This window comes from Danio aesculapii, chromosome 3 (assembly GCF_903798145.1).
Source record: "Danio aesculapii chromosome 3, fDanAes4.1, whole genome shotgun sequence".
NCBI lineage: Eukaryota > Metazoa > Chordata > Actinopteri > Cypriniformes > Danionidae > Danio > Danio aesculapii.
In genome coordinates this window covers 59,860,975-59,986,305 of record NC_079437.1, presented here as the reverse complement: position 1 = coordinate 59,986,305, position 125,331 = coordinate 59,860,975, and the positions used below count along the sequence as shown (strand labels likewise).

At 37.1% G+C, this 125,331-nt stretch overlaps 5 protein-coding genes across 6 annotated transcripts in view; 1 reads left to right on the top strand and 4 right to left on the bottom strand.

Moving 5' to 3' along the window:
- Positions 1–3,667: 3,667 nt before the first annotated feature.
- cdr2l (cerebellar degeneration-related protein 2-like) lies at positions 3,668–36,767 on the top strand. Of its 2 annotated transcripts, none has more exons than XM_056454346.1 (6): positions 3,668–3,850; positions 4,065–4,206; positions 20,126–20,238; positions 28,689–28,837; positions 31,817–31,981; positions 35,390–36,767. In XM_056454346.1, exons 2-6 carry the CDS (start codon positions 4,128–4,130, stop codon positions 36,267–36,269), a joined length of 1,386 nt encoding a protein of 461 aa, XP_056310321.1. In that variant the 5' UTR covers positions 3,668–3,850; positions 4,065–4,127; the 3' UTR covers positions 36,270–36,767. The 2 variants fall into 2 exon arrangements, with proteins under 2 accessions (XP_056310321.1, XP_056310320.1); XM_056454345.1 differs by having other exon boundaries at positions 3,668–3,984.
- Positions 36,768–38,662: 1,895 nt separating this feature from the next.
- arhgdia (Rho GDP dissociation inhibitor (GDI) alpha) lies at positions 38,663–82,641 on the bottom strand. The gene is made up of 6 exons (XM_056454344.1): positions 82,532–82,641; positions 48,432–48,627; positions 44,427–44,510; positions 43,554–43,630; positions 42,339–42,402; positions 38,663–40,309 (listed from the first exon to the last, which is right to left on the bottom strand). Exons 2-6 carry the CDS (start codon positions 48,616–48,618, stop codon positions 40,110–40,112), a joined length of 612 nt encoding a protein of 203 aa, XP_056310319.1. The 5' UTR covers positions 48,619–48,627; positions 82,532–82,641; the 3' UTR covers positions 38,663–40,109.
- Positions 82,642–86,924: 4,283 nt separating this feature from the next.
- On the bottom strand, positions 86,925–95,676 carry alyref (Aly/REF export factor). The gene is made up of 6 exons (XM_056454343.1): positions 95,288–95,676; positions 93,011–93,175; positions 90,231–90,378; positions 89,390–89,456; positions 87,739–87,931; positions 86,925–87,241 (listed from the first exon to the last, which is right to left on the bottom strand). Exons 1-6 carry the CDS (start codon positions 95,546–95,548, stop codon positions 87,227–87,229), a joined length of 849 nt encoding a protein of 282 aa, XP_056310318.1. The 5' UTR covers positions 95,549–95,676; the 3' UTR covers positions 86,925–87,226.
- A 3,485-nt stretch (positions 95,677–99,161) lies between these two features.
- Positions 99,162–112,102, bottom strand: mcrip1 (MAPK regulated corepressor interacting protein 1). The gene is made up of 5 exons (XM_056454342.1): positions 112,021–112,102; positions 107,838–107,921; positions 105,310–105,425; positions 102,253–102,357; positions 99,162–99,900 (listed from the first exon to the last, which is right to left on the bottom strand). Exons 2-5 carry the CDS (start codon positions 107,843–107,845, stop codon positions 99,836–99,838), a joined length of 294 nt encoding a protein of 97 aa, XP_056310317.1. The 5' UTR covers positions 107,846–107,921; positions 112,021–112,102; the 3' UTR covers positions 99,162–99,835.
- A 3,031-nt stretch (positions 112,103–115,133) lies between these two features.
- Positions 115,134–125,331, bottom strand: part of ppp1r27a (protein phosphatase 1, regulatory subunit 27a) — a 10,899-nt gene continuing 701 nt past the window's right edge. The window contains exons 2-3 of the mRNA XM_056454341.1: positions 121,177–121,327; positions 115,134–116,873 (exon numbers count right to left, since the gene is read on the bottom strand). Of these exons, the coding sequence (XP_056310316.1) occupies positions 116,753–116,873; positions 121,177–121,327 (272 nt within the window). The 3' untranslated portion in view covers positions 115,134–116,752. The remainder of the gene's footprint in view (positions 116,874–121,176; positions 121,328–125,331) is intronic.

Here is a 125,331-nt window from a genome sequence, read left to right as displayed (position 1 = left end):
GCTGTAGACTTTGCACAGCGGTATGACTTTTCCCATCATCAATACAAGATCTTGGCGCAAAAATAAATGCAAATGCGACAGAAGTAGTAGGTCATTCGGGTACTTATTGCCTACTGTTTTTCGAATACTATGAATTCGAACCTACTACTTGACTCGCATACAGTTTTTAATGTAATATGTAGTAGATAAGTAAGCACAGCCATTTTCTATCCCACTATCCCATGAGGTCACAATAAAACATTTTGGAATGGAAGTAATTGACAACATGGCAGATGTGTCTAAATTCCATGTATACTGCACTGTTAAAAATTGTCCCGCACGGTTGCTTGCAAGTTACTGTTAAATTAACAGCATCTAGCTGTTGCTCTGTATTTACTTAAATAGTATAACAGAAAGTGACTTCTCTGATTGGTGGATTTATCTTCAGGATTATGGGTAGTGTAGTTCTTTCCTGATCTTTCCTGATCTCACGAGGGAACATAACTATTTAACATTTTGTCAGTTTAGTGGCTAATTCATATGAATTCATATGAGATCAGTCGTAAGAAAATTACGATTTTTTAAAAGGAGGCGTGGCACTAAAACCCGCCCCTTAACCCAATCATCATTGGGGGATGAGCAAATCGTACTAAATTGTACGAATAAGATTGTACAAACTTATACGAATTAGCCACTAATCAAAAAGTTACGAATTGGTGTGAGATAGCGTTGGAATGCTCAGCCTGATCTCATGAGGAAATGTAACTATTTTACGTTTTGTCAGTTTAGTGGCTAATTCATATGAGTTCAGTCGTAAGAAAATATACGATTTTTAAAAGGAGGCGTGGCACCCAACCCGCCGCTAAACCTGACCATCATTATGGATAAGCAAATCGCACTTGTACAAATGAGATCGTACAAACTCGTACGAATTTGCCACTAACTCAAAAATATACGAAGTGCCGTGAGATAGCGTTGGAATGCCCAGCCTGATCTCATGAGGAAACGTAACTGTTTTACGTTTTGTCACTTTAGTGGCTAATTTATATTAAATTCATATGAGTTCAGTCATTAGAAAGTATATGATTTTTAAAAGGAGGCGTGGCACTAAAACCTGCCCCTAAACCCAACCGTCATTGGGGGATAAGCAAAAACTAAATTGTACGAATGAGATCATACGAATTCATGTGTATTTAATAATTACTAAATCAAAAAAATTACGAATTGTCGTGAGATTGTATCGTTCTTTCCTATTTTGTTATGTTGACGTACTTCCAATTGAAACTAAACATTGAGTAGGGGGTGGGCTTTCTTTTTTTGCGCATCATTACCTTGTAGCAAACTAACGGTAAGAAGGGCGTGGTTAAGAATACTGTGGTTGAAGATTACTAAAGCAAACTTTTTTTTTCAGTGGATTAACTTGTGCTGATTGTTAAGAATCTAAAGAATAATGCCACTGTCCCACTAGAGTTTTAGCTTCTGTCGTAATTCTGTCGTATGGCGCTGCAAAAAGGGGCGGAATTAAACGATGATTAGACATTTAAAAAAGCGAGTGATTTGTCCATGTTTTAAATTTCTGTTCAGAGAGGTCATGTTTTAATCTTCGATTGGTCTCACGCAGTCACATGATGCAATTTCGTAGGTCAGACGTTACCAAGCTTGAACTTTGCAATGCAGCGAAACTGCCAAACTTGTAGCTTGAGCTTGCGTTTCCGGTCTTTGGCATTCGCGTGCGTATGAATGGAAGTCCATGGGAAGTCCAGTGTGACTGAAGCTGTGTGCTAGCAAAATAAACACTGTAAATTTTGATCACATGACCTTGAAAGTAAAGTTCGCACTGACTTTGACAGAATTGTTGCTTAATCTCAAGCAGTCTCTCTTATTATGTGTATGTTACTAGTGTTAAAAATTTATTATTTCTTGGAGGGAAAAAAATGTTTGCAATTTTTACTGGGAGTAAAGAAATCCAGTCACCTTTTCAATTCAATTCATCTTTATTTAGAAGGGCTTTTACTGTGTATATTGTCAAACATAAATTAATTTCTCCTCAAATGTTTACACTGCATTATGGGTGGCCAACATTTTTAATCTGTCTTTTATTGCCGCAAATAAGAAGAAGCACTTCCCTTTTCGTGATAGCCTATCTGGTTTTGAGCTATTATTAGGCAGTTCTACAATTACACCTTAAACATGCCATTGTCTTCCTCCCCGCGGGAAACCGCCTCGAAATAAACGAGTTTAACGCTCCATTGAGCCCACAGTCTGCGCTGAATGGAGACCCCTAATTATCCCTCTTCAGAGTAAATACCGGCCCTCAGATTCCCGGACAAACGGATTATTGTTTGCCGGTGTTTCTCTCAGCGGAGGCGGTGCAGCGTTGGCGGGAGAAATTACCATTCCTACTATGGAGAGGGACTTGTGCGGTAAGTTGAGTCATGAATATAAATATACAGTGGTGACGTGTTGGGGGAAAGTATTTTGATTACACAGGGTATAAAACGGGAAGATATTTGCGTCTAAAATCATATCACTCTTCAGAAAACCAATCAAGTTATGTAAAATAAATAACAAAGATGATTTCAACTTAGGCCTATTCACAAACATAAATGAAAAACAAGGTTTTTTCGCCTTGGAATTGGTGCTTTAAGACTATTATGTACTTTATTTACAATTTAATTTACTACATATAAAAGGGGGAAAATCATGTCAGAATAAAATAAGCCAAAATGTGAATAAAAAAACCTTTATTAATACTATATATATATATATATGATCTTAATTTTATCTTATTTGATTAATTTCTTGTTAATTTAAATATTATTCTAGGTTGTATTTAATATATATACATATATAAAATTCCGCTCTAATTTTGGAGCTAAACATGGCGAATACATTTATAATATTTTATATCATGAATATTAATCACGTGTCTCGCACGTTGCCTGACATTCCTTCCAATGGCGGACGCTTGTTTGTGAATATTAATAGGGCTTGATGACGTTTCTCTTCAACTGTCTAGTGGCGAAAGGCTTGCTTATGAATATTAAATATTATTTTGATTACACAGGATATAAAACAAGAAGATATTTGCATCTGCTTCTAAAATCATATCATTATCTTAAGCAAACCTGTCAAGAAAATGTAATAAAGTAAAACAAACAAATAACAATGAGGATTTCGACTTAGGCCTGTTCACAAACAAGCTCTGAATTGGGACTTCAAGACTATTATGTACTTTAATTACAACTTAATTGATTAAAAATAAATGCACTACATATGAAAAGAGGAAAAATCATGTCAGATCAAAATAAGCCAGAACTGTGAATAAAAAGCCGTTTTATTATTAAACAGATATATCTTATTTGATTAATTTCTTGTTAATTTAAGTATTATTCTGGGTCGTTCTTAATTCTGAAATCAAAAGCAGATGAATAATGAATATGTATATAATTCCGCTTTAATTTTGCAGCAAAACGTGGCGAATACTTTTTTAATATTTTATATCATGAATATTAATCAAGTCCCGCGCACGTTGCTTGACATTCCTTCCAATGGCGGACGCTTGTTCGTGAATATTAATAGGGCTTGTTGACGTGTCTCTTCAACCGTCCAATGGCGAAAGCCTTCTGTATGAATATGAAGTATCCTACCTTCCCAATAGTAGGAATTTTCTCATCTGTAGGGAGAAAGCAACGGGATGTTGTGGGAGCACGGATGAGGAGCGATATCTGCGCTTAGCACGGCGGTGGGAGGGGTTCAGTTCAATGTTACAGAGCCCAATGGCAGCAGAATACTGACATTTCCTTCATTTCTCGCAGGAAATGTCCCTTTGGCATGACGGAGACGCTGAATAACGGAGCGTGTGTTTGCGGTGAGTTTAACGTGAGCGCGCGCGCTGTCATCATTTAACGGTCGCTTCAGCGCGGAGCCTGCTACAAACGGACATTCACAAAACACAGAACCGTGAAAATAGCTGTTTAAAGTGTGTTTGAGGAAAGTGCCAGTGTAAGTGTACAGCGCGAACGCTTTGTAAACTCGCATGTATTGCAGTCTCATGTCATGTATGTTTGTTATCGCTTTAATAGATCGCCGCATCTTTGAGCTTCCGGGCGGCCGTTAAAAAACAAAAAACGCACCGCGACAAACTGATGCTCCGAGCCGGCAGAATGGACGAGTTTGTGACGGAAGAGGACGAGCCGTGGTACGACCAGAGAGACCTGGAGCAAGGTGAGAGAAAACGCCACAAACCGCATCAGTTTGACAACAAAGCACGCCGTGTGTGTGTGTATCTGTGTATGTGTATCTGTGTGTGTGTGTGTGGTCGAATGATAAACCGTGCATAAAGGAAGTGTTCACTGTGTGCACAAACAATGGTTTCCACAGGGTTTCTGGACTCAGGTGTGTGTAAATGCATTGAGGAATTGAAGGTGAAGGATGCCTGTGATTGTTGTAAATGATGACGTCTTCCTCTGGCTGATGTGTGTGTGTGTGTGTCCAGATGCTCAACATTAGCAGGCTCTGGCTTAATCTCCTCATCATCAACTGAGTCAAAGCTTCAGTGGGGCATTTTCACTGTAAGAGCTAGAAATGCAAAAGAAAGCTTCTTACTTGGAGTTTTTGTCTGGTTTTCAGTACAAAAATCTAGAAATCACTAAATTTAGAAGCATTTCAGACCAGTTAATACACTACTATGCACAGGTTTGAAGTATACTTGTGGTGATAGCCGGATTGAAACACATCGTTTACCCACGGCACATAAATAACACACGTGACACAGAAAATAATGTGATTTATTATTATTTTTTTACAATACTTTCATTTATGACACCATTTCTTTTGAACGGGTTAAAGTTTTTAAAAAGGCTGTTGAAATAAAAAAGAAATCCACTATTTCTCATTTTTATGCTAGCACACAGCTGCACTCTCTCTCTTTTCATTGTTTTGTACATTGTGAAAGGCTTAAAGATTTGTTTCTGAGGTGTAGTTTTATGTTAGCAGATTTTATGATCATTGTTTCTAAGATTGGTTTCATTTTTGGCTTCAAATTTGCAAAAAAAGTAGAGGAAAAAAAAGAATTATTATTAATTTTGTTGTGGGAAAAGCCGAAATGGCAATTCACATAACAAGAAATGATAGAGGGTGAAGGCTGTCAAGATGTGGTGCAAGGTTTTAAGAGTTTAATTAAAGTGAGAATCAAGTTTGATTTCGTTTTTTTATAAGAATGTAAAGAATATTGAAGAGTTTGAAAATGTGTGGATTAATAAAGATAGGTTGTGCTCTGTTAAAGATGGAGAACTAATATTTACAAAATGACTTGAGTAAAATGTACATTTGTAATATTGATATTTTTTAATATGGTATGAAGAACTTAAAATTAAAAAAGAATTAAAGTAATTAATAAAGTAATTAAAAAATAATAAAGTATTAAAGTAATTAATAAAGTAATTTAAAAATTAATAAAGTATTAAAGTAATTAATAAAGTAATGAAAAAATAATAAAGTAATTAATAAAGTAAATAAAAATTAATAAAGAATTAAAGTAATTAATAAAGTAATTAAAAAATTATAAAGTATTAAAGTAATTAATAAAGTAATTAAAAAATAATAAAGTATTAAAGTAATTAATAAAGTAATTAAAAAATAATAAAGTATTAAAGTAATTATTAAAGTAATTAAAAAATAATAAAGTATTAAAGTAATTAATAAAGTAAATAAAAAAATAATAAACTATTAAAGTAATTAATAAAGTAAATAAAAAAATAATAAAGTATTAAAGTAATTAATAAAGTAATTAAAAAAATAATAAAGTATTAAAGTAATTAATAAAGTAAAAAAAAAAAATAAAGTAATTAACAAAGTAATGAAAAAATAATAAAGTATTAAAGTAAAGTAATTAATAAAGTAAATAAAATTAATAAAGTATTAAAGTAATTAATAAAGTAAATAAAAAATAATAAAGTAATAAAGTAATTAATAAAGTAAATAAAAAACAATAAAGTATTAAAGTAATTAATAAAGTAAATAAAAAACAATAAAGTATTAAAGTAATTAATAAAGTAAATAAAAAATAATAAAGTATTAAAGTAATTAATAAAGTAAATAAAAAAATAATAAAGTATTAAAGTAATTAATAAAGTAAATAAAAAAATAATAAAGTATTAAAGTAATTAATAAAGTAAATAAAAAATAATAAAGTATTAAAGTAATTAATAAAGTAAATAAAAAAATAATAAAGTATTAAAGTAATTAATAAAGTAAATAAAAAAATAATAAAGTATTAAAGTAATTAATAAAGTAATTAAAAAAATAATAAAGTATTAAAGTAATTAATAAAGTAAAAAAAAAAAAATAAAGTAATTAACAAAGTAATGAAAAAATAATAAAGTATTAAAGTAAAGTAATTAATAAAGTAAATAAAATTAATAAAGTATTAAAGTAATTAATAAAGTAAATAAAAAATAATAAAGTAATAAAGTAATTAATAAAGTAAATAAAAAACAATAAAGTATTAAAGTAATTAATAAAGTAAATAAAAAACAATAAAGTATTAAAGTAATTAATAAAGTAAATAAAAAAATAATAAAGTATTAAAGTAATTAATAAAGTAAATAAAAAAATAATAAAGTATTAAAGTAATTAATAAAGTAAATAAAAAAATAATAAAGTATTAAAGTAATTAATAAAGTAAATAAAAAAATAATAAAGTATTAAAGTAATTAATAAAGTAAATAAAAAAATAATAAAGTATTAAAGTAATTAATAAAGTAAATAAAAAAATAATAAAGTATTAAAGTAAAGTTATTAATAAAGTAATAATTTTTTTTAAAAAGTATTAAAGTAATTAATAAATTAATTAAAAATTAATAAAGTATTAAAGAAAAGTAATTAATACTTTATTAATTTTTTAATTACTTTATTAATTACTTTTAATACTTTATTAATTTTTAAATTACTTTATTAAAGAAACGTAATTAATAAAGTAATTAAAAATTTTATAACTTATTAAAGTAATTAAAAAATTAATACAGTATTAAAGTAAAGTAATTAATAAAGTAATTAAAAAATTAATAAAGTATTAAAGTAAAGTAATTAATAAAGTAATTAATAAAGTAATTAAAGTATTAAAGTAAAGTAATTAATAAAGTAATTAAAAAATTAATAAAGTATTAAAGTAAAGTAATTAATAAAGTAATTTAAAAAAATCTCTCTCTGACTCTCTCTCAGGTTCAGGTTGCTTTATTGGCATGACATGTTGTACAGTATTGCCAAAGCATTTTAGATTTAGAAAATATGTAATATATCAACATCATCAAATTAATAACAAATACAGCAAATGAGAAATAAATTACAGGAGGAATTAATAAAAACAGAGAATATCTCTAAAATGGATAATATTTATTAATAATTAATTAATAATTAGAGTAAAAAGTGTAGATTAGGGCAACGTAGTGGCGCAGTGGGTAGCACCAGCTGGGTCATGGGTTCTATGTAGAGTTTGCATGTTCTCCCCGTGTTGACGTGGGTTTCCTCCGGGTGCTCTGGTTTCCCCCACAAGCCCAAAGACGTGGTACAGGTGAATTGGATAAGCTAAATTGTCCGTAGTGTGTATGTGTGTGTGTATGAATGAATGAGTGTGTATGGATGTTTCCCAGTGATGGGTTGCAGCTGGAAGGGCATCCGCTCCGTAAAACATATGCTGGATAAGTTGGCGGTTCATTCCACTGTGGCGACGCCAGATTAATAAAGGGACTAAACTAAAAAGAAAATGAAATATTGAAGTGTTGGTTATTTAAATAAGTCAATTGACTCTTGATTCTAACGCTGTACATATATTTTGCAGCCAGTTTAGATGTCATTTCATCCTCTCTGAGTAAACGGTAAAGTTTTTTTTATCGTTTAGGTTAAAGACTCTATTATTTACTTTTTCTCTGGTGGCTGTGCGCGCTGTCAGCTGTGATGCATGCGCATTGGTTTGTCTGTTTTAGTTGCTAGCATTTCATCAGCAAGTTTGCTAATTTGTTAACCGCCTTATTAATGGCACAGTTCACCCAGAAATTAACATTCTGTCATCATTTACTCTTCATGATCCAAACCAAATCCAAACACAAAAGAAGATATTTTGAAGAATGTTGAAAACCTGAAACCATTTACTTCCATTGTATTTGTTTTCTCTACTAAGCGGTTTCAGTTTTCCAAAACTCTTCAGTATATCTCAAATTGTAAAGAAAGAAACTCAAACTCGTTGTGGAAGGATGAGGAAATGACAGCAGAATTTTTATTTTTGGGTGAACTAGTCATGACACACATTAATGACAACTCAAATAATAAAAAGTCAGTCATGTAGTTTTGAGTTTTTGGACCGAGCACGGATTATAAAGTAAAAAACAAATGTTCGACAGTTTCAAATGTTGGATTTTGTTTTTCCCATGTAGATTGCGTTGGTGCCCGTGTGCTTATTCAGCAGTGCTGGTTGTGGAACTGGAAATATTTTAAATGCTGAATTATATTAAAGGTGCTGTGGGTCAGTTTTTGACTCTTCTAAAGCATAAAAACACTATAATATGTTTGCATATGTTTAAGAAACATGCTCAGTGAAGATTCATGTTTATCTGGAAAACAATGCTGAAGTCAGATATTCTGCTTTGAGCATGTGCGTTACATAGCACAGTGTTTCCCAACCCTGTTCCTGGAGGCACACCAACAGTACATATTTTGGATGTCTCTCTTACCTGATTGATTAACTTCAGGTTTTGGAGTCTCTTCCTATGTTTTAATTAGGTGTTTCAGGTGTGTTTGATTAGGGAGACATTGAAAATGTGTACTGTTGGTGTGCCTTCAGGAACAGGGTTGGGTAACACTGACGTAGCGGAATGGCAGTCTTTTGTTTTGGTTATTTAACCCGCCCATTGCCAGTTTAGCCAATTATATTTCAGCACCCCGGGTTGCCTTGGTGGAAAACTGCGTATTTCACTCATTCATTCATTCAGAAAGGCTCTCAAAGCATGCGTCCATGACTGAAATGCGACCTCCGGTGGACTGTAGCAGACTCCGAAATGAGACGCAGATTCACAGTTCCACATGAGGTGGTTATTAATTAGCAAATAATATAAATACTATGAACGTAAACATCAGGTGAGCAGGTTGATTTGACAGTGTGGTTACTGTATATATCTATGTACAGTTGAAGTCAGAACTATTAGCCCCCCTGTTTATTTTTCCCCCAATTTTTGTTTAATGGAAAGAAGTTTTGTTTTCAACACATTTCTAATCATAATAGTTTTAATAACTCATTTCTGATCACGGATTTCTTTTCTCTTTGCCATGATTGGCAGTAATATATATTTGACTAGATATTCTTCAGGACACTAGTATTCAGCTTAAAGTGACATTAAAAGGCGTAACTAAGTTAAAATTAGGGTGAAGTTAGGGTAATCAGGCAAGTCATTGTCTAACGGTGGTTTGTTCTGTAGACAATCTGGAAAAAATAGCTTATGGGGGCTAATATTATTACCTTAAATGGTTTTAAATTAGTTTAATGGAAGAAAAAAATTATCGGAAATATTGTAAAATATTTCTTGCTCTGTTTTACATCATTTAAGAAATATTTGGGAAAAGAATAGAAAAATTCACAGGAAGGTGAATAATTTTGACTTCTACTCTACTTGTGGACGTGGCCTCTCTCTCTCTCTGTGTTTAGAGTGATGTCATTGCCCTCTCTCTGCCCTCTGGCATTGAATCCCAGTAAAACGCTGAGCCGTAGAACAGCCTGTGACCGATCTTCATGAATTTCAGGACACTTTGTTTTGCTGCAGCTGTACTGTAGAAGTGATGAGCCAGTAACCCAGAGCTAAATGAGACGGGAGGCGTTGTGTGTTATAAGTTGCGCAGTGGGGTTGGAATGGGAAGGCGAATGGAGAATTTAGACTATTTGAGGAATCTGGTGAAAGAGGAAACGAGAACGCTGATTGAGTACAGAGGCTCTCGCTAGGAGTAAAGAGTCAAGCTGCTGCTTTCTGGAAGTCCTGCCATTTGTTTTTCTCATAGTCCAGCATTGATTTTATGTTGGTGTGTAGATTTGTGTGTCATGTAAGCACTCACGAAGTCCCACACACACACACACACACCACTCAGACTTGCTTGATCAGTGAATTACTTATTTATTATTTGCAATGTTTTGGTCTACAGACCTTCCTCAGGCATAAATAAGTAATTCAGTGATCAAGCAAATTTGAGAGCCGGAAGGATGTTTCATTAGCATCATTAGTGTGAAAAGACACCAAATTTGGGGTCATCATACTGCCCCCTAGTGTTCATTTCACCTAGAAACTGCAGTCAAACTTATGTTTAAGTACGTTTTTGCGGTTTCACAGAAATGTAGGCTGAAGCACGCTTTTCCAATGAGCCTGTGTTGATGATAAGGTCGTCTTATCAGCTGAGTTTACTTCCCTGCACCATTACTGCAGTATGCTTATGTAAATCATGCTTCACAAATGCACCTCCAGCTACAGGAAGACCTCTGATAACAAGCCTATTTGTTCACAATCAAATTAGCCAAGTATTGTTCATGCGCTTGTGCTGATGTCCTAATGGAGGCCTAACACACGATCTCTCTCTGAGACTCCATATTGATTCATTTCAGACTCCCTCCATAGTCAAAGCGATCCATTATCAGAGGAAATGGGGTTTTAGGAAGAGCTCGCTCCGATTGGGAAAGAGTGAAATATCACCCGTGCTCAGTTAGAGGCGTTTGACGAATAACATGGTGATGCTTTTGAAGTGGGCTGGCGATGTGCCTTATCCTGTTCACTCGAGGGCTGGACAGTTTTATATCACTTTACCCTGAAGAGTGATTTACCCTGCTGACCCGACAGCAAACAGCTTTATCCTGGATCCACTGCTCTGCGGCAGCGGTGCACAAAACACTGAGATCTGCAGTCGGCACAATTCAATATTTGGCTGAGCCGGATGATCTGATTAAGACCCAGACACCACCGTCTCCTCTGAAGGGGACCGTATACAGATGGTCAGAATATACGACATCATTTAGACAATCAAACAACACGAAGCACACTATAAATGGAGATAATCAGCTTTCGTAGCAGATTAAGTACAATATAGGTTACTATAAGGACATTTTCAGGTTAGTTCGAGGTTTTAGGCTATTGTTTAGTTGCATTTGGTTACATAACACAATTATATGACCTTTACTAAAGTAAGTGCTGTTATTGTTCATTCTACAAGTGGTCCGGTTATGTAACTGTTTAAACATAGTTGTGTGGCAATAGTGTTTGAATATAAGCAGCTTCTAATGGTAAAAATGTATTAATTCTACTTTTTCTAATCACACTCGATAAAAACAGTCTGCAAAAACACTTTGATTGGCATTCTCCCACTGTACATGTCATCAGAGCGCAAAAGCCCCGCCCACTTGTGATGATCTCTCCCTCATTAGCATAGACAGCCCTGAGTGAGAAGCAGCTGACCGTCTTTAGTTTTCACCTTAGACCTGTTTTGAATCTGCCGCTATGCTGATGTTTATGCGTTTGTAGCTCCGCCCTCTTTTGAAAAGGGTGCAATCTCATTTGAATTTAAAGCGACAGTCACCAAAATGGCACAATTTGTATCAAAGCATAAAAGGGGCAGTTTAAAAGAGTTATAAATTTTTTTTCTGTGGAATATTTTGAGCTGAAACTTCACACACACACTCTTGGGACATCAGAGACTTATTTTACATCTTGTAAAAGGTGCGTCATTGGTCTCCTTTAAGGGATTTGAACCTCTATATAGACGAATTACCATGTTTGTAAACATTCAGGATGCGCGCAGGGAGGTGGCAGAAAAAAACCAGGAGCGCTAGCATTTCCAGCAAGGGAATGACATCCGATGCGGTTCAGAGTTTGTTGTTGTCTTAGAAATAAGTTATATTGATTACATATTATATATATATTATTTACATAATACTTTCAGCATATTATAACAGCTCGTCACCCAGTGATAAGCTCAGTTATTCAGCAAAATTAACGTTAAAGTGAGCAGTGTTCGTCTGACAGGTCCATTTGCGATAGCACCCTCCCAATGGATATTGGATAAGACATCCAGCCCGAACTATAAAATCTCATTGAAGCTCCAAGAGAGAAGTTAAAGGCCTACAAGTCTTTGGATGCCAACAATGTTGTTCTGTGTGGTCATGTGCAAGAAATAATCCTCCATGATGACCAGATTCAACACTAATTAGAGCTAAAAACCGAGGTTCTGCCTAGCCAAAGACAAGGAAAGAAGATGGAACTGTACAAGGCCTGGGTAATTAATCATCAACAAGCAAAACAACTACATTCCTACAGTGAACTACACCTGTACGGCAGGGTATGTGAACGCACCCGTAAAGGTAAAGCTGGCCTTATATTCGCACATTCAGACTTTCTCCTTATTAATATAATTACATAAAAGTATTATTTGCAAAATCTAAATAGCAAAATTATATTAGCAGCCAATCACTATCAAAGTACACCATTGTTCACAGTCAAATAAACAGTGTTAATGTTGTTTTTAAGTCACACTTGCAGGTTATTTCAGACTGAATATTCAAAGTGCTGTGGTAAACAATATAGGGAGTGTGTCACAAGTTGTCACTGAATGAATGTGTGAATATAAAACCAAGTTTACCTCAATAACTTACACTTTCACGTTTCATTCTTAACATTCAGTGTCCGCAGTTTAATTAACCATATGTAACTGTTTTTGCGGAAATCATTGCTGCAATCAAAAACGAGTGATGTGTATGATTCAGCATAGCGTGAACTTACCTGATATAACATGACAACTGCAGAGTTCAGCATTTCTAATTAGGTCGTCACTTCATTTAGCTCCCTTTTCATTCAGCCAAAGATTTTTTTGGACTTTCGAATTTGGCATCCTACCACACAACACGACATGCTTGCTATTGCAGCCAGTCTTTTTAGCAACCGGGGACCCATGTGACGTAGGTTGGTAATTGGTCTATAGCCATTCATCTCGGCATGTAACTGAGACTGATTATGTGTTAATGATACAGAAAAATAAGTCCATTATATGTTCTCTTTTATTATGCTCTGATGGCATTCCTCATGTGATTATTACTGAACCATATCAAATTTAGCAAGTATGAAAAACGCAAACCAATTTTTGCCATGAGAATTGTAGGATTATTCTCATTCTAAATGCTTTGCTCTTGTTCTTAGTTTGCTTGTTCATACGTCCGGTCTTGATTTGAAACCACACATGCAGAAATGTTCAGTGCACACGAGACCTATATGTGCCCTACAGCCTCGGGCGAGTGACGCACGCTGTGTCCATGTGTTTAGTGCTTCCTGGATACGTGCATGTTAGCATGCTAGCTTTTCACGAGAGCACATCCTCATTGGAGAAGTTAATTAATGGAAGTTCTTAATCAGGATCTGGGCCCTCAGAGATCACAGCTGACCTTGTTTTCAAAGCTCCTGCTAAAAATGTGAGGGACTGTGCTGAACATTAGATTCAGCTGGTATTATGAGTAACATCACAGTTCTGACGTGAGAGATATATTTACATCACAGTAATGAAGTGAAGATGCGCTGTACTCTTGACCGTATTAGCATCTTCCGCATTCTTCGCCTTTAATTTGCTTAGGACAGTGAAGGTTACAGACAGGAAAGTATTGGGAGTAGATAGAGGGGAAGGGTCGGCAAAGGACCTCGAGCCGGGAATCGAACTCGGGTCGCCGTGAGCACCATGGGGCTATATGTCGGCACACTTAACCACTAGGCTACTGGCACTGGCACTAAGATTAACACTTACCATACGCTTCATATGAAAAAGTGTGTCACTAAACAGTTTACTAGGACTGTTTGGATTGATTTGTTATAAAACTGCTTAGGAATGTGAGATGATTGATTAAGTTTATCAAAAATGCAAAGACCACACAGTAATGATAGAAATATATTGGGCTGGATAAAAAATATTAATTCTTCAATTGAACACAATGATCTGAGTGATCTGTACTTTGCCTTTTCATCTATGTTGTAGTAGTAAGGGCATACTTAAATACCACTCTGCACTGAATTGGCCCAATTTTTAGTATATAAAAGTGTATATACATTTAAGGTGTCCATAAGCATAATGGTGGTGAACTTCAAGTGCACTAGTAGTCCACAATTAAGTTTAACTCGAGTATTTACTTTTGTTATACTTGAGTTGAATGATCATCAGGAAAGTTTAGTATTTTGTTCCAGAATTTGAGCTCTGCGTTTAACCCTTGCAAGTGTACATACAGTAGTGAAGACACACTAAACCTGTATGTAATAATATGTGAAAATTTAAAAGATCACTGAATCAAAACAGTAAAAAAACCCAAAAAACTACAAGCCAAGTCTACTCAGAATACATAATTAAGTATAAGCCAAACATAGTGCAATATTAAGTCTATTTCTGTAGTACCTGAAGTGCCTAATATTTTGTTTTTAAAACATAATCAACGCTAGGGATGCATGATATTGAATAATCTGACATTGCGATATTTTGATTTTCTGCGATTTATACATTGCGTTATGAACACAATTTCACCACATACATTGGATAGCTCTATTTGAAACGCATTCATTAAGTTAGATTGATTAAGATTATTCTGTACTGGAGAAAATCATGCATAAACTATAATAAGCAAGTTACACGTGTAGATAAATACAATGGAGCAAAGATTAAGTTAAATAAACAATGTTTTACGGTTTTCTGGGGAGACTAACAGTATTTAGAATCTGAATAATTGAATGTAAAAATCCAGGATGGACTACTTTATTGTAAAAATAACTCAATATGAATGTTTATTAAAGTTACAAATGCTACAGTTTCAAGTGTTCTGAACTGTGGCTCCTGATTAACTATAATACAGACTCCACATTGGTCCGAAAATGTGACTATTGCGCATGCGCAAATTGCGATACCAATGCTGAAATGATATATTGTGCAGCCTTACTCCTCGCACACTAATTCCAGCATTTATTCTTAATTCTATTGTATGTAATATTCATAATTAATCAATATTGAATCAAACTTATAGATCAATAGTCACCACAGAGAGGCTATTAGTCACTTTCCAGAACCTTTTCATTCCCTGTTCCTGACTGGTGGAATGATCTTTCCATTCCCACACTGAGGATTCACTAGTACCATTCAAACGACTACTAAAAACCATCTCTTCCACCATCCCCTGAACCCCTGTTAGCAAAACCAGGACCCCCTCTTCTTGCCCCACACCACACAACAACCACAAAACATTATGCAATTCTGAGTGTGCCTCACACAGGTGAGTGGGCTTGACAAACCACCTGTAAAAAACACACTCCTTCGTCTCTCTGATACTTTAACCGACAATTGCACCAGTTTTGCACATTTCCATCAGACACTTTCTTGTTAAATGACTAAAAGTAAATGTAAGAATCAATAATCTGACTGTAAATGATAAAATCAATATGACTAAAATCATTAGTCGCAATAATCAATACAATAATGTAATGTGATTTTAGTGCAGCAGCTCATAATAAGTTTGATAAAAGCTTATAAACCTGTAATTGAAGACTCTAGTTCTCTTCACTGCTGTGGTTTGTTATCTGGCTTTATCTCTCATGGGATCAGTTTCTACACACGTGTATAAAAAACCTGTCCTTATATGATTAATGCGTGTGCTGCTCTGTGCTCTCTCACTATAGCATGTGTGCACTGCCGCCGACACTGTAAAGTCTCATGATAAATCTCCGCATTTACAGAAGTGTAATGGAGGTCAATGATGGCGAGCTCAATACTTCACCACCTCCCACGATGTCACTTCCTGCTGGCGTCTGTGCTAACATGTTCCCTGTGTCTGCTGGGTATCGAAACACCATCTGAGTTGACTGGGGATCCGTGTTCGTGTCAAATCACACCGAGTTCTGGGAGATGGGAGATGCTTTCTGATGGAAACATAACTGCTAGCATAGAAGCGTGTAATGCCTCAACAAAACAAAAACAGCGCTGTGACTCTAGATTTAACAAAGCTGTTAACAAAGTGTGTCATTTTATATTTAAACATTTCATCAAAGTTAAACATGTCGCACTATATGTTAAAGGTGCAGTATGTAAGTTTGACACCCAGTGGCTGAACTAGGTATTGCACTCCCGGTTCAAAACACAAGCAAAAGCAGGTTGCCAGATTGAGAACACTAACAGGAGTGTGCCTGACTGTCGAGTCTAAAGGCTGGTTTAAGTTGTGTTCTAAATAAAAGCAACGGCGCGTGATAGAATGAATATTCTCCATATTAAAAGGAGCTTTTGTCCTAATCAACACCTGAATTTTAAAGCTTCTATTCCTCACAGGTGAACAATAGGATAAACTGACAATGATCACCTCAGGTACTCCTCATGTGCTTTATTTAGTGTTAAATGCTAGTAATATGAGTTTGAATTCCATTTACGCAACATTTATTGCCATACTACTGAAAGCAGCAGCAGATCACCTCAGATCTTGAAAATAAAATAAACCGTTCGAAATTGAACTTCAGAACTGTGACTCAGTGCGAACCAACACATATCAGTGATTCAGCATCTACATTTAACAATGTTAAGGAGGTTTAATATGTGTTAATCAGATTATAAACCTTACCGTTTCTCTGGAGTGCAGTGAGTGCACTATTCTGTGCTTTTGAATGGCTGTCTTGTTTGCAAATCTCGTCTAGTAGCATGTTGTTGATTCTAAGTGTACATGATTCTAAGTGAATCAACAGTTCTTAACTAATCATTCGAATGCTTGAATCACTCAACATAGGGACTTTCTTATTGTATTGGCATGTTTGTTTACCCCTGACCCCAGCGCAAAAACACTTAACTGAATATAGACAAATCTTTTTTTTGGTCATTATCACACACCCCAATTCACATCAAGAAGGTGTATAACTCATGATATCTACACTATAGGGCTGGGCGATATGACTTGTATTATAAGTGATCTCATCCTGATTTTAATATTTAATGCAGTAATAACTGCTTCAGCTCTTCTGGCAATGCTTTCCTCAGGCTTTATTGGTGTGTTTATGGGAATTTTGACCATTCTACTAGAAGTGCATTAGTGAGGTCTGGCACTGATATAGAGAAAAGGCTTTGCTCTCAGTTTATTCTCGTATTCATCACGAAGGTGTTTAGCTGGGTTGAGGTCAGGACTCTGTGCAGGCCAGTCCAGTTCCTTTGTCACGCTTATGGTTTGGAGTAGGAATGTGAATTGAAGTTGCTCTAAGTGTAGCAGAGGCCAGCTAGTGAAGTGCTGTGCAGGTAAACCTTATTATCGGGATTTTTGAAAACTCAAGGTAAATCCTGTAACATTGCGATTGTTCTGTAAATGCATGTTCATATAGGCCATTATTCCAGACTTCAGTGCGTAAAGACCTTTTAGTCTGATTCCTGCCTGACATTCTTGCCCTATTTCTTCTCTTTATTCGGTTCTCATGGTTTTTCCTGGCTCAAAATGAGGCAGTGGTGGTATCTCAATCATGAAATATTTGCTTCATGAAACACATTTTGTATTATTCTTGCAATCTTATCAAGTAAAACATGATCTCATTTCATAAAGGCTATGATTAAATGTAATTAAATACATGACCAGTGCTTGAGCATCACTTGGGTTCTGTCGGTAGCCATGGCTGTCTCCATTAAAGGTGAAGGTGGTACAAAATTTGACGTAATTCACTATGCAGGTAAACCCTGGTTCTGAATAAATAGTCACAGAAGGTCAAAACCCTGTTCTGGGGTCTGATTTATAAAACTTGCATAGAAACCTTCCTAAAAGTGAATGTACACCAGAATAAATGAATGATTTCAGCTCATATGATGATTTAAAGTGGTTTAAATAAGTCAAATAAAATATTTTCTTAGAATTTACTTCTAGCTGTGCTCATTCTCCCATCAATTTATTATTTTTGTTATGGATCTTTTGCATGGGGAGTAGCGTACGCACATTTCCGCCCCTGTTTTGTGCATACGCAGAGTTTAAAAAAGAAACTCCTGGTCTTTATGACTCTCACTTCACTTCCAGCAGATCCTCCATCTTTCATTTCTTCAGTCGTGTCTTGGCAGTCGTCTCTCTGGCTCATGTTCATCAGAAAACATGAGGGATTTAAAAAAAATCACCTCCTTCAGATGGAATTAAACAGCAGGATTTTCTCTGGCCTCTTTTCTCAGGTTCTCGAACACTCGAGCCTCTAATTCCAGATACAGCAGAGAAACACACACTGCATTTATGAAATGGAGCTGCGAGAAAATAATAAAGGAGCGCCATGAACCAACAGTGCACAAGTGGAAATCCTGTTTGTGAACGTTTTATTTCATGTGCATAAACTTGTATAGATTAATGTGTTTTTAATAATCGTAACGTTACTCTACTTAAAGCAATGATCGCAGTCTTTTTGTACGATCAATTTCATAAGATCACTTTGCCTAGCCTAATAATTCGAAGTGGAAAGAGGCATAATTACAGGATTTATTTAATTTAGATGTTCAAAAATATTTTCATAAAAACAGCACATTAAAACTAAACAGAACAAAGTGTGAAGGCTTAATGGTAAAGTAGATAGGAAATTAAATAAATCTTTAATTTCATTAGCCAATGCATAAAGTAACATATTCCTAAAGCGTAAATTCTGTTGTATGGCACTGTAAAAAGGGGCGGGATTAAACCAGATTATTAAACGTTTAAAAAAGCGAGCGATTTGCTCTATAATTAAAATTTCTGTAAAGAGAGGTCATGTTTTGATTCTCGATTGCTCTCACGCAGTCACGTGATTCGATTTCGCAGGTCAGAGTTCACCAAGCTTGAACTTTGCACCGCAGCAAACTGCGAAACTTGTCGCATGAGCTTGCATTTCCGGTCTGACTCATTCGCGTGCGTATGAATGGAAGTCTATGGGGAGAAAAGTCCAGTGTGACCACAGCTTTATTTGTCCACCTGTCATTTGATTGATTAAATCGCATCTTATTAACATTAGCAGGTATAAACAACTCACACATGTTCTCTCTCTGTCTGTCTGCCTGTTACTGCTGATTCAGTGGAGGGACTAGAAAATATAACATGTCAAAACTGATGAAAATTCGGACAAATATTGCACTGCAAAGAGCTTAACTAGTTTAAATTTAGGCCTACCTTGGCAAATAACCATGGAATATGCTTTGCGGAGGCAACTACACTCCGCTGTGTGTCGTGTGGCCCTTCGCCACCACATAGTGCATTAAAATCCCTTCGTTATACCATGGGAAAGAATAATAAAAACAGATGGAATTTATGCAAAAATAGAAGTAGCTCAGGTATCCAGTGCCTGTTTTAACATGTTTGTTTCCTCTAATGAGAATGCTGATTCAATTCAATTCCCCTTTATTTGTATAGCGCTTATGCAATGTAGATTGTGTCAAAGCAGCTTCACATAAAAGGTCACAGTAAATAGGAACAGTGTAGTTCAGTTTGTAGTGTTTAAGTTCAGTTCAGTTGAGCTCAGTTCAGTGTGGTTTAATAATCACTACTGAGAGTCCAAATACTGAAGAGCAAATCCAACGATGCGCAGCTCTACAGATCCTGAACCATGCAAGCCAGTGGCGACAGCGGAGAGGGGAAAAAACTTCACTAATGGTGAAAGTGAAGAAAAAAAACCTTGAGAGAAATTGTTTGTCGTTTTACACTACACAGACTGCAATCGCACTAGTAGCACACTGAGCACATCTGCTGGTCACAATGCCAAATGAAAAGTAAACTAAACATTGTTATTGTTCTTCAGTGTGGATGCACATAAACGCATTGTTGTATTTATATTTCTAGTTATCATGCTGGTTGTTTACATCCGGGTATCTCCATAATGGCCGTGCATATGGATAACTGACCAAACCTTGAGATAATTGAAAGCACTCTATACGCATCTCTTTTATCTTGTCATTGAATTGCTTCTAGTCTAATGTCTGATGCTTCTAAAACTGCACTCTAACATTTGTGGATTCTCTTTTGATTGAAATCAGTGGGTTACTATAGCAACCAGAGTTTGCTTTCCCATATGCTGAAGCGATTATGATGTGTTCCCAAAATAATAATGATAATAATTCTCTGATACTGTATTGCTTTTTGTCCTAGATCTGCACCTGGCAGCTGAGCTGGGCAAAACCCTGCTGGAGCGCAATAAGGAGCTGGAGGACTCGCTGCAGCAGATGTACATCAACAATGAAGAGCAGGTGCAGGAAATCGAGGTACAGATCAGCATGAGCACGTGTTCAATTCGAGACTGGAGATGAGTCATGACTTTATAAAGGGTTTAAAGCAGTGCTCATGTTAGGAGTGAGCAGGAAAGCAAGCCAATGAAATGGACGTAGATGGAAGCTATGAATTTGAAGTAATGAAGCAATGTATGAATAGCTGATTCATGTGTTCAGTCAGTAGGAGGGAGAGGAGGTGGTGGTTTGTTGCTTCTTTTAAACCCATTCAACCACACAAGTATTTACACTTTGAAAACAGTCTGATCTTGGTGGTTTTTTTTAGATGTACCAAAACTTTTTAGACCCCATTTACCCCTATATATACTATATATAATGTCATCCATAGAACTGATAAAAATGCATTTTAGTAGCAGGTTTAAACAAGGCCTGATATCAGTAATATGAAATTGATTGAAAACTAGCCTAGACTAGAGCCCCATCTGCTGTTCAGCACAAGCCTAGAGCACCATCTGCTGTTAAAATCTAGCCTAGAGCCCCATTTTCTGTTTAAAACTAGTCTAAAGCGCTGTCTTCTGTTAAAAAGTAACTTAGTGTTGTCGGCTGTTTAAAAGTAGCCTAGAGCACTGTCTGCTGTTCAGCACTAACCTAGAGTGCCATCTGCTGTTTAAAAACTATCCTAGAGCACCATCTGCTGTTCAGCACTAACCTAGAGCACCATCTGCTGTTAAAATCTAGCCTAGAGCGATGTCTGCTGTTAAAAACTAGCCTAGAGCTCCGATTTCTGTTAAAAACTATCCTAGAGCACTGTCTGCTGTTTATAAACTAGCCTAGAGCTCCGTCTGCTGTTTAAAAACTATCCTAGAGCGCCGTCTGCTGTTAAAAAACTATCCTAGAGCACTGTCTGCTGTTTAAAAACCATCCTAGAGCGCCGTCTGCTGTTTAAAAACCATCCTAGAGCGCCGTCTGCTGTTCAAAAACCATCCTAGAGCGCCGTCTGCTGTTCAAAACTAGCCTAGAGCCCCGTCTGCTGTTCAAAACTAGCCTAGAGCCCCGTCTGCTGTTCAAAACTAGCCTAGAGCAACGTCAGCTGTTCAAAACTAGCCTAGAGCGCCATCTGCTGTTTAAAAACTATCCTAGAGCGCCGTCTGCTGTTAAAAAACTATCCTAGAGCACTGTCTGCTGTTTAAAAACCATCCTAGAGCGCCGTCTGCTGTTCAAAACTAGCCTAGAGCAACGTCAGCTGTTCAAAACTAGCCTAGAGCGCCATCTGCTGTTTAAAAACTATCCTAGAGTGCCGTCTGCTGTTAAAAAACTATCCGAGAGCACTGTCTGCTGTTTAAAAACCATCCTAGAGCGCCGTCTGCTGTTCAAAACTAGCCTAGAGCCCCGTCTGCTGTTCAAAACTAGCCTAGAGCGCCGTCAGCTGTTCAAAACTAGCCTAGAGCGCCATCTGCTGTTTAAAAACCATCCTAGAGCACCGTCAGCTGTTCAAAACTAGCCTAGAGCCCCGTCAGCTGTTCAAAACTAGCCTAGAGCGCCGTCTGCTGTTTAAAAACTATCCCAGAGCGCTGTCTGCTGTTTAAAAACTATTGTATAGCGCCATCTGCTGTTTAAAAACTAGCCTAGAGCACTGTCTGCTGTTTAAAAACTATTGTATAGCGCCATCTGCTGTTTAAAAACTAGCCTAGAGCGCCGTCTGCTGTTTAAAAACCATCCCAAAGCGCCGTCTGCTGTTTAAAAACCATCCCAGAGTGCCGTCTGCTGTTTAAAAACTAGCCTAGAGCGCCGTCTGCTGTTTAAAAACCATCCCAGAGCGCTGTCTGCTGTTTAAAAACCATCCCAGAGTGCCGTCTGCTGTTTAAAAACTAGCCTAGAGCGCCGTCTGCTGTTTAAAAACCATCCCAGAGTGCCGTCTGCTGTTTAAAAACTAGCCTAGAGCGCCGTCTGCTGTTTAAAAACCATCCCAGAGCGCCGTCTGCTGTTTAAAAACCATCCCAGAGCGCCGTCTGCTGTTTAAAAACCATCCCAGAGCGCCGTCTGCTGTTTAAAAACCATCCCAGAGCGCCGTCTGCTGTTTAAAAACCATCCCAGAGCGCCGTCTGCTGTTTAAAAACCATCCCAGAGCGCCGTCTGCTGTTTAAAAACTATCCCAGAGTGCCGTCTGCTGTTTAAAAACTAGCCTAGAGCGCCGTCTGCTGTTTAAAAACTAGCCTAGAGCGCCGTCTGCTGTTTAAAAACTAGCCTAGAGCGCCGTCTGCTGTTTAAAAACTAGCCTAGAGCGCCGTCTGCTGTTTAAAAACCATCCCAGAGCGCCGTCTGCTGTTTAAAAACTAGCCTAGAGCGCCGTCTGCTGTTTAAAAACTAGCCTAGAGCGCCGTCTGCTGTTTAAAAACTAGCCTAGAGCGCCGTCTGCTGTTTAAAAACCATCCCAGAGCGCCGTCTGCTGTTTAAAAACTAGCCTTGAACTATCCAGTGCTTGGAGAGCACTCTAGGAAGATGAACAATTAAGCTGAACTATATTTTTGTTGTTTTGATGCTCGAGATTATGCACACTTTTTGCTTATAAGCATTTCTGTTTTATTAAGAATGATCAAGTGTAATTGTGCATCAGTGTTTCCTCAATTTAAACTCCAGATTCACACAGATCCTGATCAGCACGTCTGAGAGAAGAGTGATGTTTCCTGATCTCCAGTCAGTGCTGGTCTCCTGACGATTAGCCAATTACACGTCAGCATGATGCTAATGCGTGTTTGTAATGAGACTGTTAGCTGAGCACATGCGGAGCGTGGTCTGTCTGTGAGCCAGATCCACTGAACAAAGACTCCATCACATCTCAGAGAACAATAACCTGCTGTTTCTGATCTATGTGGAGACTGGCCTCATTCTGTACACATTGCACAACATCCCCATATTTCAGAGCAGTAATGCTGTTATGTTTCCACTGCAGCAGGATAATTCAAACACCGAAGCATGAGATGTAAAGGGGTTTATAGTCTTAAGCTTATTGAAGGAACGTTCAGTGTGATGTCGAACACAGAAACAGATTTCACAAGAGATTAACCAACTCTCAAGACTTTTCAGATGACTTCTCTATACAGCTCTTTTTTTGTACATTTCTTGCAGTTTTTGTTACACAATCATACAGAATATCATACAAAACATTTCTGAAATATCCTGGAGTTTTAAAAGGTCTATTCCAGACATTAAAAGCAGGGAATTTATCTATATTTCTTGTCCAAATCACTGAATATATATCAGGGATTTTTGTTTATCATTTAAATTATTAATTTCCATTAATCAAACGTATTTTTTCTGTATCATGTCATATCATTGAATTGTTTCAGTATGATCATTTCCTTTCTCGATTCTTAACCCAAAGCAATAGTGCACCTAAAAATGCAAATGTCTTGCCGGTGTAGGGAGTCGAGGGGAGTTCAAATCAAGTCAGCTCTATGTTAATAAGGTATGATATGGTTTGGCGGCAACCAATCGAAATGTAGAATGGAGGATAGTAGGGCTGTGTGATTTACCAAAATCGAATCGCTAGAGGCTTATGTATTATTGTATTATTTAATTTCCCCTGCCTAGAGTAAATGCGTGACAACAGGTGTCCTGACATTTTATCCTACCCGTCAGATTATGCTACCAATCACTGTATTTGAATGGTTCTGAGGTTAGGGATTAGGTAGATTAGGGTGATATTACAGCTTCGTATCACACTAGTCTACATTAAAATTTACACTAATAGCAAAATTTGATGGGTAGCATATTGCGTCATCAATACCATTCATACCTTTTTGAATGGAAGGTAGGACAATCTGACAAGGTAGGACAATTCGACAGAACACTAGCTGTGAGTGACAGCCTTACTAGCCAATTAAGTGAGCACATTATCGTTCTGCCCAATCAGAATTGTGCAACCGAACTACGCCCACAATAATAAAAAAAAAAAACACAAACAGGAAAGCGCTGACAAGTGGGATGATGGCGATGGGGGAAGCGAGAATCGCATGCTAAGGACAGTACAAAACAGCAGCCCATTATGCGTTCATTATTGGTGAAGGAAATTCAGCTTTTTAATCAGTGAAAGTCCAGGAATAGTCCAGGGAATCGGACGTTTTGATGGGAGAAATGAAGCTTTTCAAAGCAATTGAACCAATTCCTTTGCACAATGACTCACTGTTCGAAGAAGCGTTCGAAATGCCACATGCTAGTCACGTCTGCTGGTCAAAACTGTAAATGCGTTTAAAAACTCCTGCATTACAATTGGCTGTTTCAAATGTTAAACTGAAAATATAACTGATCAATTGCACTTTACTGATAATATAGTATTAAATATGAAGTGTCTGCATAATATTCGGTTTTTTATCAGTTGTTTTAGTTTGTTCCATTGTGGGCTCTGCTAAACAGGCCAACAAGAGACTATTAACTTAAATTATTCCTTTTGGGTTTAGAAATGTCACATTAAACCTCTAGAAACTCTGAGATCAGGTCAAATCTATGAAACCTGTTCAGTCATTCGCCACTGGGAGCGATGTGAGGCAACGTTCACACTGCGAGGCTTAATGCTCAAATCTCAGATATGCAATATCAGATTTGCCGTGTGAACTGATCGTGGTCCTACATGCACAAAAGTACGTAAAAATTACGGACCGCACAAAATGTCTGATTATGCACACAATGTGGATACTGTATGAAGTAAGCACGTTGTCAGATTAATATGATTATTTCCTTTTTCACAAACAACCGTGGTGTATTTCATGAATCGTCAAGGGTTGTTCCACGACTACTAATGTGTATTTCGGCATTTAAAACCTAAAATAAGTCTCTTTTAATCGAAAACACTGATCAGTCATTTATGATAACTGCGGTGCACGTCTTTCTGACCACTGGTGTAGTGAAATATCAAGGGTTAATGAGCAGCCGCAGACTAAACCGTGAAGGCAGAGTTGGTTTATCTCTGTTTGCGGAGTTATTTCATTTTCTGAGTAATTTCTCTGTAACTTTGTTATAAACAGCAGGCACCTGCAGAAGGGGGACTTTGGGTGCTTGAACACCTGCCCTTTGTTTCTCTCGGAGAGAAAGTTCCCCCTTAAAATGAAAGTTCCCCCTCTTTGCGCACGGATCCCCTATCTGCAACACCCCCGACGCTCTTCAGCTTCGCGATCAACCCGTGCCCCAATCGTTAACCAGATTAGTTAACAAGCAGCAGCTTTGCCCTCAAAATCTTTTTCATAACAACCAACTTTCTGTGGTAAAGTATTTGCCCTGTGTGCCATTCTATATGCTGCTGAGTAGATGATGTTTGCAGCACAGAATGGTGACGCATGTGGCTGAAAGATTATGTAAAAGTCACATGAAATCCTACATCACCGTTCACACTACAGTCGCGTAGCGAAACATCAGATCTATGTCTGATTTTAATACTAGGAATGCTACTGTGAAACGGGCTCAAATCTGAATTAAAAAGATCAGATTCCAATGCGGTTTGTGCTGTTCACACTGTCATGACAAAAACATGTGGGCAAAGAAAATCAGACTCGGGACACATTTGCCTGCAGTGTAAACGTAGCCTAAGTGAACCTGCGTGATTCATGTGGATATTACAGTATTACACAGATCGCCCCCCAGTGGAGAACTATTGAATTTTGTAAACATTTTCAAACAATAGTGGCACAATGTAGCCATGTTTACTAAAATCAATATTCGTTTATGACCACTTTTTAATCATATCACACATTAAAGTGAATCTTATATAAAATCATGGTGTACCCATCAGTCTCTGGATCTGCATGACAGACACCAAGAGTTTAACAATTTATAAAAAATGCATCACTTTCTGACTATTATTATTATATTATATATTGCGATTGTGATTTTCGAAAGTATTTCATCGCTTTGTAAACGTTTATTATTACCATTCGATGAGTCTCCCCATACAGTTTAATATAGCGATTGGACCCAGAAGCCGCTTCGCATGATGTCACACTTAACAAGTGGATAACATTTTGATACACGCTCCAAAACCACTTATTCAAAACCAAATGATTCATAAAGGTTTTGAAACTTGATAAAGCAATGCTTAGAAAAGAGCTCAGAGTGAGAACACTGAGATTAGTTTGTTGTAGCACATTACTTTTCTTTGAGTGTAAACTATGCAATGTGATTCCAGTAAAATATGATTTAAATTATTCATGTCAGAAAGTCTCTTCAGGCAGATTTAGAACAGGAGTCATTTGACGACTCATTAAAAGACTCTATTTAAGGATCCACTGCAGCACCCAAATCATTCATGTTAATTATTTATACTTTGCCATTTTTCTTGCCGTTCATCTGTTATGCTGAATGATGATGCAGGATTATTTTACCTAAGAGTTATTTGAAACATTAAAATAGACCATTAATGACCCTGAACCAGTGCGTTAAAGTACTAATTCTCACCATTTACTTGCTCAAGTGGGTCTAAACTTATGTGAGTTTCTTTCTTCTGTTGAACACAACAATATATAATAAAAATATATCATTTCATTGGTTATCGATAGGAGGAACAAAAACTACCTTGAAATTCAATGTCTGCATTCTTCAGTAAATAACTCAAACAAAATGATGACAGAATTGACATTTTGGGTGAACTGTCCCTTTAAGTTGCACAGGTACAGTGGGAGAAATAAGTATTGAACACGTCAGCATTTTTCTCTGAAAACACATTTCTAAAGGAGCTGCTGACTTGAAAATTTCACCAGATGTTGATAACCAAAGAAATGCATACATGCAAAGAAAACAAAACTAGAGTTGTGTGTAGTAGAAATGAAAGAGACAGGGGAAAAGTATTGAACACATGAAGAAAGGAAGGTGTAGAAAGACGCTTCTCATGTGAAGAATGAAGTCACATGCACAGGTGTGAGTTTTTCACTTCAACAGTGTCAAAATCTTGATGATTCTGTGGGTCTCATCTATCAAATCTGATCTTTATTTTGTATTTTCTATTGGATTCGAGTCAGGTGATTGGCTGGGCCATTCTACAGCTTGATTTTTCTTTCTCTGAAACCATTTGATGGCTTCCTTGGCTGTGTTTTCATTGCCTTGCTGAAATGTCCACCCCGACGTTGCAGCTGATGTTTATTTACACTGAGGAAGAGCAGAGGGTTGCTGAAGAACTACTGAGAGATTTGAGCTGCTGTCTGGGCTTTCACAGCCTTTCTACACCCCCCTTTCTTCATGTGTTCAATACTTATTCCCTGCATCATTTCATTTTATTACACATAACTTGTAAACTAATTAGTTTTTTTTCTGTTCATATATGAATTTACCAACATCTGGTGAAAATTTCAAGTCAACAGCACCTTTAGAAATATGTTTTCTGAGAAAAATAGTGACGTGTTCAATACTTATCTCCCTGAGAGTATATCAGAATAGTCAACAATTCATTGAAAGGGTCAAGATTTTTCTGTTATGCCAAATATCATTACAATATTAAGTAAAGATCTTGTTCCATGAAGATATGTAGTAAATTTCCTTCCATAAATCTATCAGAAATCTCAGATTGCAAATTTACTAAAAGTTGTATCTCGACCAAATACACTCTGTAGTTTAAATGCACCAAAATATTGTCTACATTCACTGAGAAATAGATAAAAATTTTCATTTTCTAAAGGAGGTGTACACATTTATGCTGAGCACTGTATGTATTTGTGTGTGTGTGTGTGTGTATATATATATATATATATATATATATATATATATATATATATATATATATATATATATATATATATATATATATATATATATATATATATATATGTATATATATATATATGTATATATATATATATATATATGTATATATATATATATATATATATATATATATGTATATGTATATATATATATATATATATATATATATATATATATATGTATATATATATGTATATGTATATGTATATGTATATGTATGTATATGTATATATATATATGTATATATATATGTATATATATATATGTATATATATATATGTATATATATATATGTATATATATATATATGTATATATATATATGTATATATATGTGTATATATATATATGTATATATATATATGTATATATATATATGTATATATATATATATGTATATATATATGTATATATATATATGTATATATATATGTATATATATATATGTATATATATATGTATATATATATATATGTATATATATATGTATATATATATATGTATATATATATGTATGTATATATATATGTATATATATATATATGTATATATATATGTATATATATATGTATGTATATATTTATATATATATATATATATATATATATATAGATAGATAGATAGATAGATAGATAGATAGATATAGAAAATGCCTTAGATATCTTAATACGGAACAATGAACAGTAAGTAGTGATGGGGCCAATGGCACTGCAAGCTTATGTGTGTCTTTCTGTCTGTGTTTAGTACTTGACCAAGCAGATGGAGATGTTGCGAGAGATGAACGAGCAGCACGCTAAAGTGTACGAGCAGCTGGATGTGACTGCCAGAGAGCTGGAGATAACCAACGAGAAACTGGTGCTGGAGAGCAAAGGGTCACAGCAGAAGATTGACAGGTGAGTAGAGCATCATGGGAAGCACACTCCTGACACTATAGCAGTGAAAAGACCTCCATATACTGACAGATACAGTTGAAGTCAGAATGATTCGCCCTCCTGTGAATTTCTTTTTCAAATGTTTCCTAAATGATGTTTAATAGATTCAGGAATTTCTCACAGTATTTCCTATAATATTTTTTCTTCTGGAGAAAGTCTGATTTGTTTTATTTCGGCTAGAATAAAAGCAGTTATTTAATGTTTAAAAGCCATTTACGGTCAATATTATTAGCCCCCTTAAGCAATATTAGTTTTGGATTGTCTACAGAACAAACCACTGTTATACAATGACTTGCCTAATTACCCTAATTAACCAAGTTAAGCCTTTAAATCTTGAAAAATATCTAGTCAAATATAATTTACTGTAATCGTGGCAAAGAAAAAAGAAATCAGTTATTGGAAATGAGTTATTAAAACTATTGTGTTTAGAAATATGTTGAATAAAATCTCTCCGTTAAACAGAAATTGGGGAAAAATAATATACAGGAGAGCTAATAATCCTTTTTATTCTGTTAATGACTGATTTTAACGTGATGCGAGGTTAATTTTATTATTCAAAAGTGAGTCAATTTTCACAGTTGCTTTCAATTAGAATGTTTGTTTTTACTCATGTCTGACCTCTAAATGAACTGAATCTGTACCAATGAGCCCCAAGTCGAAGTAGGCGGAGCCTCAGAGCTACACCCACCTGTTACATCATTACCACCGGCCAATAACAGCAGACTTTTCCCGTAAATTTCACTTTGGCAAGCTGCTTTGAACAGCTGAAAAGCGCTCTAAACTACAATTTTTTGTATTGTTTTTTCGTTTAACACCAGTTTTGTTCTTCAAGTTTGCTTAAAGTACATTAAAAGGCACATATGATGAAAATCATCTTCTGTAAGCTATTTGGACCGAACTGTTTGTAGGTATAGTGTCCACAGTCATATTGGAGTGATAGAAACACAATGGCTGTTTCTCAATATGCGTTCTTCAGCTGTCTAGCGTTCTCGTGTAACGTCATCATCAACTGCCAAAGCTCAGTTCCAATAATCAAGGCCGCAAGAACGGAGGATGCGTGAAACGTCCTGGATGTGGTCTTGATATTGAGGACGCATCGATGCAGACTTGAGTACCGATCTTGCTCTAGAAGTCCCAGAAGTCATTGCGACTGGAGGTGGAAAGCGAATTGAATTGAAGGTGAATTGAATTGAATTATTATTAAAGTTCAGAGATGAAAATTACTTATCTCAGGAGTTTCCCTAAATGAGACGGTGAATATAAAGATGATAAAATCTTAATAAAGGAATAAACACATTAAGGGTGTTTACTTGCTGAAATTTGTATTAATATCTGTTTTATTTCTATTGTGCAACGCATAATTGTAAAGTCTGTATGCATGGCATATATTTTGAAAAGGGGAAAAACAATAAACCGTATAAATGCTGTAATGTTTAAATCACAACAACGCATGAAGGTCATGTGACCATCAGGAAGAACGTAGCATCTCATTTCTCAGAGGACGCGTTCTCTGTTCTCGTGGTCTCCCGAGTTCGTTCTTCTGAGGTGACATGGCAAGACTATGCTCTGCATTCTTAGAATTGAGAAACAGCTTATTATAGCTGTTTATACAAGTCTTTTTTTATTTCCTGACGTTAAAATAGGATCCAAATCCCTCTCATTTTGAAGGCCACCACACTATGGGGAGTGTGGTATCCCCGCCCACTGAATTCATTGACAGCCGCTTATTAACATGTCTCTATAGTAACGCATTTAATCATATCAACAAGACGGGGTGTGCACAAAGCAACTGGGATTAAAGGATCTGTTCAGCTCTCTGTGATCATCAGTCATCAAATGTGATCAAGAATGATTTTACGAGTTTATTCCAAACATGCACTGATTTAAAATCGTTTTAAAGACCGTGAAATCGCTTTGAATTCATCAGCACAGCCGTGTGTCAGTACAGTTATAAAAGAAGACGTTTTAATCCCGGCTTGAGGACGATTAATCAGGTTTATTTTGTACATCAATGAAACCGATATCCATACAGCAGTGGATATTGACGTGTGTCCTGTCACATTTGCCATGCAAAAAGAGTGCAAAGCTAAACGTGTGTGTAAACTTTATATTGACTTTGTGTGTGACTCAACATTGCAGAAAGGCTTGAATTAACTCCACAACAGATACATCAAATAACAGCTGGGAAAGTTTTTAGTGTAGTAAGGGAGGTCTGCTTCATTCTCGTCTGGCGCTGTGCTGTTTATGTACGCGAGATGCTGCAGGTTTAATCTACGCCCATCAGAGCGATCTCCGTGAATCTGATACGCACGTGGGGATGGTGGGTGGGGAAAACCAGCTCATTTGCATTAAAGGCACAGACAGCACAAACAGCTTCAATCTCCTGAAAGCTCAAATTTCCCAGATCCAGAAAGGAATAAATAATCTGAATAAGCTTAAACTTTACAGACGCATTCTGGAGACACACAAGACTTATATTAAATCTTGAAAAAGGGGTACAATAGGTGCCCTTTAAGGCTATTAGTCTGGCTCAGCTAATGAATTATTATTTGGTCATGCTGACATTGCATTGTAACCTTCCAGGAGCTTCAATCAATTCATATTTATGAGCAAAAGCTTCAGCATGGAGGATTGATTCAGTATCTGACTATTTCTGCCTTCCAGCAAATCAGCCTTACTGTATTCATATTATCAGACATGAGAGTCTAACGCTTGCAAACATCTTTAAATATGCATTTTATTCCCAGTTATTAAAATTACACAAGGGCACTTGCATGTATAAAGGTTGACCGTATATATGTGTGCAAAGGTTAATGATGTATGCTTCTGTATTAGCTGGCCACCAAGATGCCAGAGAAACGGACATTTGGGATGTGGTTTATGCTGAGGCTCACACACACACACACACACACTGAATGATTATATGTATGCTTCCTCCAGACTGACCGGTACTATGGAGATGCTGCAGGGTCAGGTGGACACGCTGACGGCCCGTGTGGAGGAGCTGCGCACTCTGGAGGAGCTTAGGGTTCGCCGGGAGAAGAAGGAGCGCAGGAAGACTGTGCACTCCTTTCCCTGTCTCAAAGAGCTCTGCACCGCCCCCAGGTACAGCTCCATCCATCCATCCATCATCACCGCACTGCACCAACACCATGCTGGATAGTGTCCACAGGAAACTCTACTTCACCATGGACAAACAGTCAGTTCAGGGAACGAGTAGAACTGACTGATATAGGCCTCAGGGAGGCGTCGCGTTTAATTTCCTGACTGGAATGAAACCGTGGAGAACAGAAAGTACAGTGGTACAGGTCTAAGCTTTTTAACAACATGCAGATCATTTAGCTCAGCTGATGTCGACATAATTTATACAGTTCTGAAAGGTGAGAGTTAAGAAAATTAGATGGGCTACGACAATAGTTTTACAATATTTCACTAGCTTAGCGGTTTTTCTGCGTTGACAGTAACTCGGCTTCTTATGATACAATGCAAAAAAATCTTTTATTAGCGGAGCAGTTGTCGTTTTTCTAGTCCAAACATCTATAAAAATTCTTAAATCAAGAAGAGTTTTCTAGAAAAGTAGAAAAATATTTAGTTTTCTGAAATATTAAGTAAACATTTAGTGAGTTTTTTTCTTAAAACAGGAAAAACAATCTGCTAACGGGATAAGCAAAATAATCGTATTTGGGTTTTTTCCGTTTTGACATAAGTTTAGGTCCCACTTTATTTTAAGTGAGATTTACTATAATTAAACAGTTGAATCACATCCTGAAAGTTGACAGTTGGAACAGCTTAGAAGCCAATTGTCCCATTACTTTTGGACCCTTAACAAGTGGGAGGCACATACGCAGACTGTTGTAATTCCTAAAGTGTTCACCTGATTTGAATGTAAATACCCTCAAATTAAAGCTGACAGTCTGCAGTTAAATCCTGGTCATTTCATTTCCAATCCATTGTGTTGGTGTATAGAGTCAAAAATGTTATAATTCTGTATAATAATAATAATAATAATAGTTCTGTTATAATGATACATGTACTTATGCTTGATTAAATACCTGCATTTAATCACATCTGTAATTAATAGGGGTGTAATGGATCACAGTTGATTCGTGATTCATACGGATCACAAGCCATGATTCGGAACACACGTGACCCACGAATTAATACATTTTATTTTTACGCTACTAAATTTTTAGCGATTGCTTTCAAAACACACGTATTTAGGCTTTTCTGTAAAATATCATGACGAATGAAGTTGTGATAGGTTATTCGGGATGTGGTGGGTTTCTTAGGTTATTAAAGGTGTTTTCTGTCACTGCTTGTTTAGCTTGCATTAATGCATTCAGTGTAAGCTGCACGATTAATCAATAAAAGATCAGGATGTCAACACACTCTCAACATAAATTATACATGATGCTGATTTGCATATGTTTATTAATCCTTTGAATCGCTGCATTCAAATCTGTGTTTGAAACCATCCAAAATCAAGAAAGAGTTCCAGTCTTTAGTTTACAAACAGTCAAATAAAACTGGGAGAATAGTTTATAGTTTAGATCAAACCACTGATGTTTATGGTAAAGATTAAAATCACCATTATATGCATTTAACTTGATGCTCAAAAATGAAAGTTGTAGGCAGCAACTACATTATTTAACCAATAGGTGGCGACAACCAGCCGTCAGAAATACGCCACTGAATAATTCAACAATGATCATCTAGCAATGAAACATGAAGTTAGCGAAATGAGTGAATAACTTAAATATGAGACTATAATTTGTACAACTGATGTTTATTTTTAATGTTAGATTTCTACATTTAGTGTTAAGCAACAGTAGGAGTAACAGTGAATGTTTCACAGGACTGAATATTTTACCATTTACTTTTATTCAGCTGATTATTTCTTCATTTCAAAATTACAGCTAAGTTCTGTGTGCTAAAATCAAATGTTTTGTAATAAATTGAAGTTAATAATAATTAATTTTTGTAAGCACATGAGTAATTACACTGTTGACCATCCCTTACACCTTAACCCACCCTTAAACCTCCCTATACCACTAAACCTGTTCCTAACCCAACCCGTATCCCGCCTCAATAGCACCACATAAGTTCTGCAATACATTATGAACACAGTAAGTACATTGTATTCATATTTAAGGCCCCTTAATATAAAGCAGGAGATAAGTTTGTTTTACCCCACTGGCATGAAAAGCAGTTGTACTTCCGCATGCATATCAATATACAAAATGAGCATCTTTTCCACTTACTTTAGCGTATTAGCATTTAGCATTACCTGTTTATTTGTTTGTTTCAGTTGTGTCCATCAGCATGTGATCCCCATGTCTCCACTGAAAAAGCTCTTAAGACTTAATGAAAATCCTTTAACAATTTGCATGTGCAAAATGCAAGTAAATTTTACAATCTTAAAGCTAATTCAATTAACTCACGTGTTTCGCATCATGTGAAATTGACTTCATGTTTAACCTGACACTGCTAACTAAATTAAGTGGAAGTTGTTTGATTATTTTTAATTTTGATTGATTTATTGAGATGAGTCCACTAATGTTAACTTCTTATTTTTAGCAGAATCACTGCTTTTATCAACTAAATAAATCTTATCAGTTGCAAATCAGTACACTTAATCAGTACAACTTAACTGAAGACACACATTTCCACTGACTTAAAATATCTGACTTTATTTTAAGAAAATTGTACCCAAGAGCTAATTTACTATAAAAATGCTTACTGATCTCAGAGCAGTGTTAGCACATTAATGATGATTACAATAACACCAAGACCCAAAGCGTGAGTGCTACTCTTCTCCAAGGAGAAACTCCAAAGTTTTTCTCTTAAACGTAAACACACTCAAATGTAAATATTCTGCTCTTAATTCAATCCCATGCTAGGAACTACACATCAATACCACATATCCAATACTAAAATGTACTTAATATAGTTAATGCTAGGTTTGCAACGATTAGAAAATATTAAAATTCTATAAGTAAATGAATACTAATATTGAACTGTTTCCACTCATTGTGTTCCCCTGAGAAAGCCAATACTGTTCTGCTACTTAAACGTATTATTATTCCTTTTTCTGAGACAAAAATTGACCAACTCCACCTCCTCCTAGGCCTTTAATGCTATGACCACCAAACTTTGGCTTTCGGTTTTCCGGAAACTGACCTATTGACTTAACATTGAACCAAATTCATCATAACTCCGAAAGAGAAATTCTTAGAAACATGTGATCTTAGACATGGTAACTACATAGTAAACTGGGGTGTAAGTTTGCCCATTGACTTACAATGTTGAAGAAACTTCAATTTAAAACATAGACTTAAAATCCCATTGACTTAACATTGGATCAAACTCCGCACCACCACCTGATTTTCATACTAGGACATTCTAGTTATCCCTGGCACTTAATATTACAAGTTAAAAATGAGGACAGAATACTTATTAGGTTTAACCACACCACAAAGTCTTTTTTTTCAGTGTATAGTTTATGTTTTGCAGGTATGAGGATAGTTTCATGGTGTCTGACCCCGGTAGCGGAGACCTGGAGGAATGTCAGCCGGCAGACGAAGAGAACGAGCATCTGCGCGTGATGGTTTCTTCTCTGCGTGCAGCGGTGGCGGCTGAACGTGGCCGGCGGGAGGCTGCGGAGAGGGAGTGTGCCGCGGTGCTCCAGGAGTTTGAGCGTCTGGAACAGCGCCTCCTGGGGGCTGAGAGCTGCCAGCGGCGCGTGCACGAGCTAGAGGCAGAGCTTCAGGAGATGCAGCAGCTCCGCAAGTCTCGTGTCTGTCTGCTGAGCGGAGAGGAAGGCCTGGAGCAGACGCTGCTTAACTGTGCACCAGAGACCGACACTCCAGACGAGGCTGTGATGGCGCAGAACGGGGACTCTAATGACGGAGCTGCACCTGTGCGCAAGAGCTGCAGTGACACCGCTCTGGACGCCATCTCTGCGGTCGACGCCTCAGGGAGACGCAAAGGCAGCTACGCTTTACACGCTAACGGCGTCCGCAAGAGAGGCATGTCCATCCTGCGGGAGGTGGACGAACAGTATCACGCACTTCTAGAGAAATACGAGGAGCTTCTTGGAAAGTGTCGTCGCCACGAGGAGAGTCTGCGGCACGCTGAAGTCCAAACGTCTCGACCTGTGTCCAGAGACCCGTCCATGAAGGAGTGCCGGGTCGCGGAGCCACAGCAGCCGCCTCCGCAGACGCCCTCGACTCCTGAGGCTCTGGAGGGCATCAGCCGGCAGGTGGAGGCGGTGGACAAACGGCTGAGCCAGAACACGCCAGAGTACAAAGCCCTCTTCAAGGAGATCTTCTCCCGCTTGCAGAGGACCAAGAGCGATATAAACTCCACCAAAGGCAGGAAAGGTGGGAAATAGACCACTCCCCCACATAGACATCTGAAACATGGCAAACTATGTATGCAAATTACATGTAATGTAATTTGCATATACGTCCATGCATCAGATCCTATATGGGTCTGCTCTTAACTTCTGTGCCACTGGTTTTCGTTCCCTGGTTGTTCATGTAATGTCTTAACTATTCTTTAGGAAATTGTGCCAGAGATATTTAGCGACGGCTGTTATTTAGTGCGACTTATTTGGTGCCACTGATCAAGATAAATGGTGGTTTTCTATTAACAGGAAGTTCGTCTTTTGCGTCAGATGTGCTTTTTTGCCGGGTTGGCCTTTTAGGGTAGACCATATTACTCATTCTTGGTTTAACTGTAACCATATTCATCCTAATGTCGATCAGCGCTGGAAGACATGATGCTGATCCTTGCTGATCGTTTCCTTTCTCACATGTATCACGTCATGGATAATTACAGCCTTGTGTAACCACTTTTGTTCAATATTAAATCACACTTTGCTTTAGAAGGGTTTGCTTGATACGTTTATTACCGATGAACGAGTGAATGAATGATCAGGATGGTCTGCTGTGGGATCGTCTAGATGGAAACCCTTTCCTGCAGAAACCCAAACCCTAGGTCAACAAAAAGTGGCTACTTCCACCAAAAGTTCTAGGAACCGTAAGTGTGAAAACGCCAACAAAACTAGAACTATTGACTTTTGTTATTGCTGGCCTATGTAACACCTAGGAGTATGGATGGATGAAGCATCTACCAGGTGCTTGCAAGGTTATAGTTTCCTACAATGACGAAACCTATTCATTAACGGACTTGTTAAACACACTACATATTCAGTGATGTTCGAGGCACTTCGTAGTAAGACAAACCTATAAGCAGAACTACTTTCAGGGTTTAAAACACCTAGTACTTCTACATTGGCCACTTCTCAAATGGGGGATTCTTGGAAAGAATGAAGGGGAAAGTATACCAAACTTTGACTGCAAATTATTTATTTATTTATTTTTTGAGTCTGTGCAGACAACAAGTTGCACACTATAAAGGGTACTTTGAATGTCTGGCATGGTCCGAAATGCACTGGATCACTGGATCTCTAAATCAGGTGTGTTTAACAAAAGAGGATTAGGATTGAGAACCAGTTCATAAATAGGGGGACTTTAATTCTGAATAAACCAACCCAGGCACTACTGTTGAACTGTCATGCCATTATGAACTTGCCGCATTGAAGATCTGCTTTGTTCAGAATGAAGGGGGTTTCACGCTGGACAACAAGCACTGCATTAAATTCCCTTGTTCCGCACAGGTGTCATATCCAGTTCCTGGAGCGCCGCAGCTCTGCACAGTTTAGTTCCAACCCAAACACCTGATCAAACTAATTGAGTCCTTCAATTTTGTTTGAGACCTACAGGTACGAGAGATGAAGAAGGGATGAAGCCCTCCAGGAACTGGATTTGAAAGCTGTGCTGAACATCTCACCTGCTGCTTCTGACTTGCATTTAAAAAGCCTTTCATCTCGTATAACCTTTCACCAACTAAATTAAGTCACTAATCTCAGTACTGGAGCTCCAACTTGCATCAACACACCTGCCTGGAAGTTTACCTAGTAAGATCTTGATTAGCTTGTTCAGGTGTGTTTGATTAAGGTTGGAGCTGAATTCTGCAGGACACCAGGTCTCCAGGAACACATATAGTGATCTCTGGTCTTAAAGAATGCTTTGGTTTATTTAACGCTCTACATTTTTATTAAATTACATCATCAATGCTGTAAAAGAAATCTTATAAAATTAAAGACATATGAATCATTTGACATGTTCCTTAGGTAGTGTTCACTGCACCCCACCCTTGACCCTTGCACATGGGAAATTGGCTGACGTTGAAGTGTACTTCATTCAAAGATTACACACTATTTGCAGTGTCATCAGGCTAAACTCATAGAAGTGTGACCATGAGATTTCCCTAAGTTACAGCTTGCTCTCTTTAATACCCTTGCTTCTTTCCATCCTGTGATGCCCACTTCTCAGGGGATTTATGGTCAAATAAAACTCCTGTAAAGTGAAACAGAAAATGTGCAGAGTAGCAGGTCATGAGAACCAGGATTGAGAACTACAGGCAGAAAAGGAATACCACCAAGCAGATCCCAGTCCCAAACCCAGGGGAACCAAGTGGATTCTGGACTCTTTCAGTAATAATACAATCTGGTTCTTAACAAGCACCAGCAATGGTAAAACAGAAGCACAAGACTACCCCGTCCACTCTAAGCTGTACAAGATGACCCTGTGTACTCCTAAATTCCAAAAACATTCTGCAGAGCAAGGCTTACCATCTAGAACCCCCCCGGTGAAGTATAACCAAAAGAAGCAATGGTACAACATTGATGTTGGTGAATGAAAGACAGAAGAAACAGTCTGTTGTGAACACTTTAATGTTGACACAGGTGAACAAGTAATCTCCAGCCATCATAGAGAGAAGTACAAACAGATGAAGACACAAGCAGCATTCTGGACCAACAACAAGCTACTAATTAGCAGACGATGTCGCCAAAGGAAGAAAAAGCATGTATAAAACAGTACAGTGATGCATGGGCACATCCTCTCTTCTCTTGTTTGAACGCTGAGGTTAGACTACACCTGGACTGGAGCTGATTTCAGATCTGCTACAAACGCACCTCCATTAAACTTTCCCTTTAGATTTACACACATGCGGAGAGCAGCTCGTCAATACTGGAGGCACGGTCTACGGTGTTTGGTCGTTTTTTAGGTTGAGTAGTTCAATACTTGAGATTTGTTAGTGAAAACACAGCCCTTTTTCGGCTTTGACACATCCTAATCGGCAAGCCACAAAGCAAAAGGGCACATTCTGCTAACGAAGCACCAGTTGTCTTTGGAAAGCAGGAGGTTCGGGATGACTGGAGGTTCCACTAACTTCTACCGGCCTTCACATTTGGTCCATTCTGAATCGAGCTAATTGAACGAGGCAGCAGACGTGCCCGCTAGTCTCCAGAGAGCATCGGTAAAGCCTCAAAATAGATAGGCAGCTCCTCAGTGTCTTTGCTACAGGATTCATTTTAAGGCCACATGGCGATGAAATGGATAAACAAAAACAAACCCTACACCATCAGAGCAGGGCAAGGCTGATTCTTCCGTCAAACCCTACATAGCTAAAACCATATTCGGACACGCACACATTCATACCGGGAGCCGAGAAAAGTCCCGCTTGCTAACGCTTCTGTTATTCTACAGGTAACCACACTACGCTAACCCTAGGCTCATCTCAAAGGCATCGGAGACACGTTCCCACGAAAGGCAAACTTGAGTTGTGAGGGAATGCCAGTGGCAAAATATCAGCAAATCTCTCATTTCACTCATAAAGGCAGATCATGGTTAAAAAACAAAACACAAACAAACGAGGAATGTCGGAGAAGGAAGGAATGACGCGGGATAAACAGGGACACAGAAGGAAGGAAGGCAGGGCGGTGAAGATTACAATAGCAACCATGTCAAAAAAAGTATCCATGAGGTGAACTATTTTTTTAGATTTTTTTTCTCTCCTCTGTTTTTACCTTTTATATACAAACAAACCAAAACACAAAATATGGATTGTGCACGTTTTTGTTTGTTTTCACATATATATTTTCATGAAAAGCCTCAATACTTGTTGGGGAAATGGAGGAAAGGGAGGGAAGAGATGGGATGGAGGGGGACTGCAGGAAAGTGGACGGAGTGAGAAAGATCCTTTTCCTTTAAATCAGTTAATCCAGGATTATGATGTCATTGATGATGATGACGGAGGGAACTGGAGGAGGAAGAAAAGGGGGGGGGGGGGGATAGGAGGATGGCAAGAAGGAAAATGGGGCTCAATCTTTCCAGTCCTTCTTGATGTTCAGGTTCCACTCCCAGGACAGGTGGTCGTGCTTGTCGTCGTCAGTGAACTTGGATTTGATGTTGTAGGTACCGCGGGCCAGCATGCCTTTGGGTGCCTCCTCTAGGGGCGTCAGGAACTCGTATTCATCCGGCCGGGGGCCGTAGCTGCCCACCATGTAGTCGGACTTATCAACTGAAAACAAGAGACAGGAGGTTGGGTTTAAATCATGCGGAGTACACTAGTAGTGTCTGTCTGTGGTTTTTATGCTACTTTTCCAACTCAGACCTCACATTCTTCCCACCTCCATACCTGTCAACATTGGGATGTAAAAATACGGGATACCCCAGATACGGAGCGCATCAGTCAGCATTGATACATGACTGGACCGATTCAGAGATTGCATATGAAGGGTGACAGTCGACGCACAGCTTTAATGGAAATGAAGAGAATGCGGCCATTTTAATATTAATTTCAACGTACGTTCAAGTCAAAATAAAGCGACGCATAATTTAACAGCTCTTGCAGTTACCACATTAGAGATCAGCTCTTTGACGTTACTTTCACTTTTCATAGAAGGATTGAAAACAGGAGAAATACAGGAAAATATTTGTGTGTGAATGAGAGTATGGGTGTTTCCCAGTGATGGGTTGCAGCTGGAAGGGCATCCGCTGCGTAAAACATGTGCTGGATAAGTTGGCGGTTCATTCCACTGTGGTGACCCCGGATTAATAAAGGAACTAAACCGAATAGAAAATAAATGAATGAATGAGTTTCAGTTTAATTGGCTGAAATCACGGTCATTACATGCATACTTTAAGAAAAGTGGCCCTCGGGGATCAGAGTTACGTCCAAGTTAGACTTCACCTGCCTAAACACTCAATTCTCAGTCATTCAAGCAATCCTGAAGGATCTATTTTTCAGGTGTGTTTGATTAGGGATGAACAGTGGGGTCCTACAAGACTGGTGTTGCCCACCCCTGTCCCAGAGTATGCTGTAAGTGTGGACTTAAGTGTGGTTATGGAAAACTTAATTGTTAATACTTTTTTTGTAATACGAAAATTCCATCATTCACTTTCCTTCGGCTTCATCCCTTATATTTCAGTGGTTGCCACATCGGAATGAACCACCAACTATTCCAGCATACGTTTTACGCAGCAGATGCCCTTCCAGCAGCAACCCAGTACTGGGAAACACCCCCACACACTACGGCCAATTTAATTCGTCAATTCCCCTATATCGCATGTGTTTGGACTGCGGGGGAAACCGGAGCACCTGGAGTAAACCCACTCGAACACAAGGAGAACATGCAAACTCCACACAGAAATGCCAACTGACCCAGCTGGGACTTGAATCAGCGACCTTCTTGCTGTGCTGTGAGCCCACAATGCTATCCACTGAGCCGCCGCGTGATACAAACATAAAATAAATGTACTATAAGAACCCGACTACTAGACGGACAGTTACCCTGCATTATTGTCTGGAGCTGCAAGTGATTATATCTGAACTTAGTTTAGAAGTTTTGAATCACAAAGCCTGAACACTGATGATGATGATGATGATGATGATGATGATGATCGTAACTCTCCTGATTTTGACCTTCAGTAAACAATAATTAATGTTCAAATACACTTGAATTGATCTCGTCATAACCAACAAAAGAACCTGTTTCTGCTGAATCACAGTGCCACCTAGTGGTGTGACTGACGGGACTCAGAGTTCAGAAGGCACTTTCTACATCAGAAATGTCCCAGTTTATCGGCTTTCACAAAGTTTAACTTCATATTTTTAGTTTAATTCAACACAAATGTTAGGGCAGGAGTATTTCTACATTGTTTTTACAGCGTACATTTACTGAATCCACAATCCAGTGAAGGGATAGTTCTTCACTCATCTTATATGTTTCAGACCTTCCTAAGTTTCTTTCTTTGACAAAAGTCGTCAAAACCATTGACTTCCACAGTATCTGTTTTTCCTACTATGGAAGTCGATGGTTACGAGGTTATGAACATTCTTCAAAACATCTTGTGTTTCAAAGAAGGAAACAAGTGAAAGATGAGTGAAGAATTCTCTCTCTTTTTATCTAAATAATCCCTTTAAAAGAAGAGTGATTTGAGGAAGAGTGCACAGAGATGCATCCTCTATTTTTCTTCTCCCTATAAGAACAAATAGAAAAGATCTGCCCTCATGACCAAAATATTGGGTTGAGTGTTTGAGCACTTACTCTTCACCCCTTTCCTGAAGGTCTGCTGTACATACTTCAACCCGGAGACGATCTCTTTGTTTACCTGTGAACAGATCAGTTTATGAGAGATTAACAGCTGTACTGGGTTAATGTGATCCATCAATCAGCATGTCCTTTACATGCACTCAGTGGAGCCAGAATATACTTGCTAATCATTTTGCTTTCAACTTTTATGTATATACACACTCACCGGCCACTTTATTAGGTACACCTGTCTAACTGCTTACTAACGCAAGTTTCTAATCAGCCAATCACATGCCAGAAACTCAATGCATTTAGGCATGTAGACAAGGTCAAGACGATCTGCGGCAGTTCAAAACGAGCATCAGAAGAGGGAAGAAAGGGGATTTAGGTGACTGAGCGTGGCATGGTTGTTGCTGCCAGAATGGCTGGTCTGAGTATTTCAGAAACTGCTGATCTACTGGGATTTTCATGCACAACCATCTCTAGGGTTTACAGAGGATGGTCTGACAAAGAGGAAATATCCAGTGAGCGGCAGTTCTGTGGGCAACAACATGAAAGCATGGATCCATCCTGCCTTGATCAACGGTTCAGGCTGGTGGTGGTGGTGTAATGGTGTGGGGGATATCTTCTTGTCACACTTTGGGCTCATTAGATCCAATTGAGCATCGTGTCAACACCACAGCCTACCTGAGTATTGTTGCTGACCATGTCCATCCCTTTATGACCACAGTGTCTCCATCTTCCAGCAGGATAACACACCATGTCATAAAGCGCAAATCATCTCAGACTGGTTTCTTGAACATGAAAATGAGTTCACTTTACTCAAATGGCCTCCACAGTCACCAGATCTCAATCCAATAGAGCACCTTTGGGATGTGGCGGAATGGGAGATTCGCATCATGGACGTGCAGCCGACAAATCTGCAGCAACTGTGTGATGCTCTCATGTCAATTTGGAGCAAAATCTCTGAGAAATATTACCAGTAGCTTGTTGAATCTCCCCCACCAGGAATTAAGGCAGTTCTGAAGGCAAACGGGGTCCAACCTGGTACTAGTAAGGTGTACCTAATAAAGTGGCCGGTGAGTGTAATAATCAAATGTGATCAATTACATTTAATTGAGTGGATTATAACAGAAACTAATGTGCAGTTTTGGACAAATGTATGTAAACTCTCAGCAGATTTACACCAAAACTAACTCTGTGTGTGTGTTTTGGTGATATCAGTCTGACCTTGAAGCTGATCTTTATCCTGTACTCCACTCCTTCCTTCAGTATAAACGACTGCTTCTTAAAGGACTCCAGATCACCTGAGAATAAAACACACACACCAGAGAGTTACTACAGCTGCCACAACATCCTAGTGAACGCGCACACACACACACACACACACACACACACACACACACACACACGTCAGATGGGGTTTGGACTGTTTTTACAGGAGTGAATGACAGACTGCAGTTGAATCCTGTTTCCAGCAGATGGCTGCAGGACACACACACACACACACACACACACACACACACACACACACACACACACACACACACACACACACACACACCTGTCTCTGCTAGTGGCGCTCTCAGACCGCTGTGCTTTAACTAGGTTATGTGACACTGAGATTTACCACTGCTTTGATTACAGTACAACCGCTGATAATGGATAAATAAAGCAGAACTGGCCTCAGATGGTGACGTCACAGGATATACAGGGTGAATGTGAATAAACAGCACATTTAACTATATGCAGCAGAGTTCTCACACCTTTTACAGACGTCAAATTTAGGCATTTTAATTCTTTTACAGCAGTGATAAACTACATATTTACATAAATAACATGCGTACTTCAGCTTTTATCAGGTGCTATTATCGTACAGTATAGCACTGTGGTAATGAAAGGTTTTAGTTGAATGTTTTACACTCTTACTTACATCTTACATGTGTCTTACTTCATCTTAAATGAATATTTACTGTAATTTCATGCATTGTTAATTATTTCATTTATAAGTTTATTAGGAATAGGGTCGGGTATCGTTTGGGGTTATTTTGATACCTGCACAGAAATAGCAGAGAAAGCTGCAGAGATTGTGTGTGTACTCACCCTGCAGGTCTAGAACCAGCGGCGCAGGAGCGGTCTCGCACATCAGCGTGAGCCGCGTCACCTGAACATTGGGGGCGCTGGGATCTGTGAAGACGAGAAAAACACACATAAAAGAAAAGCATTAGCGTTTATAAATCCGCAGTAGAGCTGTGCGATATTGGAAAGATCTTTTATATACACTGCTTTATATTTCAGCAGATGACTTCAAAAGTTTGATCACTTAAACGACAAAGCGAAGTAGACCATAAGATCCTCAAAAACTAGACATCATGTTAAGATCCATTCAAAAACAAATGAAATGTGATGATCTGAAACTTTAATGAGTGACAAACATGCAAAACAATGTAAGAAATCAGCAGGGGGCAAATACTTTTTCACACCACTGTATATACATACACCGTGGCTTCTTGTACCTCTCTGATATTTGCCGCCAGTTTATCAGGAAGTGACGATTTTGTTTTCTTTTGCTTCTCATTGGATGGAAACTCTTAATTGGCATTTGTTTTATGAGATATTCCAGCTTCATGCGTGAATCGAATTCACTTATTCTGATGGAAACACTGTCAGACACTGTCTCGGGAATGTTTTCCATGAAGCTCAGATTGTTTGCACAGAGATCAGGGCGGATTATTAGTTTTGTCAGCCGATAAAAGGACGAGAGAATGGGTGTATTTGCAGAAGATGTTTGACAACACAACTGTCCGCTGATTTGTTTTCTCTGTGGCTCGTTCTGCAAGCAAACATCACAGTTTTGTTTAGAGTAGAGCCAAGAGTCCCGTCACAGCGGAGAAACACACACTGCAACAAATGCATTTCTGACCCTTAGGGTTTTTGTCTTGTTCCTAGCCCAAATGTCTGACAATACCTAAATCAAAAATCATTTTCTAGACGAGCAAACAATTTCAAATAACACATTAATAATAATACATTAATAATAATACATTTTCAAGTCAAATAATCTGCCAATGGAGTCAGCAAAATAATCTTGTTCATGCTTTAAAGTAAGATTATTTAGCTTGTTTTCAGGAAAATAAATCACTTAATTTTCAGAATTACCTCTGAAAACAAGACTAATTTTTTATTCGTGTCCAAAAACGCTTCTTAATTTAAGACTTTTTAGATATTCGGACTAGAAACAGTTTTTTTGTAGATGTCAGTAACAACTTAAGTAATCCAAACATACAAGAACAACAAATCTGATTAGTTTAGAAATGACGTTATGTGTACTAAAGTGAAATGACACAGAGAAAAAGTATCGAACACATAAAGAAAGGAAGGCGTAAAAAGGCATGGAACGACCAGACAGCAGCTGGAATCTCTAAACGCTTTCTTATTTTGAGATTTCTTGTTTCTAGTCCAAATAATTATAAATTCTTAAATCAAGAAGCATTTTCTAAACAATCAAAACATTGTCTTCAGAAATGAGTCAAAATTAGGAGAGTTTTTCCTTAAAACAAGCTAAATAATCTGCCGAATGTAGCAAGCAAAGTAAACTGATCTCAAAGTGTAAAGATTTTAAGAGTGATTTCAGGTAAAACTCACTTTCATTTTAACAATGTTTTGCTTGTCTTGAAAATGCTTCTTGATTTAAGAAACTTTTTATATTTTGACAAGAAACAAGACAAAACTTTTACTTAAAAAAAGCATTATTGGGGACTCAATGAGGACTAATGTGACCCTAGACCACAAAACCACTCAGAAAGGTCATCTTTTGGAATGTAGATTTACACACTTGTCAATAAATACCATTCCCATTGATATGCATTGATAGTTATGATATGACAATATTTAGCAGAGACGCGATTGAAAATCTGGAATCTGAGGGTTCAATGGAAACACTGATAAAAATCAGCTGTCCAGTGATCATGTTGAGCAAATTAAGCTCTTGGCAGTGCACAACACCAATCAAAAATTGAGTTTGGATACATTTATGATAGAAAAATTACCAAAATATCCTAATGGAGCATGATCTTGGCTTAATATTATTAATTCTTTTAAACAAATCTATCAATGAGACAAATACAATTAAGATACTTAAAACTGGCTTTGTTGAAATAAAAAATGTAAAATTAAACTCAATAACAGATGATCTGAATGTTCAAATTAAATTTAAAAAATGAAGCTTACGTTTGTATTGTTTTAATATCTCTAAATTAAAAAATACACACAATATATATATATATATATATATATATATATATATTAACTGCTTGTTCGAACTATGTATTTAAGACGAGCTGAATCAACAACTCTCGAGTTTTTTTGGGATAACTTAATTTTTTTGTGTCAAATCTACTTAAATCTGGAAAAAATCAAGTTACCTTAATCTATTAGTGTTGTTACAGCATGAAGGAATTGTGTTGTGAACTCAACAGTGTGCTGTTATGAGCCCCAAACTGACCACATCTGTAGTTTTTTTATTTTCACATAGCATTCATTGCTTAGTCCCTTATTTATCAGGGGTCGCCACAGTTGAAGGAACCTCCAACTATTCCAGCATATGTTTTACAATGCAGATGCCTTTCCAGCCACAATCCAGTACTGGGAAACACCCATACACTCTATAGCGCATGTGTTTGGACTGTGGGGGAAACCAGAGCACCTGGAGGAAACCCACAGCAACACTGGGAGACCATGCAAACTCCACACAGAATCGCCAACTGTCCCAGCTGAGGCTCGAACCAGCGACCTTCTTGCTGTGAGGCCACAGTGCTAACCACTGAGCCACCGTGCCCCCTATCACATAGCAAGATATCACAAAAACTGCAGTGTGATCCAATGTCGAGCACAAGTAATTGAGATTTGGAAACGATAAAACAAAAGGTGTGTGTCTGTATCAGGAAGATCCAGTTTTGTTTAGGGAAACTGCAGAAATGTAAGACAATGTACCTGATCCTGGATAACAGAACCGGGGATTTCCCAAACGCAGCTCATTCTGATGCTAATGAATCTTTCTGAACACGCGGCCCCTGCAGACGTGACCTGGTTTTGGGGTCTGTGTTACCCAAGAGTCTGGAGCTCCAGCCCAGAACAACATGATTTACTCAAGTAGGACAAACTCCTGGATCAACAATATCAGACAGACGGTGCTGGAACCAACACACGGATCTGGAGCAAACGCACACGCTGACTGCTCTGACCAACACTCAACGTTCCCAAAACATCCTCTAACTCACGTACAATCATGCGCACACACACACACACACAATAACTCAAGTACAATCATGCACACATACACTCATGAATGTGCACACACGCACATACAATCATGCACACACTCACGCACACACCAACTCATGTAAAATCATGCGCACACACACATACACGCACACACACACACACACACTAACTCAAGTACAATCATGCGCACACACACACTCATGCACACGCACACACTAACTCACATACAATCATGCGCACACACGCACACGCAAACTCACGTACAATCATGCGCACACACACACACACACTAACTCACGTACAATCATGCGCACACACACACTCACGCACGCACGCACACACACTAACACAAGTACAATCATGCACACACACACTCATGAATGTGCACACGCGCACGTACAATCATGCACACACTCACGCACACACCAACTCATGTACAATCATGCGCACACACACATACACACACTCATGCACGTGCACACTACTACACGCACACACTCACTCATGCTCACACACTAACACATGCACAATCACGCACACACATTCTCACAGGTATCCACTAACGCACACACAATCACGCAGGTACACACACACATGCACACACATGCACGCACAAACACGATCACGTGCGCACACACACACTCATGCACCCAAGCCCCCCGCCAATCAAAGCAGCTAAAACTGAACGTGTGCTGAAAGAGCAGCAGGTCAGGGGGATGCAGGCTGGTCCAGGACCTGCTGTACAACCCGAGATGTGCGTTGACACAGTCAAATAGGTCAGCGCACAGAGACACAGTGGAGACAGGGACACACACACACACACACCTGCAGCCACAGCGCAGGAGCCCAGCAGTGCCTCCTTGTACTTGCGCAGGCTTTCGTCATCCTGGTCCAGCTCCTGGATCTCCTGCAGGCTCTTCTGCGCCGGAGCCTTGTAGTTCACCGATTCCCCCTGCTCGTTCTCAGCTGCGATAGCGGCTAACTGCTCTGGGGTGGGCTCCTGCTCGGCCATGATGGACAGCTGGAGGAAACAACACACACACACACACACACACACACACACACACACACACACACACACACACACACACACACACACACACACATTAAAACAAGTCCTGTTATAATGTCAACTTCCCTTAGTGAGTTACCAAAATATTTACAGCATGACATATAACACAAACGGTGGCTCAGTGGTTAGCACTGGCGCTTCACACCAAGAAGGTCACTGGTTTGAGTCCCGGCTGGGTCAGTTGGGTTTCTGTGTGGAGTTTGCATGTTCTCTCAGTGTTGGTTTCCCCCACAGTCCAAACACATGCGCTATAGCTGAACTGATCAACTAAATTCAAGGTAGTGTATGAGTAAATGAGAGCGTATAGGTGTTGTTATGTGTGTATATTAGAATAGTTGGCGGTTCATTCCGCTGTGGCAACCCCTGATAAATAAGGGACTAATCTGAAGGAAACAATATAAACACTCCATCAATTAATGTGATCAGATTCCTTACAGACTTTACAGCTGAGATAAACAAAATAAGACCCCTTTAAAGGTACAGTTCAGCAAAGTTGACGTCATTAGGGCTGTGCAATCAATCGAATCGCGATTTGAATCTGTGATTAGCGAATCGCAAGAGGCTGCGATATGAAATATACGTTTTATATGATAGACCCAGATGCGACTTTCTCCAGAATATGAAATATTATAGGAAATACTGTGAATAATTCCTCTGCTAAACATTATTTGGGAAATATTTATTTTTTAAAAATTCACAGGAGGGCGAATAATCTTGACTTCAACTGATAATCGTTTTGAATAACTGTGATTACAATTATGACCAAAATAATCCTGATTATGATTTCTCCCATAATCGAGCAGCCCTAAACCGAACTATGCAGAACGCTCACAATAAAACAAACACACAGGAAAGCGCGGACAAGTGGGATGATGGCGCCTGCCGCTTCAGAAGCATTAACAGATGAATTAGTATCAAAGAAAAACAGCATGTCAGTAATATGGAAATATTTTGGTAAGTCACAGAGCTGTCGCACATGGAAATACAACTATCAGCACCTATAAAAGCACCACTGGCAGCTATATGAGGAGCGTCTTGCTAAAAAGTCAACTAAAAGTATTGCCAGTGACACTCAATCTAGTAGCTAGCAACAGCAAAGTACAATTCCAGAGTTGTTTGCAGCTGTTACACCATCTGAAAAAAAACATCCTGAAGGCACCAGGAGATAACTAACGCCATAACTCACTACTGAGAAAAATGAGTGTTTAATTTCTGAATATTAATAAACAAATTTGAATAAAAGTTGAAGGTAATATCTCTTTTTTTAAGCTTCTTTTTCAACACTCACTGCATTTTAGCAGTAAGAAGCTTAAATACAGAATATGGAGCTGAAGATTGACTACATAATTAAATCACAAATCAAAATAAAAATAATAATAATAATAATAATAATAATAATAATAAATCAAAAAAATCCCAATATCTGCCAAAAAAAGAAAACAAATAACATTTTTAAAAAGCGCAATTAGATATTTCCCCCAATCGCACAGCCCTAATCGTCATTTACTCTTCACTTTTTTTCCAAACCTGTTTGACTTTCTTTCTTCCGTCAAACAGAAAAGCCGATATTTAGTAAAATCTTATAACCACTGACATTTGTTTTTTTTTTTCTATAATGGAAGTCACTTTCCAACATTCTTCAAATTCTCTTCTTATTTTGAGCGCGTTCAATAGAATGATTAAACTTATAAAGGTTTTTTACTAGACGTATGTTAATATTCAATAATTCAATACAGCGTTAAAATTAACATGCACAATATTGATATCATTGATCACCTCAAAATATAATTATTTATTATTTAAACTTGGAATATTCTTTAAAAACACATTTTCATTTGTTAATCTGGCCAACAACACTGACATTTTGATGACTATTAACTGGCCCTCGTTACAGTAAAGCTCCGTTTATTAACATCAGCTAATTTAATAAGAGTCAATGTAATGACAACAGCAAAAGCATTTATTGCTCTTAGCTAATGGTAATTCCTTAATGCCTAATAATGTATAAAAATAAATAAAGATAATAGTAAATAAGTATTTAACATGGCCCCATTTTTCTCAGAAAACATATTTCTAAAGGTGCAGTTGACTTGAAATTTTCACTAGATGTTGCTAACAACCAAAGAAATGCATACATGCAAAGAAAACAAAACTAATTAGCTTACAAGTTATGTGTAATAAAATGAAATGATGCAGGGGAAAAGTACTGAACACATGAAGAAAGGGAGGTGTAGAAAGACCAGACAGTAGCTGAAATCTCTCAGTAGTTCTTCAGCAACCCTCTGCTCTTCCTCAGTGTAAATGAATATCAGCTGCTTCAGTCCAACATCTACATTAGCAGATGATGAAGATGAAACCAGGGTGGACATTTCAGCAAGACAACGATCCAAAACACAGCTGAGGAAACTCTCAGATGCTTTCAGAGAAAGAAAATTAAGATGTAGAATGGCCCAGCCAATCACCTGATCCGAATCCAATAAAAAACAAAACAAAAATAAAGCTCAGATTTGATAGACGAGACCCACAGAACCATCAAGATTTTGACACTCTGTGTAAGTCTGAAAAACTCACACCTGAGCAATGCATGTGACTTTATTCTCCATATGAGAGGCGTCTTTAAGCTGCCATCACCAAAAATTTAAATAGAAGGGGATAGCGTTTTTTAATATATAAAGTATTAAACACATTTCAGTAGTTCAGTACTTTCTCCTCGTGTCAGTCTATTGTTATTACACAACAATCTTTTCAGTTTAGTTTTTTTAATGTTTGTATTGTTTGGGTTTTTACCAAAATCTCGTTCAATTCCATGTCAACAGCACCTCTGGAAATATTATTCCCAGAAAAAAACATGACGTGTTCAATAGTTTTCCCCTATTGTAATAAAACTGAGGCTATTATAATAACATGGCTATTTCTCACTGTTGATTTTAATGCATTAACTACAATAGTTATTAACTACTACACTTTATAATGTTTTTGCAATTTAATTTGTTTAAAACTCTGAACATATTCATAGAACGAAGCATTTTTTGTTATTATACCTGTTAAAGTAATCTTTCTAGCAGATTAGGTCAACCATCATGCTAAAAGCTTTAGCGAGTAGTAAATCTGACACCAGCAGAAGTCTATTTGTAACCCCTTGAGGGTCATTAAACACACAAGTTTGAGTTTTTGGGTGAACTATCCCTTTAAGGGTGAGTAAAATGAAAAAAACATTGTCCTTTTCAAACGTGGCCCAAATATCAGCCATCTGACCCACATACAGTCATGTGATTAGTTTCTCCTGCATGTTAATTTTTAATAACATTAATGAATTTGAAATGAATTCACCACACAGGCACACACACAGACACAGGCACACACACAAGCTCCAGCCAGATCTGCGACAGAGGTGGACTTGAGAAAGTGGCCTAATGTGGGCATCTGTCTTCAGCACTGTTGCATTGGTGGCCAAAGCCAATTACTGCAGAGCCTCAAATATACCGCACTCACACAATCATATTTAAAGCTTAATATAAAACTAAAACCTAAAGGGATAGTTCAGCCAATAATGAAAATGTCCCATTAATTCCCTCACCCACACTGTCATCAAATATGTAGGACTGTTATTCTGCAGTAGATCATTAAAGAAGGTTGAGCTGAATTCGTGGCTTTTTGTGGTGACAGGTTAAGATTAACAATAAACACATACAAACAAGTCTAAAAATCAATAGCCGTGGCTCCTGATGACACAATGAGGTTTGAGAATAGCATACTATCATCTCAAAAACTGCAAGAATCAGATGCTTTGTTTCCATTGAAGACTTGGAGAAACTTGTTCATGCTTTTATCAGCAGCAGGGTGGATTACTGTAACGGCCTCCTCACTGTCCTCCCCAAAAAGACAGTCAGAGAGTTACAGCTCATCCAGAACGCTGCGGCCAGAATTCTGACCAGAAGCAGAAAATCAGAGCACATCACACCTGTCCTCAGGTCTTTACACTGGCTCCCAGTTACATTCAGAATAGATTTTAAGGTATTATTACTTGCCTATAAATCACTAAATGGCCTAGGACCTCAATACATTACAGATATGCTCACTGAATACAAACCCAACAGATCACTCAGATCTTTAGGATCATATAAACTAGAAATTCCAGTCACAGAACAGAACAGAGAGTTCAGTCAAAGCAGGGTGAATCGGCTCTCAGGAACTAACAGCGCCCCCTACTGCTGGAATCAGCTTCCAGAAATGATCAGATGTGCTCCAACATTAGGTTCATTCAAATCAAGACTTAAAACACATCTGTTTAGCTGTGCCTTTATCGCATACCTGCCAACATTTGTGTCTGAAAATCGGGGACACCGGAGGGGTGGGAGGTGAGGTGTCTGAATAACAAAGATGAGAACCGGGTTAGTAACTGTACTGTGGTGTTACTAACTGTATTATGGAGCGGGTTTCGGGCGGCCACTGCGATCGGATACTATACCAAAGTTGGCAACACGGGTGTTACAGACTGTACCAAAAAACTGAAGAATGGGGGTGGGGGGTGGTTAAAAATTATGGGAGTTTTCCGGGAGAAATAACAAAACAGGAGGGTGGTGGGAGATGGCTCTGAAATACGGAAGACTCCTGGGAAAAACGGAAGTGTTGGCAGGTTTGTTTTACCAAATGAGCACTGTGCTATGTCCGACAGATCGCAGACTTATGTCTTTCGTTTTTTTTTCATTGCTTTAAAACCTGTTAAACACATTAATCATTTATATTCTTTGTTGTTTTTATTCTCTTATACTTGTTGCTTTTATTCTTGTTTATGTAAAGCACTTTGAATTACCAATGCGTATGAAATGTGCTATCTAAATAAGCTTGCCTTGTCAAGCAAAATGATAGCTCCGTGTAAGAAATTGAACATTATTTACAATATTATTAGCTTTAATCCACAGCCTTGGCTCATGTGTGAACGTAGTCTGATTGCAGTCTATTTGCTTTGATGACGAATGCACAATCAACAATATCATCAATAAACTGCATCACCTGACCTCCCGCCCAATCACACGCCTTCACGCAATTTTCAACAAAGCTAATGGACTAGATTCGCACGTGCGCCGATATCCATTTGACCAGTGGATTAAACTAATAATATAGTAAATAATGTTCAATTTCTTACACTGAGTGATCGTTTCGCTTTTCAAGACCTCAGTGTGTTGTCAGGAGTAGTGTGGTCATGATACTGGAATTCGATACCAGTTCATCAGAGGATCGCTCGTATGTCAGCTTATAGACAAACCAGCTGACGGACGTGACTTTGAAATGCTCCAGTGTCCCTGTTTCTGTTGTTAAACTCAGTAAACAGCGGTGAGTTCGGTGAACTAATGACCTTCACGGCCAATCACAGCCATTTCTGTTGAGCATGTGAACACAACAGCAAATCAGCGCTGTTTAAGAACGCGCTCAAATGTTAGCAGGAAATGGACGTTATTAAACTTTCAGTATCGATTGGTATCGAATTCCAGTATCATCATGGCAAAGAAATTAGTTATTAAAACTATTATGTTTAGAAATGCATCAAACAACAATGATTTCATTTTGACTTCAACTGTATAATCATAATATATCGCACAACAATAATGACAGGCCTACGTACAATTACAAATCTTCCAAGTGATGTAGTATATAAACACTATTGCACTGAACACACACTCACAAAGTGATTTATAAACAAATATGGTTGACAAATAACTAAACCTGTGAGAGCTCTACTGAATGAAGATGTGATCGAGTGACTGGACGTGTTGAAGATTTCCAGAGAGCGACTGCAGAGGATCAGTGCTGCTGCAATGCAGAAAACCCCTCAGTGTTTCCGCTTCTGCAGCTTTGCTAATATACAGACACCTCGCCGCGGCCATTTACTGTCCTTACATGGTATTAGCTTGCTAAACACACACACAATCACACTCATAACAGAACTGAATCACTTTCAGCTTGCTACTGGACACACACACTCACGCACGCACACACGAGATGCATCGGCAAAAGACCAAACGCAATTTAGGGCTGCACACTTTAGATTAGATAAGACTTGTCATTACACATGTACAAGGTAAGGAAACACAAGTCATTGTATAACAGTGGTTTGCCCTGTAGACAATCGAAAACAAATATTGCTTAAGGAGGTAATAATATTGCCCTCAAACTGCTTTTATTCTAGCTGAAATAAAACAAATAAGACTTTCTCCAGAGGAAAAAATATTGTAGGAAATACTGTTAAAATTCCTGAATCTGTTAAACATCAATTGGGAAAGATTGGAAAAAGCAAACAAATTCACAGGAGGGCGAATAATTCTGACTTCAACTGTATATACATGCATACTAGGCTTGGGCGGTAATATGGCTAAATATGCGTGTGCGTGATTGTCAACACGGTACAGTGTGGAGGAGAGCGAGAGAGAGAGCTGAGGTAAGATGGCGAGTCGCGCACCAAGTGACCTGATCTCGGAAAAGAACTGCAGTTTGGCAGCATTTCGGGTTTCGACCGAACAAGAAGGGAGATGTGGTAAATACGAACTAGTGGTCTGCATTTCTGCTGCTGTACCGCGGGACCCGACCAGATTTTTTTTTGAGTGTGGGAATAAATTTCCGAATAAATCGCGGGAGCGGTCGGTAACTCTGGTGTAAGTTGAACACGCGCAAAATTATCATATTTACACCACCAGCATAACATGTTAGCCATGAAGAGATGTTTGTACAACAAAATACAGGCAGTAAAAAAAAACTACGGACATATATTTCAACATTTAAATCAGCCCCAGAAATAATCTGCATGTGCGTTACTCTCGACTGCACACTGAGAGAAACCGAAAGTAACCCGAACATATAGTGCAGTACTTTAAACGTCCAGTAGGTGGCAGGTCAAAACCACAAGTGGCTATATGCGACTGCACAACAATAATAGTGATTCAAAAATATATGTTTTGTTGGGCCGAATCTCGTATTTTTTATTTTTTAAAGATTTATTTTTTGGCTATTTTGCCTTTATTATATAGGACAGTATTTAGGACAGGAAGCGAAGTTGGAGAGAGAGAGGGGAGTAGGGTAGGAAAATGTCCTCAAGCCGGGATTCGAACTCGTGACGCCCTGACGTGCTACTGCACCATATGTCGACGCGCTAACCACTAGGCTGTTGCGCTGACAAATCTTGTATTTTTTAAGCCAGTTGCGGGACGGAGGGAGGAGGAGGAGTGGCGCAAATGGCCCGCGGGCCAGCAGGTTGAGACTCCTGTACCACAGGAATAAGAACGACTAAATTTCATACAGGAATAACAGCACAACTGTGTATTAGAATAATCCTTTTATTTACTTTCCTTGATGAAGTAATGATGGCATAATGATGACGTATTTATTTTCAGCTGCGCAGGGCTTAAATAAAAATGGCGTTTTCGAATGAAGATAAGAGTTTGATCAAAGGTTTACGAGAACTGAAAGGTTACAGTGCTCCACGTTTTCTTTGTGAATTTCCGACTAAAAACTGGACACAAGGTGGACTGGATTACTTGTTGGCGAAAATTGATCGCACTGGATCAGCATGTCGTGTCGGAGTGGTGGTCCACGCACTGCCCATACTGTTGAAAATATCACCACTGTCAAAGACATGGTACCGAACACCAAGAAGATGCACACATCGCACTGTCCAACAGATTTCATGGGAGTCTGGCAATAAACATTGCTTTATTTCTGTGCGTGCTAATTTAGTTTGCAAGTAATAAAACTGAAACGTTCTGTCAATATTTGGGTTATCATTGTATAACTAATGCGGTGATTTAAAGCAGGTGAGGTGGAAAGCCCATACATATCATATAATTTCATCTACTTGCCATCTAAGCACAAAATATAAAGTTACAAAATATAAATTGACAATAAATTAATTCTGTTTGGAGACACGGTGTGTATATATAAAAAGAAAATGAGCACTTTCTCTAAAGATTCAGGACTTCATTTGCCTCTCAGTGGAAAGATAAATTATCGTCACTGACAGTGATCAAAATAAACACCAGAAAATAACGTGTAACAAGTTTTATCTCCATATCCCCATTCCCTAATGACCAAGCATTGGCTTTTAAGAGTGTGTCAACAACAGCACTCAAATATTAGCAGGAAATTAACGTTTTAGACATTTTAATATCAATTAGTAACGAAGTCGACACTTTTGACAACTCAAAGTCGCACATATGAACAAAGACATGAACGGGACATCCAGTAAACATCGAAAAACAGAGATCCCCACAGAGAGAGAGATGTACTAGCACAGCCTGTAGGTCTGCTGTATGAAAGACAGATGTGTGTTTTGCGTAACACTTCGACAAGCTCAAAAACACTTCAAAAGCAAGAGACGTAGAGAGTTTTAGCGGTGAAAAGTCATAAAAATGCTGAAAAATCTATCCTGCGGCATCACTTATCATTAAATTGGCGATAAACGAGTAAATTACACGATCAATAAAAGAGCGTAGCATTCTAGCAGGGTCTTCAAAGTGGTGAAAACAGTCTTCTCAGTCTTGGCAACCTTTGGATTTGGCCAGACTCAGACAGAAATGCAGATAACACGGCTCTGCTTTTTCCATTCGGGGCCTCAGCTCTTTCTCTCAGGACAGAAAAAAAGAGAGAGGTCGTTCTTCACCAGCGATTTTTGGCACTGTGATATAGGGTTTGAAGATCAGGAGACAGAGAGAGACTCAAAACGATCCTCATATTAGCATTAAACCAAGCGAGTCCTTAGTCCAGTCACCTTCATGCAGACTGGACATCTTCTCTAAGGGGTAGCCTGATATTTATCGTCTATGATAATATCGTAATTGTTGCTTTTAACGTTACGCAAGTCAAGTTCGTTACAAACTTTATAGAAAACAAATAAAAAGCAAGTCTTCAGAGGCAAAGCCAAGGGATGGATATCAACTCAGATGCCACGATTGGATTGTGATTCACAAGCATTCAAATTAATTCGATTTTCATTTCGACGAGTCCAGATTTAATTCAAACAGCATTGGTTTTCCAAATAACGTGAACGTGATTATTTAAGAGCCTGGGGTACAGTTTCTCCATAAGAGGAAGCACGCAATTGATTTATTTTGTTATTTAGCAAAGTAAATATAAGTTAAAATGAGTCCAAACATAGATGTATACACTAGACATCGCATACGAGCCCACCATATTGGTACAGGGTTCCAAGGACAAAAGTCATTCAATAGCACTTATTCAAGACCAAAGGCCAGACTTTTGCGCTGTGTATGGGCATACTAACGAGCGAACTAAGACAACAAAGCACAAAGGCATAACATTTCATTGGCAAGATTTCGTATGTTTTGAAATTCTGTGCTCAACAAATAACTTTATTGATGATAATACCTTCACTACACTGACCGTAGGGCTAAGTAGCCCAACTTCCACCAAATACTAGGCAAAGGGTAGTTTTGGATATCGATGGTTCACACAAATCGTTCATAATGGAAATTCGTTCACAAATGAATCGCTCTCTCCGTAAATTAGAAGTGAAAGGGGGTGTGTTTCAAGACAATTGGACTAGACCAAATTTAACAGAGAGGGAGAATACATTCACATACACCAACACATGCTGTTTGTCGAAATACCCATGCGATCGTCTCACTTATCCATCAACGTTGAAAAGAAATATCAAATTATGATGTTCGCAATTTCAAAAAAACGTGCGCACTGACCTACCAATCATAGGTATATGTATGTGTGTGTGTATATATATATATATATATATATATATATATATATATATATATATATATATATATGAGCAATATCACACGAGTAGGCGTGCGCTGGCTTGAGGCCGCTAGGCAAGTGCCTTAGTTAAACCAGTGCTGATATAAAGCCATATCGCACTGCTACGAGTGTGATATTGCGTTTATACAACAGTTCGACGGCATAATCGTGTATATAAAAAAAGCAAATCAAACATGGTGTCTCAAAATTCCTTTTGTACGAGGAACTACTTTCTTCTGTCGTTCGTTCACATCTGCATCTGACGATCAAAACAGCAGAAATTGTTGCTAATTCACCAACGTCACTTTAAAACTAGTGTTAGCATTTGAATGATTCTCTTGCATAATGTCTAAAGTGATGACAAAACAGGTGATTTTGCCAACATTTTAAGATTATAAGGCTGAACGGCATGAAATACCAGAAATAACGAAATACTCTGTTCAATTCATCTTTAATTCAATTCACCTTTATTTCTATGGCGCTTTTACAATGTAGATTGTGTCAAAGCAGCTTCACATTGAAGATCATAGTAAATTGAAACGGTGTCAGTCTAGTTTTGTGTTGAAGTTCAGTTCAGTGTGGTTTAATATTCACTGCTGAAAGTTCAAACACTGAAAAGCAAATCAATAGCGGCGACAGCGGCGAGTAAAAAAACTTCACCAATTGACGAAAGAGAAAAATTTTTTAAACTCTAGAAAAACCAGGTTCAGTGGGGGCACGACCATTTCTCCTACGGCCAAACGTCTTGTGCAGAGCTGCAATCTAATACTCTGTTGCAATCAGGAGATTACAATCATTAACCCCGAAAAAGCCAAAGCAAAGCAAACACTACCAGATTACTATGGTATAAATACAGCACTACAACTTACAAAAGACTGAGGTTGACTTACCTGTATTACACTGAGTTTTTCTCCCCTAAGGACTTACTATGTGGTCTCTGTCGCCAACTTGTGGCAGAACATCAACGACATTCTTGCCTAAAAAGCATTATGTTGTCCAAAAGCTGCAATATTTGTCAAACTGTAGTGAGTTTATTGATCTGCTGAGTAATACACAAGGGTGAAGAGGCTGACCGAGTGCTGTTATTACGAGAATATTGCTTGGCTATCAGCCAATCAGATTCGAGAACCAGACAGAACTGTTGTCAAAGTGACTACATCTATGGCTCCCAATGGCCAATCCACCACTGCACCTTGGTCCCACATTCATTTCAAAGGAGCGCTAGCCTGTATCAAGATGGCGGCTCTATTAACTCATTCCTTCCAATGGACAACACTAGTCTACATGACATCTAGTGTATAAATATCCAAATAACAGAAATATTGGATCATCTATATTGCTGTTTACAATAGGCTAGTTTTACCGAGGCGATAGCTGAGGCTCCTTGATGATTGTGAATTAAATTTAATATCCTGGACATAGCTATTTTAAAGGATTAATACTCGAGTTCTGATGAAAACTGACCTCCTTAGTCGAGAAGCTAAACGGGCTGAGGGAAGCAGAAGAGAAAAACACCAGAGCGTAATAAAAAGCAGCTCATGTCCCTTCTGGAGCGGGCTGAAGTTAATTAAGACTGGCGAAATATAATCGGTTTCTGCTGAAGAATCAGCAAAAAAACACAACAACAACACATTTGTGCCCACATGACATCACTTCAGCTGCCAGAGCAAGCGAGCACAAACACCGTTAGCCATTTGGCAGTGGTTTCAGCGCTAATAAGCAGAGCGCTGATTTCACACAGCTGAACAGGATGATTGCCGAGCCGTTTAACATGGCTGTAAGCATGGGCAGCAGGTACATTCCTGAGGGAACCACAGCAGGTACTTTATAATAGACATATATTCAATAATTCCATATATCCTGATAATGAACATGCACATTAGGGCTGTACGATACTAGAAATATATGAGATATTGTTGTTAAGTATTTCGATATTCTTAAGATATATAATTTCCCTAGAAACATGCAACGTTTAATAGCTATGTTTTTCTATGTTAGCTATTTACCAATATTCAATAATATAACCTATCGTGATTATGAACAAGCCCCGGCTTTATACCAGAAATATATTCAATATTGTTGAGTATTGCGATAACGATAATTGTTACGATAACATTTCCCTAAAAAATGCTAAGTTTATTAGCTGTTTTTCTATGTCAGCTATATGACGATATTCAAGTTCAATATATCGTGATGATGAACAGGCCCAGTATGGCGGCACGATACTAGAAATATATGAGATATTGTTGTTAAGTATTTCGATATTCTTACGATATATAATTTCCCTAGAAACATGCAACGTTTAATAGCTATGTTTTTCTATGTTAGCTATATACCAATGTTCAATAATATAACCTATCGTGATTATGAACAAGCCCCGGCTTTATACCAGAAATATATTCAATATTGTTGAGTGTTGCGATAACGATAATTGTTAAGATATAATATTTCCCTAAAAAATGCTAAGTTTATTAGCTGTTTTTCTATGTCAGCTATATGACGATATTCAAGTTCAATATATCGTGATGATGAACAGGCCCAGTATGGCGGCACGATACTAGAAATATATGAGATATTGTTGTTAAGTATTTCGATATTCTTACGATATATAATTTCCCTAGAAACATGCAACGTTTAATAGCTATGTTTTTCTATGTTAGCTATATACCAATGTTCAATAATATAACCTATCGTGATTATGAACAAGCCCCGGCTTTATACCAGAAATATATTCAATATTGTTGAGTGTTGCGATAACGATAATTGTTAAGATATAATATTTCCCTAAAAAATGCTAAGTTTATTAGATGTTTTTCTATGTCAGCTATATGACGATATTCAAGTTCAATATATCATGATAATGAACAAGCCCAGTATGGCGGCACGATACTAGAAATATATGCAGTATTGCTGTTGAGTACTGCGATAACAATAGTTCTTACCATATAACTTCTTTCGAAAAATTCTACGTCTATTAGCTATGTTTTTTTATCTTAGCTATATTGCAATATTCAATAATATAACATCGTGATTATGAACAAGCCCCGGCTTTATACAGGAAATATATGCAATATTGTTGAGTATTGCGATATCGATAATTGTTATGATATAACATTTCCCTAGAAAAATGCTAAGTTTATTAGCTGTTTTTCTATGTCAGCTATATGACGATATTCAAGTTCAATATACTGTGATAATGAACAAGTTCAGTATGGCGGCACGATACTAGAAATATATGTAATATTGCTGTTGAGTATTCTGATAACGATAATTCTTACCATATAAATTTTCCTTAGAAAAATCCTACGTTTATTAGCTATGTTTTTTCTATGTTAGCTATATGCGGATATTCAATAATTCAATATATTGTGATAACGAACAAGTCCAGTATGGCTGCTTGACACTAGAAATATGCGATATTGTTGAGTATTGCGACAACGATAAGTCTTATGATATAACATTTCCAGAGAGAAATCCTACGTTTATTAGCTGTTTTTCTATGTTAGCTATATGCGATATTCAATATATCATGATAATGAACAAGCCCAGTATGGCAGCTTGATACTAGAAATATATGCAATATTGTTGAGTATTGTGATAACGATAATTCTTACAATATAAAAATTCCCTAGGAAAATACTAAGTTTATTAGTTATGTTTTTCTATGTTAGCTATATGCCGATATTCAATAATTCAATATATAGTGATAAACAAGCCCAGCATGGCGGTTCACAACTAGAAATATGTGCGATATTGTTGATTATTGTGACACTCCCCTAGAAAAAATCCTACGTTTATTAACTATGTTTATGTTAGCTATATGTCGATATTCAATAATTCAATATATTGTGATAATGAACAAGCCCAGTATGGCTGCTTAATGCTAGAAACACATGTAAAGTCTTATGATATAACATTTCCCTAGAAAAATCCTACGTTTATTAGCCATGTTTTTCTATGTTAGCTATATTAGCTATGTTGTAGCTATCATTTATTTAATGATATTTTAAAAAGCAGGTAAAAGACATTATTCAGAACTAATTATTTCTAATTCAGACTAAAAACAGTGGTGTCCATAAGTATTTATTTTCAGCTCTGGGTTCGCCTTTGGGCTCCAGCGAATAGCACATGTCTGTGATACGTATATTGCTATTATTGTGATAAAGATAATTTTGCGATATATTGTGCAGCCATACTGCACAGCATTGATACTTAAGGCAATTCAAAATACTGTGCATAATTATTGATTAGTTACATTATATAGTGCTTTTAGAAATATTTACATTGTATTTACACTGGTGTTAGCTTAACAGTTCAAATATGAAATTTTTTCGCATGTTAATCTGGCCTACGACACGCAAAAATATTGATCGACAATTACGTAATTATTTTGTGCGTCATCGCTGTGCAGTAATGCTCCGTAAGCATTAGTTTATTAAATTAACTCACTTTGTTTAAATTAACTCACTAATGAATTAATAGAAAAACTAAATGAAAAACTAATGAAAATTCGTAGTCGTAATCTAATTACAAGTCGTAATCATTTTATTAGATGGAGTTAATACTAATAAACTTCATTTTATTTATTGTAAACTAGTGTTAACATAGTGACTGTAATAAGCGGACTCTCACAAATCTCACTTTCAGATTAACGCATTAACGTTAACAGTAACAGTGTTTCCATCCAAAAATGCTAATTAAATTTAGGCGCAAAACTGAAATATCGCATTAAAGACGTGCGAATAAAGCAGTTTATGCTCATTTTTTCTTACAGAATAAAACGTTTATCCTACTGCACGTGTTTTTTAATGCGCATTTTCAAAATTCATGTGCAGCTTGGCATTTCCATCAACTGTTTTTTATGCGCATATCCAAAATGGCTAATAACGCGTTATTGTAAAATGTGAGCTATTGTACTTTATATACTTATACAATTTAACTTGGTTAAAACATTCGTTTACTCTGAACACATATAAAGCAATACAAAACTGTTTCATTTTAACTTAAGGATACTATTTCGCAGCTTAGGTCAATATTGTGAAAATAACATATCAAGATAAAAACTTCAGCAATTAATCGCGGCAGAAAATTTGATAACGTCAATAGCCTACTTTAAAAATCCTCTGATTATGGCTGCACAATATCGGTAAGAAAGGTTTGCAATATTTTGTTTTTATATATTTGTGTGTGTGTCTATGCATATACATAATTTCACCAGATGAGTTGAATAAAAGAATTCTCAATATTAGATCCACTGGGATGCTTTTAAAGAGGAGTGCATGTGAAAAAAAATATCAAAAAGAAATTAGAAGCATAGATAAATCTAACAGAGTAAAGATATGAGTCAAATAAACAGAGCTTTGTGCTTTACTGGGGAGCATCGGTTTAACAGTCAAGGCCAGTTCACAAACTTGGAGACGTTTGACCATTTGCTTCTGTCAAACTGAGCTCAATTCAGTCTAATTAGGGATAATCCTAAGCTCAAATAAACAGGGAAGCCTGAGCGAGACTAACGTGTCAGTTTAGGGGTTACAAAGCCTGAGATTAGCCCTGTTACTGAGCAACTATAAACCCAACAAGATTATAAAGCTCAGATTAGTACTAATTAAAGATGGTGGGGGAAGTGTTGGTAAGAGCGGTAGGATGTCAAAAGGAGCCAGGTAAAGAGGATTTACCTGACAAACCTAATCAGTATCCCCAGAGGACTTGGTTATCCTTGGGTTTTAAAGAGGAATGAAGTAGTGAAGCAACTCCTGTGAATACAGGTTTTGGATTGAAATGAACCTTCGGAGTAGATGCTAATCTAATTAAGAGTTTTATTAAAGAGTAATAAAACAAGGCTGTTCTATACTAGGAGGCTTAAATGAGGGAGAAAAAAAAAACATCCAATAATTTCTCCATTAATGATGATGAGACTATTGTAGGGAAAGTTACAATGGGAACGTTGCAATGCTCAAACAATATATTGTGGATATTTAAGAAACTAAATATAAACATAATGATATAATACAATATGATATTTAAGTATTTAGCTCAAAATAATATACAAGTATAATGATTATGTGACTATTTCAGATGGGAAAGTTGCAATGCTGAGACAATATATTGTGGATATTTAAGAAACGATATATAAACAAAACGATACAATACAATATATAAGTATTTAACCTGAAAACGATATACAAGTATTATGATATGACTATTGCAGGAGGGAAAGTTGAAATGCTGAAACAATATATTGTGGATATTTTAAAAACATATAAACGAAATGATACGATACAATACGATATTTCAGTATTTTACAGCAAAACAATATACAAGTATTATGATGATATGTCTATTGCAGATGGGAAAGTTGCAATGCTGAAACAATATATTGTGGATATTTAAGAAACGATATATAAACAAAACGATACGATACGATACAATACCATATACAAGTATTATACCTCAATACAATATACTAGCAGGGCCGGCGCGTCCATAGAGGTGACCTGGACGGCAGAATAGAGAGCGTGGCGTCCGCGACATCCCTCCCCCCGCGTCCTCACTTTTATCCGCGACAACACAATAACCAGTTATGATTATTACAGAACCGATACCGAATTGTCCACGTCTGCATTGCGGTGCACCAAAGAAACAATTAATTTTGACACCCCTAAAAGCAATATGATACAATATTTTAGTATTTTAGCTCAAAACAATATGTATTATGATCAAGTATTATGATGTTGTGACTATTTCAGATGGGAAAGTTGCAATGCTGAAACAATATATTGTGGATATTTAAGAAACTATATATAAACAAAATGATATGGAACAATACGATATATTTGCATTTTACCTCAAAACGATATACAAGTATTATGATGATGTGACAATTGCAGATGGAAACTTACAATGCTGAAACGATATATTGTGGATATTTAAGAATCGATAAACTAAATGATACAATATGACATAAGTATTTTACCGCGAAACAATATACAAGTATTATGGTGATGTGACTACTGCAGATGTGAAAGTTATAATGCCTAAATAATATTTTGTGGATATTCAAGAAACTATATATAAACAAAACGATACGATACAATACAATATTTTACAGCAAAACGATATACAAGTATTATGATGATGTGACAATTGCAGATGGAAACTTGCAATGCTGAAACGATATATTGTGGATATTTAAGAATCGATAAACTAAATGATACAATATGACAAGTATTTTACCGCGAAACAATATACAAGTATTATGGTGATGTGACTACTGCAGATGTGAAAGTTATAATACTTAAATAATATTTTGTGAATATTTAAGAAACTATATATAAACGATACGATACAATACAATATTTAAGTATTTTACCTCAAAACGATATATGGACAAGTATTATGATTATATGACTATTGCAGAAGGGAAGGTTGCAATGCTGAAACAATATATTGTGAATATTTAAGAAACTATACATAAACAAAACGATACGATACAATACGATAAGTATTTTAGCTCAAATTTCAAAATGTTTCAAAAGATTTCAATTAATGCGATCCACTTGCAGTTTCTTTGCAATGCTTTCAATGTTGTAGTGGTTTGAAATGGTTTTAAACGAAGCCCTGCAGCGCTTTTCTTTCTGTTCATAAGTCTCTGCTAATTTCATCACACTTCATCCAAAGTGTGTCATAGTAACCTATTGCCTCCAGCTCTGGATATTAATATTGTTATGTAAGGCGATCTCACAGCCAGGAGACTGTAGCCATGGAGAGCACTGGTGTTAATTAAACAGCACGTCTAAATCTACTGGGAAGGGAAAAGCGAGACTCTCGCTACATGCGTCTTCGTCTTCCAGACATACCCGTTTCTCACTCTGTTGACTGCGTGAACCATTGGCTCTACATTTGGACTTTTACGCCATCTTTCCATTATCCTCACAAACGTCAGTCCAGAAGTCATCCACTTCCAAAAGTGGAGTAAACACTAGTACGGCCTGGCTATGTGTATTGATCACTTTTAAATCTTTCAAGTAGGGCTGCGCTAAATAATAATATCGCTATTCAGTGCTTCCCACAGGTTTGAAATATACTTGCGGTGGTAGCCGGATTGAAACACCTTTACCCACAGCACATAAATGGTCAAGTACATGTGACAAACAAAAACAATGTGATTTTTAACTATATTTTTATTTATTGTGACACTACACCTTTTCTTTTCACTATTTTTCCACTATTTTTCTTACTTTCATGCTACTTAGGAGCCATGTGCACCCACGGACAGGTAAAAATGATAATAATTACTAGAAAAAAACGTGTGGATTTAAATAAGTCAAATTCGCCATTTCTATTGATGTACAAATATTTTGCAGTCAGTATATTGTAAATAATATATAGTAAAGTTTATCTGAGTTGTTTGTTAAATGATTAATCATTTCATGTTTCTCTCGCGGCTGTTCGCGCGCAGTCAGCTGCGAAAAGGTAATGCAAAAACGCATACAAATAACGGTAACTTTAGAAAGCGAAAGTAAATTACTGGTACAACCCTTCCTACTCCCCAAGAACTGTACTTATCCAGAGTGAGCAGGAGGGCTGCCAAAATCACTCTGGACCCCTCACACCCAGCACACTGCCTCTTTGAACTTTTACCTTCTGGTCGACGCTACAGAGCACTGCGCACCAGAACAGCCCGACACAGAAACAGTTTCTTCCCTCAGGCAATCCATCTCATGAACACTTGATGATAATAATTGTGGAACCAACATCACTACTTGCTATACACTTTTATACACATATACACTTATTTAACAACACACTTTACATGCCAATTTGCACATAACAGCTGCTCATTTAACGTTGTATATAGTAATAAACACGTACATACACTTGTCAATCTGTATATTTGCACTCACTACTTACTTCTATTTTAGGGCTACACGATATTGGAAAAGTCTACGCTATTTTTTTTAGTTTGCGATATATATTGCGAATACAACTTCACCACATGACTTCATATCTCTATTTGGAAAGAATTTATAATGTTAAATCAATTGGGATGATTCTTCAGTGGAAGTGCATCTCTATAAAATCTAAAACACTCTAAAATTTTGGGGGTCCCAAGCACATCTTCGTTTTTGTATGTGCTACTTGTAGTGCAATTCTGTATTTGCATGTGTTGTGAGTATTTTCATGCACATGTTTAGTCGGAGATTGATGAATTGATGTTGACTATTCACATCTCCTTAAAATCTAATAAACAATCCTTCAAATTTTTGGGGTCCCCCAACTCATTTAGGCCTTTGTCTGTGCTATGTGCAGAGCGTTTCTGTATTTGCTTGTGTTGCGAGTATTTTCTAGATCTATAAAAAGAGTCAAGACAAAGATACAATTGAAATAAAGTATCTTTTCCCCGAGTCTAACGTTATTCAAATACAGTAACTGAATGATAAAAATAAAATAATTTAATAAAACTAATCATAGTTAAGATCCCAAACGGTACACTTTCTTATATCTGAATGTTTTTAAAATCATTACACAAGTCTGCGCCTGTGGTGTAGTGGTTAGTGTGTTGACACATGCACTCCGGTGCTCATGGCAACCAGAGTTCGATTCCACCTCGCGGCCTTTTGCCGATCCTTCCCCTCTCTCTGCTCCCAATGCTTTACTGTCAATTCTCTCTACTTTCCAATCCAAAATAAAGGTGAAAACCCCGAAAATAAATAAATAAGTCATTATACAATCACAGGCATCAAAAATACATGCAAATGATAAATTATAATACAAACTAAACTGTGCATATATCCTGCGATGTGTCACATTGCGATGTCAATGCCGAAACGCTATATTGTGCAGCCCGAATTAGCTACAAATCCATCCGATTGGGTTTACATTAATTCATTCTTCCCAAATAGAGTCATTTAAGCCATGTGGTGAAGCTGCATTTAAATCTCACACACACACACACACACACACACACACACACACACACAAAAAAAAAAACGCAGAAAACCAAAATATCCTAACGTCAGATTTTTCTTAATATAATGCAACTCTATATTATTCAAAAGCCAAAAAAGGCTTTGAAAAACTCATATTCATACAACTGCACATTAAGTGCATTTATTAAATATGTCATTATTAATTAACCATCGACAATGTTATATAAAATACAGAAAATCAGCAAACTATTTTCCACAGTGCAGTGCTCCTCTATGGGAAATCTAGCAAGCTTCTACTGCTAAATACTTGATGTGCACTGGACGCTGAATGAGGGAGAGGGTCTGGCAACATCATAAATGAAACCACTGATCTGTGGAAAGGTCTTGTTGGCTGGAAAAGTCCAAACACACAGTATTGTTGAGCTCCATGTTGGCGCGCTACTGTTGGCGTCGCATAATGCACAAAAAAAATTGTTTCAGTCTCATTAAATCCAGATTATGGCAGATTATTTTGCTTGTTTTAAGGAAAAACTCACTTAATTTTGACTTATTATTGCTGAAAACAAGACAATATTTTTAGCTCGTCTAGAAAATGCTTCTTAATTTAAGAAATTTTAGATATTTGGACTAGAAACAAGACCAAAACTCAAGCGATTTCCCAGTGTATTACATTTCCCTAGAGAAAAGATATTTAGCTTTCAAAAAATAATAATATAAAAGCAAGGTGCAAACTTTTAGACACTACGAATGAACGAAAACCCGGGTAGATATTCTGACTATTATTGGCTGTTGACCTTTTCCTCTCGTCTCAAATTCCGTCATTAGTATTTATTTTCAGCTCTATGTTCACCTTCCAGCCAATAGCAAAACAGCACCTATGGGGTTAGCGGGTATAGAAATAGCAAAGCCACATCTGATTGGTCAAATTTGGATAAACTGTCATGGACGAATTCGACTGGCTTGAGGGTAGTACGCCGACATATAAAGCCATTGTGCTTTGGGCATCCTGAGTTCAAGTCCAGGTTCGCGAACCTTCTCTAACCCCATCCCAATCCCATGTTCGATATGAACATTATATTACTGAGATAGTAACTTTTTGATATTTTGTGCAACAAATCATCAAATCAATTTTAAAATACTGAAATGCAAAAAAAAAAATAATAATTGTGGCAATCTCCGCCTCATTATCATAGACAGCCCTGAGAGAGAAGCAGTCGACCGCTTGCAGTTTTACCTGCTGAAGATAATGTGTGAATCTCATTTGAATTAGGGTTGGGTTGATAGACGATGCCATCATCCATCGCCGATGGTCGATAGCCATCACGATGCTGAGCTGGCATTGTGATCCTCCGCCCCGCCCCCATCGCAGCAGCAACCCGCTCGTGAAAAATACACACTGAGGTCCCGTTTACACTAACACGTCTTAGTTTTAAAATAGCATTTTAAAACGAAAATGATTTAACCTAGCATTCCTAAAACGCCCTCAGTTCACCCTATACCGCCGAAAACACACATCACATGACCACACACACACACTCTGTCATGACCTACAGCATCTGATCTCCAGCAGTCAGCCCAGAGAGCAGTGCACGTTTATCAAGGATGTACCGCTGGATGGCGTCTCACTATAGTTGTTAAACGTGATATTTAATTATCTTGTCTCTATCTAACGACTCTTTGGCCTTTTGAATCTATCAGGTAACGGGTCACTGCGTCAGTAAACTGCTTCAATCTTTCACTTTCACGCTTGTATTGAGTCATTTTAGTGAAAAGCTCAGATACTGTGGGTTGGTTCCTGTTGGTTTTGCACCTTTTTTACCTAACCCAGGCTCATTCTGAGAACGTAGTCCCGGGGACGTTTCTGGAGACCGCGAAATACGTCCCGGGAGGTACGTATTTTTGCAGTTTTTGTTTTCGCGAATCCGCGAGAGGCCGCTGTGCACGATTTTTCCCACGCTGTTCTCGCATAAACCCGCTAGAGGCCGCTGTCAAACGACCTTCCGCCTGTCTGCCTGGATGACAGAATGATTGACCGTGCGACCGGCCAATCGGCTGATCCACCCTCCTCCGTCTCTAAACCCAACCAACGACAATTCACAAAAGCCATCCAGAAAAAGAAAAGCCCTCGTCTGATTTTTTACGTTTTCGGATTTTGACCACATTCTCACCCTGTGACGAACTTGTTCGCTTCATTTTTTGGATTTTGTTTTTGTTTTCTGGAACCGCTCTTCCCCGGACTCGAACCCGGTCATCGTCGTCATGGTCAGCCCCTCTATGTGCCTCGAGTCCGCCAGAGTACACGAAGAGCTAACCGGACAAACTGGTTGCAGCGGGAAAGCCCTCCACACAGAGGCGAGCGGCCGGCTGGCCGGCCGGCAAGCACCGAAAGGAACTGCGTCACACCGCCCCGCAGCGTTCCCTTAAAAAAATGAAATCCAGCCGTACGTACCTCCGGCTACGTATTTCGCTGTCTCCAGAAACGTCCACGGGACTACGTTTTCAGAATGAGCCTGGGTTGTTTTTACCAACCAAGCTTGTCGACGCCATTATAACGACACAGATCACTCTGCCTATTCATGCCAGAGTCCTGTGGAAAAAGTGATTGACGGGTGGTAATTTATGTGTAACTTCTCTTTATTTATTTATGATTTGGTTATGGGTAAAACTAAGACCATGCGGGTCAGGTAGTTGAAACGGAAGGTTGCAAAAAATTAATTAGATATTTATTAATTATTCATAAATAATTAATTCACCGCCGCCTACGATAACAATGCCATCGTCCATTGTGATGTTTAACGTTAGACATTGTACGATGCCAAATTGGTTGACATCGCCCAACCCTAATTTGAATTTAAAGCGACAGTCACCCAAAATGACACGATTAGGATCAAAGCCTAAAAGGGGCAGATTCAAAGAGTTATAAAACATTATTTGAAGAATATTTTGAGCTGAAACTTCACATACACACTCTAGGAACATCAGAGACTTATTTTACATCTTGTAGAAAGTGGCATCATAGGTGCCCTTTAAAACCCAATGAGCACACAATCGCAATAGATAAAGTGTACCAAAAAAGAAACAAGATAAAGAGGAAGCACAGACGATTTTCACCAGAATCTCAGTCTGAGAGGAAGTAAAGTGATGTTGAACTGTGCATGAACAACAATTATCCCCACTGTAGTGTTCAGTTCTGCTAAATAGAGGAACTGTGGGTAACACACAAGCACTTACACCCTCTGGCCGGATCCCAAGAAGACTAAACTTAATTAGAAAGCGGATGAGTGAGTCAAGAAAACCTCTGAACACACACCACAACACCACACCACAGGCCTCAGCATAGAGTCAGTGACAGCTGGAGGTTGAAGCTATCGGAGCTTTGCATCAGAAATCACTCAATTTTTGATTTATCGTGGATAAATTGGTAGTAGAAATAGAGCAGGTTAAGCAAAAGCTGCTCAATACTGAACATCTCGCAAATAAAACTCATGGCTCAACAACATAACTGATATTTAATGCGTGTTTGGTGATCCACTCACAGCTTTCAACCAAGACGCATTACGGTTTTCCACCTGATATTAACAAGCACTCAAACATGAGCACGCTTGTTCAGATTTGACCAAAACCATTCCTTCTTATTCGGTTACACTCTACATCACTCTTGTGAAAGCCCTCACTGTGACGCACGAGCACTACTGAGAACACAAACCCATGTGAAGCAGCTTACGAGCACGTGGGAAGGAAAGAAAGTGAATGAAAGCATGCTGAAAGCACTGCGATTTCAATCATAGTTTGGTCTTAAAGGGCACCTATTATGCAAAAATCCATTTTATAAGGGGTTTAAACACCGTTGTGTGTCAGCAGTGTGTGAATATAAACAGCTTCTAATAGTAAAAATGTATTACTTTTATTTTATAATCACACTTGATAGAAACAGTCTGCAGAAACACTTTGATGGACATTCTCCTTTTGTATGATGTCATTAGAGGGGGAAAGCTCCGCCCATAAGTGACCATCTCTCCCTCATTAGCATAGGACGTTAGTCATGTTTATTGAATCTGCCACTATGCTGACACACAGGCATCAGTAGCTCCGCCCTCTTTTGAAAAGAGCACAATCTCATTTGCATTTAAAGCGACAGTCACCAAATAATAAGATGGCCTCGATGCTAAAGGTTTTATTTATTATTCACTTTTAGGAAGCATTAAAATGTAGATTCATTGAGTCGCTCACATGTGATACAGTGTGAGGATTGTCTGGAAAATTCCAATGTAAACAAAAGGAACTGTGTTCATATCCTTGCCTCACCCTGGATCTCAGGGACTACTTCAGCTATAAACATTCGGTTCATTCCCGATTGGCCTTTGCTCTCTACTCAAAGTAGGCTGCTGCTGCCTTCTAAGGCAACATGCTAACTAAAATAGAGCCTAATAAGAGACCCAAGTTTGGCTATTTCAGTTCCCAAAATATATATAAACAAAATTAGAACTACCAAAAACAGCAGTGAGAAACAACGTTCATTTGCTTTTAATTTGATGCATTCATTTGATTTTTATCTGGCAGATATGTGATAAACCTAAATGCTATTGGTTGTTTATTAAAAAGGGGAGGAGCAACTATATATCCCACCCTTTCTTCGTGTTTTAGTTGAGATTGTCAATTGTGCACAATAAAAATGCACATTTTGAAGCGCTTCACATCACCTTTAAGCGCTTTCTTCAAAGATTATTTAAAGATAAAACGATTAGAAAACAATTGGTTATGCCCAGGGCCAGACGAATCTGCGGACGTTTTGCGGAATATTGGTAAAAATTTGTATCATAACTAAAACCTTAAAATGTGAAAAAAATTATACCTTTTTAACTTTTAATGAATGTTTAAAATGCAAATCCAATTAGATTAACTTTATTTGGTAAACAAAGCAAGTCTCTCATATAACATATGTACTAAAAGATAGAAAATATTACTGTACAGACTGTACTGTACATAAATGAGCTGAACATTTTCATATTAGTCAATAATATTACTGAAATTAATTTAAAACTGAATAAATTTAGATTTACACACATTTACTCAAGTAAATGAACAGAATTAATGATGGGCTAAAAATCTGCGGAATTCTGCGCACGCAGTTTCCTTGTGGGCCTAGTTATCTCTTTGGCTCGAGACTGGTCTCATTCCCTTTCATTCATTTTTAGACGTTAAAAACAGCTCGCTACCCTGCTTGATGTTGCAAACTGATATTTTCTTATTATAATATATGTATTGTCATGTATATTCATGAACACACTTGTTTGTAGAGCAAGTAGTTTGACCGTTTTCTGCCGTTTATTATTTCCATAGTCGGCTGAATCGGACGTTCCAAAACAATCGTAAAAAGCAGCGCACTTCGGCATGGCAAAATAAGGTCAATATTTGCAGTTCTTGTGCTTGGTGTATCAGTCTCAATATTAATACGTTTACAAAAACCAATTCCAATCCAATTAGTAAATTCCAAATCCAATTCATAAATGTGCAAATCCAATTCGTAAATCCAAAATACAATTCATAAACGCCCAAATCCAATTTGTAAATTCAAAATGTAATTCATAAATGCGCAAATCAAATTCAGAACGCAATTCATTAATGTGCCAATACAATTTGTAAATTCAGAACGCAATTCATTAATGTGCCAATCCCATTCGTAAATTCAGAACGCAATTCATAAACGCCCAAATCCAATTCGTAAATTCAGAATGCAATTCATAAACGCCCAAATCCAATTCGTAAATTTAGAACGCAATTCATAAACGCCCAAATCCAATTCGTAAATTCAGAATGCAATTCATAAACGCCCAAATCCAATTCGTAAATTCAGAATGCAATTCATAAACGCCCAAATCCAATTCGTAAATTTAGAACGCAATTCATAAACGCCCAAATCCAATTCGTAAATTAAAATCGCAATTCATAAATGCCCAAATCCAATTCGTGAATTCAGAACGCAATTCATAAACGCCCAAATCCAATTCGGAAATTCAAATCGGAATTCGTAAATGTGCAAATCCAGTTCGTAAATTAAAAACACAATTCATAAATGTGCAAATCCAATTCATACATTCAGAACAAAATTTATTAAAGTGCAAATCTAATTTGTAAAGTCAAAACGCAATTCGTAAATGTGCAAATCCAGTTCGTAAATTCAAAATAATTTATTAAAGTGCAAACCCAATTAGTAAATTCAACACAATTCAAAAGTAAAACGCCTTTCCCCAAAGGCTCGCACAAATACACCTTACCTAAATACATTCAAAATCCTCACACAAGTATGTATATCAAGTTCTTGAATTGACTTCCGTCACGCATTTACAAATTTATGCATTTTTGAACTCACGAATTGGATTTGTGCATTTATGAATAGTTTTTTTGTAAATTGTGCTGTATGAATTTTATTAAGTGAATGCATTATTATTGAGACTGATCTGGCTCCACATAGCAGCAGCAGCAGCAGCAGTAGTAGGAGACAGGAGTGAAAGCAGGTCAGTGGTGTGTTGCGCAGGTGCATTCAGATTCATCAGCACTAAATGGGGTGATTCAGATTTGGCCAGATTCTGACAAGTCTTCCCTAGCAACAGCCATGAGCCTCATATTACACAATCAACACCACAGTCGGCATCAGAAATGAATCAGCCAGGCTACTTGCAATGCTGATATATAAGATCGGCTCCATTGAAAACAAAACAGAAGAAAGAGGATTTGAAAGTGAATGGAGATGCTGAACATTTGAGGGTTTCTGCAGGTTTCATCAAGTCATATTCAAGACTTTAAGACCATTTTAAGGTCATGTTAAGATAATTATGAATGGAGCTTACACATGGCTATTGGCTAATGCTAAGGATATTTTCTAATGGCCTTGTTGGGTCAGTGGAAAAGATTTTTTTAATTTAAAATATAGATGTTTCTTAACCACATACACTGAAAAAAAGTGATGCATGCAAAACTGTTGCAAACTATTTACTTGTGTTGAATTTAAACAAACTAATTAAATTGAGCAATATTCAACTTAATTTCTTTGTTTAAATTCAGCCCAAATAAATTGTTTACAACCACTAAACGTAAAAAAATTGAGTAAATCCAAGGAATCATCTTTGAATAACTTTTTTCAGTGCCATAACGTTTCTTAACCTCCTAGAGCTTGAGTGTCCACATATGTGAACAGCACATTTTAGCTCTTAAGTGGCTATTTAAAATACTTTACATGTTTTATATTTTGTTACAGAGATGCAGTGTCATCCTGCAACTGTTTTTCAGCATATGAAATGTCCCAATCACTATTTTTTACTGTCCAAAACGGGAAACAATGTTGTTTTTACTCTCTGATAGTCAAAGCTAGTTTAAAAAAAAATTCTCTGTTAAATATGCATTAATAATTCAGGTGTTTTATGTAAATTCAGACCACGAGTCCACATATATGGACATCATTTTTCTCTAAAAGTACACCATATCAAAAGATGATACTTAGGTTTTACTCTAATTATGTTCCAATAAGCCCAAATAGCAAAGAGAAATAATAAATGCATGTAAAAAACTTTGGGCCTTAAGAGGTATAGATATTATATTTAATTGTCTACAGAACAAACCACTGTTGTCCAATGACTTGCCCAATTAATCCAACTTACCTAGTTAACCAAATGAATGCCTCATTCACACTAGTAGCGACTTTGTAGTTGTCTGTCGCTCTGAGTGGCGATTGAAACCATTGTGGGCGTTCCCACTTTGAGCTGTTAAAGTGTTGCTGTTGATATGAATATAATTTACACATTTACGAATTGCGTTTTTGTAAATGTATTAATAACCGAGACTGATCTGGCTCCATAGAAATTATTTTAATTCTTTTCCAAGCGATGTTTAACAGAGAAAGGACATTTTTCAGTCTTTTCTTCTGAAGTCTTATTTATTTTATTCAGTTTGGCTGGAATAAAAGAAAATAATACATAAAAAACTGCCTCCTTAAGGAATTATTATTTTCGATTATCTTCAGAACAAACCACTGTTGTCCAATGACTTGCCAAATTACCCTAACGTGCCTAATTAACCTAGTTAAGCCTTTAAATGTCACTTTAAGCTGAATATCAGTATCTTAAAAAAATATCTAGTGAAATATGTGCTGTCATATATATAAATATTTATATATATATATTAGGGGTGGGCGATATGACCTAAAATTAATATCACGATATTTTTCATCTTTTGAACGGTGACGGTATAATATCATGGTATTACTTTCAATAGCAAAATAATATACATCTTAAGGAAGAACGGACAAAAGAAAGTCTCACTTCTATCACTCTTTAAAAGTTTTGGTTTGGGTCATTGTAAATGCTCAGTCTCGTTATGAGCTGATCTTCATTTCTCTGTGTTTCTGGAATAAAGCAGGCGAGTCAGCCGCACCAATTTATGAGCAGACAGAGCAGGATTCTCATGATGACCACCGGCGCAATAACGCTCTTTGTTATGAGCCGTAGTTTCAGTGTAAACTTAGTAAAGGTGAGTTTCTTTGGCGATGATGTCTACAGTGTTAGATTTTATATTTAGCGGACATTTGCGCTGAACACGCGGTGAATGCAACGCATCGAGATTCGGGCACCTTCTACGAAAACACTCGATTGATCTCAGCTGGCAGATCAACATTTACCTCATGTCATGATCGCTGTCATCTGCTCCATTATTATTATTATTATTATTATTATTATTATTATTATTATAACTTTAGGTGAGGTTTGCAAACTTGTGTACTTTTCATTCTTCAACCGTTTGCATTTCCTGCAGTAACAAAAGCTCCCTGTTATCTGACAGCGGGAAGCGTTGAGTGACTGACAGCTAATATGAACCAATACAGCAGCAGGGTAGAGCGATTCAGCAAGTTTATAGAGAAAATCAAATCAGATTGCACTACAACCATTATATTCAGACACACAAATGCTCCCAAATATATTATGAGGGCGCATAGATTACATTTCGGGCGCTCATGCGACCAAAATGGTTGCAATTTCGAGCCCTGTAGTATAAGGACAGGTATTCAGACCACAACTGAACGTTTGAAGAAAATTGAATGCCTTATTATTTAGAATTAGCTATTATTGATGTAAATGCAGCCGTACAAGGCGCATAATTGATTTATTACAGTACTGACGGTATTAGAAAATCCATGTCGTGGCGCAATGTCACACCGGTGATGACAATGACACCGGTGTACCGCCCACCCCTAATATATATATATATATATATATATATATATATATATATATATATATATATATATATATATATATATATATATATATATATATATATATATATATATATATAAATCAAAGGAAGGACTAATCATTTTGCCCTCAACTCTGTGCACCTGAATTTGCATACATGGTCTTAATCTGTTTGCTGTGTTAAAAAAAAAATCTTGCAAAGCCTGTTAAAGCTGAACTGCAATGTTAAGTATGTGCAGCGGGACAGCACTTTTGTAATGCATTTATATGCGGTTTACATCTTGGTTTGTATGGAGGTGTTTACACCTGAGACCTCTGTATGTGCATTAGTGGTGGTTGGATTAAACAGCTTAACATGGTTAACATTTGGACTGTAACTTGGTCACGATTGTAGCCGTCATAAAAATTGGTTTTGCTGCTTGTTCAAACTACACCGTCCAGGTTATTTCAACTCAAATGTTTGGGTTAGACCATGTTTTACTCAATTTGGGGTTGTCGGGTCTCATGAAAATGATTGTGCAGCCCTAGCAGAGGGGAAAGGATAGAAAACAGAATTGGGATTGGGCCTAAACCCTCAAGAGGATTAAGATGATGATGATTATTTTTAATTTAATGCCACGTCAGCAACAAAGGTTATTTTCATGGCATTGCATTGATAAATACACAATTAAAAACATACGCATTTTTTCCCCCTGGTGGTCCATCAAAAGCAGGACAGTCCTGAACCACGTGTTATACAGTAAGGGGAATTATCTAGAACTAACAGCAGAAACAAATCCTCAAAAAGCGGAGGAAAATAAATAATAAAAACCAAGCCATTGGGTTTCTTCTGGCCAGCCGCAGGATTTCCCTTCACTGGGGTCAAATCAAAGCAGGGGTGCCCGCGGGAGCCCTTACAGCGCTGGGTCATATCAGTGATGACCCATCAGGCCTGACCTTTATATGACTCTCTGATGTCTGTCTCACTGATGCTGGATCAGTAGAAAAGAAAAACGCAAATGTATTATTCATTCAATGGCCTGAAGTCTACAAACCCATATAGTGCAACACAACACACAAAAGAGATTGTGTTTGCTTTTCCATACATGCGCTTCTGAGGAAAAACACCATCCAGAACACTGCAGCGCTCAGAAGCTGGCAGATTATTCGCTTTTACGTAAACCAGGATCAAAAAACTGCACACAAGTTGTTTAAAGGGACAGGTCACCCCAAAAGGGAAAATTCTGTCATTATTTACTCTCCCTTGTTTTTGAACACAAATTGAGATGTTTTGAAGAATGCTGGAAAATTAAGATGTTTTGAAGAATGCTGGAAAATTAAGATATTATGAAGAATGCTGGAAAATTAAGACGTTTTGAAGAATGCTGGTAAATTAAGATGTTTTGAAGAATGCTGGAAAATTAAGATATTTTGAAGAATGCTGGTAAATTAAGATATTTTGAAGAATGCTGAAAAATTAAGATGTTTTGAAGAATGTTGGAAAATTAAGACGTTTTGAGGAATGCTGGAAAATTAAGACGTTTTGAAGAATGCTGGAAAATTAAGATGTTTTGAAGAATGCTGGAAAATTAAGATATTTTGAAGAATGCTGGTAAATTAAGATGTTTTGAAGAATGCTGAAAAATTAAGATGTTTTGAGGAATGCTGGAAAATTAAGATGTTTTGAAGAATGTTGGAAAATTAAGACGTTTTGAAGAATGCTGGAAAATTAAGACGTTTTGAAGAATGCTGGAAAATTAAGATGTTTTGAAGAATGCTGGAAAATTAAGATATTTTGAAGAATGCTGGTAAATTAAGATGTTTTGAAGAATGCTGGAAAATTAAGATATTTTGAAGAATGCTGGTAAATTAAGATATTTTGAAGAATGCTGGTAAATTAAGATATTTTGAAGAATGCTGGAAAATTAAGATATTTTGAAGAATGCTGAAAAATTAAGATATTTTGAAGAATGCTGGAAAATTAAGATATTTTGAAGAATGCTGGAAAATTAAGATATTTTGAAGAATGCTGAAAAATTAAGACATTTTAAAAAATGCTGGAAAATTTAAGATGTTTTGAAGAATGCTGGAAAATTAAGATGTTTTGAGGAATGCTGGAAAATTAAGATGTTTTGAAGAATGCTGGAAAATTAAGATATTTTGAAGAATGCTGAAAAATTAAGACATTTTAAAAAATGCTGGAAAATTTAAGATGTTTTGAAGAATGCTGGAAAATTAAGATGTTTTGAGGAATGCTGGAAAATTAAGATGTTTTGAAGAATGCTGGAAAATTAAGATGTTTTGAGGAATGCTGGAAAATTAAGATGTTTTGAAGAATGCTGGAAAATTAAGATGTTTTGAAGAATGCTGGAAAATTAAGATATGAAAAATGCTGGTAAATTAAGATGTTTTGAAGAATGCTGAAAAATGAAGATATTTTGAAGAATGCTGGAAAATGAGATATTTTGAAGAATGCTGGAAAATTAAAATATTTAGAAGAATGCTGGAAAATGAAGATATTTTGAAGAATGCTGGAAAATGAAGATATTTTGAAGAATGCTGGAAAATGAAGATATTATGAAGAATGCTGGAAAATTAAGATGTTTTGAAGAATGCTGGAAAATTAAGATGTTTTGAAGAATGCTGGAAAATTAAGATGTTTTGAAGAATGCTGGAAAATTAAGATGTTTTGAAGAATGCTGGAAAATTAAGATGTTTTGAAGAATGCTGGAAAATTAAGATGTTTTGAAGAATGCTGGAAAATTAAGATGTTTTGAAGAATGCTGGAAAATTAAGATGTTTTGAAGAATGCTAGTAAATTAAGATGTTTCGAAGAATGCTGGAAACCTGTAACCACTGAGTTCCATAGTGTTTGTTTTTCTTACTATGGAAGTCAATAGATATAAGTTTTTAGCTTTCTTCAAAACATCTTCTTTTGTGTTCAACAGGATATAAACAAACTTATAAAGGTTTGAAACCCCTTGAGGGAGATTAAATAGTAAATAAATATTCAATTTTTGGGCAAACGACCCCTTTAAACATGATAAATTCATTCACAAACCCCATTTCTCTTCGGTTTCCAATAATAAGAGCTGTGATATTGAATTGTGGTCATGAATATAGGGCAGTATCACCCCCTCCTCTTTCTCTCCCTTCACAACTGAATGTTTTACTAGTTCTGATGACAAAAAACACTTTACTGCAGTAAGAGACCAAAATCAAAACCCAAACTACAGATTTTCTACTATAACCCCTGAAGAAAATATTATATAATAATCCAAATGGCTGCCTCAACACACTTAAGGACAAAGTTTAAACACTGAGGCTGCCAGCAGACACCGCCCTGACGAACTCCCGATAGCCGAAAATGACAACACACTATGGCGAAGGCTCGCCGTATGAATATTCATTTCCTTCTACCGGAGCCTCTTTGAAACTTTCGAACGTCAGCCACGTGACGTCATTAATACACATGAGTAACACCTCTCCCTGTTATTCATTCGCCAAACGTCTACGCCTTTCAGCCAATCAGCGTCGTCTTGCGTAATTAATATTCATAAGCACATTCTTCGCCATAGTAGGAATCGTAAACTCGCTTCATAGAGGAGGAACTAGAAAGTACATCGCGCCACTTGCCCTGCACAGGAAGGAAATTAGCAGATTTTTTCTTCTTCAGTATTGGGGTTCTTTTGTTAATCAGACTTTGAAAACTGTTATGTAAATACTTTATAATATTTAATCCGTGCTCAGGAAAACTAATCTCCTCCTTGATGTCCGTTAAACAAATTTAGCTTCAGATTTAGGTTGATTTAACACCCGGTTCCAGGAGCAATTAAATTAACCAGGATTAAAAATGGAAATCACAGTGATGATGGGCGATTACCTCATAAAACTGCATCATGAGGGAGTTTAATCTAATATATATATATATATATATATATATATATATATATATATATATATATATATATATATATATATATATAAATGTGTGTGTATATGCTTTACAAAACAAACAATAGACGATAGCAGAGCAGATAGAAACAGCGAAGATAAAACACAACGATCATTTTTAATCGAGTCAAGCAGAAATGAGAGCTTTGCCTCAGGAAGTTCATCCTCATGCTAGCAAGCTAATGCTAATCGACCATCATTTCCAGCGACAGGAAGTTTAACAAAAAAAAAAAAAAGTTCAATATGCTCCCAATAATGCACACAACATTAACAAAATCACAATTAAATATTATAAAACAACGTGAACGTTCATTTTGGGCAGCAGAAAATACAAATAAAATAAATATCCTGCGACTTTCTGAGCCTTTATTTTCAATAATCATTATGTAATAATGTCATAACACAGATTTAGATTATTATTAATATACGATATGCTTGCAAATCAGTAATTTTAGAGACTTTTTAAAGCTTGGTTACTTTAATGTTGTAAAAGAAAATCGAAATGGCAACTTTCCATTGCATGAGATCAGAATAAAACCTACCATAGAGTGGTTTCTTTTATTAATCGCTTTATTATGATTTAGCTTTCTTAATGACGACATTTTAGCCAAATTTAACACTTAGAATCGCTGGTTAACTTTGATGTTTCGCCACAGATTAATCAGACAACGCCTGACGATCAATTCAGACACAATCAGACGAGATCAAATTCAGATTGGAGACACAAAAACTGACCCATGCAGTCGTAAATGTGTTAAATTTCTCGCTAATCGTGCTTATAAAGGGCTGCAGATGCAGTTGGAGGACGCTGGCAGGAAATGCATGTATCAACTTGCTGTCTGGTGTGTCAACCTGCCGTTGCTACCGAGCGACAAAACATGCAAAACTACTGGTAAATATTGTCGACGCGGGCGAAAACACGTTGTGAGAGTCCCTGCGCGTTTTGTTGGAGATATTAGTGGTGTTTTTGTTGTCAAAACTTACCGTGGACCTGCGGGTACTGCGAGTCAATAGGTTAGAGAAAGCTTCCCTGACTTCTCAATGGCGCGATGAGGGAGCGGCGGCGATGCCAGAGAGCGACACACTTCCGGGAATGCCGTCACTTTCTGCGCATGCGCGAGAACCAACCGCTCTTTTTTTCTTTTTTAGATATGGATTTGTGGACCAAAATATGATATATTCTTCTTTATCTGTCTACATACATCTTTACATTTGGTTACAAAGCCAATGTTAGCATTATTAGGTATAAAGTACACATGAAATCAAAACTAACCATATTGATTTTGCTAGCTCACGTTGCTAGTTTTGTTTGTGGTGAACAATTAATCTGTGCGAGTCATTAAGAAAATTTAAATTCTTTGCCCTTGTAATCTTTGATTGAAACCTGAAAATACACTTCCTGTTTGTTTTTCAGTTAGATAGACCCTTACCCTTCTGAAAAATCCAGCTTAAACCAGCCTAGGCTGCTTGGCTGGTTTTAACTGGTTGACCAGCCTGGTTTTAGAGGGGTTTTGGCCATTTCCAGCCTGGTTCAAGCTGGACATAGCTGGTTTTGGTTGGGCTCCCAGCCAGGCTAGGCTGGTCAAGTTGGTTTTAGCTGGTCATCACCCAGCCTGACCAGCTAAGACCAGGCTGGAAATGGCTGGAAAAGGCCAAAATCCCTCTAAAACCTGGCTGGTTGACCAGCTAAAACCAGCCAACCAGCCTAGGCTGGTTTAAGCTGGATTTTTCAGTAGGGATTTCACAAGGTAAAGTCTAGATTGGATACACAGCCGGCCGGATGTGCGATATGCTAGCAGCGTTTTTTTTTTTAATGACACGGTATAACAATAATTAATATTTTTACAGTACTGTGACGGTTGGGTTTAGGGTTAGGGTGGGGGTAGGCATTAAAAAATACAATTTATTGAGTAATTTAATAGATAGCATAAATAATACTCGGTAAAACAACTGTTTTTACATTACTGTAACGGTTGGGTTTAGGGTTGGGGTGGGGGTAGACGTTAATAAAATACAATAACTTGGAAATTTAATAAACAATATAGATAATTCTTGTTAACAACCGCAGCGGTGATGCCAGAGAGCGACACACTTCTAGGAATGCCATCACTTTCTGCCATCACTTTCTGCGCATTCTAGCAACAACCGCGGCGGCAATACCAGAGAGCGACACACTTCTAGGAATGCTGCCACTTTCTGCGCATGCGCAAGAACAAACCGCTCTTTTTTTTCTTATTTCTTTTATTGTCTAGACATGATTTGTGGACAAAATATGCTATATTCCTCTTTATCTGTCTACATACATCTTTACATTTGGTTACAAAGCCAATGTTAGCATTATTAGGTATAAAGTACACATGGAATCAAAACTAACCATATTGATTTTGCTAGGTCACGTTGCTAGTTTTGTGGTGAACAATTCATCTGTGTGAATCATTAAGAAAATGAAAATTCTTTGCCCTTGTAATCTTTGATTGAAATCTGAAAATACACTTCCTGTTTGTTTTTCAGTTAGATAGACCCTTTTCACAAGGTAAAGTCTAGATCGGATACACAGCCGGCCGGATGTGCGATTATGCTAGCAGCGTTTTTTTAATGACACGGTATAACAATAATTAATATTTTTACAGTACTGTGACGGTTGGGTTTAGGGTTAGGGTGGGGGTAGGCATTAAAAATACAATTTATTGAGTAATTTAATAGATAAATAACACTCGGTACAACAACTATTTACATTACTGTGACGGTTGGGTTTAGCGTTGGGGTGTGGGTAGACGTTAATAAAATACAATAACCTGGAAATGTGATATAGATAATTCTCGTTAACTTCTGGCAGCATTCATATCCGATCTAGCAAAAACCGCAGCGGCGATACCAGAGAGCGACACACTTATAAAGTATAAGTGTATAAAGTACACATGAAATCAAAACTAACCATATTGATTTTGCTAGCTCACGTTGCTAGTTTTGTGGTGAACAATTCATCCGTGCGTGTCATTAAGAAAATGAAAATAATTTGCCCTTGTAATCTTTGATTAAAATCTGAAAATGCACTTCCTGTTTGTTTTCAGTTAGATAGACCCTTTTCACAATGATGTCACTTCCCTTCCCCCTATCGGCAACGCAGTGTATGTTTAGGGTTAGGGTGGGGGTAGGCATTAAAAAATACAATTTATTGAGTAATTTAATAGATAGCATAAATAATACTCGGTACACAACTGTTTACATTACTGTAACGGTTGGGTTTAGGGTTGGGGTGGGGGTAGACGTTAATAAAATACAATAAATGGGAAATTTAATAAACAATATAGATAATTCTCGTTACTTCCGGCTGCATCTATATCCGATCTAGCAACAACCGCGGCGGCGATGCCAGAGAGCGATACACTTCCAGGAATGCCGTCACTTTCTGCGCATGCGCAAGAACAAACCGCTCTGTTTTTCTTTTTTCTTTTCTAGACATGATTTGTGGACAAAATATGCTATATTCTTCTTTATCTGTCTACATACATCTTTACATTTAGTTACAAAGCCAATGTTAGCATTATTAGGTATAGTTAAAGCACACATGAAATCAAAACTAACCATATTGATTTTGCTAGCTCACGTTGCTAGTTTCGTGGTAAACAATTCATCCGTGCGTGTCATTAAGAAAATGAAAATAGTTTGCCCTTGTAATCTTTGATTAAAATCTGAAAATGCACTTCCTGTTTGTTTTCAGTTAGATAGACCCTTTTCACAATGATGTCACTTCCCTTCCCCCTATCAGCAATGCAGTGTATTTTTAGTTCCGGTGTCGTGAGAAATCGGGTCCCCCCTGCAATCGAGTCCGCTTAGGACCCAAATGGATCTGCGTTGAATGCCTGATTAAAAACTATTGTACTTCTCCACATTACAATCATATTTGGTGCTTTTTATAGTCTATTCTCAGTCTTGACATCTTGACAACACTAACCACATTAGTAACATTATTATCGGTAACTACAAGTTAAAGATATGCATAGTTAAAATAATTGAAACGTTTGTAAACATTAAATGATGCCTTTTTGATGTGTAACATTATATATTTACCTAAGTTGTAGCACGTCGTAGGCTATCTAAAAGCTTTACACATGCCTTTAGTTGTACATCAGTATACGAAATACATAATTTAAAATAGTTTTATGTCATTATAACGTTCTTTTAAATTACATAAATTTATACGAGATTTCACTGCATTAATATATTCATATATATATATATATATATATATATATATATATATATATATATATATATTAATCAGGCGCTACAAACTATACCTATTACAACTCCAGTGAACCAATAGGATCCTAGGTGGTCCCAATTGTCAGGGGCGACCCAATTTCTCATTACACCAGTTTATCGTTGAATGAACGGGAGACTTCTCTGGATAACGTACAACTGAAAAGATTTACATTGCACGTTGAGATTTCAGACCATTATTGGTATTAGGCATGTGTCCAAATGAGTTTGAAACTGATTAAGGTTAAGAATAGGAATAAGCTATTCTCTATCAAACTTTTCACTTAAGTTTATTTCCTCAATAATGGATTCATTTTTACATTAATGCTGCTCTAAATATACATTTATATCATCTTTTATATGTAAATGTTCCAGCACGAGTACAATTCTTTATTAAATCTTATATTACCTAAGCATTACCTAAGACTCCTGGAGATGATTTCAAAAGGATTTCATGTGAAACTTGCGAAGACAACATATTAAGCACATCTTTGCGCAAAACAGACTACTCCAAAGCTTTTCACATTAAATAGAGCCTCAATTTATATGAACAAAACATTCGAGAGTCTTACTTTGTTACTAAAAGGTTGATTTGATTACCACTGTATTGTATACTTACAGACTAGGTTGTTACACAATCAGTGTTGAGATTTTTATTTTTTTTTTGTGGTGCATATTAGAAAATGAAACCTGGAACTTATGTTAATTCCAAGTCTATTCATGACCAAATAAAACGTCTAATCTAAATCACCGTTCCCGTTTATTTGAGCAATGTTAAATGCAGAGATGCAGACACCTAGTGGCTTGCATGAGTAAAGCACTTATTGCTATTCATTTACAGCAGTGGTGTCAAACTTAATTCCTGGAGGGCCGCAGAGATCAGCTCCAGCGCTGCTTCAACACACCTACCTGTAGGTTTCAAACAAGCCTAACGCACTCAGTTTGATCAGGTGTTAAATTAGGGTTGGAATTAAACTGCAGAGCTGCGGCCCTCCAGGAACTGAGTTTAACGCCTGTGATTTAGTCTATGATTCACACACTAATGGATTCTTAACACAGCAGATAGAGTAAGACTGAAAAGTACAGCGTAGACAAGCAGGACACAGAGACATCATGTGGTTTACTAAACACTGCAGGTTTTATTTCAATGATCTACACAGGGATGGGTAGAGATAAATCCATCCCTCAAATCCTACAGTCAAACCAGGTTTTTCTCCAAAAAAAAAAAGGAAAAAACAAATAAAACAAGTAGGTAAAAAACACTTTAGCATTTTTAAAAGGAGAAAGATCGATACACAAATTTCAATCTGAAGACGCGAGTGTAAAACATCCGGCATGTTCAAAGCTATAACAACGATGATGAGGACCACCCTCCAATGTGGTAACAGTGGGGAATGCGGCTCGGTGCGGTGATATTTAGCTGGTGTCCATCTGTAAAGGAGGAAAGAATGAAGATTGTGTTATACAAGGCACATTTTTTTTTAAAAATGGGACCCTATTAAGCCCCTTTTTAAAAGATGTAAATTAATTCTGTAATGTTTTTAGAGTGTGTGCGTGAACTGTGTGCGTGCGTGTGTGCGTCACTTTAAATTCAAATGAGATTGTGCTCTTTCAAAAGAGGGCGGAGCCACAAACACCTATGTGTCAGCATAGTGGCAGAAAAACAAGACTAACATCTTATGTTAATGAGGGAGAGACTGTCACTAGTGGGCGGGGTTCTCACTCTTATGACATCATACAGCAGGAGAATGTCAAACAACGCATTTCTGCAGACGGTTTTTATCAAGTGTGATTATAAAAAACAACAACAATATATTTGTACCATTAGAATCTGCTGATATTCACAGACTGTTGCATCACATCCCCTTATAAAAGTGACTTATGCATAATAGGTGCCCTTTAAACCATCTTCAAACATGCTAACACACCCTTGCATTGTAGGCGTCTAGCTGGGCGTCGAGCTCCTCCGCAGAGAGCTGTTGTTTGCTGCCGCCACCGCCTCCTCCTCCACGACCACCTCGTCCCCGACCTCTGGATCCTCCACCTCGGCCCCCGCGACCCTTCTGAATGCCAAAACCTCCGACTCTGTTTCTGTTCATGCCACCACCTCCACGATTTAGACTGTTGGGAAGGAACAGACATTAGTCACCAAACATAAAAAAAAGCCAACAAACTCATTTAAATCCTCACACAGAGCTGAACAATAAACTGTTTGAGCTAGGCATGGGACCAGAATGGTTTTCAAGGTATACCACGGTTTGATAAAGCTTTTAAAACTGCCAAAATGTTCTGCTATAGCGCTCCTACTGTATATTTAGGGCTCGATAAGGACTGTCCGATGGCTCAGGGTCAGCATGTGAGACGCACAGGACAGCACATTATTACTGGCCCAATCAGACCAGTGCTGCCATGTCACTTAAGTTTAATTTGGCTGCGACTGTTTGTCAATTGCATGCAAACACAGTCTTGGGGTGCTTTCACACCTAAAGGTCCAGTCTCGCAAAAATCGCGGGGATCCGGGCCAAATCCATCGGTCCAAGATCGCCTGAATGAGGTGGTCTCTGCTCAATTGAAACGAACTCTGGAGCAGATCGATTGCAGTCAGAAAAACGATCCAACCAACCAGGCCATAATCACAGTGCATTATGGTTTTGTATTAGCCATATATACAGCTATATGAAGAGAGGATGATGATAAGGCGGGATGCCATTCCTACCAGCAAATGTGCGTTTATCAAATAAGAAAGTGAAAACATGAAATAACCAAGTGCTGTTTATCCATTAGGAAAACTGACAGAAGTTACCCTCTGATAATTTTTCCATATTTTAATCTTATAATATTTTGTATTAGGCCTGTTGTTTAGTTCATTTCTGCATCTGCTTCATGATCTGACTGGTCTCGCTTCAGCTGTCATTTCTCTCTAAAATGTAAGCCCATCATGCAGAATTCTTTTTTTAATAGACTGATTCAGTAGATAGATATTTACAAAACTTGACAAATGAAATGAGGCTCTGTATAAGTCTGACCTCTGATTTCTATTTGGTGACGAATTCTGTGGGTGTCAAATTTAAGAGCACATTTTTGCAACAAACAACAAATGCGTTATTGGACATCATATTTAATCTGTTTACTATGAATCATGTAATTTTGCACGCACGGATAATTGAATATTAATCAGACGATGTCATTAAGCTGCTGTGTCGTCAGCCAATCGTAGATATTACTCATTATTTCAAGGATCAATAGATCTGTCCTTCACAGCAGACATTTTAATCTGATTCACAAACTTGAACCAAATTAGCCAGAGATCAGTTATCAAGATTAAAAGATCCAGGATCTGCCAAATCATCTTAGATCATTTAAGCGAGGTTCAAAAGACCTTTTAAAAGTAAATGTTACTCTAAGGATAGTAATTAAATGCTATTTTCAAGTAAGTTCAGTTGAGATTGTTGGTGATTGTATGGGTGTTAAAGGACAGATTGGGTGGCTATACATAAGACTTGATCATGCCAATTTACAGAACAGGAACGGTCATTGGAAACTCCTTTAAATCGAGAATATAAGAGGACTTTAACTCACCCCTGCATCGGAGTCCGCCTCTGTGCGTCAATCTGTGACGTTACAAGCTGAATGTTCATTGGCCGGCCTGAAAAATCAGAATTGACCAAATCAGAACGGCAGTCAGACTCCTACATTACCTGGTTTGGAGCAGATAGCTGACCCATAAATCAATTGTCATTTACTCACACTGAGTTTTTTTTTTTTTTCCAATTGAACAGAGCTGCACAATTTTGGGAAAAATTGACATTGCAATATTTTTTTCTGCAATATTGCAACATGAATATAATTTGACAAGATGACTATCTGAAAATAATTAATAATTTTACACTGATTGGGAGGAGTTTTTACTGGAGTGCATCTGCATAGTGTACAGACTTACAAATATACACAGAATAAAATTAAAGCACAGATGAAAACAATAGAACAAAGACGCATGACAAGACGATGTCTTTATGATATTTGGTGGGATCTAAAAAAATTAAAGTAAAGAAATTCAATGATGAAACACCCCAGTCTTCATTGCTTAAATAATTACACAATCTTTGTTATTGTCAAAATTTAAACATTTGAGTCAAAATGGTTTAAATACACTTGAAATTGCTTGACTCTTGCAGATTCGCACATTGCGATATCGATCCTCAGACAATATATTGTGCAGCCCTAGTTTAACAAGATAAAGTGAAGAATTTTGGAAACCTGCAACCATTGACTGTCATAGTAGGAAAAACCAACACTATGGAAGTCAATGGTTACAGGTTTCCAGCTTTCTTCAAAAGAAAAAAAATATATAATTTTTGGTGACGTATAGATATTTAAGAGGCTTTTTATGCCTTTGAGTGGGTTTGGGACGCAAACGTACCATCAAGGGGAACACCGTTGTACTGTTTCATGGCTTTAAGGGCATCTGCTTTCCTCTCAAAGTGGACATCCGCAGTGCCGAGGCTGCGTCCTGAGCGATCGTAATGTACTGCTGCTTTCTTCAAAGTGCCAAATTCTGCAAAGAGTTCCTGTAACAAAAACAAAATATCAGCCATACAATCCTTTAAAGAGACCGTACACCCCCGTTTCTAAATTAAAAGAAATTGTGTGCATCGGTTGTGGATTATTAATACAAGAACTCATTTTAGCATTGGAAACAGCTTTATATTAGGGCTGGACAATATTGGAAAAATCTAATATTGCAATATTTTGTTTTTCTGCGATACAAATACAATTTCACCAGATGACTTGAACAGCTGTATTTGGAAAAAATCCTGAATTTAGATTAGGGCTGCACAATTAACGGAGAAAAAAAAAAAAAAAAAAAAACATCTCGATTCGACTCCACACACGATCTTAATCCAGCATCTCTATGATTCAGCCAATTCTATTGGTTCGGGTAAAGCATAAAAGAAGGTAGCACAGGTGTTCACATTGTTTTACATATGTTGCTCAGCCATGTGGACATTCACTAGTGTTGAAAAAGTTACAAACTGTATCATTCAAGGCCAAGTATGACACGAAAGCTGATGCAGTTTATTTACTACTGAGAGGACGAGCGCTTGCCCGCTTATGCAGTTGTCAACAAAACCTGCATAGACTGTGAATTACTGACTGTAAATAACCTTGAGTGCGTTTAATCATTTGAAAGCCATACAGGAAGTATGATTTGCATACATGTTTTTTTTTTTCCCTCAGAGTGACGGCAGCCATGACGAGCGCACTCAGCAGTAAAAGTGAAACCAAAAGCGTGCAAATTTAAATAATCATATCGCATTTTAGAGTTATGATTACGACAAGAATTTGATGGTTTTTCATAGCACATAAATTGTCTAATAATGTTGTCAAAGACAGATTGCAAGTACATATCCCAAACACTATAATTCAACTTCAGAATTATGAACAGTTGTATTCTGATGTCTTCACTTTACTGTGCATTAACAACCAGGACATACTTAAAGTCTGTTCAAGTTCACCATTCCAAGTCTTCACAAAATTATTTTAAACCAAGGAGTAGGTGGTCTACACTGAAAGATTGTGTGCATTTTAGTTCAATTGCAATTGCATGAACTCTGATGTGATCAATTCTGTGTATGTTGGGATGACCTGATAGATGTGAACTAAATGACCCTATTCTCAATGGGTATAAGCCAATTGACAGCTGAAACATCTGATCGGAGGGTCCTGCTGAGTCTCAAACACAGAATGGTTAGTTTGATGCTAGTATAAAGTACTCACAGACAGGACTTTGGTTTAAGATACTTGAAGACCGATGAGTTACCACTGCTGAGGATCTGCACTTTTAACTATTTTGTCTTCAATAAAAGTTTTCTCCCTGTAAGAACTTTGGACAGCTTACTTATTTTATGTATTAAAGTAATCTAATACATTGGCAAGCCACCCAAGGATGGTTAAGCCAAATACAGCAAAATCTAACACCACATATGCCTAATTTTAGTATTGTTGTTTTACCATGTTTGAGGAGAATAATGTCCTACTCATATTAACCTTTACATCTACAGAAAGGTGAGAAAATTGTGATATTTATTTTAAAGCAAATAAAATCATGATGCCCATTTTAGCTAAAATCGTGCAGGCCTAATTTAGATTGATTTGGGTGATTTTGTAAGGGTGTGAACCATGTATAAATCTAATAAACAAATTGCAAGCAAGAATTACAAGAGCAAAGGGGGAAAAAATTAAGAAATGCTTTGAGTCGAACAGTATTCAGGCACAGAAATTAAAGGAAATGTAAAATACTGTATAGTCTTCATTGTAGTAATTCAGTAAAATAAGGCTGCATTAAAAGTTGTGAAAAGGTTGAAATGCCTTTAAAAACACATGCAAATTACAAAGTTTCACTCCGTTATGGTTTTACTTCGCAATGACTCCCCAAATCTCACGTATTCTCAGTTATTGAATAACTACAATCCAAACTCAGCGTTGGATATCCTGCAACGTGACTGCTATGGACACACACTGGGATATCGGTTCTGAAATGATATATTGAGCAGCCCTACTTTATATATTTGTTTTTTTTTTTTTATTGCATGACAACCAAAACTGCGTGTAGCTAGGACATGTAGGCCGGTCATGATATAATTTTGTACAACATACTGTGATAAATGATAATGACCCTCTTAATCCAATTTATGCCGCTCATATAATGAAAGTATTTTCATAATAGCATCAAAAGTATATTCTTAGTTTTATTCTTAAGAATATGTAATACATTTATAGTGATTTTAATAATTAATCATTGAAATCACAATGTGAAAACGGATCCTGAACAAATAAATAAATGTTTACAAACGGTGCAAGCTACCAAGAACTAGAAAAATTAACACGTTTAACAGGTCAGGACACTGAACAGGCCACATCCTCTACCAGATCTATTTTTATAGTTGTTAGACACACACGTGAAACTACACTAAAGTAAATGTATTGTAAATACTATGTTTTAACCATACCAACACTGCCATCTTATCCAATCTATTTTAAAAGGTGCAAGAAGCTGTGCAACCAGCTAAAATTTAGCTGACATTGGTTTTAATGTATGGGCAATATATTACATGACCAAACATTGAGGTTGTGGGATAAGTCGATATATTGATAGTGACTGTACATGGTGCGTGTGATAGAGACTTCAGCTAACTCTACCTGAATGTCTGCATCGGAGACACCGAAGTCGAGATTGGACACGAGGAGTTTTCCTCCGGTCTCCACGCCAGCTCCTCCGCCGCCACCACCACCACCGCCACCAGCGTTGGAGCTGTAGCCGTTGTCGAACAGGTCATGCTGCCACTTGTCGGGGAGCTGCTTGGGCTGCAACAGACGAGAGAGAACGCACCTGCTGACTTCGGGTCCCCAGTCTGTCACTGACAGTCCACTCGGCTGGGTGTTGGGGCAAGCAGGGGCTCCGCTTCAACAAGGCCTGGGACGCCCAGCGCGCTCAACGCCACCTCCAGCAATCCCTGCCCACCCCATCACTACAAACAAGCAAACTAATGCAGGACAGTGGTGGAACTACAATGCCAGCTGCCGAAAAGGCCTTGCTTCAGATTACATGGATCTTGCAATTCAGTCAATAGACACGAGCGTAACCCTCTGGTGGATTTTAAGACTGTAAAGTTCGACTGGACCCCTTATCAGAACGTTAATCTTGGTGGTTTGTGCATGCAATTTGAATACATTAAGATACTAACACCAATTCTTTAAATCTCTGAATTTAAAATGACTGCCAGAGTGCTAAAAACCTTCAAAGGACAACTCTTAATAGTAAAATCTACAGAACAACATTTACATACTCTTAAAACATATTGGGTTTCGCATTTGGATGGATTTGCACGCTAGATTACATTAACTTGTTTGTAGACATCAGCCCCCAACCCTCACAGGACTGTCTAGTGGGTTTCTTCACTTTTAAGCATGGTTTTTAAAATAATTTAGGCAATTAGCCTTATATGAATGTTTTTTTTTTTTCTTTTCACTTGGGGCGATTACATATAGGAATGGCATAATTGATATACAAAATGGTCCAAAAATAACACAACGTTAATAAATTAATGGAATAATAAAGCATGTTTATATATATATATATATATATAAAAATAAAATAAAAAATTGCAAAATGTGTGACATTCTCCAGATAAAAGTAAAATGAGGAGGGTGGGACTTAATGCCAGTTTTAGTTAAGGGGGTAAAATCCAAATAAATGTCAATTTTAATTAAACATTAATATACACATACGTTTAAAAAGCAAAACCGGAATGTTAAATGGTCTAAAAGACAGAAAAAACACCAACACACAGCTCTACTTAGTGTTAGTTGTACCTTTTTTTTTCTTCACCAAATTGGTTTCACGGAAAAAGCTACGTTTGAGGTAAACATGGTGCACAATAAACCCCTCAAAATACAAATTAATGAAGCTTAAGCATAGTATAATTAATTCGTTGTTTTGATTAAAGTGACATCGGGAAACCAGAGGGCTAATTTAAAAGCCTAAACATCAAAAATCAGCATGTTTTAGGGAGTAAAGCCGTTGTGTGCTATTGTTGCTAACAGTAGTATCCCCGAGTGCTCTCCCTCCCTCCTGGCAGCCAGTGAACAGGCCACAATCAACCCAAGAGTCTCTTGCCGTTCACTCCACACGACTCCAACAGGCCTCCGTGGCTGGATCTGGACGTTCCTCTGGTTGGCCGTCGAAGAGGAGCTCATTAAAGTCCAAAAATATCGCGATGCGATCAAAAAAATGTCCATGGCAGATCGGCATCTGAAGCCTCTTTGGAGCGTCCATTTTGAAGCCACGCCATTTTGACGCGCTTCTATAAATAAAGCCCTCACTAAGCTCAGATTAATAATTAGAAGGGAAGAATCTTCACTTTCATCGCATTTCACATTCAGTGGAGGACAAAGATGTCGAAATAGTCTGTTAATCCTGTTTGGCTCCGACATTACGTAACTACCTTTCTGCTTTCAAGGATATTTCGACCATGAAAACCCCTCCCAAACAAAAGCCAGATTCCAGCGAGGACCAAAAGTGGGAGAGAAGCACAAAAACATATATAGAGTGAGAGGATCTTCCAAACAGCCAAAGTAGACCACGTGAAGAGACGAGGGCGCTGGATGTTGTCGAAAACAAAGAAAGCGTAACGTTACGCTGAATGGGAGCATCTCCAAAATGGCGTCGCGGGACCGGAGATCCACAAAGCCGCCCGGGGACGTTTGGAGATCATGGCGAAACAATGGGCTTAGGGAGAGAACACATTAAGCACAATATACATCTACCGAGCTTCCCCGATCTACACTCCCGGAGGAGAGCTCCAGGGGCACGAACAGCGCGCTAGCCGCCATGTTTGCTGGCAGCCTAGAAAGACAAAAAACGGGACTTCACCCAGGCATGTGGATGCGCCCATGATTTTCTCCGCTTTCTCCTACCCTGCTGTAAGGTGTCGGTCTGCTTCTTCCGCGGCTCAGGTTCTGGCGGTTCCTCATGGGGCCCGAACCCCCGCCTCGGCCTCCAAAGCCTCCGCCTGTATTTCCGAGCCGCCCGCTGGCGCCGCCTCCTCCTCCACGGCCGCCGCCGGCTGTGGCTCCGCGCCCCCCGCGGCCTCCTCTCCCGCCACGGCCGCCTCCACCCCCGCGCTGCCTGTTTTGCTTGATGATGTCGTCTAAGGACATATCCATCTTGTCTGCCATCGTCTGGCCTTTGTTAACGCTAAACACTGCAGTTAACTAAAATAATAAACCGGCAAGGATGGAGTACTATTCTTCCCCTGCACTACCGCTCACTCACACGAGAGGAAATAACGAACAGCCGCCCGAGCCAGGTTTATAGCGGCGAGCTGATGACGTCGGTTTGGAGAGTCGACAACTTCCGGTTGAAATGACTGAAATCAGGGCCACGAAGTTAATTTTCCTTATATTCCTGCATTACTTGGCGATGTTGGGATTTTCTAAAACGTTACGTTTGCATATTGACTTTTTATTATCTTTCCTTAATCAATATTCAAACATGAGCTAAACTAAGGATTTGGTGAATGGGTACAGCCCTTGTTAAAGGGATAGTTCACTCAAATTTTTAATTTTGTCATCATTAGTCACCCTCCACTTGTTTCAACCCCGATTTATTTGAGTTTCTGTTGAACACAAAAGATATTTTGAGAAAGCCGGAAACCTACTATGAAAGTCTGTGGTTACAGGTTTTCAGCTTTCGTTAAACTATCTTCTTTAGGTTCAACCAAGAAAAAAGCAGAGTGAGTAAATATTCATTTTATTGTGTGAACTATCCCTTTAATATAATAGATTTTTTTGATCAATACCATTGAAATCGGGGTTCGGTTGGTGTATCGCGGACGAAAGTGAAGAGCGAGGAGAGGATAACTCTGGGGGCCCCAAAACAGTGTGTGGAAGAGACTGAAGAAAAGATTATCAAGATCACAGTGTGAGGGACTAGTGATGTCCTGTTGCAAAACAAACTAACAAAACAACAAATCCAGTTAATTGAAGCTAAAAACATTGAAATGGCAGCCCCACAGCCCTGACCTAAACCTGAATGAAACTCTGTGGAAGGGACTGAAGATTATCAGGATCGCAGTGTGAGGGACTAGTGATGTCCTGTTGCAAAACAAACAAACAAAACAACAAATCCAGTTAATTGAAGCTGAGAACATTGAAATGGCAGCCCCACAGCCCTGACCTAAACCTGAATGAAACTCTGTGAAAGAGACTGAAGAAAAGATTATCAAGATCACAGTGTGAGGGACTAGTGATGTCCTGTTGTAAAACAAACAAACAAAACAACAAATCCAGTTAATTGAAGCTAAAAACATTGAAATGGCTGCCCACAGCCCTGACCTTAACCTGAATGAAACTATGTGGAAGAGACTGAAGAAAAGATTATCAAGATCGCAGTGTGAGGGACTAGTGATGTCCTGTTGCAAAACAAACAAACAAAACAACAAATCCAGTTAATTGAAGCTGAGAACATTGAAATGGCAGCCCCACAGCCCTGACCTAAACCTGAATGAAACTCTGTGAAAGAGACTGAAGAAAAGATTATCAAGACCACAGTGTGAGGGACTAGTGATGTCCTGTTGCAAAACAAACAAACAAACAATCTAAAACAAGAATATTTGAATAACATTTATTTGAAGCAGTTAATTGAAGCTGAAAACATTCAAATGGCTGCCCACAGACCTGACCAAAACCTGAATGAAACTCTGTGGAAGAGACTGAAGAAAAGGTGATCAAGACCACAGTGTGAGAGACTAGTGATGTCCTGTGTGAAATGAAATGAACAAATAAAAAAAAAGATAATGTTTCAATAAGATTCGTTACTTTTTCCCTTAATGATTAAAAACCATTGATTGACTTATACCCATTATGAGGTCTGGAACACCCAAATAGCAAATTAATTTATTTTTAAATTTGAAGTATCATTGAAATCAAAATAAAGATGTTATTATCATCATAGTATTAATCTATAATCTAGTGTGTTTCAAAACAGTGACAAAATTCACATTTAGAAGACAAAAACATCTAAAGGTTGCAATTTGTCACTTAAATCTAAATGGAGCAATTATTTTTTTGATGTCACTCTCTAGTTGAGATTCAGTTGAGACAAAAAATATATTGAAGATGTACTGACTTCTATAGCAGGAAAAACTAAAACTGTGAACATCAGGACAATAAATCCTGAGGAGACAAAGCAGTCAATCAAAGCTGAAAACATTGAAATGGCAGCCCACAGTCCTGACCTAAACCTGAATGAAACTCAGTGGAAGAGACTAAAGAAAAGATCATCAAGATCACAGTGCGAGATAAAACTAAAAGCTATTATTAGTTTTAAACATCTACTATATGTCCCGCCCTGTCCATGTTTCAGTTCAAATGTTACACATCGAAAGCACTTTACAGGACATTTAAAATGTCTGCAAATTATAAATATGTACCCACTATAAATGCATATTTACGAAAAGACGTAGCATAAGTTTGATGTTTAATAAGAGCTTCTAAGAAAGATTTATGTCTTCTGGAGTCATATTATCTGCAGAGTAGTGAGAATGGGATCATTATATGTTATGAGTATACCTGAACTGCTCTCTAAAGTAAGTGAATCTTTTCACACTTTCACAGCATTAACCAATAAAAATGGATCATATTTAAAAGATAATACAATTATTAAACATTGAGGGTTTCCAAAACATAGATCATGTTGAGTTTAAATGCAGACGGCATATGCAAAAGCTGGATTTATGAAGTTTGAACATTCTTTTTCATCTTCAGATCTTCTCAATCTTGATCTTTCATTCTTATCAAATGATTTAACCATAATTCTGTTTAAAAGGGATATTAGCATTAATAATAAATTAGCATTTATTCACTATTTCCTTATCTTCAAGTCATTACAAACTCAAGTCAACACAAAAGAAGATATTTTTAAGAATGCTGAAAACTGTTGACATCCATAAGAAGAATAAGAAATAATATTAAAGTCAGTGGCTGCATTTTATTTTTAGCATTCTTCTAAATGTTTTCCTAATAAACATTAAAGTAAGAAAGAAAAATGAAAGAAAGAACGATGGACAGAAGGAATGAAGGAAAGAAAGAAGGCAATTGAAAGTAAGAATTGAAAGAAAGAAAGAAAGAACGATGGCAACCTCCCGCTCTCCCTTTTGAAACTAATACGGAAGTAACTAAAACTGCAATTCAACAACTGGCCACTGGGGGCTGGCTCCAAAACGGAGCAAATTTACATTGACAAAAAGGTTAAAATGAAAGTAGGGAAATGAAAGAAAAAAAAATGAAAGAAGGTAAAGGTAAGAAAGAACGATGGACAGAAGGAATGAAGAAAGAAAGAAGGAATGAAGAAAGAAGGAATGAAGTAAAGAAAGAAGGAATGAAGGAAAGAGAAGGAAAGAAAGAAAAAAAGAAGGGAAATGAAAGAAAGAATCGAAAGAAAGAACAATGGCAACCTCCCACATTTCCTTTTGAAACTAATACAGAAGTAACTGAAACTGCAATTCATCAACTGGCCACTGGGGGCTGGCTGCAAAACAGAGCAAATTTACATTGACTCCCATGCTAAAACAGAAGTAGGGAAATTAAGATAAAAAAATAAAGAAAAATGAAAGAAGGCAAATGAAAGAAAGAACGATGGACAGAAGGAATGAAGTGAAGAAAGGAGGAATGAAGGAAAGAAAGAAAATGAAAGAAAGAAGGGAAATGAAAGAAAGTATTGAAAGAACTTAAATCCTAAACTGTCCAATTTCAGACAAAGTGTGTGATAAACAAAACAGAGAGGCTTAAATAACATAAAAGTAATCTTTATTTTAATTTTATTTTTAAAGGCTGGGAACGAAAAAAAAACATGTGGAAAAGTCTACATAAAGATATCGAAGGTGTAATCAATTCATAGTTAAAAATGGAGGTACATCTACTAAAAAAGGTTTGCTGAGCCAAACTTACCTGTGCTATCAGACAAAACCCCGCTAACTCTTCTACGCATCTACAAAGCTAACTTAAACCTTGCGGCGGATGACGAACGTGTTTTGGAAAAATCCAGAACTGCATCCGTTTTTTTTTTGAGAAAGTCTGTGTAGAGTCTGTCCAACAGCAGTTTAAGCACCTCAACTGTTCTTTGTCTTTCTCATTTGTCATCTCGACACTGAAAAAATACACATAATTATTATAAACCCGAAGCGCAAAAAAAAAAAAAAGTCAGAGCCCGGATGAATATGAAAATGACTCAAACGGCTCTTGAAATCATAAAGCATAAATAGACGGCAGCCTGTAAGTCCAGACGCAGGTCCATGAGCAGAGAAGAATGAAGCTTTCTGGACTGAAGGTGGAACATATCCCCCGCTTGTGTGGATCTTTGTTGGTTGATAGAAGACTGAGAGAGTAAAAAGGTCCCAAATGTAAAATGGAGGACAAAAAACTGAACAAAATAAACACTTGTGGATCAGAAAGAGAGCGAACGGTCTAAGACTTCTTGGAGTCTTGTGTGTTCCTCTTCTTAAGGTCACTCAGGTCCACTGGTATAAAAGCTGAAAGAACAAACGGACAGATATTAAGTCGACCCAAATATGACGTGAAGTTAATTTGCATACATTTAAATGCATTATTGGAGCGGTTCCAAAAACATTTTTTCTACTCATCTTTGCCCCAGTCTCTAAGGGCCTGTTTACAGCCAACGCTATCTCACAGCAATTCGTAACTTTTTGATTTAGTGGCAAATTCGTATGAATACGTACAATCTCATTAATGCAATTTAGTACGATTTGCTCATCCCCCAATGACTGTTTGGTTTAGAGGTTGGTTTTAGCACCACGCCTTCTTTTAAAAATCATACATTTTCGTACGACTGCACTCGTATGAATTCGTATGAATAAGCCACTAAACTGACAAACGTTATGTTGCGTTTCCTCATGAGATCAGGCTGGGCATTCCAACGCTATCTCACGACAATTCATAACTTTTTGATTTAGTGGCAAATTTATATGACTTCGTACAATGTCATTCGTACAATTTATTACTATTTGCTCATCCACAATGACAGTTGGGTTTAGGGGTGGGGTTTGGTGCCACGCCTCCTTTTAAAAATCGTATATTTTTCCAATGACTGAACTCGTATAAATTCCTATGAATTAGCCACTAAACTGGCAAAACGTAAAATAGTTATGCTTCCTTGTGAGATCAGGCTGGGCATTCCAACGCTATCTCGCGGCAATTCGTAACTTTTTGATTTAGTGGCAAATTCGTATGAATTCGTACAATCTCATTCCATTAATTTCATATGATTTGCTCATCACCCAATGACGGTTGGGCTTAGAGGTGGGGTTTGGTGCCACGCCTCTATTTAAAAATCACACATTTTCATATGACTGAACTATTATGAATTCGTACAAATTAGCCACTAAACTGACAAAACGTAAAATAGTTACGTTTTCTGGTAAGATCACAGTTTGTCACCTAATGTGTTGTTTCTGATCGGATATCTATCTGATTTCTGAAAAAGTTTGCATTTACATTTGGTTACATCAATGCGTCTCCGCTACATGGATATATCTTCTAATCCCAATGCTATATGCTAATTTAACTATGTTACATCGACTAAATCATCAAGATAAGCTCCATTTTATAGAATTAATATTATTATATACAGAAACGTAAGCTATATATTTTATTTGGAATTCAAACTATTTTATATGCAGAGTGATTATTTTCATTAAGGGCTAAATTAAACATAAATTTTGGTTGTAAAGATATGTGCCAGACATAATTCAAAACTGTACAGCGTTTAAATTGATTTGTGTGTAACACACTCTCTCAAAAACTTAATGTTTTTTTTGTAATCAAACAAAACAATATGTATGTATGTATGTATGTATGTATATATATATATATATATATATATATATATATATATATATATATATATATATATATATATATTATTCCTCTCTTTTCATAAAGTAAAAAAATATTTATATGTTTTTAGACTGCAATATCAGAAATCAGTATTTAATGGAATAATGCTGATTTTCAATTACCAAAAAAAGTTCATTTATATATAAAAAAATCCCTCTAATTCAAATTGAAGAGATTTAAAGAAATGTTTACCACTTACTCAAACCCATAATAAATACAGGAAATGCAGAGAAATCGATCATTTTCAAATGGTCTCTTAATTTCTCCTATCTCTATGTATTTATACTGAGATTCTGATAAGTGGAATTTTCTGAAAAGCATCATGGGTAATGTAGTTTTTCTAAGAAACCACCAATAAGTCTGTCTTAAAGGTTTATCATTTAGTGTTAAAAATCCTTACACAGAAAACAAATGCAGTTTTTACTTCCAGAGCTTAAAATATCTGTTAATAAACAGTTTCTGCATTTAGTGATTCACAAGTGTTTTTTGTTGATTTGCGGATGTGAATTGCATTATGGGATGTTGATCTTTGCTCTGTTGACTTTCGATGCTGAAAATTAAACTTTACCTTTTAAAAAAGAGACTTTTATTGACATTATTGCAGTTTGGAAAAATATAAGAAATAATATACAGACAAATAGGTATGATATATAAAGATAATAACAACAAAAAATGTACTGGCTGTTTATTAGAAGGTTTTTGTAGTGCAATATACAACACCAACCCAGATAATATATCACTTTAAACTATTAAAAATGTTCATAAAAGTCACTCTTTCAAACCCTTCAAGGTTAAAACTTATTTAAAGAAAGAACAAGCTCACATGATGCAATTAAAAAGCAAAAAATAAACAGGGGAAAATAAAAACATGGATCACAAAATACGCAAAACTACTCATTTATGGATTTTTTTACAGTGTGTGGTGCACTCCTGCCTTGAAAATAATGTTAACATGAAAATGAACTTACAATGTAGGTTGGGATTTGGGTTTTTCTCCACATATTCCTGTGGTCCACGATCATTACGTTCATTATTTTGTGGTGATTTAATGTCTCTCAAAACACAAAGCCAAGCTGAAAGGCAAAAAAGAAACCATTACAACAACAGTTAGGTTGAAATCCTGAGTCTTAAAGGGATAGTTCACCCAAAAATGAAAATTTACTCACTATTTACTTTCCCTCGAATGGTTTGAAACCTTTATGAATTTCCTTCTTTAGTTAAACACTAAAGAAGATATACTGAAGAAAGCTGAAACCATTGACTTCCATAGTAGGAAAAACAAATACTATTGAAGTCAATGGTTACACATTTTCAGCTTTCTTCATTATTAATTCTTTTGTGTTTAGAAGAAACTCAAACAGGTTTGAAATTAGAGTTAAGGGTGAGTAAATGATGACTGAATTACAATCACATAAGGCAATTATACTTCAGGCTAATTTCATTATTTTTTAATTGTTGATTTTGCACTAGAGCCCTAACCTGAACCCTCTTGAAAACAGTCAAAAACAGTCTGTAAACAATCAATAAGAAATAGACAACTACATCTATAACGAGACTGCAAAATCCACTTTTCAATGCCACTGAAAAACTGGTCATATGTTATATAATACAAACGAAGTGCTTGCCTTGTGTTATTATAATTGTACTTCAAAGACTGCCTGCAGTGAAAAATCAAGCTTCTGTGTGATGTTTTGACATTTGAAAGCCACATCCTCTAAAGCATAGGTCTTAAACTCCATTCCTGGAGGGCCACAGCTGACCCAAATAATCAAGGTGTTCAAGACTACTATAGACTATTAAGTAAAGCTGTCAATCGCTAAAAAAATTAACTAATTATTCACACTTTTTTTTTGCATTTAAACGACTGAAACTTGTAATTTTGGCTATTTAAATGTAAAATTAATGTAAACGCAAGCCAAAAAACTATTAAATTCAAAAAATTTATGTTTATTAGAATTTTTGTTTATCTTGTAACAGATTTCTTCATGTAAACAACATACCTGCAATAAACCATCAAGATCCTCAAACTGTTGTCTTGACAGCCACATTTATTACAGAAATTAAAACACAGGCATGTAAACGCCTTTGAATTTTAAAAAAATCAATGCCAATAAAGAAAAACAATGATTTCCATGTTGGATTCTAAGTGGACTGCAGAAAAATGCCAAAATACAGCCACTGCAGATATGGAAAATAGAAAATTATAATAATAAAGAAATGAATACAAACAATTGTGCTCATTGTAAAGTTGTATTGCTGAGAGTTGAGAACATTAATTATAAAGTATAAAGAATTTTGTTCAGTCCTCCTTTACATTCAGCCAGTTAAGACAGTCCAGTCTGTTGACATTATTGGGGGACAATGTGGCCCTTTTCTTTTGAATGATGTGACCTGAGAGTGAGAACAGTCTCTCACAGGCAGAATCACTGAATCAGCATATGAATTTCGGTGCCTAATTTTGGTGCCACTGGTGCTGCGACAAGGACGTAAGAAAGATCAAGGGGTACATCAAAGGCACCCACAGGTACGCATTGTGTCACACCAAAGACTAATCCTTACAGGGACTTTGGTCACACCATCTCTAAACATTTAATTCTAAACAACTTTGAGGGATACACCGTCGGCGATGTTAATCCGTTTGTTTTTGTTACTGGAAAACGCGCACACACACATCACGCGCAGTACAGCGGACCCAGTGAGTGACTCCCTTCAGATTCATCAACACATATGATTGCCTTCATCAAATTTGCTTATTCTAAGCGCTCTAAAGTGTGGCTGTATTTTACAAGCAAAAGTTCTGACACCGCAACCTAAAGCAGACGCTTTACAGAAGTTGTGTTTAAGGGGGAAACACGTCAAACTTAATGAAACATTTGAGGGTTTATGGAATCATCTTAAAGGCAGAGGAATGTGCTGTCTGACAGCTTGCAACATCATCTGGCACATTCAGAGTACATTTACATGGACACCAATACTCCGATTTTAATATGATTAAGACAATACTTTGATTAAGAGTCCACCATGTAAACAGTGATTTTTGATTACCTTAAAGAACCACAGAGTAACGAAATGCGGAGGTTTTTCTTTCCATTCAGCATGTGGTATCAAATTCCATTAAAACAAAAGACGAAAGATTAAAAATCAAACATAAGAAAATAAATAAAACTCTGGAGGAAACGCTGGTAATGCGACATGAATTATTTTATACTGAAACTTTCCTTCTAAAAGCACTTCCTTGGTCTTATCCATATTTCTTTGCATGTTGAACACACGTCGGCCACAACAGGAAATAAAAGAAAAATATTAAATATTTCAAATAAATCGCATGCGTTAACGCACTAATTTTGACTACTATTAAGTAGGTGTGAGTTGGAGGTGGTTGGAGCTAAACTATGCAGAGCTGCGGCCCTTCAGGAATTGAGTTTGAGATCATTGCTTGAAAGGTTTGGGGCAACCAGAGACAGTAACACTTCCCAAAAAGATATTATAATGTGAATGGCATATACTCTTATGTTAGTCTGTTTCTTCTTATCCCGAGGTCTACATAACCTTGGATCCAACCCGTATCCTGAGTAGATGCTGTGGTGGTCTAGGAGGAGTGAAGAGCGTGAGCCTGGTTTTCCTTAAGATTTTTTTCCTTCACTTCTGTCAATTGGTGAAGTTTGTTTCGCGTCTGTCACCACTGGCTTGCTTGGTTTGGGACTTGTGGAGCAGTGCATTGGTGGACTCGCTCTTCAGTGTTTGGGCTTTTAGCAGTGACATTTGCATTACACTGAACTGAACTTCGACAGTGAAAGCTGGACTGAAGCGGTTTCAACTTACTAGAACTATGTTAAGCTCATTTGACAGTCTACATTGTAAACAGCTCTAAAAATAACCTGAAAGTTTATAATGTAACAAAAGACAGCAGAATCATCAGTTAAAAACATTGAGGATTATTTTCTGCTTTAAGCTCTCTAAAAAGGCACATGTTGTCTGAGTAGGTGTGCACAGTTATAAAGCAGTGTCTTGTGTGTCAGACTTACTGTCATGGATGAACCGCACATTTTCCTCATGCGCTGGTGTGAAAAGCTCTCCTGTGTTCGTCGGCGACCGAGGGCTGGACGTCCTCTTGTACGTGTGCATTCTAGGTGTAGAGGAGCTGGAAGAGAGACACATATCACTGAATAGCTCGCTTCATTAAAATGTTATGGCTAGAAATAAGATTGTAACTCTTAACTAGACAGAGAGTTTTTGCAGCGCAAACCTTGAAAATACATAAAAGAATACATATTATGTAGACTCTTGACTAAGCTAAGTACATTTAATAGGTTATAGTTTCAATTTATCATTTGCAATGTGTTTTAAAAAGCCCATTTTAATTGTTTTTGTTGGATTAACAGTTTTTACCAGCAGGTGTTCCTTTGAAACAACTGAACAAACTGCTTTGCAAAGATATTTCAATATACACTACCTGACAAAAGTCTTGCCATCAATCCTAGTTGTAAGAGCAACAGATAATAACTCGACTTCTAGTTAATCATTTGGAAAAGGGGCAGAAGGTGGATATTTCCCGTGAATCATCTGTTGATCTGCATCCCAATCATCACAAATACTGCAGAAGACCTACAGGAACTCGCATGGACCCAAGATTCTCACAGATTTAGTCAAGTTTGGTGAAGGAAAAATCATGGTTTGGGGTTACATTCAGCATGGGGGCGTGCGAGAGATCTGCAGAGTGGATGATCAACATCAACAGCCTGAGGTATCAAGACATTTGTGCTGCCCATTACATTACAAACCACAGGAGAGGGCAAATTCATCAGCAGGATAGCGCTCCTTCTCATACTTCAGCCTCCACATCGAAGCTCCTAAAAGCAAAGAAGGTCAAGGTGTTCCAGGACTGGCCAGCCCAGTCACCAGACATGAACATTATTGAGCATGTCTGGGGTAAGATGAAGGAGGAGGCGTTGAAGATGAATAGAAAAAGAATCTGGATAGGAGTCCTGCAAGAACGCTTTCTTTGCCATTCCAGAGTTACTTGAGTCATTGCAGATATGTATGGATGCAGTCCTCCAAGCTCATGGGAGTCATACACAATATTTATTATTTTCCACTGCAGCATGACTTTATATTCTATACTGGACATTATTTCTGTTAATGACAAGACTTTTGTCTAATTTGCTCCCCTAATTAAATAATTAAAAATGAAGGCATGATCATATTTTATTTAGGTAAAATAAGCGTAATCTAGAGGCCTTTGCCTTTCATATAAGCCACTTCTGATACCAAATGATCAACTAGAAGCCAAGTTATTATTTGTTGTTCCTAAAACTTGAATAGGCGACAAGACTTCTGTCAGGTAGTGTAATGAAAAGCTTAATTTCTCCTATCCCTTAGTACTTCAAACCTAAAAATGTAATTTTCCAGGGTCCTTAGTGATTCATTTAATGGCAGTGAATGGGGCCAGGTTTTTTAGAATAAAAATAAACACAGAGAAACAAGTACAAATCAATAGTCGTGGCTCCTGATAACACACTGAGGTCCTGTGAAGCGAAACAATCGGTCCATGTAAAAAATTTAACATTATTTACAATATTATTAGCTTTTATCCACAGAAAGCGCAAACTGCATCACCTAACCTCCCATCCAATCACGCGTCATCATGGTTTTGTCATCAAATGGCACTGCCCACCTGATATTTTTCACCAATGAAAAAGTGAGAGCGCAACATTTGCACATCTCAGAGCAACACTTGAATGAACCTGTTTTTCAATGATTTAATGATGCATTCATAAAATGATTTCTGACAAATCATGTGACACTGAAAACTAGCATAATGATGCTGACAATTATGGTTGGTTTTAGGGTAACATTCGGGCTTTCGCACTCAATAAAATAGTAAAGCAGAATTTAAAAAAGGCTAATACTGATTATTTATCCTGACGCACTCTTACGAGCACAACATCTATATATCTGTAACTGTAACTCAACGTTTTAAAACAGCAGATAAACGCTTATCTCAGTGGAAGGTTGTGTTATGTCATCGTTTAGGTGTGGAAACATCAGCAAATTAGCTTTTTAAATCAGAACATTTTAAAGTCTAATGTAAAAGTTATTTTTAAAATTGTAATATACGCTGGGAAAAAAATGTATTGCATCCAAACAAAAAAGTTTGTTTTGATATAATATGTTTGTGTGTATTGCAGAGCTACAAATGCTTGTGTGTCAGCATAGTGGCAGATTCAAAAACAAGCTTAACATCCTATGCTAATGAGAGAGAGATGGTCACTAGTGGGTGGGGTTTTCCCACTCTGATGACATCATACAAAGCGAGAATGTCAATCAGAGTGTTTCTGCAGACTGTTTTTATCAAGTGTGATTATAAGAAATTAAATTAATACATGTTTACCATTAGAAGCTGGTTATATTCACACGCTGCTGACACACAACTGTGTTTAAACCCCTTAGAAAAGTGATGTTTGCATAATAGGCCCCCTTTATTCTGATTCTGTTCTGTTGTAGAGTTTAATAAAGCGACTCTTTAGTCTTCATAACAGAAAGCGACTTTTACCTTGTCATTCTGTTAAAGTCTCGTGCCTCACAATCTCACTATATGAGGCTCAACAGGAAACTTTGCAGGCTCGTCAGTGTGTTTCTAGTGGAAAAAAAACAACAAATAATATACTTCAGTACGATTCAATTCAGACTAAAGGCATCAACTGTTATAATTGTGCATTTTAATATAAAAAACTGAGGTAAAGTTGGTTTAATATTCACATATTCGTTCATTTCTGAACTGTCACAACTTGTGACACACACCCAATATTGTTTACCAGTGCTGGGGGTAACGCGTTATAAGTAGCGCACGTTGCGTAATAATATTACTTTTCTAAAGTAACGCATTACTTTTAAAAATAAGTCATAATATTTGAGTTACTTAAAAAAATGTAATGCAAGTTACTTTTTACCTTGTTTAATAGGCTGTTACAAAATATATTGCGGAATAAAAATGACCCCAGTCAGATTGAATCACACACTCAGTGGTTCACTTGATCCGAACAAACGATTCATTCGCTGTTCGCCCTTCATATACAGAAAGTCAGAAACAGAAACTATGGCAGGCTGGAGACTAGGGGTGGGCGGTACACCGGTGTCATAGTCATCACCGGTGTGACATTGCGCCACGACATGGATTTTCTAATACCGTCAATACCGTAATAAATCAATTATGCGCCTTGAACGGCTGCATTTACATCAATAATAGCTAATTCTAAATAATAAGGCATTCAATTTTCTTCAAACGTTCAGTTGTGGTCTGAATACATGTCCTTATACTACAGGGCTCGAAATTGCAACCATTTTGGTCGCATGAGCGCCCGAAATTTAATCTATGCGCCCTCATAATATATTTGGGAGCATTTGTGTGTCTGAATATAATGGTCGTAGTGCAATCTGATTTGATTTTCTCTAAAAACTTGCTGAATCGCTCTACCCTGCTGCTGTATTGGTTCATATTAGCTGTCAGTAACTCAACGCTTCCCGCTGTCAGATAACAGGGAGCTTTTGTTACTGCAGGAAATGCAAACGGCTGAAGAGTGAAAAGTGCACAGGTTTGCAAACCTCACCTAAAGTTATAATAATAATAATGGCGCAGATGACAGCGATCATGACATGAGGTAAATGTTGATCCGCCAGCTGAGATCAATCGAGGGTTTTCAGAGAAGGTGCCCGAATCTCGATGTGTTGCATTCACCGCGTGTTCAGCGCAAATGTCCGCTAAATATAAAATCTAACACTGTACACATCATCGCCAAAGAAACTCACCTTTACTAAGTTTACACTGAAACTACGGCTCTTAACAAAGAGCGGTATTGCGCCGGTGGTCATCGCGAGAATCCTGCTCTGTCTGCTCATATATTGGTGCAGCTGACTCGTCTGCTTTATTCCACCAACACAGAGAAATGAAGATCAGCTCATAACGAGACTGAGCATTTACAATGAACCAAACCAAAACTTTTAAAGAGTGATAGAAGTGAGACTTTCTTTTGTCCGTTCTTCCTTGAGATGTATATTATTTTGCTATTGAAAGTAATACCATGATATTATACCGTCACCGTTCAAAAGATGAAAAATACCGTCATATTAATTTTAGGTCATATCGCCCACCCCTACTGGAGACTTACATTTTTGCTATGCATTCTTGTTATTTTGAACTCATCGAAGGAAAGAGGTGGATTGTCGTTAAGTGTAGATTATGTTTAAGTAAAACTCTTGACAACTGCAAGAAACACGACATCGAAAAAACCCCTAAACAAAACTGGATGCAAAGCACTACACACGCACCCATCTCCAGCTAAACAACAAATGACTGACATCAGCTCATGTTCTCCAGGTAAAGCAATTAATACAACAAAACTCAAAAAAATGACTATTGCTTTTATTATTGAGGAGATGCAGACACTGTCTACTGTAGAAGCGACTGTGTTTTATAATATAGTAGGATTTTTTCTCTTTTGGGAAATGACTTAGACATTTGTTGAGGTAACATGAAGAAATTTATTCAATGTATAAAGCTCAAAGATTTATATTTGATTTAGGGATGTTTTTTTTAATAGTCTTACTGGTCTGTGACCCCAGCGGGTTGCCCCAAGGTCCAGCCACTCTCCCTGGGTTGCAGTTTGGGCTCTTGAGGGCCCCTTGCCTTCCAGCTGCAGGGTCTGTGACCCCAGCAGGCTGCCCAGTTAGTGCGCACAGGTTAACACACCTGAAACTTGCCTATAGCACTTGTTCACTGCTGCTCATATAGTTATGTAAATTGCTTCCTTGTCCTCATTTGTAAGTCGCTTTGGATAAAAAGCGTCTGCTAAATGACTAAATGTAAATGTAATTTTGTTATTAAACATTTGAAAGGTTTAACATCTGTTTTTGCCATGATAGAAATTAGTTCATGTTTATACTTTTAGGCTTTATTGCAGTCTTTATCTCACTGGGCAGTTTACCTAACATAAAACATACAAAAGTAGCAAACATTACTTTACATGCTTTCATTAATCTGTATAAATAGGTTAGGGCTGGGCGATGAATTGAAAAGTAATTGAAATCGACATTCAGAACCTTTAATCGATCAAATTTTTACTTACTTTCCCTACTGCGTGTGGAGTCACGTGTCCCCGCTCTGTTAAGACTGATTCATACTTCTGCGTCAGGCGTACGGGTATGGAGCAGCCTTGGTGCTGGCGCATACCAGTTCACCTCTCAAAAAATGTAACTACACATTGCAAGTTTGCACTACATTGAAGATGATTGGAAGCTGCGGCAGAAAAGCCTTGAGACGGCATATTTTCCATTACAATAAAATGATTATTTACATTAAAATGTTTGTTTACAGAAGATACAAGAAACGCGCCGTATAAAATATTATATACAGGATTACAAGAGTTATTTTATTTAACTCCACACTTATTTATTTTCACCACAGCGGAATGAACCACCAACCTGTCCAGCATATGCCCTTCCAGCTGCAAACCCCCATTCACTCTCATTTATTTACTCTCATACACTACGGACAATTTAGCTCACCCAATTCACCCATAGCGCATGTGTTTGGACTGTGGGGGAAACCGGATCACCTGGAGGAAACCCACGCCAACACGGGGAGAACATGCAAACTCCACACAGAAATGCCAACTGACCCAGCCAAGACTCGAACCAGCGACTTTCTTGCTGTGAGGCGATCGTGCTACCCACTGCGCCACCGTGAAAGTTATTTATTTTCACTTTATTAGAAAGTGTGACTGTTTGTTTTAGGCAGTGTGTGTTTTCATTTCAGTTGTCCAACGCTGAAGTAAATAATCATAGATAGTCGGTAGCGTGTGTGTTTCCTTCAATTATTTTAAAATCAAGTAATGCACCCTTCATACAAAACTTATCAGTGAACTATAAGGACAAAAAAATTATAATAAATAAATAAAATAATCATTCATTAATCGTAATCGAGTTAAAAAGTTCAATTAATCGAGATTTTAATTTTAATTTCAGGCCAAATCGCCAGGCCCTAATATCAGTGGTTGTTACATCTAGAGCTTCTCTGCTAATATGATATCCTCATGTAGAATTAGCAGAGAACACTTTACTGAACTTATAATTAAGGAGAAAATCTAAATGTATGCAAATATAACCAACTTTAATCTGAAATCACGTGTAAGTATGGCTTCAAAACAACCTTAGCACCATTTAACTGAGTGTACATGTTGTACTTTTAAAGTCATTGGCTGCTAATATCCTTATGTAGAATTAACAGATAACACTTTTCTGATGTTATATTATTAAGGAGAAAGTCAGAATGTGCAAATATAAAACCAACTTTACCCTAATGTATAAAATTTTACACTGATAACTGACAAGAGTGTATTAACGTTAATAGACATGATCAGATCAGCAGCATCAATGAATTAAACCCATCAGTAACACGTCCATCTGAGAGACTGAGCAGCCGATAATGTACACACACCAACACACACTCCTGCTGCTGTGTGTCCGGCAGCACAGGGTTCATCTGAATCAAGGTAACGGAGTGACTCGGTGTTTGTTATTGTTTGTGAGTTGCTGGCAGCTAGTCGGTTAGCATTGTGTTCATAGTAGGAAACTGACGCGGACTCTACGAGAAATCTGAGTGTAATTAAAGCGAATACATCTCGACACATTCAGACTAACACTCAGCTTATGAAAAAATGAGTGTATGAAGCTTTTCAAACCTGTCTGTTTGTTTCTCTTTCTCCTGCTATCTCTGTATTCAGGCCTGGCTCGGCCGAAACGTTGCTAATGCCAACCAATTACTTCCGGGGTAAAGTCTAGATGGGATACAGCTGCGGATATTCACGTCAATATAGCACAATGCTGAACATTCATTCATTCACTCTTTTTCTTTTCGATTTAGTGCTTTTATTAACCAGGGGTCGCCACAGCGAAATGAACCGTCATTTTATCCAGCATATGTTTTACGCAGCGGATGCCCTTCCAGCCGCAACCCAACACTGGGAAACAAACACACACACATACACCACGGTCAATTTAGTTTATTCAGTGCACAATGCTTAACAACAATAATTCATATTTTCGCATTTCTGTGAGGGTGTGGGTAGGGCAAGACGTTAATAAAATATAATTTAATTGGTCATCTTATAAATTCAATGAATAATAATTGGTATAATTACTATTTTAACATTACTGTGAATGCCGGGTTTTGAGTTGTGGTAGGAGTAGACAAAAGATAAAATACAATTAATCGACAATTTAATAAATAGTTTAAATAATTCTCGTTAACTTCTGGTCGCAGCTGTATCCCTTTTAGCAACAGCCGTAGGATCAGCCGAATGAGCGAGTAGCGCATGCGCACAAAATATGAATCGATAGTGACTGGGGTATATATATGCACAAGGATGTTTAAGTTCAGTCAGCCAGCCTCAGGGCTTCCGGTGAACTGTCATCCCATACAAAATCGCCACGTTTAAGATCTGATTTCTTTAAAAAACAGCGATTTTCACTGCCTTGGCTGAGATCCGATATAAAGTGGTTATCACACCAAACAAGAAGCACTGCATTAACTTATATTTTTCCACGCTATGTCTATATGGAAATTAATTTTACCTCAGTATTTTCAAAGGAAGTTTTGCGCTAAACAGTTTTTCGTCCATTTTTACACTATGACAACCAAAATGGATGCTTAAGTCTGTTTAACTGACTGTATTTTAATTACATTACAACATCGATGCTGTAAAAGGAGCCTTATGAAATTGAAAATAGTCACATTAAGCTTTCACCAGAGCTTTATCATTGGCTAAAAAAAATCTAGCTGTGCATATAGCCCATTTTCTCAAATTGAAACCCCAATAAGGCTATTATTTAAACAGCTTTGATGAGAAAGTAAAGTATGAGCTGACATGACAAAAAATCATTGTTTACTTTGGATTGAAGTGACAAACTACAAGCTTTAGATATTTAAATCTGACACACATATATTTTGTCACTGTTTTGGAGCACACTAGCTAATAGATCTAGTTAAAACTAACATACTAGTACTAACATCTAAAGTGTGAGAAAATAGGGGATAAATCTTTATTTTGGGGTGAAATATCCCTTTAAGTACTCTATTTAAATTAATTCACAAGATTTGAAAAGTTCGATGCACAAAAAACAACTCAATGTTAATATAAAAAGCAGCTTTATTTATGAAAACATTGTAAAAAATAAGACTTTGACAAGAGACATTCAAAATGTCAGTATAGTGCCCCCACTTTTACCAGTAACGCACAGTCGGTCAGTGTTTCTGTGAGTCTGCACTGCAAAACATGCTTTTCTTACTTAGTTTTACTCCTGTTTCTAGTCTAAATATCACACAAGTATTTAATCAAGAAGCATTTTCTAGACTAGCAAAACATATTGTCTTGTTTTAAGCAGTGTTGTGTCAAAATTAAGCGAGTTTTTCCTTAAAACAAGCTAAATAATCTGCCAACGGGGTAAAATAATCTGGTTTTTCCTTTTGACGTAAGATTATTGGCAGATTATTTAGCTTGTTTTAAGGAAAAACTCACTTAATTTTGACATATTATTGCTTAAAACAAGACAATGTGTTTAGTTTGTCTAGAAAATGCTTCTTGATTTAAGAATTTGTAGATATTTGGACTAGAAACAGGATGAAAACTCTACTTGAGAAAAGCATTTTTTGCAGTGTGACGGCAGGTTATAGTTCAGTGCTCTCCTGCTGTCCAGCAGACAGACAGCACAACACAACACAATACAATAGTATACATTACAATAAAACACAACACAATCCCCCAGCAGTCACACAATGTCATAAGACGTTAATATTAGGTTAGATTTAGGTCATGATGTCAGGTGAACAATATTCAATGTCTAGCCAGCGTCTAAGGACAACGTTATTTTGACGTCTAATAACGATGTCATATGACGTTGATATTTGGTTGATTTTTAGGTTGTGTCGGAAAGTAACCAAAATCCAACGCTGAACCAACATCTGAAACCAACGTGATATTGATGTCAAATACTGACATTTATTCGTCAGGTATGGCAACCAAAATCCAACGTCTGATAGACGTCATAGCGGTAACGTCCACACAACATCAAACTGTAACATCATTAGACGTTGATATTTGGTTGATTTTAGGTTAGACGTTGGACATTGATGTCGGCCTGACGTTGGGTTCTGATGTTAACCCGATTTTCTTTTCCAAACAAAATGCAACATCCCCACGACATTGGGGTACAACGTCAATCTGTATATGCTGGGACAATACAACACAACACAACACGATGTAATACAATACAATACAACACAAAAACAACACAACTCTCTCTTCAGGCGTCGCTCTGCTTCAACAGGACTTTGTCCCTTGTCACATAAAAGACACTTTTCTGAATTGTAAAAAAAACAATAACAATCATGTCAAAATGGCAGAAAAAGCCCAAAATGAACACATAGAGCAGGGATCTCCAACCTTATTTCATATAAAAGCTACTTATTAATACCTAAAAGTAGCAGAGAGCTACTCTTGTCACGGTCACCTAATGTTTTAAATATATCATATATGTATATATATATATATATATATATATATATATATATATATATTTATATTGTCGCCCTTTTTAGTACACATAAAATCAACACCAACCACATTGATTTTGTTAGCTCACGTTGCTAATTTTGTAGTGAACAATTTATCTGATTATGTTCACCTGTGTCTGGTTTAGTTTCTTGTCATCATGAAAAAAAAGCTTGCCCTTGCAATATAAAATAAAAAGGTAAAATTCTTGTCGGCGCAATAGCTAAGTGCGCTGACATATGGTGCAGTAGCACTTCAGGGCGTCCCGAGTTTGAATCCCGGCTCAAAGACATTTCCTGTCCCTACCCCCTCTCTCTCTTCCACTTTGCTTCCTGTCTGAAATACTGTCCTATCCACTTAATAAAGGCCAAAAAAAACCTCTCGTATTACATCTATCTGAGGTATTAGGCGTGGCTAACATATTTAACCACGCCCCTCCAGCTGTCAGTTTTGACAACAAACAGAAATGGTGAGGAGGAGGAGGAGTCTGTTAGGTTGTAAGAACTCTCCCCAATATCTTTTCCCCATCTTTCCGAATGAAACGCCTATTTTACTACATCCAATCAGCTCACAGTAGAAAAAACAAGCCACGCCCACTGTATTCTCATTTAATATTCTGCGTCTCTTGGAACTGCATCACAATACGTACTGTAGAGTTCAGTTAAGATTAGCTGCATTTAAAATCTACCAAGGTAAGCGTGTGATAATTAAACAAAAATTAGTTCCAGCCATGGCATCGCAGAAATAGAAACTGTTTGTACCCTAAAAAAAATGATTCAAAGATGATTCCTTGTATTCACTAAATGTTTTTAAGCTGAGTGGTTGTAAACAATTTATTTGGGCTGAATTTAAATAAAGTTGAACATTACTAAATGTAATTTGTTTGTTTAAATTCAACATATATAAATTGTTTGCAACACTTTTGCAGAACTCATTTTTTTCAGTGTAAAATAGACATTTTTGCTGGTCACCATCAGAAAAACTGCCTTTAACATGAAAAAAAACACATAGGACTTTTTGTATTAGGGCAGTGTAGTCTTGCGTTTGAGGAGCTGCACTGTTTAGGAAAGAGGACGAGTGATGTTGTCAGAGAACTTTGCGCCGATATGATATTTTCATCTTGGCGAGCTACTCTAAAATATGTTGAACAGTACTAATACAATTGTAGAGTATTAAACCTAATTGTAGCGTAATATACAACACCAACCCAGACAATATATCACTTTAAACTATCTAAATTGTTCATAAAAGTCACTTTTTTGTCAACTTTTCCAAACTAAAAGTTGCTGGAAGAAAGATCATGGTCACATAAATCAATTCAAAGCATAAATAAACGGGGAAAACTCAATAAAAACTGCTAATTTACGGATATATTTAATAGTAGCTAGGCTACTATTAGCCTACTACTATGTTGGAGACCACTGACATATAGGATCTATCTGTAAACACTGAAGGATGCTGGTTTGTACAGAGAGAAATGCTTGTCTTTTATCTAAATATAACTTTCATTTAGTCTGTAATCATTTTAACTGTTTCTTCTCCTCCTCCCAAACCTTCTGAGTCCACTTACACTTCATCATTCAATCCCTCAAAGTCCCATCGGTTAGTTCTCCTCACGTTTCACTTACTATTAGTTTACAGATATAAACCGTGTTTTCTCATAGATGTTAAAGGCAAACAGATATGCGTATATAATATGTTGATCCTCTGCACTGTATAATAATAAAGTCACGTAGAGCAGGCGAAAAATAAAAAAACAAGAGAAAATAAAGAATATTCAGGAGAGAGAGTTTAACCACACTAAATGAGAAGATGGGAAGGTCTTTGAAAGCTTGCTTTGTCCTCTTTTTGTGCGAGTCGGTGCTCAGACACAGCCGGTTTCAAAGAGTTTGAGCAGCTCTTTGCAGTCCGGGTCGATGAGGTCTGCTGGTTTTTCACCGTTTTCATTTTCTGCTTCCACACTGGCACCCAGAGACAGCAGATATCTGGAGGAGAAAATCAGGGTTTGCATTTTAAGACAGCAAACTGTTGCAATCTGAAAATTTATAATATATATTGTGGCTATCATTACAGAAATGGCACCCAAACAGGGACTTGAACCCTGGAACCTCAGATTAAGAAATGCTGGCTTCATGTTCTTCCAACACAAATCGATTAAGTGAACTTAATCGTTTTTACAAATTTAAGTTGGATGAAGTTCCCCCTAAAAACTTAAGAATTGTGTTTGTTCAACTCAAATTAAATAAGTCGTTTGAACAAGCAGCAAAAGTCATTTTTTAATAAATAATGTGAAGTAAATGTCATTTTTTCAGACACTTTATTGATGTAAAAAGCAATTTCTTAATAATATTAAGGTTTTTTCTTACAATTTTTAGAATTTGGTAGGTTTTCAGCAAAAATGATATGACAAAAATTCATGACTATAAATAATTTTATGTTACTTTACCTTATTTTAATAAGTAAATCAGGTTCCAACTACATTTTTTTTAAAGATTTATTTTTCGCCTTTTTGCTTTTACTAAATAGGACAGTAAGCGAAGTGGGAGAGAGAGAGAGAGAGAGAGAGAGGGGGTAGAGTTGGGAAATGTCCTCGAGCCAGGATTCAAACTCGGGACGCCCTGAAGTGCTACAGCACCATATGTCGGCACGATAACCACTAGGCTATTGTGCCGACCCAACTACATTTTTTAAGCTATGCAAAGTTTAACAATATTTTTAGTTATTAAGGCTACAAGGTAAATTAAGGCAACAATAATTTGTTTGCAGTGTAGACTACAAAATGTTGTGTGGGTATGCTTTTGGCAATAGGCAAAAATACATAGTGTGGGTCAAAATTATCAACATATTTTATTTTATGCCAAAAATCATTGGAATATTAAGTAAAGATCATGTCTGGTGAATATATTTAGGAAAGTTTTTTTTTTTAGCCTAGAATTTATTTGTTCAACTTTAAATGGCAATTTTCTTTTAAATGGCAATTTTGATTTCCCCCCCACATTTTTGGTTTCCCAGAGAACCTTTTTGTAATCAGTTCGTAAAAGAAACATGTTTTCTTATTGTGATTAAAATTTAAAGAACTTTTTTCCCACTATAAAGAACGATTTGTGGAGTTTCCGCTAAACTTTTAAAGGTTCTTCTTGAAATTACAATATGGAACATTATTTTTAAGATTCAGACACATTGAAAGGACTAAATTTCATCTTTATAATGCAATTCTACCTCTACTGTCCTGGAAATACGTGTACAGCTGCAGTGCTTATTGGTTATTTGATTATGTTCACCTGTGTCTTGTTTAGTTTCTTGTCAGCTCATGCTGCAGTCACACTAGAGTTTAAGCATGCGAAATTACAGCGCTGCAAAAACGGCCGGGATCAAACAAGACAATTAGACATTAAAAAAGTGAGCGATCGGTCCATATTTGACTTTTTTTGTGGCCACACTTTGTTTGATGGTCCGTTTGTTGAATTTAAGTTACTTTAAATCTACATGCCAACTAATTCTCATCCTTAGATTATAAGTAGACTGTTAGGGTTGGGGTTAGTGTAAGTTGACATGTACTTCTAATGTTTTTCATACTCACTTAAATGTCTATTGAAGGAGCAGTATCAGCAGATATTAAGCAGACAGTCTACTAATACTCAAATGGACCTTCAAAATAAAGTGTTACCTTTTTGTACTGAGAGGTCATGTTTTAATCTTTAGTATATGCTCTTAGGTTTTTCAGTTCCTTGTCCATTTTTCAAGCATTGATTTTGCTTATGCTTAGCTGTTATGTTTTCTTTTTCATTTCGTTTATTTATTTATTTATTTATTTATTTATTTATTTATTTATTTATTTATTTGTTTACTTGTTTGTTATTTATAAATATACATAGATAATTGACAAAAGGTAAATAGTTTGATCCACTTTTCCCAATTTTCTTATTTTGCCTGCTCCACTGTAACAGTATTTATTTATAAGTTTTATTTTTTACAAGATGGGATTCCTGTACAGCAGTGGTTTCCAACCTTTTTTGTTGTCTGAGACCCCCTATTCTCCTAGAAAATATTGTAAGCCCCCCTCTCCACATTTAATGATATCATCGCTCCTATAAGTTTGCAGTAGGTATGACAAAAAATGTTGTTTTCAAACAAACGGTGTGTTTATTACTATAACTAGATATGCTTATCCACAAATAATAGCCTAATGTGAAATATAAAAGCAATCCTTTGGGACTCCTTGCTTCGAGAAAATTGAATAAAACAGTTGAGGTAATAATCTTGGTATTTCCAGCATATTGTGTTTCCAGTATTGCCAGTGCTGCAACACGAAATGTTTGGAGCTTCTTCACCTGGGCCCAGTATGCTTGGGTCATTACTTTTAGCTGAATCAGTGAGAATTTTTGTGGAGGACGAATTACAAATTTGTCCATTTTTTGGTCAGCCAGGGGATGAAATGAACTAAGGCAACATGATCATCCCCTCTACTTGTCCACTGCTAACATTTTTTTTAAATATGACGCGACCCCCCACAGCACTCGCTAAGGCCCCCTTGTGGGCCAAGACCCCCCTGTTGGAAACTGCTACTGTACAGTATATTAATTTATACAATGGTGAATAGCAATATGTTCTGTAGTACTTAACATTTAGGTACGCTTTTAACTTTAGCATGCCAATCGATATATCAAAATAAGTGGACTAACATGACATTATTACACAGAGAACTTTTTAAAAGATAAAATTAACTCCTTTTAAGTGCACCTTTAATTTCATTTATTATTATATTATCTGCAAGTATTGCTTTTTAAAATATATTTATATCATATGATACAAAACAAGAGCATAATGTATGCTAAACTGTACTGTAAACTCATGTTTCACTGCAAAGATTACTTCTTACTTGGAGTTTTTGTCTTGTTTCTAGTCCAAATGTTTAAAGATTCTTAAATCAAGAAGCATTTTCAGAAATAATGAGTCAAAATTAAGTGTGTTTAAAAATAATCTGCCAATTGGCGAAGCAAAATAATCTTATTTCAAAGTTAAAAAAAAAAAGATTATGTTGCTTACCTAATTTTCTGATTATTTTTGGCTTTTTTTTTTTTTTTTTTAAACATTCTCTTTATTGTATTTTTACATCAGTACAAATGATAACTTTTACATATGTGTACTTTTTTCTTTTTAGACACAAAATTGTAACATCACGTTACTATTATATAAGAGAAAAAAAACAGGAGAAATGGGGGGGGGGGGAAGGGGCAAAGAAAACAGAAAAAAGAAGAGAAAGAAAAAAATATATAAATGAATAAAAGAACTAAATAAGGGGGGCATATTTGAAGTGCATTTACTAGGGTTCAATCACTGCTCTCTTGTTAAAGTATTCAATAAATGGATTCCATATTACATGGAATTTTTTAGGGAAAGCCTTAGCTTCTCAAGTTGCAGACAGGACATGACATCCTTTATTAGTGTGGATAATAACAAGGAGGATCTTTTCGTTTCCAGTTTAGTAGAATCAATCTACGCGCCAAAAGGGTTATAAATCTAATCACTGTACGTTGATTATTAGATAAATCTGCATCATCACTGACAACAAATATAGCTAAAATAGGCCCAGGAGAAATTTGTTTTCCCACCACTTCGGATATTAATTCAAAAACTGAAATCCAATAGTTAACCATTTTAGAACAACTCCAAAACATATGACCAAGCGAAGCTGGGGTTTGATTGCATCTATCACACAGTGGGTCTACGGCAGGGAACATCCTAGAGAGCTTTAATTTAATTTTTGGCTTTTTTAAAGGAAAAACTCACTTAATTATGACCCGTTATTTCTGAAGACGAGACCCTTTTATTGCTTGTCTAGAAAATAAGACATATAAACGTTGATTTCAATAGTTTATTAATCATTTACTAACTCATTCTGAATGATCCTAAAAACCCTCAACTACTTTAAATACAACTGGTTTGTAAATAATGCGATACTTAATTTAGTAATGAAAAATAAATCATTAACAAAGTATGAAAAAACAATTATTAAGCACATTATAAATATGGTTGTAAGTCAAGAATACAGCATTTGTAGCTGCAGTTATAAACTGCTTACTAATGTTTATTAATGTAGAGTTAATGCTTAACAGATAATGAATTAACTATTTGCTAATGCTTAATAAATGATTCATAGTGTGTAGTTATTTTAAAGTGTTACCGAAAATGCTTCTTGATTTAAGTATTTTTTAGACATTTGGACTGTAAACAAGACAAAAACTCCAAAGAGGAATGCATTTTTTAGAAGTATTAACATGCACTTACTTTGCAATCTCTGGGTATCCATCGCTGCAGGCCATATGCAGTGGTGTCCAGCCGTTTTCGTCTCTCTGATGAACATCGGCGCCGTATTTTATCAGGAGTTTCACACACTCCAGGCTTCCCGAGAGCACGGCTTCATGCAGCGCTGCCATTCCTATGAAAAAAACCCCCAGCATTTATTAGGGTGGGCTGCTTAGTTTCTCTTTCCAAACAGCAGCAAGACTAAACATTGCAGAAAATATATAGTATAGATAAAAATATAGGCATTGACTGTTTAATATGTGTATTTACAAAGGGTTACAAAGGGTTAGTTCACCTCAAAAAGAAACTGTGAGTAATTTATTCATTCACACCCTGCTGAAAAATCCAGCTTAAACCAGCCTAGGCTGGTTGGCTGGTTTTAGCTGGTTGACCAGCCTGGTTTTAGAGGGGTTTTGGCCACTTTCAGGCTGGTTTCCAGCCATTTCCAGCCTGGTCTTAGCTGGTCAGGCTGGAAAATGACCAGCTAAATCCAGCTAAAACCAGCTTGGCCTGGTGAGCCAACCAGCCTAGGCTGGTTTAAGCTGTTTTTTTCAGTAGGGCAGGTAGATTTGGGTAGATTTGGGCAACAATAAAGTAGATTTGGGCTGAATCTGTGGTTCTTAGTGATTCATTTAATGGCAGTCAATGGTTATAGGTTTTTTTAGAATAAAAATAAACACACAAACGAGTCCAACTCAATAGCTGTGGCTCCTGATGACATACTGAGGACCTGTGAAGCAATACGATCGCTCAGAATACGAAATTGAACATTATTTACATTATTATAAGCTTTAATTTACAGCCTGGTCAATGTAGTCCAATTGTAGTCCCTTCGATTTGATGACGATCCAGCAACAAACTGCATCACCTGACCTCCCGTCCAATAACATGCCCATGCGCATTTGCAATTAAAGCGATAGGACTACAATCGGACTGCATTCATTCATTGATCAGCCTGAGCATCAAAGCTAATAATTTTGGAAATAAGTTCAATTTCTTACACAGATCGATTGTTTTTGCTTCACAAGACCTCAGTGTGTCATCAGGAGCCACGGCTATTGATTTGGACTCATTTGTGTGTGTTTATTTTTAATCTGAAAAAAAAAAAACCCTGTCACCATTCACTGCTATTAAATGAATTGGCATCCATTTGAGTGGATGATTCTCTGCTACTAAATGAAAATGCGAAATAATCCCAAAAACTTAAAACTTAAAACAAAAACTCTTTTAATTTTGTCCTTTCTAAGAAACTGAAGACACTAACCTGAATGTTTCCACCATTGCTTTATAGGCAGTCGTTTATAGAGGATGCTGTATACCAGGGATGGGCAAACTCGATCCTGGAGGGCCGGTGTCCCTGCATAGTTTTGCTCCAACCCTAATCAAACACACCTGCTTGTAGCTTTCTAGTGATCTTGAAGACACTAATTAGGGTGTTCAGGTGTGTTTGATTAGTGTTGGAGCAAAACTCTGCAGGGACACCGGCCCTCGAGGATTGAGTTTGCCCATGCCTGCTTTATACCAATTGCTTAAACATCACATTACTTAAACTGTAATAAAACTACAAATAAAAATACAAACGAAAAATAAATCACTAATGAACAACAACAATAAGTCAAATGTTTAAACATGGTCAAAAGTGTCTGGTTTACATATGCTAAAATGATAAAAAATAACTATATTTTGCATGGCGGTTGCATTTTCAGGCCTTCAGTGTGCAAAATACATGTAAAGTTACCTATTTTTTGGATGAAAATGACATTGTTAACCGTAAACAGCGATCGTTTCTTTGGTAAACATTTAATGTTTTGCACATATTCATGACTTTTTTCATTACTTTATTAGCTTTTGAATAGACATCCTACTGAAAAAAACAGCTTAAACCAGCCTAGGCTGGTTGGCTGGTTTTAGCTGGTTGACCAGCCTGATTTTAGAGGTGTTTTGGCCATTTCCAGGCTGGTTTCCAGCCATTTCCAGCCTGGTCTTAGCTGGTCAGGCTGGAAAATGACCAGCTAAAACCAGCTTGACCACCTAGCCAGGTTGGGAGCCCAGCCAAATCCAGCTATGTCCAGCTTAAACCAGGCTGGTTAAGCTGGTTTTAGCTGGATTTAGCTGGTCATTTTCCAGCCTGACCAGCTAAGACCAGGCTGGAAATGGCTGGAAACCAGCCTGGAAATGGCCAAAACCCTTCTAAAACCAGGCTGGTCAACCAGCTAAAACCAGCCAACCAGCCTAGGATGGTTTAAGCTGGATTTTTCAGCAGGGCAACAATACTGGAGAAAGATATCTGAAAAATAAAGATGTATATCTAAAAACGACAATGAACAAATTTTTATTTTATTATTTTTGTTTCAATTTTGATAGATTATGCAAATTGATTTGCTAATTACTGGTTATATATATGAAACCAACTTTTGAACATACATGATTTATTTTCATTTAGAAAAGTTTAGCAAATTTCCTATATACTGATTATATTATCATTCATCATAATTGTTGTGCCACTCTTCAAAACTTCAATAATCATATATCCCAAATTTGAATGTGTGTATATATATATATATATATATTATTTCATGTACGTTCAACAACGAAAAAGGCAAGCTTGACCATAACTACTTAAGCTACACTGCAAAAATTGCTTTCTTACTCACAGTTTTTGGCTTGTTTCTAGTCCAAATATCTAAAAGTCCAAATATCCAAGCATTTTTAAGACATGCAAAACATATAGTCTTGTTTTAAGAAAAAAAGTCAAAATTAGGAGAGTTTTTTCCATAAAACAACTAGAATAATCTGCCAATAAGGTAAGTAAAACAATCATGTCAAAAGGAAAAACAAGATTATTTTGTTCACCCCATTGTCAGATAATTTTGCTTGATTTAAGAAAAAAATTTTGGCTTATAATTTCTTAAAACAAGACTTTTTTTGCTTTTCTAGAAATGACTTCCTAATTTAAGAATTGTTTGGACAAGAAACAAGAGATAGCTGTATAACATTACTATAACGTTATTGTATGACAGAATTAAACAGAATTTGATATTTATTAACCCAAGACTGCCCATGTGTAGTGTTTACTAGAGTTTACTCAGAGTAACAGAGTAAAAGTGGAGCAGATAGAGCTGGTGTTTTTGAACCCCAATGGGTTTATGTCTTCCTTCAAACAAGATGTTTTAGAAATTGATGGAACCCATTAACCCATACCTGCCAACAGTTGTCTCTAATATTCCGGGAGACCAGAGGGGGGGGGTGGGGTGTTGATGGAGGTAGAGGTGTAAATGTACAATGGATCTGGATTTCAGGCAGCCGCGACAGACTTTACCAAATTGCTGATGGCGTGGTTGGGGGGGATTATGGGAGTTTTCCGGGAGAAATGACAAAATGGGAGGGTGGCGGAACATATTCTAAATTATGGGAAAAAACGGGAGTGTTGGCAGGTATGCATTAACCATTGAATCAAAATAAGAAAAGCATTTTTTTCTGCAGTGTAACCCTTGACCCTAACCCGATTTCACCAAGTAGGACACATTCCTGAATCAACATCTATGATGATCATTCCAATCAGAATTAAGGGATACGTTTACCATTTATGTTAAGTTTAGGCTTAGGGTCAGGTTTATGCCATACCTGCCAAACCATCCCATTTTTCTCTGGAGTCTCCCATATTTCAGACCCATTCCCCACCACCCTCCCATTTTGTTATTTCTCCTGGAAAACTACCGTAATTTCACCCCACCCCCGGTCCTCAGCTTTTTGGTACAGTCTGTAACACCCCCGCCAACTTTGGTATAGTGTCCACCCGAAACCAGGTTCATAGTACAGCTACTAACACCACAGTACAGTTACAAACCTGGTTATTAACTTTGTTAGACAAACACACACCGTCGCCACAACTCCTCCAACAGAGATAAGGTTTGGTATATGCACTTCTACATGATTGTTATCCAACTATTATTCCCCTCTCATTTTGGGATCAATGGACAGTTATGGTTGGCTTTATGGGTAGGGAATAGGTATGGATTACATCTACAACAAAAATGATGTTCCAGGGTCAACATAGATGTTAATCCAGGATCGCATCGTACTTGGCAAAATCATGACGTGGAACCATTGAACCCAACTGGGTCTACTAGAACTGAA

Bases quoted from the DNA above. Each gene is read 5' to 3' on its own strand.
- cdr2l (XM_056454346.1), top strand. From the start codon at position 4,128: ATGCTCCGAGCCGGCAGAATGGACGAGTTTGTGACGGAAGAGGACGAG. The intron at 4,207-20,125 runs GTGAGAGAAAAC...TTTTTGTCCTAG, and splicing joins CCAGAGAGACCTGGAGCAAG to ATCTGCACCTGGCAGCTGAG. The intron at 28,838-31,816 runs GTGAGTAGAGCA...TGCTTCCTCCAG, and splicing joins TCACAGCAGAAGATTGACAG to ACTGACCGGTACTATGGAGA.
- arhgdia (XM_056454344.1), bottom strand. From the start codon at position 48,618: ATGGCCGAGCAGGAGCCCACCCCAGAGCAGTTAGCCGCTATCGCAGCT. The intron at 44,511-48,431 runs GTGTGTGTGTGT...TCGTCTTCACAG, and splicing joins CTCCTGCGCTGTGGCTGCAG to ATCCCAGCGCCCCCAATGTT. The intron at 42,403-43,553 runs GTCAGACTGATA...ATCTGTTCACAG, and splicing joins GGATAAAGATCAGCTTCAAG to GTAAACAAAGAGATCGTCTC.
- alyref (XM_056454343.1), bottom strand. From the start codon at position 95,548: ATGGCAGACAAGATGGATATGTCCTTAGACGACATCATCAAGCAAAAC. The intron at 90,379-93,010 runs GTAGAGTTAGCT...TTTTTGTTACAG, and splicing joins TCTCCGATGCAGACATTCAG to GAACTCTTTGCAGAATTTGG. The intron at 87,932-89,389 runs GTGAGTTAAAGT...CCTTCCCAACAG, and splicing joins AGGCGGACTCCGATGCAGGG to TCTAAATCGTGGAGGTGGTG.
- mcrip1 (XM_056454342.1), bottom strand. The intron at 102,358-105,309 runs GTAAGTCTGACA...TTTGCCTTTCAG, and splicing joins TGTGCGGTTCATCCATGACA to CTTGGCTTTGTGTTTTGAGA. The intron at 99,901-102,252 runs GTAAGTTCATTT...TTGTTCTTTCAG, and splicing joins CCCAAATCCCAACCTACATT to CTTTTATACCAGTGGACCTG.